General features: G+C 37.7%; 1 protein-coding gene across 3 annotated transcripts; it reads right to left on the bottom strand.

Moving 5' to 3' along the window:
- Positions 1-40,665: 40,665 nt before the first annotated feature.
- On the bottom strand, positions 40,666-139,625 carry LOC131072618 (uncharacterized). 3 transcript variants are annotated; one of them, XM_058008840.2, is made up of 7 exons: positions 139,187-139,622; positions 138,259-138,335; positions 117,728-117,862; positions 110,561-110,615; positions 64,953-65,040; positions 41,435-41,533; positions 40,666-41,324 (listed from the first exon to the last, which is right to left on the bottom strand). In XM_058008840.2, the coding sequence occupies exons 1-7, from the start codon at positions 139,540-139,542 to the stop codon at positions 41,196-41,198; spliced, it is 939 nt and encodes a 312-aa protein (XP_057864823.2). In that variant the 5' UTR covers positions 139,543-139,622; the 3' UTR covers positions 40,666-41,195. The 3 variants fall into 3 exon arrangements, with proteins under 3 accessions (XP_057864823.2, XP_057864824.2, XP_057864825.2); XM_058008841.2 differs by lacking the exon at positions 41,435-41,533 and having other exon boundaries at positions 139,187-139,625; XM_058008842.2 differs by lacking the exons at positions 40,666-41,324; positions 41,435-41,533 and adding an exon at positions 41,734-41,793 and having other exon boundaries at positions 139,187-139,625.
- Between the last annotated feature and the right edge of the window lie 4,554 nt (positions 139,626-144,179).

The raw sequence follows: 144,179 nt of genomic DNA, 5'->3' as shown, positions 1-144,179 counted from the left end.
TTGTGGAGACAATATCGAAGATTCCAGTGTTAGATTTTTTACAAAACTTCGTGGTTTTATTATTTTCTCCATTTATAACACTATTGATTTTTTTACTAATGGAGTTAAGATTGTCCATGATCGAGACGTGATTTCTGTGAACATGAGGTTGGTTGCTCGGTTCACTGCGGGCTTTCTCCACACCCTTATATCGATTAACAATGGGGTAATTATTCTGGATATGACCCTCTTTTTTGCAAAGGAAGCACACATTAATCCCTTTGAGGATTTCAATAGGGCAAGAAACAAGTTTAGTTCCTAGATTAATGTTTACTGTATTGGGGAGGTCACGGCCAGGGTTGATCGAAACCAAAACCCTAGCGTCCAGATGAGGTATAAGAGAGGCCGAGTTATCCAACCGGATAGTCTTGCCAATCAGTTCAATTATTTGTGGTATAAATCTCCATAACAATGGAGGAACATTTTTAACCAAAATCCATCTAGGGCATGAAAGTGCCAAAATTTCCTCATTGACCGCTTCAGGCGACCACCCTAAGCCACGAAAGGTGCATTTTCCCACTGTCCAATATTGTATGTTAACAACTTCCATTTGCATTTTATGATCTTTAAAGAAAATTACAAATAAATTTTTTTGAATTAATTTATAGATTGACACATGATAACCTAATTTAGTATTCCATACATTTCTGAACCAATCATCAAGAAATTTTCATGCTGGACATTTATCGACATCAACGGCTGCAAAGAAAATAGCAGTATCTCTTAACCTATCCTTTTCCATATTAATTTCATTGCACATTAACTCATTGGGGTAAATGGAGATGGATCTCAGTGCATAGTTAGGGTCCTTACCTTCTCCACGGGTACTGCCATTATCACTAGACATAAACGTAGCACCCTCTGCGACGGAGAAAAGCGGTTGATGAACAACTTCCTTGAAGGTTTTTTTCCTCACTTCATATGCTTTTAATTTTTCGCTTGGCTTTCTAATGCCTCCAAAAGAGCCTTCCATCAAAGAACATTAACTACTCCTGTAGAAAGGAGTGCGGTCGATGGCGGGGAAGGACAAGGAGCAATAACGCTTGCACGCAAAACAAGGAATAGCGAGATACAAACAAGCCACAATGCAAAAAGAAATTTACCTGCGTGGAGGAGGTCGAATGCACTCCCCCACGTCAGTGACTATGACCCTTGCAGCCTCATGCCAACCCTGAAGGTGATCCCTAATTGCAAGCGAAGTTGCAAAGCCCTCCGAGTCTCATATAATAATATATTATATAATATATTATTATATTATATTATGTATTATATAATATAATAATATATTATATTATATATTATTATATTATATTATATAATGTTATTTTAAAATAATTTAAGTATAAATACCGGATATCCGATTTTAATGTATAAATTTGTGGTCCCAAAAAAATTTCCCGTTGCTGCCTTTTTTTTTACTGTTGCCACATTAATGGCAATGACAGGAATCAGATATCCGATAAAATCCGATATCTGATTTTATTACTCATATTTTAGAGAGAGAGAGAGAGAGAGATTATGGGAGAGAGAGAGAGGGGGGGGGAGAGGAAGAGAGGGGGGAGAGACAGACAGACATCAAGGGAGGGGGAAGAGAGAGATTAGGGGAGAGAGGGGGAGTGGAGAGAGAGAGAGAGGGGGGAGAGAGAGAGAGAGAGTGTGTGTGTGACCATAAGGGGCCATATGTTGTCCTTAGGGGTCGAATGGTGTCCCATGACCCCTTAGGACACCATATGACCTATAACGACACAATTTGGTGTCTTAAGGGGTCGTATGGTGTCCTAAGGGGTCGTAGGACACAATATAACCCCTTAGGACACCATAGGACCCATAACGACCCAATATGGTGTCTTAAGGGGTCATATGGTGTCCTAAGGGGTCGTAGGACACAATATGACCCCTATGGATACCATATGACTCATAACGACCCAATATGGTGTCATAAGGGGTCGTATGTTATCCTTAGGGGTCATATGGTGTCCTAAGGGGTCATAGGACATAATCTGACTCCTTAGGACACCATAAAACCCATAACAACCCAATATGGTCTCTTAATGGGTCATATGGTGTCCTAAGGGGTCGTAGGACACAATATGACCCCTTAAGACACCATAGGACCCATAACGACCCAATATGGTGTCATAAGGGGTCGTATGTTGACCTTTAGGGTCATATGGTGTCCCATGACCCCTTAGGACATAATATGACCCATAACGACACAATTTGGTGTCTTAAGGGGTCATATGGTGTCCTAAGGGGTCGTAGGACACAATATGACCCCTATGGACACCATATCACTCATAACAACCCAATATGGTGTCATAAGGGCTCGTATGTTGTCCTTAGGGGTCATATGGTGTCCTATGACCCCTTAGGACACCATATGACCCATAACGACATAATTTGGTGTCTTAAGGGTTCATATGCTGTCCTACGGGGTCATAGGACACAATATGATCCCTTAAGACACCATATAACTCATAACGATCCAATATGGTATCATAAGGGGTCATATGTTGTCCTTAGGGGTCATATGGTGTCCCGTGACCCCTTAGGACACAATATGACCCCTTAGGACAGAATATGTCCCATAACGATAGAATTTAGTGTCTTAAGGGGTCATGTGGTGTCCCAAGGGGTCGTAGAACACAATATGACCCCTATGGACACCATATGACTCATAACAAGCCAATATGGTGTCATAAGGGGTCATATGTTGTCCTTAGGGGTTATATGGTGTCTCATGACCCCTTAAGATACCATATGACCCATAACGATACAATTTGGTGTCTTAAGGGGTCATATGGTGTCCTAAGGGGTCAGAGGACACAATATGACCCCTATGAACACCATATGACTCATAACGACCCAATATGGTGTCATAAGGGGTCGTATGTTATCCCCAGGGGTCATATGGTGTCCCATGACCCCTTAGGACACAATATGAACCATAACGACACAATTTGGTGTCTTAAGGGGTCATATGGTGTCCTACGGGGTCGTAGGACACAATAGGACCCCTTAGGACACCATATGACTCATAACGACCCAATATGGTGTCATAAGGGGTCGTATGTTGTCCTTAGGGGTCATATGGTGTCCCATGACCCCCTTGGACACAATATGACCCATAATGACATAATTTGGTGTCTTAAGGGGTCATATGGTGTCCTAAGGGGTCGTAGGACACAATATGACCCCTATGGACACCATATGACTCATAACGACTCAATATGGTGTCATAAGGGCTTGTATGTTGTCCTTAAGGGTCATATGGTGTCTCATGACCCCTTAGGACACCATATGACCTATAATGACACAATTTTATGTCTTAAGGGGTCATATGGTGTCCTAAGGGGTCGTAGGACACAATATGACCCCTTAGGACACCATATGACTCATAATGACCCAATATGGTGTCATGAGGGGTTGTATGTTTTCCTTAGGGGTCATATGGTGTCCCATGACCCCTTAGGACACTATATGACCCATAACGACACAATTTAGTGTCTTAAGGGGTCATACGGTGTCCTAAGTGGTTGTAGGACACAATATCACCCTTTAGGACACCATAGGACCCATAACAACCCAATATGGTGTCTTAAGGGGTCATATGGTGTCCTAAGGGGTCGTAGGACACAATATGACCCCTATGGACACCATATGACTCATAACGACCCAATATGGTGTCATAAGGGGTCATATGTTGTCTCCAGGGGTCATATGGTCTCCCATGACCCCTTAAGACACAATATGAACCATAACGACACAATTTTGTGTCTTAAGGGGTCATATGGTGTCCTAAGGGGTCGTAGGACATAATATGACCCCTATGGACACCATATGACTCATAACGACCCAATATGGTTTCATAAGGGGCCGTATGTTGTCCTTAGTGGTCATATGGTGTCCCATGACCCCTTAGGACACAATATGACCCCTTAGAACACAATATGACCCATAACGACAAAATTTGTTGTCTTAAGGGGTCATATGGTGTCCTAAGGGGTCATAGGACACAATATGACCCCTATGGACACCATATGACTCATAATGACCCAATATGGTGTCATAAGGGCTCGTATGTTGTCCTTAGGGGTCATATGGTATCCCATCACCCCTTAGGACACCATATGACCCATAACAACATAATTCAGTGTCTTAAGGAGTCATCTGGTGTCCTAAGGGGTCATAGGACACAATATGACCCGTTAGGACACCATATGACCCATAACAACCCAATATGGTGTCTTAAGGGGTCATATGGTGTCCTAAGGGGTCGTAGGACACAATATGACCCCTTAGGACACCATAGGACCCATAACAACCCAATATAATATCATAATGGGTCGTATGTTGACCTTAGGGGTCATATGGTGTCCCATGACCTCTTAGGACACAATATGACCCATAACGACACAATTTGGTGTCTTAAGGGGTCATATAGTGTCCTAAGGGGTCATAGGACACAATATGACCCCTATGGACACCATATGACTCATAACGACCTAATATGGTATCATAAGGGCTCATATGTTGTCCTTAGGGGTCATATGGTGTCCCATGATCCCTTAGGACACCATATGACCCATAACGACATAATTTGGTGTCTTAAAGGACCATATGGTGTCCTAAGGGGTCATAGGACACAATATGATCCCTTAGGACACCATAGGACCCATAACGACCCAATATGGTGTCTTAAGGGGTCATATGGTGTCCTAAGGGGTCATAGAACACAATATGACCCCTTAGGACACCATAGGACCCAGAACGACCCAATATGGTGTCATAAGGGCTCGTATGTTGTCCTTAGGGATCATATGGTTTCCCATGACACATTAGGACACCATATGACCCCTAACAACATAATTTGGTGTCTTAAGGGGTCATATGGTGTCCTAAGGGGTCATAAGATACAATATGACCCCTTAGGACACCATAGGACCCATAATGATCCAATATGGTGTCATAAGGGGTTGTATGTTGTCCTTAGGGGTCATATGGTGTCCCATGACCCCTTAGGACACAATATAACCCATAACGACACAATTTGGTGTCTTAAGGGGTCATATGGAGTCCTAAGGGGTCGTAGGACACCATAGGACCCATAACGACCCAATATGGTGTCTTAAGGGGTCATATGGTGTCCTAAGGGGTCGTAGGACACAATATGACCCCTAACGACACCATAAGGTGTCATAAGGGGTCATATGACCCATAATGACACCGTATAGTGTCGTAAAGGGTCATATTGTGTCTTAAGAGGTCATATGTTGTCTTAAAGGGGTCATATGACACAATATGACCCCTTAGAATACAATATGACCCATAACGACACAATTTGGTGTCTTAAGGGGTTATATGGTGTCCTAAGGGGTTGTAGGACACAATATGACCCCTTAGGACACCATAAGACCCATAATCTCTCTCTCCCTTCCCTCTCCCCATCTCTCTCCCTTCACCCTCCCTATCTCTCTATCTCTCTCTCTCTCTCTATCTCTCTATATCCCCCAGTCTCTCTCCCCTAATCTCTCTCTCTCTCTCTAATATCATATACTAATTTATTTATAAATTAATATATTAAAATATTAATAAACAATAGATTAATTATGTGCAACTTTAGTTAGTGAATTTACTTATTAAAATCAGATATTCGATTGTACCCGATATCCGATTTCATCAGATATACAATTTTTGTTGTATAAATTTCAAATTTTGGCTCGGGAATGCTTTGGGATTTGGCTTGGAAGTGACAAGCCTAGAAAGTCAACTGAAAAAATATGTTTTTTAGTATTCCTTGATTTTCCAGACTTTACACAGGTGGCTGACGACTTTTTTTGTAGCCAAAATTGATAAAACAAAAAGGGTTTTTTAAGGACGTTCTCAGCTTTCCAACAATATAAGGCTTGTCTTATTTTGGTTTTAATAAATAATTATTATTTATTTTCTAATTGAATTCCGACAATAGTCCTGATTGGTAGACTGATTGAAAAACACTCATAACTTTCAAACGGTATAACATTTTTTGAATCCGAAATATGCATCACATCCTATGCTTTGTCTACTATAGGGAAAAAAAATTTAAAATTAAATTTCATAAGGTTTTGACCAAGTTAAGGTGGTCAGACGTAGGAGTTTCTGAATTTTTGAAAATCTGTAGTAAAAAATTCATAAATAATTATTTACTTTATAAAAAATTGTAAAAAAATATGTCACATTCAGACATGAATCTAATACTTATATTATAAATATTATAAAAAAATATTATGATTTGATTGTGATTAGGGTGGTCAGACATACGTCTACTTCTTATCTTTTTCTTGAAATTTTAGTACCACTGCATTGAAATTTGAAATTTTCATCAAATATGAATTTTTTTTTTCAAAAAACAACTAGTAGCTTAGAAACTACATTCAATTTTCTATAGATTCTCTTCTTACATATTTTAAAAATAATGTTCACAACTTATTCAAATTTTCATGTCAAGTTGCATAACTCTGATTTTCTAAAATTCCATTGCCACTTAAGGGCATGTTTTGGCACACCATGATTCTGCACATACCCTGTAACCAAAGGTTAGAAAGTTGACTTCTTCTGCGTATAAAGGTGTAAGTTATTAACTCATTGAAATTTATGCAGAAAAGAGTTAGTTATTAACCCAGGATTGAAGTTGGTTATAAGGGTAGTTATTCTGAGTAGTTAGGCTAGGTGGTTACAAGTAGTTATTCTCTCAAGCCTATATATACAAGGCTTTTGCATTGTAAAAAGGGGGGAGAACTTTTGACAGAGGGGAAACTCTACAGAAATTGTTAGAGAATCTTGTAATGAATTTTAATTTTACACTATGTACAAAGAGGTTTATGAGATTGTATAATCTCACAAAGACAATAAAGAATGCTTTCAAGTTTGTATGTTTTTTATGTTCTTCTAAGTTGTCATTGCTGATTTTTCGTATGTTAAATTAGTAATTCCTTTTTGTGCTCACGTGAATTATCAACAATATATGCAATTGATGTAATGAAACACAATCACTTCCTAGTATCTTGAGTTAGATGTGTCAAGATAACTTCTCTTTCCGTATGTCAAGATTTGTTATCTTTATTTCTTCATTATTGCATATCAACACTTATTTTGTGCTCAAACCCCCTTTGTAATCATTATCAGTTGTGGAATCTCAATTGGTTTTCGCATGTCTATCATTGGGGTTCCTGTTAGTCATATTTCTCTAGTTTTGTGTTTTCTCCTTTATGTACTTTTAGGTTTAAAGTACACAAAATCTCAAATATCCCATCATACGAGGGAGCTACCCCTCTTAAACGCAGAGGAAGATTGTGGCTTTACCATAATCTCTCCAAATGTTGGAACATTCGTCACTGCTCATCGGGCAAACAGGGTTAGTTTCAGATAAACGACCGCAATGACAAATCTATTTACCAACACATATATACATTTTTTGGAAAAAATAGTCTGTCGATACATACGGTCCACTAATATTATTAGTTGTAATATACGGTCTAAAAGTGCAAAAACGGCCATATAGCCTGTCAACAGAACCCAACGACTGATAAGAAAATCAGACAACACAAGGGATTGATCAACACACAAATTACATCACCTCTGTACTTACAGTAATAGAAAGACAATTTGCAAACTTGTAGCACACAACAAGATAAAAACTTTGCTTGTACTGACGACAATGAGAATTCTTTGTATAATCCAAGTGCTTAGTTAGAGTAACTTAGGCTGGGGTGGCTTTAAATGCAATAATCGACGTATCTGTTTAGTGCCCAAATTAAAGAATTGAGCGAGAGATTGGGATTTGATCCAAGAATTAATCTCTTTGATGAGGCCATCCTTAAAGAGCACACATTAAGCTTTGACTAGTGTGTGTTGTGTTACGTGGGCCCCACTTCCAAATTCTTCATTATGTTTCGTTCAGCTATTTTTGTTGTGTGTAGTATTGTCCTTTCACTACATTTTGACCGTGGCTTCCAATTTCTATGTACGCCTTTATTTTATCTTTCGAGAGAAATCTTCCTTTTTTTTAGTTTTCAATTGTCACCTTTGTGTAAAATTTTAATAACACATGCAATGTTTAAAATCCGTGAGAATAATTTTACCAATGTTAATTTTTTAATATATTAAAGGATGTACTAGTTTTTAAAATTATTTATTTAATATATAATTTATTTATTAATAAAATATAAAATATAAAATATAAAATATAAAATATAAAATATAAAATATAAAATATAAATTTAATTTAAAATATATAATTTTATATAAAATATTTAATTTAATTTAATTTTAAATGTAGTGAATTTTAAATATTATACATAATAAATGTTAAAATATAAAATATTATATAAAATGTAAAATAAAAAAATTAAGATTTAATGTTATATATACAAAATAGTATTATACTCATCAAATTATTTAAAATATAAAGTTTAATTTAAAATAGATATTTAAATAGTCAAATCTACAAGAACTTAATTATTAAGTATAAAATATGCACTTCAACATAGAAAATACAATTCTTTCAATATATAGTTTTAAAATATATTTTGCACATAATTTTAAAATATATTTTACATATAGTTTTTTTTAAGATATATTACTCAATATAAATTGGTTCAATATATTTATAAAATATAGAATATAATAAAAAATTATAATATAAAATTCTAACATAAAAAATAAAAAACATTAATATATTTAAAATTTGTATAAAGTGATGGGTAATGAGATGGTGGTGTTGCGTGCGATGGGAGCCAAGTGCAGGCTAGGGCACACAACCCTAGCACATAGGCGGGCATGTTGGCTGGTGCAGCGGCGTGTGGGTGGAGGCTGCGGACAAGGGTGCTGATGTGGGAAGGGTCAGTGTCGGCGCTGCGGGGGAAGGTGGTGTGGTGGCTGCGGGGGGAGGTAGGTGCTGCGGGGGTAGGGGCTCGAGGTCCCTGCGGATCTGCAGTCTGTGCATGGGGTAGGGCTGGGGGAGGCTCAAGTTTCACGGTGGGGTGAGGGTGTTTGCTACATGTAGGGTTCAGAGTCTTTGGCCAGCTCCCTTCTGAGGGTGGGCTCTCCAAGCGGTGAGATGCATAGATCTGGTGGTGAGGCCTCGAAGGCACCTCATGATATGGAGCTTCGGGCTACGGGGGGTTTGAAACCCCCATCCCATAATTTAAAGACCTATGATAATAACCTTTATACCTCAGAGTCTGGGGCTGGAAACGTCGGGGTTTGCGGATTTTGAAGATTAATGGCTTCCTGGAGAAGTGCAACGAGAGACCTAGGGTGAGTATTCCTCTAGAGATGATAGTGGAAGATGTTGATTACTTTTCCAAACATTCATTATACTGCAAGTTTTTGGGGATGAGGGTCTCTCTGCAGTTTTTGGAAAACTGGGCTCAGAGAACTTGGGCTCCGAAAGAGGAGATGGAGATCATGTTACTGGCGAACAACTATTTCATGGTTACCTTCAATTGCATGGAGGATCGGAGTAGGGTTTTTGAAGGAGGGTCATATTTTTACAACCAAGTGGGATTGTTTATCAAACCCTAGAATGCAGGGTTCAACCCTTTGGAGGAACTCCGAAATAGGGTCCCAGTGTGGGTCCGCTTACCGCGACTTCTGGTGGAATGTTGTCGGGAGGATGTGCTTAAGATGCTCGCTTCAGTGCTTGGGAGGCCAGTTGGAGCATCCTCGCAAACCCTAGGGAGAAGGGTAATGAACTTCGCTCGCATCTGTGTTGAGATTGATCTTAGTAAGCCTTTGCCAGATGCTATTGATATGTGTGCAGGTTCTTATTCCTGGGTTCAACAACTGGATTATGAGACTTTACCTTTCTGGTGTTGCCTATGTCATGAGTACAGTCACTTGTAGCGCAAGTGCCCTAGGTATAAACCGATGGTGCAACAATCTCAACAGCCGACCCGTAACACAGATGGGGTTGATAAAGGAAAAGCCACCGTGACTGGGGAAGCTATGGGTACTCATGGTTTTGTCCCAGTTAAGACAAAGAACAGGAATCGGGAACAACAGAGGCCCTTACAGGTGAGAAAGGAGGAGGATACTTTCAACAGGTTTGAAGCCCTGGACGACCTCACCCAGCAGGAGGTAAACTCTGGGCTGACTCCTTTGGATCAAGGTGCTCCAGGGTTGAAAGATGATAGTGTTATTAGGGACTCAACCTAGGCTTTGCAAATTGTGGGGAGAAAACAAATGGAGATCGATCAACCAGATGTAGCCCAGTTGGGATCCATACCTAGTGATGTAGTGGAGTTGGTTGGGGGGGAGGTTTCTCCTTCTGCTCAAAAAATGGAACCTGCTGGGGCCAAAAGTAACAAGATGGGTGTACACTTGGGTCTCCACCAGAAGGACATTGAGAAAGGATCATCAGAGAAGAGTTCTAAGTCTAGAAGAAAAAAAGACTTAGAGAAGATCAAATTGATGGGGGAGAATTTGGTTGAGTTAGGGTTAGTAAAGACTCTGGACTCACACTTTTCTAATCCCCCTAAATGATTATTTAATCATGGAATGTGAGGGGCTTGAATAGTGGCCCTAGACAAAAAGTTGTTTGAGAGTTGATAAGGAGCCATGCTCCTGATATCCTTTTTCTATAGGAGACAAAACTTTTTGTGGAAAGTATGATGGATCTAGTACCAAAGATTTGGGGGAGAAGCCAGTGTCAGTGTATTGGTGCTATGGGCTCCTTGGGAGGGGTGGCCTATCTTTGGAACCCTTTAAGGATTCATCGTGACTTGTGGGTGGTCTCCAGATCTTCGTTATCCGGGGTTGTCTCTAGTCTTGAGACTGAGTAATATATCTTGGTTACTAACATCTATGCCCCCACTGATCTTCAGGGTAAGCAGAATTTATGGGCCCATATCTCAGATATGCGGAGGCTGGCCCCTTTGCATCCTTGGATTATGGTGGGCGATTTCAATGCCATCCTTGAGTTGAGTGAGAAGAAGGGGGGTGTTATGTGGTTAGAACCTTTGTCTCTCCTTTTTCGAGATAATATAGCTTCGTTGCATCTTGTTGATATTAATCCTGGTAATGGTTTGTGTACATGGAACAATAGGAGGATAGGGGAGTATTGGATTGCGGAAAGGTTGGATCATTTTCTAGTTTCTCATTTTTGGATTGGTGGGGAGTTGATGCAAAGCATGTATCACAAACCATAAAACCTTCATTCAAGGGTAGACTTTAAACTTGAATCAAGAGGCATATAAAAAGATGCAACATTCCTCTCAACTCCAAACCAATTTAAAAGGTTTTATTACATCTCTAAAAACCTTCATTCAAAATTTCAAATCATAACATTCACCATAACATGAGAGAAAAAATTCTTTATTGCCATGGAATACCCTAGTTCACCAAAATAACCACACAATATTCAATTCTCAACCAACTTAAGTAAGACAAAAAGAACTAGAAAGAATCTTTAGAGACCTTTCCAATATATATAGCCTTTCTTCATTAATATTCCTCATGTGACCACACCAAAGGTTGCAACCGGACTGTTGTTGCCTTCACCAGTCTACCTTTCACCATGAACTCTAACAAACAGTCATCAATAACATTTTACATATTTCTCATAAAGCAAATCGCTTCGGTCCAAATTTATAATACTGAGTTAAACAATTTCTCTCCAAATTTCAGCCAGATCCAATGGTTAAATCAAAAGTTCATGATCATTTTCCCAAAAACGGGTAACCCTTGGCAGGGTTTTGACAATTATTGACAAAAAACAAACATATCTTGCCAAATACTCCACAAAAATGCACAAGAAAGGATTCATCTGAAATATATTTCATCAATATATCATTAAATAATATCTACATATAAAAATTACATCAAATGTGATCCTCCATGGATCTATGACAGTCACAGATTCCTTAAAACCTCATGACAGTTTGAGGGTTTGATGGATAATCTTTGTCAAATCCCCTCCAAACTGATCTACCTTCTTGATTTCAACCAAACATGGTTTTATAAACCATTTCCAACTCTTTTCTAACTACTCCAACCACCTCATAACCAATGGATTTCATTTTTACACTTTTGTTGCACTTTTTGGCAATATTGCAACTTTGCAATTTTTACAATTTTTGACATAAATGACTCTAACTCTTACATGGACACTTTTAAAACTTCAATATGGACCAAATATGATATCTTTGAAAAAATGGCTCATTTAGCCTTACATATTATGATTCAATTGACTCAAATAACCTTCATACATTATGAATGACTCAAATACAATAAATTGTTCATATTATGACTTTTGACCTCCTGGTATGCTTGTGTGCTTAGGTGCCTCTGCATTAGGAGTGGTCTACAAGCTCGGAGATTCTTGATTGGAGAGGATCCGATCACTGGCCCATCAAGTTGGTTTCTTCTTCTACTTAGGTCGCTCGCTCTCCTTCTTTCAAATTCCAACTTATGTGGCTTCGGGATCCTGCTTTGCAGACTCTTGTTGCAGAATGGTGGAGACAAGGGAGGTCGGCCTTCGGCACTGCTATGTATACTTTTGCCAAGCAATTGCAATTTGTTAAGTTTCAGCTTAAAAAGTGGAACCGTTAGGGTTTCGAAAATATTTTCCATGCTAAGAAAGCTGCTCAGATTGTGTTAAATGCAATCACTAGTGACATCAGAGAGCATGGTTTGTCTGAAGCCTTGCTTAGGGAGGAAGACAGGGTTGTCAAGGCTCTAGAGGAATGGGAGCTTAGGGAGGAAATATTCTAGAAACAGAGAGCTCATATTGATTGGCTACAAGAGGGTGATAAGAACACGACTTTCTTCTTCAACTCGGTGAAAGATAGAAGACATGGAAATGCCATTCCAGTTCTGGTTAATGATAGAGGTGAGCAACTCTTATCATTACATGAGATCTCTAGGGAGTCTTTACTTTATTTTCGGGCCCTCTTCAAGGAGGAGGCTCAGGGCGAACCGGTGGAGGAGAATCAAGTTCTTGATTGCATCCTTTCTTTAGTTACTAGGGAGATGAATGAGTAGCTTATGGGTCCCATTTTGTTGGAGGAACTTGAGAGGATTGTTTTTCACATGAGAAAGGGAAAGGCCCCTAGTCCGGATGGGTTCCCGGTTGAATTCTTTCAAGACTTCTGGGATTTATCAAATTGGACTTATGGGAAGTAGTTCAAGAGTCCCAGAGGAATAAGCAGATGCTTCGGGCGTTGAATGCAAATTTCATCACACTCATCCCCAAGTGTGATGGGGTTGACCGGTTAGGCCAATTCCGACCCATCTCTCTCTGCAATGTGATTTACAAGATTATATCTAAGCCGATAGTGGATAGGCTGAAAAAGTGTCTGGGGGATGTTATCTCTGAGGAACATAGTGGGTTTGTGGAAGGGCGCCAAATCTTGGACGGGGTGGTCATAGCTACGAAGACTATTCACTCTATGGTAAATTCCAAGGAAAAAGCTATGTTCATTAAGTTGGATATGGCTAAGGCTTATGATAGAGTTCGTTGGTCCTTCCTTCAGAAGATTCTCAAGGCGTTTGGCTTTGCTGATGAATGGATCCAATGGGTAATGAGTTGTGTGATGTCTACATCTTTCTCGGTGTTAATCAATGGCAACCATACTGAGTTGTTTGGTGCGTCTAGGGGTCTTCACCAAGGGGACCCCCTATCGCCATACCTATTCATTCTTTTGGCTGAGGGCCTAGGGAGGTTGATTAAACATAATGTGGGTCAGGGATTTATTCAGGGATGGAGCTGGGGTAATGACTTGCAACCGCAGTCTCACTTGCAGTTTGTTGATGACATGGCCCTGATGGGTCTTGCTCGGATCAGAGAGGCCACTAATCTGAGAAAGGTTTTGGATATTTATCTTGCAGCTTTGGGCCAGATGATTAATGAGGATAAATCTTCTATACTCTTTTCAACACTCTGGATCCTATTCAAAGGAGGATTGCTCTTACCTTGAGATTCCAAGTTGGCTCCTTGCCCTTAACTTATTTGGGTATTCCTATTTCTCCTGGTAACCCTCCTAAGGAATCCTGGCAGGGCATCTTGGATAAATTTCGCAAGAAGGTTGATCACTGGACTAATAGATGGTTATCCTTTGCTGGGAGGGTTCAGCTGATTCAGTCGGTGGTTTAGGCTCTTCCAAATTTTCGATGTATGCTTCAAGTGGCTCCTAAGTGGTTCTTGAAGGGATTGGACTCTCTAGCTAGGCAATTCTTATGGGCAGGTAGCCTCTCCTCCTCCAAATGGAGTCTTGTCAATTAGGAGTTGGTGTGTAGCCCGAAACAGTCAGAGGGGGGCTTGGTCTAAGGCAGTCTATCTTATTTGGGGAGGCTCTAGCGGCTAAATTGTACTGGAGGTGGTGTGTTGAGCAGGATCGTGGCTGGGCTAGGATTTTGGCCTACAAATATATGCACAGGATCCCGATGGAGGAAATTCCAAGATATTCGATTGAGGGTAAAGGTTCAATGATTTGGAGTACTCTTAAGAAAGGGGCCTCCCTTATTAAGGAAGGTCTCTTTTGGATTTTAAGGAGGGGGGAAGAGGTCCTATTCTGGAACGACTCTTGGGATGGTTACCCCCCATCCTGGATCAGTTTCCCAACCTTGGGACTCTCTGCAAGAGGTTTTTGGAGGTGGGGTGGTCTAGGGTGAGTGACTTCAAGGCTGTGTATAGGTGTGGGCGGCTGGAGATGGAGCGGTGGAAGGCCCCTAATGAGTGGCTGGTTGCTGGGATGGAGGAAGAGTGTGCGGAGTTGTATGGCATTCTGGAGAATAGACATTGTAGTTCTCTCAAGGGTAGGGATGGACTTGCTTGGCTCTCAAATCCTAAGGGCGTCTTTACTGTTGCCCGTGGATATCGAGTATTGTTGAACTGGAGACTTGAGGGAAGAGAGGTGCCTTGGTGGAAACAGGTGTGGAATACTCTTTCTTGGCCAAAGTGTAATTGCTTCGCCTGGACTTTGGCCTTGAACAGATGCCTAACCTGGGACAATATCCGCAAGTGAGGATTTTTGGGGCCTTCCATTTGTGCCTTGTGTCGTAATGGGGAGGAAAACTCCTCACACCTGTTTTTCAGATGCCCCTTCTCTATGCTTATATGGCACTATTGGTGGGGTGTGTGGAAGCATTCTTGTGTTCACGTGGATTCACTGGTGGAGTTTTGGAGCAGCTTGGGCAGACCTCCTATCTTCTCCTCCTTCCTCCAGACTATCTGGTACATTGGGCCCATCTTCATTTTGTGGCAGATCTAGCTCGAGAGGAATAGGAGGATCTTTCGTGAGGTCAGACTGATGGTTCAATAGGTGTGGAATAGAATCATAGTTATGATCAGGGAGACAGTGGAAGCTAAATGTGAGGTGCATTTTCCTCTGAATAAAGACGAGGCAGATATTGTGAGCAGGTTGGGGCTGCAAGAATTGTCCCCTGCCTCTGCTTGTGTCGGGAGAGGTAGACGTTCTTTGAAGAAGGTTCAAAGGATCAGAAGATGGATCCCTCCTCAGGATGAGATTATCAAAATTAATATCGATGGCTCCTCTAGGGGTAACCCAGGCCCTACTGGGATTGGTGTTGTGGGTAGGAATTGTATGGGAGAGGTGGTCCTCTTATTTTCAGTTCATAAAGGGTGGCATTCTAATAATTTTATGGAGGGCTTTGCTATTCTCTATGCCTTGGAGTGTGCCTGGGAGTTGGGTTGTAGAAAGGTTATCTGTGAATCGGATTCACAAATTGTGGTGAACTTGTTGACAGAGTAGAAGGTGAGTGGGGTGTATTGGCAGTTGACTGAGATTGTTCATTAGATTCTTCATATTAGCTCGGCTATGGAGCAGATGTCTTTCATCCATATTCCTCGTGAGTGGAATAGAGCAATAGATTGTTTGGCCAAGTGGGCCTCGGAACATGGTAGTGACTGGAAAGTTGAAGGGTGGGATCATCTTTCCCCGGATTATTGTCAAGACCTGCAGAAGATTCTGGCTGAGGACTTGGATGGGTATGGGATTGGCTGATTTTGGGTTGGGCTTGTGGTTATTTTCTAGGGCCTTGGGGCCTTGGGTCTCTTTGTAATTCTTGTGTCTGATTTTCAAAAAAGTTTTTACCCCTTTTTTTTCAAAAATTTGTATAAAGTCCACTATAATATAAAGTGTAGAAAAATAAATTTAATAAAAATATAGAATTTAATGTTCAATTATGAAATATATAATATAATTTTTAATGTAAAATGTAAAGATTAATGTAAGAGAATACATTAAATTAATAATGTAAGAGAATACATTAGATTAATATCAAATATTAATATAAAAATAAAAATTATGAAAAATAGAGATTATATATTTTAATTTTTATTAAAAATTAATTAAATATTATAGGACTTAATTTTGTATAAGTAGAGACAAAATTTTGGAGAAAAAGAATAAGATAAAATAATTATCCAAATAATGAATCTTATAAAATTGCAAAAAAAATAAATAAGATAGCAAAATCTAAGAATAAATAAATGAGCATAATTTGAAAGTTTTTTTTTTATAAAATAAAAAAATAGCAATCTCTAAGAATAAATAAATCACCAAAAATTGAATGTATTGATGAAAAGAGGAGAAAGATAAATAGAATGAAAAACATAAATAACTATTGAATATTGAATATAAAACAATAGAAATGGTGGAACCCCTAAATTAGAAATAATTACCAATTACTAGTTGAAAAAAGAAGTAATGTATGTGGTAGAGATATTATAGGAAAATAATTACTAGTTGAAAAAAGAAGTTGTGTGGTAGAGGTATTATAGGAAAATAATTACTAGTTGAAGAAAGAAGTTGTGTGGTAGAGGTATTATAGGAAAATGATTATCTTCTCTCAAGAACTTTATATATAAAACATATCAAAGTTCTATAAATACATCAAATTATTCAAAACATTTTCATATTAAAATAATTTTAAAAAATGAATGAATAAAAAAATAATTTTTTTTTAAAATTATATGTAAAATATATTTGAAATCTATAGTATTTGTAAACTTGTAGTATTCTATAATTTTTACTTTAGATTTAAGATTTAATAGTGAGCTTTATATTATCTATTTTATAATTAACTTCATATTTTGTATTTTACATCAAGGTTTGCATTATTATAGATTTGATATTTTGTTTGTTTAATTTTTATTTTTTTTCAATTATAAATTTTTTCTTTGCACTATATAATATATTTTATATTAATATCATGTTTAATATTTAAAATTTAATTTTACATTTTAAATTGAACTAAATATTTAATATTTTATTTAAATAATATATTTTAAGTTAAAAAATTATTTTATGTTTCATGAAATATGTAAAATAACAAATTAAAATCATTATATTAAATTATTTTTTAAAATTAAAAAATTATATTATAATATTATTTATATAAATTAATGAAAAAATATAAATTCATAAATATTATAAATTGTACATCATGAAATTCAATGAAAAATATTTAATTATAATTATATTATAAAAAATTAATCTTTAATGTATTAATAAAAAATATTACAATTATACAAAGTTGAGATAATTTTTTTAAATAAATTTCTATGTTTTCATTGTTACAAATAAATTTTTTATTAATATAACTCAACATTTTTTAAGTCTTTGAAATATTATAACAATTATACAAGTAATTATGTCGTGAGGCATCTACAATGACATCAAAATGTCTATAAACAAAAATCTATTTCTGAAAAAATTTGACATGTACATGACAGGCAATGCATGAAATATGCCATGTTATAAGATATCTCTCGGCATATTTTACATATATTTTTTAAATATAAGTATACTAGTATAATACAATATGTTATTAAATTGTAAAATTGTTATTCGTGATTTTATGAAAGGGCATGACTATCGACTTACAATAATTGAAAATGTTTCGGGCTTTGTGTCACAACGGGATCTAAACGAAACTCTAACAGAAATCTAAAATTGGGACCCACATGAGACAACACACACTAAGCCACTCGCTTTGGGCAACATTGTTGCTTCTTGCAATATCCCTAGAGTGCATAGTAATCACAAATGTTGAAAGAGATTCACAACCCAAGGAAGATCTTGACAATCTTCCTATCAACACGTTTCCCAACAAATATGAACACAATTATCAAATGCTTTTATTATTTGCAATTATCCTCAAGTTTCATTTTATCCACACATCAAGCACGTGCAAAACTATCTGTCAAACTTTTCTGACGTTAGAAATTGTAATCAGGTGTGAGACATTACATTCCGGTGGGACGTTTCTCCCAAATAATAGTCTATCACCTAAATATATTAATATAATCATATCTTAATAATAATTCAATGTTAAGAAAGTCAATCTAACAATGAAAGAGCTTGTTGATGGGGATTACTTAATTAATCTTGACTCTATCCTAGAATGGGTGATCCCTCAGACAGGAATTCGCATCCGGGAAGGTGAAGCAGAGGAGGAGATACTACCGTTTGTCAAGGGACCAGAGAGTCGTTTAAAGGAGCAATGCATGGAATGAGCTCGCATTGGCTGGGAAGCCATGAAGCTCTGTGTCAAGTTGATACGAACAGATGAGGTCCTTAAGGCACTTAAAGTGGTGGCGCGCATGGAGGTGGGAAGAGAGCTTCGGGACTGATTCGAGGAGGGGAGAGCGGTACAGTTTCTAGCTAGCCTAGAAGGTGACCCAGACTTCGGGAACTTGGATTGTATTCCGAAGATGAAGATTGAAGCGGCCAAAGGGAAAGCCTTGGTGGATATCGATGATGAGGAGAGGAAGATGCCGAACCAGAGCGACTCGGATTAAGCGGTCATGGTGCCAAAATCTGTGTTTTTTGCTTTCTGCCTTTGTGGGTTTTTTTTTTTTAAAAAAAACTTTTATGGATTACTATAATATGTCGTGCATGAATGCACAGTACTGTGCTATGTCTTTTTCTATTTTCGTTGGAACTCTGCATTGTAGTTTTGAACTGATTTGGAGCTGATGTTGATATTTGTTTGGCCCTGTAGATTGTAACTTTTTTCTTGAAAATTAATATATCCAAAATTACCGATTAAAAAATAAATAAAAAAATTCAATGTTAATTATAATATCATAATTTAATATTAATTACAATATAGTAATATAACTACTATACATATCTTTAGAGTAATATAGGTAAAGTACGTCGAAAGATATCATATTTGTTTATTATTTCACGAATTGATTAATAGTTAAACTCAGAGTGAGTGGTAGTTGAGAGGAGAAAATAAATTAAATAAAAAAATTAGTTTTTAATGCATTTATTTTAATTTAAGATATTTAAAGTAATTTAAATTATTTTTATTTAAGTAATAGTAAAACTAATTATAATTATAAACAAATATAATTATAAAAAAATTCTTAGCAAAACTGCATGAATGATCTAGATATTATTTTTTCCCAACAATTATAACATAATAAATCAATATTAATCTAAATTAAGAAACATATCTTTATCTTCATTATATGTCAACAAGAAGATATTTCAACACATTAATCTTAATGGAAAACGATTTAGCTTTGTTACGTAGAATATAGTGGACTAACTATTTGGGGCGCATAGACATGCGTGTGGAGATAATTTGTTTTATTCGTAATTTTATTTATATTATACTTTTATAATTTTCTAATTTTTGAGGAGAAGGGTAAGATAAAGAAAGCAGCCAGATTGGATCCTCCCATTGGCTGTGCTTAAATGTACGGCTACATTTCGTGGAAAGAATAGGAACGGATGTTTAAGGAGTTGAGGGTTTGTTGCAGACAATTTGCTGAGACTACATAATTTTCTTCATACATTACACAGACACATGTTATTGTGGAAAGTGTCAAAGAATGGAAGTTGTCCGAGAGGTAGAAGGGCAGTTGAAGATCTTCTCAGATGGCTCTGTGCTGCGCCTTCCACATCCCATACTGCCTGCATCTTCACATTTTACACACGGCGTTGCATCTGAGGACGTCATTATTAATCCGGAAACCGCCGTCTGGGCTCGCATATTCAATCCGGAAACCGCTTCTGAAAAACCGCATTTACTGATCTATTTTCACGGAGGGTTCTTACTGGTTCCACAGCCTGGGTAGAATACCACACTTTTTTTCACAATTTGTGCAAGACCTCCGGCGTAATAATGGTGTCGGAGGGTTACAGGCTGGCGCCGGAGCACCGGCTCCCGGCGGCGTACGATGACTGTACGGAGCAGTCGAATGGATGGCAAGGCAGGCTACGGGGCGCGCAGAGTCGCCGGGGTAGTGGCTGTCGCCGTCCGTCGTGGATTTTAACCGGTGTTTTCTGGCCGGAGAGAACGCCGGAGGGAATATCGTTTACCACGTCGGACTGCGGATTGCTGACGTGGACGTGAGGCCGTTGGTGGTGAAGGGAGTGATTCCCATCCACCCCTTCTTTGGGAGTGAGGAAAGGGTCGAGTCTGAGGGGTTAATGTTTTTTGAAACGTGCAAAATCATCTGGAGTATATGTCTCCCGGTGGGGTCCACCAGAGACCATCCATTCTGTAATCCGGCGGTTTCGCCCCTGAAGCCTCGTTTGAAATCACCGCCGGTTTTGGTGGCCCTTGCAGGAAAGGATGAACTTAAAAGTGAGAAGGGAGATGTTTTATGAACATGTGAAGAGTTGCGGGAAGGAGGCGGAATTGATGGTGGAGGAAAGTGGAATCCATGCTTATCATATTTTCCTTCCGCAGTATGAAGGAACTCTGCGTCTGATACACACTATTTCCGACTTCATTAATGGCCGTTAAAATCACTTTTCACGATGTTATATTTTGTGGAGCATGGTATAGTTGTTTCACCCACCACAATTCGTGTTCTAGCTCATAATTGTTCGATCGAACTGTCTTGTTTGCTTGCAAGACTTTTTGTCCTTGTTCAATCAATTATTCAGGAAACTCTATTGACAGATTTTACTTGGTAGTAAAATTTAGAATAAATAGTTTACAAAGTGAATCAAAGATTAACTATCCCTTAATTTCATTAGGGGAGGAGTAGCCCTAGTCTTATAGTTCTAATAATTGTTCATTCTTTGTGTACTCAATTTCTTAATTATTAATTTTTAAAAAAATAAAAAATGATAACTAAAAGCTCATTAATAAATTTCATATGTAGTAATAGCTGTTCATCTTTTTAGCAATTTTTTGAACATAATTGATCCATTTGTGTATGAGGGCATTTGTACATAATTATTAGCAATTTTAGGTGCACAATTATTGGGGCATCTTTAAGTAGGCATAAAGCGACACTTTGAAATGTGTATTTTTTTACCCTTGCACACATTATGGATACAAACCAAAATAATAACTATGAGCTATTAATTTGTCGAAATCTGATGTACAATTTAAGATTTTGGGTGTGTGAAGTTAGTTATAACAACTACTAGTATGCTTCTCCTAATGAATAATAAAATATATTTAATTTATGATAATATTTGTAATTTCTTTTTTCCTTTTTTTTTTCCTTTTGATATATTCAAATTGTTATCGAGGAATGTAAAATTTCTTGATAATTAAATCTTATTATTATTTATTATTTTAATATCTTAAAAAAAAAGTAAAATCTATCATTTTTAAGAATAAATAAAGCTCATTAATGAAAATTAATAATATGAATAATAGGATCAATGTTGAGCACAAACAACACAATAACCTTGCTATTATAATTCTATATTATGAGGAAAATAAGATATATTATGATACACAAACCATTTCTTATTCAATAAAGCCAACAATGTGATATTATTATACTCTTTCTTTCAATAGAAATAAATGCAATATATATCTATAAAAAGAACCAAAAGAAGATGAATGTGAATTACAAGTGAATGAAAAGTAGGTGAAGTTGTCTTATGTAAATTGTATAGCTAAAAACGAAAATATGAATTTTGTAGTTCCTATTTATCCATACTAATTAATTATTTGTCGTGTGTAAGTATAATCATTTAAGAGAAGTAGCTATAATTTAAAGTAGCTATCAAATGGTTGGGTTTATGAGTGTCAAAGGTTCACTTTCATTTTTGTGATAGTTTGTCTTTCTAGTGAACACTACACATACTTGAATGTTGATGTTATACAAACTATAGAGGTGTGACATAACATGGCATGAAAGTCCAATGTGCAATGAGAGTCATTCAAAATCTTAATGTTATGTGTCAACTTTTAAGGGTTTAAATGAATTGTGTTTAGGATGTAAAAGTATGATACATGACATTGATTTTCAAATGCTATGGTGCTAAGATTGAACAACAAACAATATAATGTAACATAATCTATCTCATAGGGCATTTCTCAAACCTTATGGGGTACTTCCTAAGTCATGGAGCTTTGTCCCTTCAAGGATGAAGACAACAATACTAATGACAATTAGTTCTACTAGGCATTCTAATTGGACCTTAGCAGTTTGTCCTACAAGTGTCTGAGACCCTAACAAAGTCAATGAAGAAAACTATGCGAGGTTATGCACAATCTTGGATGGCCCAATGTGGAGCAAAGGATTGGTTCAAAGTTTTTTTAACTTGTGTTGTAGAATCCTTAACATGACATTCCATGTTAGGTTCGACCAATCAAATTGGGTACCATTTGAGGTGTTGTCAAAGATGGAGCTAAGATCAATGATAAATCTCAACTATCTTGAGCCTTATGCGGCATGCAATAACCAAGGGAACACCAATCCAATCTATGTGTTGACAATGATGTAGTTAATTAAAGTTGTGCATTGGTCTTAGATAAGCAAATAGATAGCACCAATCTATTAGGTGTTCTTTTTAGTAACTCCCTTGCACTTGGATCAACTAAAATATATTGATGGTGGTAGAAATATTCATTGTAAGAGATTTATAGTTATAGAAGTCTAAGTTTGAGATGTTTGTCGTAAAAAGTCATCAGTTGTAGTCAACAAACGAAGGTTGAGATATTTTTCAATTAAGTACAAACACAAAAGAAAGCATATAAAATTTACCCATTTAATATCAACCAAAAAACTCAGAGTTCAAAATATATTTTTAGAAACACTAGAGATTGTCGCACATGTTTGGAATAAAAAGTCTACACATCTTTAAATCGACATTATAAAAATTAATAGATTAAAATTTAGAATGTAATTTAAATATTCTTTATGTGGGAATTATGTGTAATAATGTGTGTGTGTGTGTATGAAACCATATATTTTATAAAATTATTACTGAAAAATAGGGCTATATCTAATTTTTCTCAATAAATTGTAAAGAAAATGACAACTTCTATGTTGCATTATGTGATTAAGAATGTCTTATCTAGAGACATTGAAACACAAACATCTTATAACATATTGAATAAAAAATGAACATATATGGTCAAATGCCAAAAACTCGTACCTATTTATCTAGGTTTCTAAACAAAACAAAAGCCATGAAAATTAATTTGTATTTGATACCTATTGTGAGAATTTGCCAAGATCTAGAGTCCAATTGATAGCACAAACAAGAGAGAATAAAATGTGACAAGAATAAACCCTATTCCTATAAATGATGCAAACTACCCAACTGTCTGAGTTGATTGAAACTGAATTGTTGTTGTTGTTTTTACATACAATGTAGATGAGCCTGCTTATAAAGGCAAGGCCATATGGATATGTGAGCACACAATCATGACATGTGGCTTAATGACATACAAGGGTAGGTAGGGTTAGGTAGGAGAAATAGTAAAATATTCCACAAGAGGTGGATCACCCATTGAACGTGGAATGTAACAACAAGATAAGACCACAAAAAGTGGAATTTCTCCTACATACATCATCCCTATGTGCACACTTCCCTAAGTGTCTCACATCCAAACTACTATGAAATGCATTACCCTAAGTCAACTTAAGTAAAGTGTAATTATGAGACATAATTTACACCAACACCTATCAAACTTTAAAAAATTCTATGTTATGGTGTCAATTACAGTTGTTAATGGATAAAATTCACTATATTTTACTTCCAAATTGATGTATAAATAGGGAGCTTATGCCTCTATACTATACGTAAACATATAATTTGTGTAAACAACTCCAACATACCCTTAAAGTTAACTAATAACCACCTAAAAATGGATGTCACACACACAATGATGCATGCATTTTAAACATATAGATTACTTCATACTCATATATGCAAAAATATCAATAAAAAACACATACAAATTGATCACGTATAATTTTTTCTAAAGAAAATCCAATACAATGTGAACAACTCTAGCTCTAGAGAGAAGATATACATATAGCATCAACAAACTCACTTTACAATTGTGAAATCTCTAGTTACACTTGCACATACTCTTGATGTGATTCAATCTACTACAACACACCTTCAATAGTCAAAGATGGACTACAATAAATTGTTACTATGAAAGCCAATGACTCCAACACGGAAAACAACATAATACCCTCCTACAATCTCCCAATCTTGAAAAGATAGAAAAATGAACAAATTGAAGACCAAACACTTAAATCCTTCAAATTCTTCTAGTCGCTAGTAGTAGGATTTGTTCATAATTTTTAATTATTAGTGTAAATATTGACACTATCAAACTAGTTAGATTTAGCCTACATAAGAGAGTCTTATTCACACTAGTTAAGTCTCCACTTAGATATTTTTTTCTTTATGTCTCATTTCATGTGGTTGAGACACATGTACTCACTCTTTGAGACATCTAGTCCATGTACACTTGACACATACTCAACACTAGTCACTTGAGCATACATTATTGCACCTTTGGAGAAATAGTTATTCATTCAATCCTACCTTCCTACCACCTCTACCTTATATATGCAAGGTTCTCATTGTACATTTATACAATCTCATTTTATATGATAGACATCCTATTGTGCTTATTTTATTTTTGTAGTGGAAGGTTATTTTGTGCTTTCAGATCTTGGCTTCTCCAACATGGTATCAAACAATGCAATTACTTAACATTTGTGGCTCAATTGATAATGGCATTCCATGCAAATATTTTGGATAATCAATCATTTATACTATGTGTTTATCATGAAAAAGAGTATGTTCACTTCTTGTTGCAAGAATAAGATTCCAAAGTTGGTTTCGGAATTATTTTTCATCTTCAACCATCATCACAACTTTTTCTCACTAATACAACGATAAATTCACTCTCCAAAAAAAATGAAACATTAAGACACTTGTGATCATCCACACTTAGACCTTATTTTTATCATTCTACCTAACTAGGGTGTTTTGGTCCCCAAACACTATAAGTATCAATGGGAAAAAAATTGATGGAAACTCCATCCTACTAAGGAACTAAGAAGTGTAAACCTCATACGAGTGGAAAATCCCACTTGAGAGAAGGCTCCTAAAATAAAGAAATAAGAAGTGACAATAATTTTGATGGAACTATCATCAAAGAAGATATGGATGTCCTTAAAGGTTTCCTCCAAATATATATGAAGGGACTTGCAAAGTAAACCTACAAGATCTATCAAGTGCTCATCCTTACAAACTATATTTAGAAGACAATAAATATGATATTACTAAAAAGAATCACTAGATGCCTAGATGTAGTAATATAAGGCTCAAAAGGAGCATTAGAAGAGGGATATGGAATGGTAGTAATCTTAGTATCATTCACATGTGCAAAGTTCTCCAAGGAAGCATGACTTTCAAATGGAGATTCAAGGTATCCATGCAATTATTGATGATGATCTATGTAGTGAAATAAAAAGTTAATGTAATTTATGTGTCATATTTAATATCAAAAAAATTAAAATATATTAGTCTATAAACCATTTCATCATGTTAAACCGTGTATTCTTTTGTTTATAGTCACTAAAAGTATGAGGAGATAGGGTAATAAATCATGCATAAAGAAATCATTCTATAGATGTAGAAATAGTAGGCTTAGAAGAAGCACTAGAAGGAGGATATGGAATCGTAGTAGTCTAAGTATCATCCACATGTGCAAGTTTCTCCAAGAAAACATGACTTTCAAATGGAGATTCAAGATGTCCATGCAATTATTGATGATGATCCATGCAGTGAAAGGGAAGTCAAAATACTTTATGTGACATATTACATCCTCAAATTATCAAAATATATTAGTCTATAAACCATACTATTGTGTTAAACCATGCATTCCTTTGTTTATAGTCACATATCTTATGAAAAAGTATGTGGATATAGGGTAATAAATCATGCATAAATAAATCATTCTTCAACTCTTATTTGTAGGACGATTTGTTTTCTAAAATTTAATTTAATAATAAAATGGTAGAATTGAATATAAAAAACAACTATGAAATTCCCCAAAATTACTCAATTATAAAATCCCCCAAGAAAAATACGATCTTGACACTTTATATTTAATGCAATTGTAATTGTCACTTGTCAAAATGTGTAAAGTGGTACTGATCTTGATTTGTTATAGATGAAATCAATGTATAACTTACTATAAATAATCCCTCTCCAAAACTTGTACTTTTTCTATATTTACAAATTTTTAAAAATGGTGATACAAGAATTTAGAATGTATAATTTGATAGGGAAAAAATTAAATCTTTTAAAAGTAAAAAAAATGATCAAAAATAAATTCTCAAATGATCCATACAAAATTTATAAAAACATTTTCTTAAGTAACATGTAACAAAATCTAACAATTTTTGTGAAAGTCACAATAAATAAATAATAATAAATTAGAATAGTAGGTCAACTTTCGAACATCATATCTTACTGAATGCAACTCCAAACATTACTTATGACCAATTGATAGATATATCTTAAAGTATTATTTATATTGAGCCTAAAATCACTTTTTTTGAGACTTGTATGAAGCATAAAACCTTCTACAAATAGGCATATTTTTATATTAAAAACCTAGCAAACAATATTTTGTAGGGGCTCTAGGAAAAATATTTTGATTATAATAAAACTAAAGTTAATATTTAGTTTCTTAGGCCTTTTATATGATATGGTAGGGTTATATTTTATCTTTTGAAGGATCAAGTACTTGTTGGATCTGGCATACAACTTCCAAATTCAAATCTTTACGAATATGACTTCCAATGTTCAAGTTGGATCCAAGAAAAAAAAAATCTGATATTTCTTGAACTTAATGGTGTGCTCTTATTTTCTCCAAAAAATTTCCTAAGTAAACTATATATCCTTTCAACTCCTCTGATTGCCTAGATCATCAAAGAATGCAAGAGAATATCATACTCAATATTGAGAAGACACGCCTCTAGAAACTTTCCACTTTGATATCATATAATATTTGGTATAGAATCCAACCAAGACTAAGAGACTAAAGGAAACAATTATATTAGAAGATCAATAAAATATATTAAGCATGATCAATGTGTATACACAAGAATGCTTAACAATGAGCTATACGTGGGTATATATAGGACACACCACTAAGGTATGCGAATGTATAACCAATAAGGGATAATAACAGATGTAGTCAAATGCATGCACAACATCTCCACTATAATAGGAAATTGTAAATCAATATGATACAAGAAAAATGTACCTAAGTAGATGTCTCCCTAATATAACCTATTATTGTTACAAGTGTGGTTGTCGTTGCACCAAAAGATTGACCTGTTAATGCCCGATACAACCACTAGACTTATAGAATCCACGAGAGGCAGTTAATCCATGTCACAAACCCGAGAGTTGTGTTGCACAACACAAGGAGACCAAGGGCGCATACCTTGCAACAATCCCCCCAAGTGCAAGTGACGAGTTTGAACCTATGACCAAGCTCTGATACCACTTGTTACAAGTGGGGTTGTCGTTGCACCAAAAGATAGACCTATTACTGCTCGATACAACCACTAGACTTATAGAATCCACAAGAGGTGGTTAAGCCATGTCACAAACCTGAGTGTCGCGTTGCACAACACAAGGAGACCAAGGGCGCACACCTTGCAACAATTATATACAAGATGCCTAATCTACAATAAAATAATTAAACTAATTAAAAAAGAAAACTAATACACTAGCATGTTGCACTCTTTCATACTTCTCATTTTGAGAATAAGGCCTCCTTTTACTCCTAATATTTCGAGGGAAAAAACCTTCTATGTGCATTAATTAAGTATTTCCCTTGTAATGTACTAGCCAAACCAATCTTATATTTTCCACTGTGAGAGTTCAAAATATATTCCTTTTAGTTCAAGAATGATATATATTGGTTCTTCCATGATAAATACACTACAACCATCTCATAAATATGGGCTCCCAAAGATTAGACTGCATATCTCTAAAGGAACCAAATCAAACATTACATTATCCACAAAATCCAAAGTAACCTAAAACTAAGGCTTACATTGATTTAGGGCTTCGTCCTTGTGACTTGTCTTTGGTGATTTTGGTGTGTTTGCAGGGCCTAGAAAGGAGCACAAACAATGGATTCCCCTACCAGTGTCCTCTTGTCAAGAAGGAAGATGGCTTTTATTGGCAAAATCAAAGAAAAAAGAATGAAGGAGGTGCTCAATGAGTCTCATTTTGTCACAACTAGAATAGTCAAAAATAATTTGGGTGAAGAATTCATAAGAACTAATCATAAATATAGGGTTAACATGGAGATCCCAGTAGTGTTCATTGCCACCCTCCTCCATTTCGGGCTGCCAAAGAATAAAACAAAGACAATATTATGCAGGAAAGTCTTCAAGGCAGATTTGCTAGGAGGTTTGAGTAATTCCCTGAAGAACATTGATGAGAACTTGACAATTTTGATGCCTCTGAACTACAATGTCAGGATCAGAAATGGAAAACCACCACCTAGGTTTTCCATTTTATACTTTCAGGATGAGAAACGTTTCAAAGAAAGGGAATTCATAATAAAGGAGAATGCTAATTTCCTTTGGGCCTTGTTCCGGTTGACAAAAACTACTGAAGAAAATTGGATAATGAAATATCTTGGTTTTAATGGTTTATTGGAATTCGTTCATGCAGAAAGGTTGGTAGATTGGGAATCATAACTTAAAGATGTCTTGGCTTGTGAGAGTCCAGAACCACAAGAAGTGATCGATTGCTTCCCAAAACCAGAAAAACTTGTTTGGGGGAAGCAGATTCCAATGATCGTTGAATGGGTGGACACCTCGAATGCTCCTGGACCTTCTTCACCTGCTCAATGATTCTCCAACATAACGGAAGCAATACATGGCCGAGTTAGGTTATAATGTTTTTTCTTTTAATATTTTCAATCAAGTTGGAAATAGGTTTATGGTTAAGCCAAAAACTCTTTTTTTAAGACTTTTTTGGTTTATGCCCTAAATCTCTAGGATAAATCGAATATGTTTTTATTTAGGGCATGTTTCTTCAAACTGGTTAAATCTCTAAGATAAATCGAATATGTTTTTATTTAGGCCCTTTGATGATTAAAAAAGAGGCTTGCATTGCTTTGTAACCTTGACACTTGCATTTTTCTTCAACCATCCCAAAGAATAAGGGTGTTAATGGTCTTCTACTTTGAAACTAATCTTTTTAACTATCATGTAATAAATTATATTTTATTGGGAGCATCAGTTATAATGCATCAATTTTTTTATCATCGACTTAAATCTTGATGTGGAATAACTTAGTGAGATCTTATTTATTTGAAGTTCTAACATTCACCATAATAGCAACCTCGCTCCATCTAAGGCACTCATCAATAATTAAGTTACCACTTTAACTCTTTTCATTTTCCATATAAATAGTGTTTTTACCTTTCCCCTTCTTCAAACAAAAGGCATTGACTCTAGAAGAAAATTTTAACAATTTTCATCCGCATACTTGAATTCATCACAATGAATATAATGAGACTTTCCCTTACCTCTACCCTTTATCGTTTTAGTAGCATCATTTTTCACTTATCATCTTGGTTCTTCTAGTCACCATGATTGTGTTCACAACCCTTGTTCTTATCAAAAGAGACCCCCTTCATGATTTTCTCATACTCTTGTTTCAAATGATTCCATTGCATCACTCTTTCTTATACAAGGAAAATAGGGTATAATTACTTTCTCAACAACATTTAAAGTCATTCCACTTGGACAAAATATTAAAAGAGTGTATGTAACTTCCATACCATGTGAGAGCATTCCCAAAAGAATTCAACCTTGAAAAAGAGATTTTTAATGTGGTGAAAGCCAAAGTAGACTTTGTTGACACTTCAAACTATATATCTCGCAAACCTAAATATTGGAACTCAAGATCTAGATCTAGGAATCAAATCTATTAAATACAATGAAACAAAATCATAATTAGAATGTACGTAGTTAAGGGTCAATTGACAAGAGAGGGTGGCTTTTCTTCACTTTAGGCTCTTCACGACCTAGGATTGCATTCCTATTAGTTATGGTAACTAAAGAGAAACAAAATCAATATAGTTGATCTCTCAAAAGACATATCTTATGCATAGAAGTACCCCAAGAATTATTCACTACTACACTAGTTTTACTAATATGATAACTAAAAATATTCTCCAAGTATATTAAAATAATACACTTTTTCTTTTATTGAATCAAAGAAATTAATACATGGTGTATAGATATTTTTAATATTTTTTCTATATTTTTTATTATTCCACATGTTGAATAAGGACCATGATGTTTGTGAAAAACTCTTGTTTACTAGAAAATAAAAAATTGTTATGATAATAAAATTAAATACATTTGAAATTATACTTTTTGGAAAGATTAATCTAAGTGTTATGATCCTACAAATTATTCTATTATGTTCATTCCATTTATTCGTCCAACCTAAGGTTTGAAACAAAAAGAGTTTAAGAAAAATATGAGAACAATATGAAAAGGTCCATCCAAGGAACTTAATTCAAAGATACCTTCAAACAAAGGTCCCTTTTGTGAAGTAAAAAATATTGAAGTATCAAAAATCTATATGACCTTTGAACAAAGGTGTTTTCTGAAAATGAATCACCCTAACCATGCAAAACACCTTTGTTCAAAGATAATTTAATAGACTTTTTAATACTTTAATATTTTTTAATGACCTTTGAACAAAGGTGTTTTCCAAAAAAAAATCTCCCTAACTATTGTGGGTCTACCCTACCAACCATCTCAATGGGCACATGTTGTTGCGGTTCTACAACAACACTCTGCAGCTACTTCTGATCATAACTCTGTTGAATCACTTCCACCTGATCTCTCTCTTGGTCCTAATGATTGTATCACCTAGACTGTGGTTCGTCGTAGGTGGAAGGGGAGGTCCTCCCCCCTTGTCCTAACCTCTCCCTCGCAAGGCTTGAGTGTCTCTTCCCCTCCTTGAGTTGGGTCTAGTTTGTTTTTTTATCAACTAGTTGTAAAGGGGCTTGCTCCCTTGGTTTGGTTTGTCTTTTTTATAGTCTCTGACTATGTTAAGGGTTGGTGCCCTAATTAAAACTGTTTTTTTAATAAAAAACAATGTAATTTTGACACTAAAGCAACTTGCTATGAAAAAATTGCTAATATAATTGGACACTTCATCACTAACTACACCATTTTACGTATTTTGATATTTGCATGCTAATTAGTAATATTATAAAGAAACCAACTAATCTAACCCATTTCTATCATTTGTAGGTTATATTTTTCACTAACAAAATAGAAGGGTGATAGTTAAGATATATATACTCAATAATATCAAGTCATATTTCAAGTAGGTATAAAATATAGGTGTAAAATATTAATTGAAGTGCCATGAAAATTACTGTGTTCCAAATAGGGTTTATGATTTAATCACGCAAGAAACTATGACTACTAAATATAAGCTCAATTAGGAAACAAGGCTGGAAAACAATGTACAAGACCAAAAACATTGACACATAACATAAATTAGATGCAAAGGGCAAGGAAAAATAGGAAGAAACACAACTAAAAAGAGAACACACAAGAAGCCCTAAATTTACATTCATTAAGTCTATTATCATTGATGAGGGCTATACTCATGAAGCCATAAAGCATACAAAGAGAAAATTAAAAATAATGTCAAAATGGATTTAGTTATGGATGTATGCCTAATTTATGTACAAAATAATAGAGAAACATCTCCTAGGTAAACCAAAATAATATAGTAGGGGACAATGAAAAAACATACAAGACAAATAAATCAAATAAAAACTAACACTATCTAGGACACACGCTTTTTTTGATCTATACATAATTTATCAATTAAATATGGTATTTTTATTCATTGTTGTATCTTGGTGTTATTTGTGTCATATCTTAGTTGTGGTGTTGTTTTTTTATTGTTATGTCATCCCACTCCCCTTCCCTTTCTTTCTAGTACATTGTTCCTCATTGTGGCATTCCTCAAAGTTTAATTCTAACCCAATACCAATATTTCTTAGTATTAATACTACACACATTGACCATTCATTCATTCTCACTAAAAAGGTGTTTCATCTATTGGGGAAAGGTGTATCAACCTTGCATTCATAATGTTCAATTTTAATACTTTTATGTGCACTCACTATTTTGTCTTCTTGCGGAAGAGTTGGGCTCCTACTCATAGATGACATGGAATTCATCTTAGGTAGTGTTTTGGCCTCAAATGAGGAGGTAGGTGTTATGCCCCTAATCCTATAATGTGTATTGGTTTATGAGGAGCTAGCATGTGGCTACCTTATCTCCTAAATAAGTTACGCAATCATTATTATAATCATATATAGGTATTTAAGTCATCTTAGAGATTATAGTTAAAAATATAGGTGTACCTAAGTGGCAACTAACGCACAATTAGGTATATAGAAGAGTTAGTGGCTAGTTATTCTCATCAATTTTAGTATTTCATTCTTATTGAAGACTATTAGAGGTATCCCCCTCAAAGTGGGTTGATATGTTTCCCCCTTGGCATAATATTATAAAGTATTTTTGACATATTTTTTGTTATATTATGCTATTATGCATTTTATTTCATTATAGTAGGCATCCCACTTTGAGGTGGCATGGTTTATCCATGAACCAACATCATGTGGTATTTGCAAGGTTGTCGTGAAGGGAGTTACAAATGCTAAATTCTATGACATAAAAGAGAATGTAAGAGGGAGGTTAAGTTAGACTCTTTATTAGCACCATGACTAGACAGTTACCATGCATCTTTTTTGAATATTTAAATGAGAAAAAATTGGGAAGTTTGGGTGATCAAATATGATAAATTATGATAATGTAAGTTAAAGGAATATGCTAAAAATAATTGATGAGGGTTGTTGTAATTTGAACCTATATATTTGGGCACTATAACTCTCATGGGTTTTTTAGTGGTTTCCAATTTGTACTTCATCTATTTACCAGTTCTAGGATTTTTAGTCATGCTATCATATTTACTCTAGATTTGTATGGTTGTGATACTCAATGTGAAGGCTTACTCGGTAAGTGTATTATAATCCATTAGCTTACTAAATAATATATTAGGTTTCTTTGGAGTGAGCTTATTCTCATGTAATGGTCTTCGCCACATACACTTGTGCATGGTATATTACTTATTTTATGCTTATATGTGCTTCAACTTTGTGTGGTAAAGATTAAAATTTACACATTGCTCTACTCATTAGATTAGAGAAAAAAGTATTTTCTCATAGCTTTTTTCCTTTCAATTGAAATCAAATATTGATCACCTTTGATCCTAGTTGTTGACTAGATGAATTTTTGTAATAATATTTAATTGAGTGGAAGCTTGCATAAAGGATTTATTTAGGTCTTATTACAAGAAGAGGTGGAAGGCACATCAAGAATTGAAATGAAGAAGTTTAATTGCAATATTTTTGAGTTTTGAAAACTAAATATGTATGATATGCTCATTATAGAACTATATGGGTTACATTATTTGGTACCAATACATTGGATATAAAACAAGACTAATACTTGATGGTAAAAAAGACAATGGTCATGTGAGACCTTGTTTAGTAGGTTTAGGTCTACTAGATGTTCGTGAAGAGAATTTTGAAGAAAAACTATGAAAAAAGCTTGGCGAAATTTATCTGGATGAATACTTAGTAAATAAGTTATTCCTAGGAAAGAAGTTATATTTTCTTAGAATTGAGGATGGTGGATCTATAGTCAATCATTTGAATGCCTTCAATATGATAGTTTCCTAGCTAATCTCCACTAGAGTTAATTGCAGTACAAGAATTGGTGTAACAACTTTATTATGCTATTTTATAAATTCATATGACCACCTTATACTCACCATTGGGAACTTTCACTAAACTCAAGATGGATGAGGTGATTGTACCATTGCTTTTTGAAGAAATGCAAAGGAAAACAATTAAAATGACTAAGGAAGCTCTTACAGTCCATGGTAGATCCAAAGAAAAAACAAGAAAAATAATGGAAAGAAAGACAAATCAAGATCCAAATCCCTTGGGATATCTGATTTTCTTGGTAAGTCCAAGGAATCATGTTGGAATTACAAAAATTATAGTCATTGTTTGAAGGATTGTAAAGAGGAGAAAAAAAGAAAAAGAATGATTCAAATGATGAATCTAACATATCCTCTGAAAATTATGTTGGTGCATTTATTGTATCCTTGGCTACACATGCATAACAAGGTGGGTGGATTATTAATTCTAGTGCATCTTTTTACATGAATTCACATTGTGGGTAGTTAACTAAGTATAAATAATGTGATGATGGGAAGGTGTACTTGGGTAATTATTTCCATCTAAATATTGTCGATCATGGAAGAGTTTTGATTAGATTTCTTTATGGGCAAGCGAAGTAGATTAAGAGTGGAAAGATTCTTTTTTTTTAAATTATGGTATCACTTGATTTAACAAGACTACTAGTACAAGGAGATATTCCCTCAAAGAAGGCTATCAAAAACACCGAGGTCACGAAGCTCACTAGGCAATCTTCAATGCGAGGAGCTTGGACATCTAAAAATCACCAACCCAACTATCAAATATGCCATAAAGATGATTGCATATAAAATCTATTTCACCAAATGGGAAGATGTTGCCACTGCTACTACTATCCCCACAACCTATCAAATGGTGATCCAGGGGAAAGGTTTTGACCTATGCAAAATTCTATGAATGGAGCTACTAGGAGAACACAACCCAGACAAAGAAAATACATTATAACTTCTGGTATGGTACTATGTTAATGTGTCTTGCTTTCTATTTCATGAACGAGTTGCCCTCATATGCTAGAAAAGTGTGGGATTCAAATACACTAGTTGCAACCTAATTGCAAGATCATGTTAAGCACTTCCTAGATGCCAATGCCTTCACACAAGTATTTTGGGGATTCTCTGAGTCATTTCAAAAGAGAACATAGGGTAGGTGGAGAATTTCAAACGCTATGGTCCAAAAGTATCTAGATAGTCTTGTGTTTCAAGTGGACAAAGACTACACCGTAATGGAGGCAATTGAACCCTAACTTATTTTATACCACCATTACCTTATGAGGTCACCGACATAGAGATAGAGTTCTGTGCAGCCAATTTGTTAAGCCTCCCAAAGGACCCTAAGATAGAAAGACCCTCTAAAAAAAGGAATACATGGACTTAGTTACTAAAAGATACCCCTTTCTCCACAAAGCCTACAATCAACTGACCGAGGAAAAGGAGATTGTCAACCACACTAGTAAACAAAAGAAACATCTTTAGAAGAAGCCACAAAGGCCCTACTAAAAATGAGTGCAGAAAAGAAGGGGCCAAGGAGGAAAGGAAAGGCATAGAGAGAAGTAGAACCACAAACAACAAACTGAAGTAAGTAATACCGAAGGAAACTCCCAAATCGGAGGATGCATCAACCCCTATAGTCACTCTGGTGGATGAGGACTAGTAATAGAGTGGCCTATTCCAAAAGGACATTTTGGAAAAGACACTACACCCCGATATGACTATGCCAAACAAATAGACAACTAAAAAAGCAATAATAAGATATATGGTAGCTTCTAATACCACAATAGAGGACCTCTTGTACAGACTTTCAAACCCTTTGTCTACTACACTCAAGCTCCGATGAGAGAAAGCAGTTGAAGAAAAAGACAAGTCGAAAGAGTTGGCCATTCAAACAGTCGCCCCTGCCATCATACGTCCATAGAAGCAAAAGCTCAAGGAGATACAAACAAAGGAGCTCCAGTCAAAGAAAAGGATAAATAAACTACTGATGGAGAAATTGGAGATAACCCAGATAGTCAAAGTGGAGATTACAGAAGCAACAACAAAAGCCTACTAGCAATTGCACGAGGAAGAAGCAAAATATAAAACTTCTTTAGAACAGTCCTCATAGCCCCCTCAGTCCGACACACCTTCCTCCTCTGTAACATCTCCTATGCAGCCTATAAAGAACTTCTTGGCCTGATAGAAAATATTCAACCTGTGTCATCCTCATAACTACTCTAGTTGCCGACTGTAGGGACACGAGTGGATATGATAAGCATCTCCCATTTGCAAAAAAAATTTACTAGGGGATATTTTCCACAAATAGCCCAAGATGAACTTCTAAAGAAACATGTAGAGAACTTAGATCAGATAAAAGAAATGGTGAAAGATATATAGGGCAAGTTTCATCATCTTAAAGAGGACCCAATACAACTATTTCTGGTATAGCTGAGGATGTTAATAGATGAAGTGCTTCAAGATACTACCCTACAAAAGAACACCATAAAAAAAGTGACATTAGATCTATAAAAAGCCAAAATGGATGAAGAAAGAAAAAGGCGTGTTCCCCGATCTACACTGGAGAATCACATCAACATAGTGAAAACTATACAAGGAGAAATCAATAGTTTATACCAATATTGCTTATAATGGCCTAATATTGATGCACAAACAAAGGCTCAAATGGACACCTTGGAGGTAAAGATTATCCAAAGATCCCAAGACTATGATGCCATGAAGGATATGGATGGACAAGAAAGAGTAGACATTGAGGACCTACATGATCAATAACAATAGCTACAGGAGCAAAGGGACAAAACCTAGAACCGGTTCCACTAGTTAACAGAGTTTGTCAACCTGAGGTTAGCTCACATTATTGATATCATATAGGAGGCCCAACACTTCCCACAGAACATTCATATACCTACCACAATTCCAGAAGCAAAAAAATAGATGGCACAACTCCAATTTCACATCAATCAGCTTCAATTCGTGAAAAAGCAATGGGATGATAATTTTGATACCCTTCAAGATATCTACAAAAACATCCTTCGAGCACGACAAGCTTGAATTGACGACAAGTCAAGGTTTTGAAGGGGGGATGCTGTTGGCAAGGAAAAGAGCATAGACAAAGATCTGGAGATCTTGCCGCATCTTACTACATAGGTTCGTGAAGCGTGAGCTTTGTGACATAATGTAGGCTAGGGATACTTCGTAAGGGTCACATCTTGTGTTGTAATATATCAAGAAATCTATTCACTAAGGGTGGGTAGTGAGGATAATAGTAAGGCAGAAAGGCAATTAGTAAATAGAAGCATATAAGGAGATATAAGGAATGTATACATGAGTATATGGAGATTATAAGGATTTATATTGTACCAATTCAATATAAAGAAATCAAATGCTTTTAAGTTCTGATGTATAATGTTGTGTATGTCCTTCCTGTTTTGATTAACAATTAACCTTCCATCCAGATCTAATTACATGTTCCCTCAATAGAACCGAGTCTAGGTTATAAAGACTACAACACTAGAAAATTGTTCCCTTAGATTTCTTGCTAACAATCAATTTTACTAAATTGTAAGTTATACAAATAAAATAAAATCACCATTACCATGATCAAAAATCATTCAAAGATAGATAATCAATATCCTTATATTAAAAATTTTCAACCTCTGTACAATATCCGGTAGAAGTTCAATGCTAAAAATTGCAAAAAAAAATTATTTACCTATCATAGAAAAAATGACTTTCTAACCCATAAAATGATTGTTGAAAGAAAAATAAATAGTCTTCCATCCCAAAAATTGTGGATCTTGAATGTTTTGAACCAAAGCTAAACTAGGGTGATAAAAAAAAAGAGAAATGGAAGTGACTACAATTTCTAGTTGACTTCACAAAAAATTATCAACATTTAATCGATTTATTAAAAAAAAAAAAAATTAAAAGCTAACATCTACTTTTCCTTGTCTTTTGGGAATGCATCGATGAAATATCTAACTACATCTACGAGATCATTGAAATTAGACCCCTTGTGATACCTCAATTTAACTTGTTGCAAAAAATATTGACTTCTCTAACCTGCTCTTGTAGCTCTTGAAAATCAACCAACTCATCCTAAAAGCCTATATCTTCAACTTGTTATTCATCATTTCATCTGAGTTCCTCTATGATAGGTAGATGTAGATAATTTCATCTATGAGTTCCTCTATGATAGGTAGATGTAGATAAAATGAGAACCCCTTGAAAAAAAATTATGACAATCTAACCAAAGAAGACTTTTCTCAAAATGTGCAACAAAGGCCATCAACAACCTTTTCAATTTTAGTTAATGCTAATGTTTTGAAACTAAGATGACTAGCTTGTAGCAACTCTTTTGGTTTATCTAGTTCCTCTTGCTCAAACACTATTTCTTTGAGAAATTCATCAAAATTGGTGAATTTCATCTATTGCAAAATTGAGATGTAATCCCCCTACATCATCAAGCTTCATCAATTTAAGACGCCATTTGATAAGCCAACCATGCTTTATCACTAATTGAGTGGTAAGCCTTTGTTTCTTTTCTGATTACATGACTTCCTAGAGCCTGTAGAGTCTCCCTACATTCCTTTGTAGCTAAATTGAGGCCTTTTGGGTCTAGATGCTAACATCCTCATTTAGTGCTACTTGTAAAGCTGAAGAAAGAGCAGCAAATTCAACTAGTCCAACCAAGTGATGGCATAAAAAGTGAGTTCTGCAACATGTTCTTTCAACTCTTTCTTTGTGTTTTTGTCCTACAATATGTTCAAGATTGTTGTTACAACTTGTTGCAATGATTGTTCTCTTCTATCCTAGCTTGGAATAAGAAAATACACTTGTTAGTTCCTGCTAGAACTATAACAATCATGTTGTTCTTAACATGTTATTAATGCATATGTTTTTACCAATCATATTACAGAAAATTTTCATATACAAGAATATATTAACTTTCCCTAAAATATAGATACAATTTTTTTAAATAAACATATTTGAAAATTATTTATTTTTAATTTCATTGGCCGAAAGCATTTGAATCAATATGGGCGATTAATGCGCTAATCAGATAATTGTTTCTTGAAAATGAGAATTGAATATCATTTTAAGTCCACCCAAAGAAAAACTAATTCTTAAAATTAATCATAATGGAAAACAAAACATTGGTACAATGAAGACTAGTTACAGAAATAGCAGCACAGACATATGGTATCTATTTCAATCTTTCTATGAAATGTTCAGGTATGCTTTTTCCTTTTTGAATATCATTTTAAGTCCACCCAAAGAAAAATTAATTCTTAAAATTAATCATAATGGAAAAGAAAACATTGGTACAATGAAGACTAGTTACAAAAATAGCAGCACAGACATATGGTATCTATTTCAATCTTTCTATGAAATGTTCAGGTATGCTTTTTCCTTTTTCCTTTGTCTCCATTATATTTTTTTGTTTGAAACGCTATATTTATATTTTAACTTTTTAATCTATTTGAAATGGCATGGTACAGCTACAGGTACAGTTACATGAGTGAAACTAATAGTAGTCCATCATGTTGGTTTTTGTTTATAAAATGTATGGTCTTGATGAAGAAGTACCAAATAGAAATAGCAATGACTCATGAAGAGACTAATTTTAGTGCAAAATCAGACAAGCTAGACGCAGATTAGTGTTGAGAAAGAATGAATTTCCAAGTAAGATTGAGAATCCATGACCTCAAAGGAGTAGCAGATACCCATTTACGTATGGATTCTTATATTGTGGTAAATTGGTAATCATAGGCTGATATAAATAGGTCAGCATGTCTTCTGCAGAAGTATCTGAACTATGAATCAACATCATGATTTTTTAACAAGTTTTATAATACTCTTTAAATTTATCTTTTAGGTGTTCAGTAACTTTGTTCTTTGAGATTGGTACTGATATGCATCATTTTCAAGTGGAACCCTCTCTTGCATATTTATCATAAAAATTCCATTCTTTAATTTTTGTTATGATAGGCAAAAATTAAAATTATACAGCCATATTTCAATAGATAGGCAGTGAAGTAATGCATGTTGCTTAAGTTTCAGACTATCCGTATTATCAGTATAAATATACAGCTGACATCCTTCTAGTATGCATGGGTACCTCTATAGCTTGGTATAATTCAGAGTTTCAAATGAAATAAGAATTCAACTTAAAATATTCAATCAGATCAAAGAATGGCAATATTTAGGCAGACATTGAATTAGTTGCATACATCATGCCTTGATAAAATTCAAATTTAGATCTGACTATTCTGCTAAAAGTTTATTCCAATCAGTTTTAAAACTTATAAGATTCATGCACTCAAGAATCCAAAAGGCCAAACAAAAAGTTTGAATAAAGCATTATCACATTGCCTTCAAATAATAGATAAAATAGACTTGCGGTGCTCAGAACTGGAAAAATTTGTACAAATCATGTAGATGGATAGCAATAAACAGAAGAATTCCCCTCCACAGCTACCCATATAAATTAAATGCATTATTTGGAAACCATATGTAAAGATGAAAGCCTCATATGCACCTTATAAAAAGTCCTTGTTCACATCATAAATCCGTCAATCACTCATTAACACAGGTAATTTCTGTATATTTATTTCATTACAATCATTTCTGCACCGCCTCTTTTTATGATGGACGAAGTCACATTAGCCCTACGCAGTAGTGGAAAACATATTAAAATGTAAATATATATACTTAACGGAAGTGATTAAAACTTAGTAATCCTTTGGTGCCCCGTGAGGATAATAGACAACTTACTGCAGCAAAATAATTCACACTACACAACATTTTTCAGCCTAAACTATATCATACAACATATTGGATTCAATGCACGTTGTTTTGAGAGCTTGGAGCTTTGAAAAAGATAAACTTGGTATTCCAGTTCCAGCATTCCTTATATATTGAGATATTACTGATAGACCCCAGACCAGCCACTGCTGATTCCCTCCTTGTGTACATATTTCTTAATCTTTCTTTCATGCTCTGCCATGCACTTCATCACCTTGTGTCTACAATCAAATTTTATGTTTAAGGATCTTCTTGATTCTGAGAAGGAACTTTTCTCCTTAAATTCTCTTTCTCAATAAAACTTGTAAGACAGCCATTAATGATACGAGGTGCAGCACCATCACAAAATCGTTTGGCCAAGTCAACTGCCTGCGATTTCAAAATATGTGTTCTTACTCCTCAGAGCCTGTTGACATGATCTAAGCAAAAGCAAAAAGTGAAAGAAAATTTGGTGACCATTTCTGACCCATACTTGATACCTCATTAATGACAACTTGGTGCTTTGTTCCTAGAACTAACATCTCTGCCATGGCTATGTGTAGAAGACATAGATCTAAAATCCTCCCAGCTGATTCGTCCTTTGCAAGTGACATTTTTTTGTAGCAAAAAATTAGTTAGAAAAAATTAGTATTTAATTTTAGACTAAGATTCACTTATTAAAATATTCATGCCTGTTATTCTGCTTTTTCAATCCCATATATTTTAACTAATAAAAACCAACATGTCGACCTTAGGGATAGTTAAAAATATATTGACAAATACAACCTATCAGCATGATTACCACAACTTGTCTTTAGTATTTATGATGCATGCAATTGATATATACCACAGGTATCACCTGACCAAATGATTTTCACAAAAAGTGCAATAAGCCATCATGATAAAGTAGGTGGCCCCAAACAATATAGAATGAAAGAAATACAATATAAACTACAAATTGTTACGAGTTACAATAAATTGAGAAAAGACAGAAATGCTTGTGCACACTTGTATGATGGAATGCTTTTGGTGGAAGCCGGTGGAATCAACATGGTAGCAAACCGTTATTTGGTAAACCTAAATTCTGAAGTATCAACGGGTTCATAACTATCTCTTTATGGCTTTTACTACAATGACAACTATTCTCAGAAAAGAGGCAACGATATATGACTGCTACCACTCAATACATGGACTAACACTACGCATTTCAGTGATTCTCATTTCAACATTACCAAAGCTCTTAGATTTACATTTAGAAATGTCATTTATGAGTTGCATCTTGCCTTTGGCTCTCCTCTCAGAAGCTACCTCTTTCTGTTCTAGGTCTATCCACTCTGCATATCAAATGTGCTTCAACTTAGGAGCTACTACTCATGCCTCCCAGTCTCATACTGTCATACAACTTTTCAATTCCAAGATATGGATTAGCTGGTACTATACATCACAATGAAGCCTTTTCTAAGGAGTTCTTTTGTAGTGTACGTTTTCTTGTGCATTTGATTCCTATTTTGCATCACCAAAGGTTTGGATCCCCAGCTATATTGCACATATCAAATTGCCTAGGGTTTCTATTTTTGTACTACACCCATTTGAATGTTCATGCAAGGCTAAAGAAAAAAGAAAAATTGCATTCTCTAAGCTCACTCATTTCCTTTTAGAAAAATTAGTAAAAGATAATTATCAGAAAAGAGATTAGATTGGGAATATCGCAATCTTTATTAAACTGCATATCGTTATTTCTATTTATTTGCAATTAGTATTTAGTAGTATATATTGCACTCGGTTGTTACCTACACCTAGCCAGCATATTGTTTTCGTGTTGGAGGAAAAATGACTGCTACCACTAACACTATGCATTTCAGCGATTCTCGTGGCTACATTACCAAAGCTCTTAAACTTTCAGTGATCTCATTTAGGAGTTGTACCTTGCTCCTCTCAGCTACCTCTTTCTGCTCTAGGTCTATCCACTCCGCATACCAAATGTGCTTCAATTGAGGAGCTGCTACTAATGCCTCCCAATCTCATGCTGTTATACAACCTTAATTTTCAAGATATGGGTTATTTGGTAATTAATACTATACATCACATTGGGCCCATTTCTACGGGGCTCTTTTGCAGGGTACATTTTCTTATGCATTTTATTCCTATCTTGCATCACCTACGGTCTGGATCACTGACTATATCATGCATTTTAGATTGCATTAGGGTTTCTATTTCTATACTACACCAATTTGAATGGTTATGCAAGCAGAAAGAGTAAAGAAAAATGAAAAATAAATTCTCAAAACTTACTCATTTATTTTTAGAAAATTTATACAAAGATGTAGCGCTTTGCGATGTAGAGCAATTTGAGGTACATAATGCTTTACTTGGGCAACCATATATTTCCAATGCCAGCAATCTACAGAGCAAATCTCAGGAATTTTGTCATAGATGTTGGAGATAATAGATACTACATATTGGAAGTAATCCTCAAGCTTTCACTCATCAACACCAAGCACTCGGGTAGACCTAAATATCAGAAAGACATCCTCACAAAGCAAGCTAAGACTGCACCTCCCTCAACGAAAAAGCAGTTGCCAAACCAAGTATTGGAGTCTTTATTATTGGATTCTACCAGAGCCCTAGTCAAACCAAAAGTGGGAACACACCTTGGTCCAAGTCTTGATTGGGTTTGCCCAAAGAGAACCCATCTGATAAATAATTTTTTTAAAAACCAATCTTAAATTAGAAAAAAGGAAAAACAATAACAAAGACCCAAACTATCCCAAAAAATTGACTTAGAAGTCACTAACAATACAACTAAAGCAACTCATGGAAGTGGGACCGGCAGCACAAACCAGTTAATCATATTAATGATTTTGATGAAGAGCAATATTTTGATTCATATTGACTTTCAAGGCTGCATTAATATAAATCATTTTGGTTTATCTTCAACATTTACCAATTGACATTAAATTAGCAATTATCATATATCTCCTAAATTTTATTTTGTACATTTTATGCAAATTATGATTATTTTCAATGTGTGTTGAACAGATGAACCTAGCCATACCAACTCAGAAAAACAATTGCTAAACCCGAACCAACAACTTAGACTAGAGAAATACAAGGATCTTTTTCAGTCCCCAAATAGAGTGCCTAAGAAGTGGGAGTAAACCATATTATGAGTCTGATTAAAGGATTATCTCTTACTAATGCCGCAGTATTCTACCAATCATTCTTAAAAATTGGAAAGATCTAATAGCAAAACCATGAGCTTGTGGAAAAATGGCACATCAAGCTTACCTCTTCATTTTATAGAACCCCAAACATACTAGTGCCAAATAAGGATGGCACATGAGGCTATCTATTGACTATACAACCTTGAACAAATTCATTGTGAAGAACCACTATCCTCTTCCTCAAATAGAAGACCTACCAGATTGGCTCCATAGTGCCAAGTTGTTAACAAAGACAAATATCAAGTCAGGGTACCATCAAATTCCTGGTGAACCTTAGTTTTCTAGAAGACACACTTCGAAGCAATGGAAGGTTTGTTTGAATAATTGGTTATCCATTTTGTCTTAACCATGCTCCTAGGACACTCATGTAGATGATGAATGACCTTACTTAGCCATTCACTGCTTCATTTGGTTTTATCTTAATGGGATATATATCTTCAACAAAATATGGGAAGAACATTTATCACACATTCAACAAGTTCTCAACATCTTACAACAACACAACTTGTATGGGTACTAAGAGAAATTGTTGATGCTCATGGAATACATGTGGATCCATCCAAGATCTGCATCATTCACTAATGGCCTACACCAATGACCTCTAGAGAACTTCATAGTTTCTTTGGGCCAGCAAATTTCTATAAGAATTTCTACTTTGTTTCTCTCACATCATTGACCCTTGAATCCAGCTACCAAAGGCTATGCCAAAGAAACTTCAACTAGTTCGTTGCAAATAAAAAGCATTCAAGGAATTGAAATGCAAAACTAGTTCTCTGTGTCATGCCCCCTTTTTAGAACCAAAGAATTAATAATATTTTTGAAGGACCAATCACTTTTGTCCACTTAAATATTATTTAGATCCCATATTATTTCATTTAAAGGTGATTTAACACTTTATTTAAATGCAATTCAAAAATTAAGACCTATGGCCGTAATTTAAAAAAACATTTTTAATAATTGGAGGGAAATATAATTTTAAGTAAAAATAAAGGTAGGGCCTAAAAAAGGCAACTATATAAAGAGGCCAAGGGCACAAAACAAAACATTCTATTTGTCATTTCACTATTCCTTTCAAATCAAAGTTTAAAGCATTCAAGGACAAAAACCCTTGGTTGTGGCTTATCAAAGGATGAAAACCCTTCAGTTTCCATTACGAACTTGAGAACAAAAACCCTCTCATTCATTGAAGGCAATTCTACTAAAGGATTGCATTTGAGCTTAATGATCGCAAATGTCCGATTGGTATTTGCAAGTAAATCATTTGAAGATCTTTAAGGCATTTTCATGAATTTTAATATTTGCTGATCAATTTTCCAATTTAAAAAATTAGAGATATTAATATAATTAGTGAGCAGAAAAGACTATTATTTCCAAGTGTTCAGATTGTTGTTCAATTTCCAACCAGCCTACTAAGGAATTTCAGCATATATAAGGAATGCCTTACCAAATAATTCCCAGCGCAGCAATTGGATACTAGTTTAGAGGAAATAGCAGCTTTTTATTGGTGTTTAAAATCTGCTGTACACCTTCCAATGAGGATCGCAGCTCTTAGGTGGAGTGTCATGATATTTAATGGGGTCTAGCCCCCTATTCCTTCAGAAATAACTATGCCGCACCTACTACTTCTAAATCCTGCACAGCTTTAGTAAGTTTGTTTTAGGAGGTTAGGGCTTTGTGGGGACCACAATACAGCAAGCCAAAATTCTAATAATATTCCAGACTTGTTTATGCATTAAAGGTTATTTAAAATTACAAATATTTTTGTTATTGGTTGCATAAAATAAGGCATAATGTTACAAAAAATTTAATTTATCAGTTGTATGAGCTAGATCCGTGCATGATAATCATTCTAAGGTTTACATCAGCTGTTGCAATTAATTAATATTGCTTTGAGGGTTTATATATCAGTTTGTGAAGGCTGTATGTGCTGTTTATGTTAAACTGAATCAGTAATAATGAAGATCTTAGTAGTAATTTCCTGCCAATCGTATGGTGATCAGAATTTATAGTTGCTGTTTAGGGCATATTATTTGTGCAAATTTGGTATTTGTTCACCATTCCAGTTTGCTGTTTTAGTTGTTTATTTGCTCAGAAAACTCAGAAAAAAATAAAAAATCAGAAAATTTCAAAATTACAAAAAAAAAATAGATTGGGGATATTATGATATGCCACTACCTGTGTTGCCTGGTCTTTGGCAACCATTTGATATTGAGACTAATGTATCCTAAACTGCACTCAGTGCCGTCCTCACCCACTTTGGTCACCAAGTTTCTTAACACTGAAACATCTACTAACATAGAAATAAAATATCCCACATATGACCAAGAGCTCCATGCAATTGTTCAAGCATGAAAGCATTCAAAGTACCATATATTGGTAAAGAGACCATCATTCATAATGAATTACAAACTGCTGAATTTTTTGCAAATGTAAAGCAAATTGCAGTAAGAACAATATAAAAAATGATCTTAATATTTTTAGCAATTCCAGTTAAACATCAAGCAAAAGAAGGTAAGTCTCAATCCTAAAGCAAACTATTTAAACAGACCCCGCCTGAGTTGTCCTCCCCACTATCAGCCAAATTGCAGGGCAATAGGTCAGTTCCATATTACTACTTGCAAAACAGACTCTTCTATCACTTGGAACACTTGTGCGTACTGCATGAATCAAATCAATGGAATTTGATATGAAGCACTCACTTCAACAAGGTTGCTGATCATTTTGCAATTGAGAATGACCTCACAGTATTGAGAAAGTATTTCTTCTGGCTACATATTAGATTAGATGTTGCAAAAACACTAAATCCTATATGCCTGTGTTATAGCCACAATGGCTAACAAGAATTAGGGAATGTATATTTTCTTTGTTGGTACTCACCAAACCTTGGGAATCAATTTCCATGGATTTACTTTCAAGTTCACCTATTACCAAGCAGGGTCATAATTGTGCATATTTAGTAGTAGATGGTTCCTCAACTATGGCCATTATCGTTCTTCGTAAACAGACTATCTCAGTTCTAGATTAACTGAATTATACTTTCAGAATGTAAGGGCTAACTTGACAGTATTATCCACCATCATATCTCATAAAGATACAAAAGTTTTGTGCAATTTCTGGAAAGAAATTTAGTTGCTGATGGATATGAAGTTCACCAAGTCCACCACATTCAATTCTCAAACTGATGGGCAAACCTAAGTGGCAGAACAGGATGATTATGCTCTTCCCTAGAATATACAATTCCAACAAAGGTCGGACTTAAAACAAAAGTCTAACTTTATTTCAACATAGATATAACAAAGCTCTACATAGCACATTCAAAGTTTGTTTGAGTTTCCAACCATTGGCACCCAACAAAGTAGCTTATCCTATGCCATTATCAATAGCAGCAACTCATTTAGCTCAAAGGAAGTTAAAGCTGCAAATTCATTCAGCACATCCAATACATGCAGCTAGTAAAAACTTAAACCACCCTACGAAAGGCCAATGCTAAATACAAGCAATGCCATGAGCGCTCGAACAATTCAAAGTTGCTGATAGAGTATGGCTTCACTTGCAAAAGGAAAGGCTCATTGGATTTTACCACAAGATCTATCTTCCGATGGCACATACACTATAACCACAAAGTTTGGCAGTGCCACTTTCGAGCACAATCTTCTAATCCTGCTTTCACTATGGAACACTTGAGTCACTGTTTTCCACATTGCGGATATTGTAGAAAAAACTTAACCAGAAGAGATCAGTCTTGTTTGCAGCATGCTAGCCAAAGTATATCAAGTCATTAATGCCAAGGTCAAAAGCATTAGATAGAGAAACCAAATAGTCAAGATAAGTCCCAATGGAATCAATTCACTAAAGCTCTGATGGCCAACAACTTTTGAAATCTTTTGCAACTTCCACAACAGGGACAGTTGCTTCCCAAGGAAGATCAACTGATCCATGAGGATCTGGCACTTACAATTATTTTAGGGGTACAAAGGCAATAGTCCAAGCCACATGCCATCTTCGCCACCAGCTTCAAGACCACCCCCAAGCACATGTGGCCATACCCTTAACTCCTAACACCTCATATCGTATGCCACTCAACTAAATTAGTGTCAACCTTGTTCCAAGCAGCAATTCTGCAGCAAATGCAAAAAGCAACAAAACATAAAAAAAGAATCCATTTAGTGTTTTGTCAGCCTTGGGCCACAAATCATTACTACATTGATGGCTTCTCCCATTATGATGAATAAATTATTCCTTAAAGAATCTCCTTATATGAGGTTTCAAGTAGAAGCAAATGATTCTCTAATATTGCCGTTAATGGTGATGCTACAGGCAGCATTATCATGTAACTATTGATCCACCCTATCGTTTTGCTAAAGTTGAAACCACAGAAAGCTTGGGTTAATAGTTTCCAGTTACATCTATCAAAATGCTTTAGATATATCAATTTTTATTGGTACCCCCTAGGATTTTCTGTCTCTTAGGAAAATATCACCTTTTGTACCTCTGTGATCTTATCTATGACTTGCCTTTTTAGAACAACTATTGGTTGGATTGGTGATAGCATCTTATCAAAGGGTTGTTTAATTCTACTAGCTATAACATTTACAAGAACGTTTGAGACTATATTACATAGTGCAATTTTGATGTGCTAAGTGTTCCTATGCTACTTTCAGTATCAACACCAATATGGTGACACTGATACTTTTGATCACTCGTTTGTTCCTTTTGAATTCCTCTATGACAGCTAGAAAATCCATTCTGATTAGGTGCCAAAAGGCTTGATAGAACTGCATTCCAAAGCCATTTGGCGCTAGGACATTTTCCTTTTGAAAAGAGAAGACTATATTTTTAACTTATTTTTCTATTGCCACTTGCATCATCCCAGTATTATTTATTTCACTAATCAGCCTTGACATGTTTTTTTGTGTTGCTATTTTGTGTTCTTAGCATTTATAGGCTGATTTGTTCTTGCTAGAGATGTTCTTTGACAAAATCCATCAAAAATTTTATTTCTTTCTATAGATAAATTCAAATTGCTATCATTTTCTACACTGAATTTATTTGCTATTGTAATTTTCTCACGATAATGCCCCTATGTTGTAATCGCTTTGTGTTAACCACACCTTTTATAACTGACCTGAGATAATCTAACTGAGATTTCAATGAGTCAAAATTTTGCCTGATTATTGCCATGTGTTGTTCCCCATGTGCTTATTATATATTAAGGTTTGCAAAAATCAAAAAAATCTTAAGTGTTGGGTCTGTTTTGGACATTTCCTTGAGTTTTTGCCTTTTTGGAAGTTGCCGGAGTTTCAAACTTTTGTGGTTGTCCATCCCAATATGCCATCTCATCCATCTCCACCTTCCCCTTTGTCCTTATTGGGTTGTGAATCTTCAACCTCCTGTCATAACTTTCCACCTGATCCCAACATCCTAATCCTAACCTGTAAAATTTCTCTAACAATGGTTGTTGGAGTATCAACCTCTCCTGTACCTTCATACCATCCATTTAAACCCCAACCCAATGCCTTGGAATATTTTAAGCACCGAAGTTTTGGATTTGTGCTTTCCCCAATACCATTTCTCCAACATCCCCAGGTTCTGATTGTAATAACCACCCTGACAAAATTTATTTTTAAACAATGCATAAGCTCAACATACAAACTGAAACAATAAAATCTCTGCTTTCACTAAGTGCTGTTACAATATACAATGCTAATACCAAATGGCACTCATAAAATCATTCCCAAAAGCCAAATTAAATTAAACCAGCACCCAACATACAAACAATCCTTTTTACCTCGATATTATGTGTTGGTGTAAACCTTAACAGGTCTGAAGTTCATCAAATTAACCGTAGTATGAGCTGTAGCAGACCTGATATGATTAGAGAGCTGTTGCAGGTCTGATTAAAGGCTGTTGTGGGTCAAAAACAGCCACAAAGAACACTCAGAAAACACCCAAACTGGCAAAATTGCCTTCCAGAGCTGTCAAACAATGATATTCATTTCTAGCATCTCTCTAATACACCCAAATAAACACTGTTGCAGGTCTGATGAAATGCTATTGCAGGTCAAAAACAGCCACAAAGAAAACTCAGAAAACACCCAAACTGGCAAAAATGCCTTCCAGAGCTGTCAAACAATGGTATTCATTTCCAGCACCTCTCTAATACACCCAAATGGACTGAAAATGACAGTTTGCAGGTCTGAGAATGCAATCAGCAGCCAATGCAGCAAAACATAAGGTATTGTACAGCCTCTAAGTCTATATGATCAAACAACATTATGGTTCACCTCCAAACAACTAGGCGCTACCAAACAGCAACAAAGGAACAACAGAGAGGGCAAATCACACCCAGCTACAGGTCTGTAAACCCTTGGTACAGCAGATTCAGAGTCTGTACAGCCTCTCTTAGAAGCACTCAAACATCAAAATGCAACCCTCACTCAAGTGTTAATGGCAACCAATGGCCTCAATGCCCCTGTCCAACAATAGCAGCCCCTTCAAAATGCAGCGCTTTGCGTCCAATTTCTCATACCGTGCTCCAAGTGCATTATGCAAGTGCTTTGGCCCTTCTAGAAATTCATGCAACCTGCAAACAACTTCAAAATCACCTCAAAGGGGGTTAACCTACTATGAAAATCTCAGTATACAAAGTCTCAAGTATACAAAATCTCCGTATACAAATCGTGAGGTCGTTGACAACCAACATGATGTTCAATCACAAGATCAATTTTCCATGTGTACAGGTGCATCTTCGGGTCCCAAGAGGATGATTTCGATGCAAGAGCATTGAAGACCATTATGTCACAAACATGAAAACTCTCTATGAATTCAAGATGGTCACTTCTCTTTCTTGATTGTGTCCCATAGTTGCAGATCTATATATGATTTTGCGTTTTTCATGTAAGTGGTTGGTCTTTGGTCAAACTGAGCAAGTTCATCTAGATCAAGCTATAGGTTTTCTTTGTACCAATGTATATGAATCTAAAGCGGTTAAGTTTTTATGAAATATGAGGTGACTTTGTAAACTATTTTTTTTAAATCAATATAAGACACTAATTTTGTTCCATTGTTACATTTTGTCTCCATAATTGTTTAAGAGTTTTAGGGGATTCAAGGAATCCCTAAGTTCACATTTATTGTTCTTTCTTTTGGGTCCTTGTTAGTTTGCATCTAAAGGATGTTGTAAAACTATTTCACTTTGTGCACTAGAGTGCCAAGGTAAAAGCCTTTCAAGACTGATATGTGAAGCTTTTAAATTAGTCATGGTTTATTAAGTAAAGGTGTATCTTTGATATAGAAGGGCATTTCAGGGTTCAAGCTTCGCAAGAAAGATCCAAGTACATTAAACTCGTCTAAAAGCTGGGTTTACTTTGTCATTAGGGTTTTGTCTAGATTTGACTTTGTGCTATAGGAATACCGAACAAGCACTGGTCTAATAGTTGAAGGCTGACCATCCAAATCATTTTAAACCTTGTAATAAATTTTATTTAATTTATATATTCTTGTTGGTTAACAAATTGGTCTTTAACAAATGATCTCTTAGCTGACTCTATACCCGCAAGGAAGACCAATGCAATTAAGCAACAGTTGGGTAAACTAACATGAACCTAGCAAGTAGTTTCCCTTTGAATTTTTAATGAAGGTACAGCTCCCTTCTCAAGATCTACTTGAATGCTTGGAAACTAAACTAAAATGGGGGTATACTTTTAACCAGAAAGTAGGAAAGGTACCAACACCTACTCATCACCATGACACAGATGTGAACAGCAAGTAACTTAATGAAAAATGGGGAAATGAATAGCTTATTTAACCAGATACATCATTCACACACAGAAAATGATTTCCAAATACAGCATCAACTCAAAGATTAATCACTATATTAAAAAAGAACTTATAACTTGAAGATCAGAATCAACTCCTGAGAATATAAAATAGCTCATGAGAATAAAATCATCACCAAGAGTAATGGTATTGTCATTATGAAAACAAAGTTTCAGAAATTACATGAACTGATAAAATCAAATGCACAAAAGCAATCCAACTCAGAAATCAATTATCCAGAGAATTACAAAAAAGATGCTCAGGAAAATTTTTGATCGTGTCTCACTCATGCCTCCAAGGACAAGGGGGACCAAAATTCCCGATCCTTTCTAACTTCTATTCTATCCCATTTATATTGTTTCAATTTAGCTACTACCTAGTCTTCAACGAAACTGATTCTTTTCATAGAAACATTACAGAACAGAGGACAATTATGAGAGGTTTCCGAATGTAATGGCAAAGTCTCGCAGTTGAGTAGCCTACTGCTACTGCATCGGCTGGGTGGGTTGCTCTTGTTGTAACTACTCCTTGTAACTTTTCAGCGCTTGGAAGACACCCGGAAGTTCACCTTCATCTGGGATAATAACATTCTTGTTTCTCAATGCCCAATAAGATTTATTCTCCTTAATTTCTACTGCCTTAGCTACAAATGCCTTGTGATGATTGACACACCATATGAGCGATGCATCAATTTGTGCCAATTCATCATGTTTATCCTCTAGAAATGTGCTAGGGTCAGCTAATATATCAATATTCTTTTGAAACTCCACTTTCAACTCATCTGCTGACGCCACACCCAAGTTATCTTTTTCTTTCAATTTGCATCCAATATCCTTAAATTCAGAAATTTCAAAATATCTGGGTGATCATTTTATTGGCCTCTTTCAGCAATTTGCTCTGTTCTGCAATATTTTTTTGAAGGCATTCACATTTCCAGTTAAGTCTCTGAATCCACATTCCAAATTCAGTATCTTTGGAAGCTGTCATTCACCTACTCGCTGCTTCATCAAGGCCCATATCAACAACCTCCTGTAGCAATTTCTTTTGCTCCTTATAAGTGGTCTCTTCCATTTTAGAGACAGAGATCTCAGAAGAAACACTATTACTGGCAATAATCAACTCATTGTATGATTTACTCAAATTATCAATGAAGGACAAACCCTTCATTTTCAACTTCTTAATCCACTCCTAAGCCACGGGGCCAAAATAGTTGAGTACTTGCAATTTAACTACTAGCTTCTTATTTGCATTAGACCATGGGTCCAACAATGGCTATGAGGAACTAGCATCTTGTGGCGATGACAAATTTAGTAGTGATCTCAAACACTCTAACGGTGCTCCCACTAAACCCTTCAAGCCTTCCTTATCCATTTTATCTTTCTCCACCCTCTCCATTAGTTGCAGAGACTTGGAAGTTACGAAGGTCGCCATCTCTACTAGGAGGCCCCAGATCAATCCTCATAAGACTAAAATCTGCAACAGTGGCCTAGCTAGGATCAACCTGTGAAGTAGGTTGTGCAATCTCAAGGAACAAGTGATCCGAGTTATCATCTTCTACAAGCTGGGAAGTAGTCTTAAGCTTCTTAGCTTTGGGAGTGAGAGTAGATTGCAGCATCTGTGAAATAGAATCCATAGCCGGCTGCCTAATGGCCTCCATCTTTGTTTTCCTTGACATCATTGACTCTAGCCATGAAAGGGAAGACAAAGTCTTCATGGCACTTAGTATTAAATCGAGACTCAAAAAAAGTGTCCTCTTAACCGGTGGTGTCATATCAATATTTTGCATAGAAAAGAGGAAAGAGGATTTTGATGTATCACTAACTATATAATCTTGCCCAATACCTCCAGCTGGTCTCTTTCCCTTATCATTTGTGTCTAGCCTTGCCTTGTTCCATCTTTAGGCTCCTTTTCTGCTTCCTGCCCCTTGTTTGGCTCCTCTGTACCCGTATTTGGCACTAACTCTTCACAAGTCTTCTTAGGTTCTTGATCCTTCTTTGGAGATTCACCATCTCCACTCCCTCCAAGATTCGTTGATGGCAAGGTCAGGGCAGTCGAGACTATAGGAGAGGGATTAGGGTTTGTTGAACTACTCTGTTTTGAAGGCTTCTTCTTTGTTGCAGAGGTGGGCCTAGGATCGTTGCCTCTCTTCTTAGCCACCCACATCTATGTTCTCATGATGACTCCTAGTGTTCTCCTGTCAATATCATCTTCTTCTGGCCGGTTCCAATCAGTGGGATCCAATGGTTGTGATTGCACATGAGAAACGTAAACAGTGTCGACTAAATCAGACCCATCATCCACAATACCCAAAATCTCTAACTGAATCTGGTAATCTATCACTTGCTGAATGGTCATTCTTGACCAGTCTCTTCTCCTTACCTCCAGATCATCTAGACAATTTGCCCAATAGTCTTCCAATTGCGAAACATGATCATATGAAGGACCTAATTGCAGGTTATCTTTTACAAAACTCTTTGAATCAAAATGCAATCTAATAACATCATAAGTTCCTATTGTGTACTTCCAGCTGCCTTTATGATGTTCAGAGCATTAGATTGGGATTTACAACTATAAACTCCCAACATGATAGGAAATTGAATACCTATCTTTCTCCTCTCGCTACACCTTTTGTTTACTTCAGAAATTTGATGGCACACCTCAATCATAATAAATTTATCATCTGTATACCTTGGTGGCTTCAAGGGAAGACCATCAAAGCCCCCAACTCTTATATAAGTGAAAGTGGGAAACTGCAAAAAGTAGCTACCATATACCTTAATCAACTTTGTTGCCTCGGGATAAATTCTTCTCTCAAGATGACCTTGCATCTCATGGACTAAGTGTTGAAAAACTATGTAGCAACGGTCGGATAATTCTTACCCTTGATCGTACTTAACTGTATTTGCATATTCTGATCACAGATCACGATATTACATGATGATTGATTTTCTCTATAATCATTTATATGACAATCGGACTATACATAGCATTGTTTATGTTGTATATCAATTGTCAAGAGTGATGATTAAAAGTTGTTTGTTAAGTCATAGTATCGGTCACTAATTATACCAATTACTAATTGTTTAAACATTGCGTATGTTTACCATCGGTTACCAATGGTCATTCCTCCACATAGGAGTCACAACTCTATGTGGAATCATGTCAATTCCACATAGAGCCGTGACTCTATGTGGACCACCGAGAGTGTGTATATATCTCGGCCCTATTCCATTTGATGCTGAATATACGAAGTTGTTATGATAACAAGTGAGTCGGTATCGTGGTGAAAACAGGAGTAGTCGATATTATTGTACTTACAGCAGTCAATATTTTGTGAATACATCAGCGACCTGCAATATTATACAGAACATTGTGTGATCTTCAGTTACAATTACTGTGCATAATTATTACATTATAATTTAAAATTACCTGTATATAAATCTGATCCACTTTAACACCAAGCGCATTGTGAAAACATAATTGATCCTCCTAAAATTGGCATAATTTTTCTGCAATTGCAAGCTTGGATAAAAGTCATAGATTTGAATATTGTCATCATACTCCTAAACTAACTCCAATCCGAGCCAATTTCGGGTAGACACCAAGGCATACATCAGATATGAAATCATATAGAAATACTTATTCCAACCAAAAGACTAAAGCTCAGAGAGCAGCCGATCACTTATCATGTTCGCCCAATCTATATAGGACTTACTTGTGTAGATTACTTGGACGAACAAGAACATCCAGTCTTCAAGATTCGGCCTCTTCATCACCTCTGAGTCTATGCAACAAGATAATTATATCTGCAATCTCACCCTTGAGGAAAGATTTGTGAATGTTCTTTGGCAGCTTAGATTGTCCCTTTCTAGGGTTGTCAAACCAATTCTGAGCAATTTCATTTCTGTATACCTTCTTTGCAGAATTCACATTGGGAGAGTGTGAAATCCTAGTGCGCACATTCCGCTCTAATCGGGAACCGAAAGTAGTTCTGAATGGTGGCATGATCCAGAGTTATCAACACTTCATTGTTTTCTATCTTTATTTCTCTGGTATTCAGGTCATACCGATTTATGCATTCCATCACCAAATCAAAGCACTACATAGACACGGGGAAAGCGGCAACTTGCAGAAGACCACTATCAATCAATTTCTGAGTTATGGGGTGACGTTGGGGTTTTCTATTCTCCACCAAAAATCACCTAGACTTATGTGGCCTAGTTTTGTGTCACCTATCTCTGGTAAAGAGAAATCTGAACCATTCAAATGATCATAGCCCATGTACTTGAACTTCATTTTCCCCCAATTCCTCTAACTCAAACAATTCTTCTAAGTTCGCCACTGCCCTACCTAGGTCTCAATAATTCTCTATCTCTAGAAAAACAGAATTTCATCACTCAACAGTACAATTCGATAGCTTGGGAGCTTACCTCTACAAATAATGGTGTTGTATCTACAAAGAAATTGTCTTGCCCTAGCTTCTCTATTCTTCTTTTCACCTTTGATGTGAATGAATTCATCTAATGGCAGCTTTTAAGAAAGGATTTTTAAAAACTGTACCTAGGCATTCAATTCTGCAACTACCCATCCTTTCTACAATTAATTCTCAGTTTCTCTTACGTATGTTGCCATTGAAACCACTTTTTCAAATTCTGCAATCTTCTCTGTCAAGCTCCACCTTTTGTTCAAGAACTAACTCTCATTGACGCCTTATACAAACTTCTTTCTTTTCTTTCATTGGACTTGTGAGTGAGAGTTCAAATTCAAATGTCGGACTCCGCCTCTAGTTCTTGAACTTCTTGTTGTGGCTGAAGTGTTCTTAATGTCCCTGTACAAGCCATCAGATGTTCACTCCGCCCTTTGAACTTGGTTCTTGCAATTTTTGAACTTTATCTTTCCTTCATCTTGGTGCCACTTGATGAATCGGACTCCAACACAGCTTCAAGAACCGATGTCATTGAAGCCAAAGCTTCGCAAAATGGAACAACACTTAAGTTCAACTTTGAACTCTAAAGACCGACAAAGAGACTTCATTCTTAGTTCAAAGCAGGATGTTGGAGACCAATGCTGGAAGTTGAACTCCTTGAAAAGACGACGAAGGAATAAACAACGAGAACGAAGACTTAACAAAGGGCAAAGGAAGACATTGGGGAGCGACACTAAAAGTTTTACTTAAACTCGGACTAACAAGACTTGAAGGTTTTCAAAAATAACAAGGACTGATGAGTTTCATTTGTCTTGGCAGACTCTGACGCAACTTCAAGAAGTGACTTAGAACTCCAACAAGCTTTGAAAGACGACTTAGATGAATTTCACTTAATTTGAAAAAGACAAGGCAAGGCTAAAATTGAATAGTGAGTGAAATTTAGGCAACAATTCTAAAGTTCTACCATTGTGCACAGCTCATTATTGTAAACCTTTAGTAAAACTATCCTGAGCTTCTAACTAATTAAGCCACTAGAGCACTATTGTATAACATATATTATTGGGTTAATGATGTTGTAAGCAACCACTAATCAATGCATTTATAGGGATTAGTGACCAATTCTCATCTTATGTTGCATCATTTTAGTCAGCTACCAAAAGAGAAAAGATATGATGTATACATGTAGTAATCCTCCATAAAGAAATGTTATCAAAGCTAATTACATAGTCATCTTTGTGTGTGGATTCATTTTAGTCTTTTATTTGTTTTATCTTAAAGGATCTCTAGGAACAAACCCCTGATTTGGCAGGGATCAAAGTGAAAAAGCGGTCCATGCTCTTCTTGTTCATTGGCCTTTTCCAACCCCTAGTTTGAGCATAGGTTGCTTCCTTATGTAAAAAAGTTAGGTCACCTTGTCTAGATCTTGGGAAGAACCTTAGGGTTAGGGACTAGTGCAAAAAGAACACCAACAACACAATTCTCTTTGCTACAATTAAGGTTTTTGATGGACCGGATCATCCTCTTGGGGTTCCATTTCTTTCACGTATCTAGTTTCTTTACTTTTCTTTTTTTAAGAGTGTAGCCAATCCAACATGCTTGTTGATTGGCTGAATAAGATGCCAATTGTTGTGGTTCTATTCCTTCATTCTTTTTCAATTTAATTAGTTTGCCCATGATGTTGTAGATTGCATTCTACATAATGTCATTAACTGCCTATCACCAATTTCAATACTTCAAAAAAATCAAGATGGAATGTCTACATATTATTGAACAAGAATTAGGCCTCATGCAAGCCTAGATTGTTGTTAACATGTTCTAGTTAAATAAGCCAATGGTACTACAATGTTGTCAGGAACATTGACCAATATTTGCTTGTTGTTGGTGAGCCATCTATCTCAAAGCAAAATCCTATCTAGTCTTTTGTTTATGTAATGTTGCCCTTTCCTCTTGTTGTGACAAATGAACGATCACTGAGCAAATTCCACATCTCTATGAACTTTTTGGTTACTAGTTGAATCAAAGAATCCTTAATTACTAGTTCAGATTTGGGTGTGGGAGTTTGGATATGCTGGTACAACAAAAAACAAATTGGAGTTGGTTACACATTGAGTACATCTATACAAAAAATATATAAAAATAAATAAATATATACATATTTTAGCCTAAAAATAGAAATTAACTTTAAATAACCACATAACATTCATATATTAAACAAAACAATTGTTAAAACCTTATAAGATCATATCGACTTCAATATTAAAAGTTTAATCCCCTTTACGTGGACACTTTAAAGGTGCTAGAAAGTAAAATAAAACATATTCAACAATGGTAGTAAAGAGAATCTTCGTTGAGGTCAAACCATAGGAACACATCCACTCTTAGTCAAACCATGGCCCTTTCTTAAGACTAGCACTTGCCTTTACATGTTGGAAGCTAAAACGTGAACAAGGTTTGCAAATGCAAAGAGAAATCCATCTCCTTCTAGATGTCATGCTAATTGATAGGGCCTTCCACATCCACAACTATTGTCACTATGATGGAGGAAGACAAGGTATTTAAGCTACAAGGCCTTAATGTGCAAGAACCCATAGGCAGCATAACCAAGGGCTATTGTGATTTCCTTCACAACCATTTGTTGGCAAATACAAGAGGACCAACACTACAATCACAAATTTAATGTATGAAGGAGATTCTATGTTCACAAATGAGATGAAATCATCAATAACATTAGGCATCAAAACATGGTGGTGTTGACGAGCTTTTGTGTTTCTAGCGATGTAAAAACAATCCTCAATTCTTTTGGAAAATACTTCATCAACTGAAAGTAAGATGCAAAGCAACTTCCTTTCCACTTTCTGATCACCCAAATACCGAAAAGGGCAAGGTGGGAGAATATGGTGTTTAGGACCACATATATTGAAAGTAAACTACCAGAATGGGAAGCATCAGGCAGCAAACCGGCCAAACCACTTATTTAGTGGGATGCATATGCAATACAAAAAAGAAAACTTCTTATTCAATGGGAATTATAATGGCACATCCACTTCTTTGGGAAAGCATAAGGGCACATAGACTTGCAATGGGAAAGCTTATACAAACTGAAATGAAAAGCAAGCTCCTTACACTTGTCCAGTGGCAGCGATTACAATGAACCACTTATGCAGTAGGGTAAGTACCAACAATAATGAAATCCAACTCACACTGGCAGAAAACCATCCAGTGTTACAATTACCATGCTTACGGAATGGAAAGCTCTTTAGAAGTATCAGCATCTAAAGCTTACAATGTTAGTTGATAGTCCATATGCAATAACACTACAACTGCTCTAATAAGTGTTGATACAAAATACTATTGTTGAAAAACACTTCCCAAGATGCCCAAATCATATACCCATCACCCAACTTGGAAATGACAATGATAAACCTTGAATTTGTTGAGTAAGATGAATAGGCATGGATCTGAAAGCACTCTTTGATTGCTGGTGACTGAAATGGAAAATCTGATATAGTTGTTACAGTGCTGATAACCTCCAGCCAGCACCTAAATCACCCCAAATGATGCCAAAACACAAGATTATGGAATTTTTGAGCAAGGAAATACCTTGGATAAGTAATAACAATGATTGTTGCAGGTCTGATTAGCTTGTTTGCTGCTGGGTTCTTCCCATAGTGTGTTGGTGAAGTGGTGGTAATGTTGTTGTGACCACCATGGTTCAAACTTCAAACCCCTGTTGGGCCATTGTGATCACAAGCTTGTGCCTTCACTGATCCAATGTGCTCATGGGTTTGAGCCTTAGCTCTGGTAAAAGGGGATGAGATCACCTATTTGTGACATCACCGGTTCATAGCTCCAGGTCATAAGCGTTTCACGTGGTATCAGAGGGCGTGTCATGTCAGCATCACTGGTCATGTTAAAAAGTTTACACAGCACTTTAAAAAAAAAAAGAATTAGTTGCTACTGTATATCTATCATATCAGACTGAGATCACTGCTGGTATAGTTCTAGAAACTCTGAAAGAGATATATTCGTATACCAAACGCCCCAACAATGGCCCAAACTGATAAACCTTAACCAATCAGCTTCTAAATCAGCAAGTATAGCCAACCAAAAAGCTGTACAGCCCTTTTAAGATCAAGCTAACATAAAAAGTTTGGCCAAATTCATATTCACCCAACTTCTAGAGGTCTTTGTGCTCCCAACCAGCAATGAAACCACCCTTAAAAGGCAGCGCTTGGATGTATATGCTCACACGCCATGCATATAGGCACACCAACACATGGTATGGCTCAATCTTTGAATAGAATACAGAGTTCACAGCCTTGAAATCCTCCCTAAAGGGTATGGTTTGCCAAGAATCAACAGCTACACTTGAACAAACTTAAGCTAGGTAATGATAATGGAATTTACGAACCCAAATGGATGGTACGACATACTACAGGAAGTGGTATGACCAGCAAATCATAAGCTCTTCAAATCACCTCTAAACCCTTTGATCAAGCTCTAAAAGATGATAAATAAATCACACCATAAATCACTAGCAATTAAAAGACATCAAATACCTCCACGATTGAAATCCGAACTAAAAACTCTACTTGAAGCCCAATGGTGATCTCTGAAATGAAATCATACAATCTAGCTAGGTATTATCTTTGAAATCTAAAACTAGAAATCTAAAGAGGATTTTCATCCTCAAAAGGTTGTGGAACAGCCCAAGTTCAATCCAACAACATAACTGTAACAATCATCAGCATATCCAACAATGAACCCCAACACCTTCTTTTATAGCTTTTGGAGAGAAAATAACCAATTACCAATTTAAAATAATTCATGTATCCCTCAAAAAACCTTTGAATAATAAAATAACTTTTCATGCATAAACCCCCTTCCTTTTCCCTAGATGTCCACTTTTGAGGGGATACATAAACATCTATATTAAAATATAACACATGCAAATATTTTATTAACTCCGTATCAAAAACTTAAGCGCACATTTTAAATATTTCATCTGAGTTGCGGAATGCACTTCAAAGGCATCAGAATCCAATTCTGACTACACATGACAAAACTGAAAAAGTAAGATGATAATTGGAGCCAACTTGATGACTTACTAAAATAGACATGCTCTCCAAGAAGTTTGGAGAACACCCCAAGAGTCAAAAAAACACTTCTAAAAGTGTCATTATTGCCATGAATACAGATCTTGAAATACAGAACATGCGCCTCCAAGAACTTTGGAGTCCCCTTTCCCTTACCAATTAGCCTACAGGAATTTGGGAATTGAGCTAAAAGCACAAAAATCAATTCTGCTCAAATTGGGGACATACAAGCGATGACATATAGGTATGCTAACAAGCATATTCAGCAATGAAAACAATTATGCATTGTCAAATCTTTACTAATCAAATTAAAACAAGGTGTTTCTTTTAAATGAATTATGTGCAAGTCCTGCCAAACAGACCCAAATTCGCCAAGCTTTCCTTCCAATGAACCCAACCCAATCCAAGTCCATTCGGTAGAGCCCTAGACATCTCTATGAAGGATCCATCCCAATTCCCAACAACCAGACTGGTTTCGAACTAAACTTAGATCCATCATTGTCAACAATGAACTAGTAACAAAGAGAACCTATAGTCTAAGTGTTGAATCTCTACCCTCACCCCACTTTCCTCTTTTGGGCCCTTGAGTATGTAGAAATATGTAACCAATATGGGGTTTATTGATGAGTTTTCATAACCTAGTTGATTGTTGAACAACACTATTTTTCTTGAAATTCATGCAAATAGCCGTTAAAGACCAATCCCCAAGCAATGGATCGGTTTGTTATAAGAGTATAACTAACAAAATCCCACTTTATCAAAGTTTATTTTTTGTTGATAGATGATGATTTGCTTGTAGCTTAATAATCTTGTGTGTTTCATGTGATGCAAGGGGCTTGTTCTAAAGGTATCTTGTATGAATGCTGATAGCATTTAAAGACCAATCCCTCAAGCAATGGATTGGTTTGTTATTAGAGGATACCTCACAAAATCCCACTTTATCAAAGTTATTTTTTTGTTGATAGATGATGATTTGCTTGTAGCCCAATAATCTTGTGTGTTTCATGTGTTGCAAGGGGCTTGTTCTAAAGGTATCTTGTAAGGAATGTTGCTCTATTTTTCTTTCTTGATCTTTTCTTTAATAAGGTAGTGTTTGTTGGGTAAATCTAAACCTCTCTTACATTCTAAAAGAGAATCCATATTACGCAAACTAAGGGATGTCAAATATACCAATGATTTGGTCCACATCTTTATCTATGGTTTTGATGTCCCAGATCCGTAGTTCGTTCTCTTTTTGCTATTCTTGATTGTCAATTGAATTCTGTCTCAAAAGGATCCAAAGATGATTTTCAGTTTTAAACTGAGCTTTTGGGTTGTAGTATCATTGGGTTGTAATTGTTTGTGCTTGAGCTTTCCTTGTTGGTTTTTCTCTAGAGGTATTTGATCTGGTGGAGATTTTTTCAAATCATTATTGACACAGATTCCAGGTTAGTTTAGAATCCTTGGATACTTTGTGAATTCCAAAGATGTAATGCATTCTCCTTCTACATTGCCTAATTTGGCAAGGAGGATCCTTGCCAATATTTGCTCCAGAGAAAGTGAAGTCTAGTCCAAATAAGCACTGTGCTGCGAAGATCCTCTTTTGGATTGACGGTCAGACACCACGGTTTCATGAAGATGCTTAATTTCTTCATTTAACAAGGACCTTCTTGAAAAGCATGAAAAATTTTCCATTTGAAAGAGACTGCAATTAAGTAACCTTAGGAATCATTAGAATATCAGTGGATCCTACTAGCCTCCTTGGAGTTGTTGGGCTCGAATATACACCCATGAAATTACAAGAGTTCTTCCTTGAGAAACCAAAGCCAGTGCCCCTCTCAACCATAAGTAACGATATCTTTGGGAGACTCTCCATTCTGAAACACTGCACATTTTCTTTCTTGGTTGGAAAATTAGGCCCGATTATGATTTTGAGTACACAGTACTGGATACAATTCAGAAGATCATTTCTAAAGATCTGAGTTATTTTATTGTAGGCAGCAGATTTGAAGGTAAGAGAGTTTGTATTCTAGGAGAAGGCCACAGCCTTCACTGGGGGTTTTAATTTTTTTACTCAGCCCTGGGATGCTTATGGAGAGCCTACGATGATAGTGGAGTGTACTGTTGAGGTGTGAGCATAAAAGGTAAAGCATCAGATAGAAATCAGAGCATCCAGACAGTTTGACCTTACGAATATGCAGAGTTTTGCAAGGCATGTGATGTTTATCATTGTTCAATGCTGCTTTTGCTTCCACTTTACAGTACCAATTTGTGCATTACAAGTAAAACCTCATAAATTAAATTCCAATCACTGTTGGCTTTACAACCCAATTACTTCTTCCTACACATGGTTACCTTGTGCTTAGTCTTTCCAATTGTCTACTACTAGTTGGCAATTTTAAAGCAGATTATCAATAAACCATTGATGACAGTCATCTTCAACAAAGCATCTGAGAACTTTCCTGCAATCTTCATTGCATGCATATTTCTTCATGGGAGAGACATGTAAACATACAAACACCACCTGCTTGAGTTGCAACCTTAACTGTCATTTCTCATCCTCTTTCTGCCTCACAGGGTGGCACTAATACCATACCAGGCCAGGCACACCAATGGGCAAAGAGAACAAAAGATGTATTTTAGAATACAATGATAATAAGGTACAACTCAATCTCTATTTTAATCATTAACTATGAATTGTAAGGGATGCCTGTACTAAAACTAACTTAACTGACAACCTGTCTCGCCTATGGACAATATACACGATTAACATATAGCGACAACTATTACATGAACATTATTGTCAAATGCAAAATATATCAAATACAAAATTTAGGGGCACATGGATGCATGCTACCTAACATTGACTTGGATCTATAAACTACAGAAAGCTTATTTATTTCAAAATTTTCAGAATATGATTTGACCATTTGCAATGAACTACTCCAAGCAATCTCCAGAAATGTAAGAGGCCCAGCTGGTAAATCAATAAAAGTAAGAAGAATGGAAAAGCAAAGCTTCAATGAGAATCTATCTATTACAAAAATATTCAGACACAATCAGTTTTTCTGTCCTCTCTCAGTATCCATTATAATGCAATTTTTATCAACCAAGGGGTACATAGGAATGGCATGTGAAATTCATTACTTTTTCCCTTTTTCCATCTTCATCCTAATGATGGGTCACTGAGTGTGATTCAAAACATTGGTGCAAAAAAGCAAACAAGAATGAATCTAAAAACTAAAAATTCATCACTCATTGCCCTCTTTAGACAGATGAACTATTGCCCGTTGAAACTATAACTATTAAAAGAGATGTTTCAACAAAATTCATACAAAGAACCATGCACATGACCAATGTGCTACATCTGTTAAAAGTAAGCATGGTAACAACAGCTCGCTATAATACAAAGACATTAAAGTTGGAGTCTTGTAATTTAGCAAAAATGCAAAATCTTACAAAACATGAATTTTACCTTCCATCTGTTTGGAATAATTTCATTCAATATCGTAACTTGTTGATCCCATCTTTCAACAACTGCTTCCAAAATGTTCCTTGTCATACTGTAGTGTAGAATGTTAATTAGTCCATTGCAGAAGGAAAGGAACACCAAAGAGAAGAAACTGCCTTTGATATGTATGTAAATAAATATCAATATTTATCCTAAAAAATTAAATCGAAATGATAATCTCAAGATGCTGAAGCAGTGATACGGAAACTCCAACCCTGCTCAGGACAAAAAATGCCATCAACTCCTCTTGACTAAAAAGCTGATTTCTTAGAAGTTTATCGTCCTGAGCTTCCTGCCTTTCAGAGCAATCTGCTCAGTCGCCTCTGAATGTTTTCTATCAGAAGCATGAGGGAGGTGCTGGGAAGCAAAAAAAAAATGTAATATATCCAGAAGCATGAGGAAGACTGCAAATAAAGAAAGCAGTATATCCAGACCCCCACACAGAGAAGGAAAGACTTCGGGAAGCCAAAGCCGACACAAAACAAGCGATGGCAAAGGAAAGAAGAGCTTCTAATGAAACTGCCATTGCCAATACTCCACTACGATCGAAGTTGGACAAAAACATAATAAGACAGGTGCTGCAAACCACAATACCCATATGGGTAACCGACCTTCTATAGACCATGCCACAATTAAAAGTGACCATCACCAATATAGTCAATGACAACACACTTGGCCAAGAACAACCCAAGACATAGAAGGAACCAACGGTGAAGTCACCTAGCAAACAGGCCACTAATCCCATGTTGCTGATGGTGAGCATAGGAAACCGACTGTCGTCAAGATGGAAATAATGGGAAGCTAACAAACACCATCATCGATGGAGGCTTGAGTGTCAATGTGTTGCTGAAAGAAACATGGAAAAGTCTAGGGAAGCCAACACTCTGACCGCCAACCTTACATCTGGTAGGTGTCGACCAGCATGGCATCAAGTCACTCAGGACATTGATGGCACAAAAAGTGAAAATCGGCATACAATATTTCTTCCCAAACTTTGTAGTTATTCCATTGGAAAAGAAGACGTACGATGCTCTCCTTGGAAGGGGTTGGTTGATTATTGCCAAGGCCAATCACAACTGGAAGCAAAATACACTCTCCATCAAGAGTGGAAGGAGGAAGTAAGTCATCGACCTGAGGAATTAGGCGATGAGCAAAGAACTGGCATCCTCCAACTCAGAGTGCAAGCGTGGAGGCTTTTCAATGGAGGAAGGATGGAAGACGATGGAACCCACCAACGAAGGGGTACTTGAACTAGAAGACTGCTCAAAGGATGAGACAAGCTCTCTGAACGGGTTGTTCCATTGGCAGATGGAGGACTACAAAGTCTTCCACCTCGAGTGTAACATGTTGCAGATCTCAGACATTGAAGAAGTGCATAAGGATATGGAGAGTATCACATTTCCCCCAGATTATGAAGAATACAAGGGAGTGCCACAAGCAGACAACACACCGGCACACCACTTTGAACAAGATAAAATCATAAAGTATGAGGAACCAAATGTGAAGAAGGTGAACCTCAGTGATGAAGACAATTCGAAGACGCTATTGGTCGATGATGAGTGGAACCATGTACTGAAGGCCGTTGTGTTCAAAATCTTTATGGAGTATGACACCTTTGCATGGACGTACAAGGATCTAAAGGGGATACCTCTGGAGTTGTGCATACATTGAATCCCCCTCGTACCGAGTGCACAACCCGTATGGAAGAGGTCGTACCAAACAAATAAGAACTACGCTACCAAGGTATAGGAAGAAATTGAAAAAATGTTGGATGCAGGCATAATCTTCAAAGTGGAAACGAGTGAGTGGGTCTCTCCAATCGTCATATCCCTCAAGAAGGAAGCAAACCAAATAAGGATTTGTGTGGACCCCTTCCCGATTTCGTTCGCCAACACCATACTAGAAGAGGTTGCAAGCCACAAGATATACTCCTTCATAGACGAATTCTTCGAGTACAATTAGATAAGCATTGTCGAGGAAGACAAACTCAAGACTACCTTCATAGTGGAAGACACGAGGGTGTATGCCTACAATAGGATGTTGTTCGGCTTGTGCAATACCCCCACCATCTTCTAGCGGATGATATTATACATCTTTGATAAAATGTCGTTGTGTAACTTCAAGGCTTTCTTGGATGATTGGTTGATATACAGCGAACAAGAGAATCACCTCACCGAACTTGTATGGGAAGGTGTCGAAGGGCACAATTGGCTTTAAACCCAAAAGAGTGCAGATTTATGGTGTCGCAAGGAAAATTGCTTCGCCATATAGTGTGCGAGGGGCTGAAGATAGACCCCTACAAGGTAGGAGTCATCATTCAGATGGAGACCTCGAAAAACGTAATAGGAGAAAAGTCATTACTCGGGCACGTAGGCTACTACCGATGGTTCATAAAAACTTTCCACAAATTTTGTACCCACTAGACATGCTAACATAGAAGGGAGAACCGTTCACATGGGGAGATGAAAAAAGAAAAAGTGTTCAATGACTTAAAGTCCAAACTGGTGAGTGTACTGATCCTAGCATATCTGGATTGAAACAAAGAATTTCATGTGCATGTGGATGCCTCCAATTATGCAATTGGAGCCACACTGGCACAAGTGTGTACAGGGATTCGAGAATCCAATTTTCTTTGCAAGCCACCTACTTTCAAAGGCCGAAAGAAATTACAGTACGACAAAGAGGAAGGCACTAAGAATGGTGTACTTCGCACAAACGTTTCGCCACCTGTTGGTGACACCCTTCACGTTTTACGTGGACCATCAGACATTGATGTACCTTGTAAACAAGCCCATCATCCAAGGGAGGGTGAGCAGGTGGTTGCTCCTGTTGCAGGAATTCACTTTTATCATCATCATGCCGCTAGGGAAGAGTCATTTCAACTGACTAGTTCTCACGGATTAAGTCGGGAAAGTTGCATGGCAGGGTGAATGAGGACTTTCTCAACACTCACCTATTCCAAATTGCTACATTACCACCATGGTACAAGAGTATAGGGGAGTACTTGTAAACTTCCACCTTCCCGAGGGACATGGTGTTGAGTGAAAGAAGGAAACCAGCCCTTAAGAGTAAAACCTTCCAGCTCATTAACGGATTGCTATACAAGATGGGTGCAAACCAAGTACTACGAAGGTGCGTGATGGAAGAGGAGATCCCAGGAGTATTGAAGGAGTCTCATGAGGGGTTGACAAGAGGCCACATGGGACCAGACACCATTGCACGTAAAGTATTTTGGCAAGACGGTGGTGGCCAACACTGCACACAGACGCTTGTGAGTGGGTAGTGGGGTGCCACACGTGCCAAAGAGTCAACAAGTCACTAAAGCACGAATTCATGCCACTATTCCCCTCGCAACCCCAAGAGTTGTTCAAAAGGTAGGGTCTTGACTTTGTTGGACCACTGAAGGTGAGCCACATGCATCGGTGTAAGTAAATTGTAGTGGCAACAGAGTACCTCGCAAAATGGTTAGAGGCTTGAGCACTCCCGAACAATATCGCCATCAGTACGACAAGGTTCATCTATGAACAGATTGTGACACGATTTGGAATTCCCATCCAAATTACAAGTGATCAAGGAGTGCATTTTGTGAACCACATAATTCGAGCCATGAGGATGGAGTTGAAAATAATCCACAACCTTGCCAACCCGTACTACCCCTAAGCCAATGGTCAGGCTAAGCCAACAAATAAAGTCCTTGTTTCTATCATATATAAGTCGTGAAATGTCAAGGAGGAAGACTGGGAAAAAAAGACTCCTAGAAGTGTTGTGGGCGTACTGCACCATGTACAAGGTGACGACGAGACACGCTCCATACCAACTCATGTACAAACAAGAGGTAATGGTTCCAGCAGAATACATGGTGCCTAGCCTACAAATTGTTGTAGAAAATCATCTCAAAGACATCGAGAAATTGAAGGAACGTCTTTTGAATCTCACCAAGCCAGATGAGCAATGGGTGATGGCTAAGTGGGCGACAGAGGTTGTCCAACATTGGCGAAAACTCTAGCACAATAAACATCTCCGGCAAATGAACTTTCAACCGGATAGTTAGTGCTGAAGTACAACGATCGTAACAAACTCAAAAAAAGGAAGTTTAGAGTTCATTGGCTGGGACCCTATAAAGTAAGGGAAGTTGGTCAAAACGGGGCCATCAAACTGGCAACACTTGATGATAACCCCATTCAAGACCCAATAAACGGCTCAAAACTCAAAAATTATCAAGAAAGGAAAGCACTCACCATTGGAGTCAACATGTTGGGATATGCCACTCAGGGAGATTGTACGTGTTTACTCCCTATGGTGAATTGTTCAAGTTCATGGAATAAATAGTAAATGCACACAAAACATTTAACCAGCAATAACAATTATATTCAAAACATTAATTAAAGTAACAGTCACAACGATATGGCAGAAAGATGTTTTCTTTTATTGCATTCCAAAGCTAGTACATCAACATTCCTACCGAGGTTCCCTTACATGGCAATATATACTATCTGGTGGATGGTCGAGGTACCAACCGTCGTAACTAGCACGGGAACCCACACGACCGACTTCACACATAACAAAAATAACATAACTATAACTTAAGAGTTTTATTCCTAATTGCGGCCTAACATCAGCCCCCCCAAAAAATAAGTCGTCTTCCAAACAATGGAACAAAATGGAAGCTAATGGAAGCAAACTGAAACTAACATGGAGATGGATGAGAGGGTGTCCCTGGAAGTACAGACGACTGAGAAGTGCCCGCTTGCTGGAGACGATGTGTGGCCGCCAATTCTCGCTCTCGTGCCCTTAACCATCTGGGCAGCCTCAAAAATCTTATTGCGGGCTCTCTGAAGCTCCTGCCCTTGCTCCTGCAACTGCTACTCCTCGATGAGTCTAGCCTCCAATCCTGCCACCTTAGACTCCAGCTCATCCTTCGCCTTGCCACTCACTTCCAACTCCTGAACATTCTTGGCGACTGTCTCCTCCAATGCGGTAACCCGAGAGTGCTCCTGAGCCAACTGTGTTTGACTCTGCTGAATGTGGTGGGCCAATGTTTTCCTAGCACCCTCGGCTTCCCGCACCGCCTGATCCCACTGGGCCTTCATGGCTTCCATCCTCACCACTGTCGTCCTCCGATACTTCAAAACTAGGTCCCGGAAGGCCGTCTTTATTCCACGCATAGAACCATAAATCCCAATCTCCTCTATCACTATCACATTCCTTATCCAGGCCTCAATCATCTCAGGGATCTCTGACTTCGGCCATCCTTTGGCCGTGAAACATCAGAATAATTCCCCCTTGTAGTCCTCCTTGACAAAGGATAAAATGCACTCGGCCACTCAAGCTACCCTCGGATCATGTCCAACCTCCACACCCTTCACAACGTGGCAGACATCATTCAGAAACTTCACCATTCCCTCCAACTGGAACGCACATCGCTGCATAGTGCCAAATGGGTCGGTGGGGTCGAGCTTCTCCAACCGCCAAAGTACCAATTCCTCTGCGTGAGGAGAGGAGGATTCCTCCCCTCCTTCCTAAACTCCTTTGTGCACTGTATGCCACATGACTATCTAATGAGTCTGGAGATCCCTCCCTCCGTCAAATTCCACACCGCCAGACTACAAATTGCCAGTATCAATTCCCCCATCCCCGCCATGTGACAACGACAACTCTAGCAGTTTCTCCACCCGTACCCCGAGGGTCTCCAGTAGCCAAGAATCGATCGTCTACTCCTAGTGGTCAGCACGGGTGGGGCTGCCTCCTCCTGGTCAAACGTCACCCTAGGTGGCAGTGGCGGTGATGCCTCCACATCCACCACATCAATCACCTGCGTTGGTACTTCCTTCCTCTACTCCACCCCATGTGGTGCTGGGTGGCTGCCTCGGCTTCTGTCAATTGGTGTAGGAGGATTCTCGGCCACTGTCACTTCCACGGCCATTCCACTGTCTCCTACTCCTTTTGTCACATCCTCTGCCACTGGATTATCACCACCCATTCCAACCTCGGCTAGCACCCGGCCTACGGTTGGAACCAAGCGAAAGGTGTCATCTTCTCCACTCTCTTCATCTGACAAGTATGCATCCACGACATCTTCTTCACTATCCCCGCTGCCTGCACTAGGAGATTGCCCCACATCTTGGTGTCGTCTCTTCCTCTGTGGTTCCCCACCGGCTGTCATGATGTCTAGATGCGTCCAATAAAAGATGGGAGGTTTATATGGCTCCAATCTGGCTAGCGGTTGCAAGTCACCCCTCTTCTCAAGGGGCACTCTTGTACGAACAACCTCCAGAAACATGGCAATGGCATGGTGTGACATATAAAAAACCTTAAGCTGGAGCCCTAGGCATTTGTGGATGCGCTCCAGAAGGAATGATGCCCAATTGAAGACCGTGCCATTCTGCAGCCCATTCATTAATTATAGCATCCACACAGCAATGTCTAACCCCCGACTTGCTCCTGTTGGCTGTTAGTCTACTTTTGATGATATCCATGATACATCGTCATTCTGCATTTGCCAAAAATGTCCACTTCATGCCGCGGCTACTGCTAGATTTCCATATACTGTCATGTTCAACTTGTGTCAAGTCCCCCCGACAAACTAGTCGGACCAACTGTTGCTTTTGTTCTAATGTCATCTTCCTCTTGATGACAGGACTGCCCTTGTTTGGAATCCCAAAAATTCTGGCAAACTCGGTGGCAGATTAAGAAATGGTGAGATGACATCCCTCAGTACAAGCTCAAATTCCTTGATGTTGAAGACAGGCATGGCCAGAATGTGGTTGACCCCTGCTCTCTTCAAATTCATTTTAATAATGTTGGTGTCATCCATCTCCTCCCACCATGCCCTGCAGTCGCTACCATTCAACCCCTCGCATGTCAAAGACTGCACAGTCACGAGCTCATCTCTCTGCACACGCGCCCGCATCTTCTTCCCTTTGTTGCTTCCTGGTGTGGCCATGTTTCCTATGAAAATGATTGTGCCTTTGTCGCTAGGGTTTCCAAAACTCATCCTTGGCATACCTAGATCACTTTTCATAAGTTGCAATTCCTTGTTCAATTCTCCCATCGAATCTACAATGTCACTATCAAAACCGTTACCCCAACTGTTTCCGCAACTAACTGAATTCAACCAGTTGTCTTCTTCCTATGTCCAGATGTACCAACCGTACGGACTCTGTGTACGGATCGTACAAAATTTGTGTGTACGGATTCCCAATGTCCAAACTCCCTTCCTTACAGGGTTTGCAAAGCTCCTTTGTGTTTCCTTCGTATGGATTTCCTCCTAACCCCGTACAGATTTTTCTCGGTTCCGTACGGATTTGTGCAAACTTCCTCCTCACCCCCCTCGCGCCTCGTCCGGATGGTCGTACTAGTACGAAAATTGCCACCTGTGAATTCCGTATTGATATCGTACGAGTGCCTTGTCACCCAATTTCCTGTTGTACGGATTTCCAACGAAATTCTTCCTGTTTCTGCAATTCTCGTACAGATGTCGTACGAATTCCTTCTCATCACCTGAATTCCCTCAACTGCAATTTCTGTCGTACGAAAATAGTACGGATTTCTTTCCTTCGCTTAATTTCCTCCTTCTATAAAATTCGTACGGATGTCTTCCTACTGCCCAATCTCCGCCCTCTACAAATTTTGTACGGAAATTGTACAAAATGTCCTCTTCCAACTTTCATACGAATATCATATCGTGTTCTACGGTTTCATACGGGTTTCCTCCTCTGCTCCTGCCAATAGCTCGATTTTCGCAAACTCTCTAGCTGCATGATTTGTTGGAAATAGCCACTTGGGGAAATTTTATACTTTTAGGGTTAGGGCGAATTGTAATAAGTTTTTATAAAATAATTTTCTTTCACTATATTCAATTTTTCCCTCACTAACTTTATAATATTCGCTTTTTGTTTTAATTTTTTGACAATTCCCAACCCCTTCCTTTTGATGTTTAGGTCGTGCCTTGATTTTTCTATTTTTAGTACCTTCCTTTTAAAATACTCTTTTAGTTTTTTAACTTGGCAGGAGTATTTAAATTTCAATCTTCGTACCTTTAATTTACTGTGGTACCCGCCAACTTACTTCCCCCTAATACTTGTTTTAGTACTTTTTGCCTTGGGTTGTGTCACCCCTTCCTTTTCTGCTCTTACCGTCTTTCTTTGCTTGCGCAACATGGCTTTTTGTGCAGCACATTTCACTCTTTGACCCAGTTTGATCTTATTACTAACTTCTTCTCCCTTCGACCTTTTCCCTTGTCGAACAACATCATTTGCATCTCCCAGGTTCTACATCTTCCTTTTTACCCCAACGGGATCTCCTTGAGGTCTGACTTTGATCTTCGAGTCGTGCAACCATGCACATACGTGCGGTAGTCCCCTATAACACTCCTCGGGGCAACACGTGCCCACATATTCCAGGTCCCATATTTTGTCTACCAATGGTGCTAGTCCCACTCCTTTATAACTTCCATCTACGTACGGGCCTCCATACTGTTGGTACCATGTCACTTTCTCACCATCCACTTGCGATGGGCCCGCGGGGTTAGGGATCACCCGGTAAAGTGCATTGGGGCCCGCTTCCTACTTGCCAAGTTGTGATGCTATCACAAACAAGTCTTCAGCTTTTAGTACCATTTTCAAACATTGTCCCAAGGTTGCACTGTTCTCCTCTAAATCTACCTCCTCCAAGTCGACTGGCTCCTCTTCCTTCTAGGCAAGTTCTGCCTTCAGTTTAGCCTCTGCTTCTTCATCAATGTCGTACACAATATAGCCTTCGCGAAATCCTTCGTATGAAGCTCTCTTCCTCCAATGTCCCGTGATCCTTATCCATATTGTCGGATCACCGAAATAGGCATTTGTCAGGTGCTTGTGGATTCTAGGCACCGCGATGCCTTCAACTTGCTTCAATACAAGTCACTCTTCCATGAACGTAAGCGGCTTAGCCCAATCTTCATCATGTTTGTTAGGTTTTGTAGCGACCACAGGATCTTCCTCTACTTCCTTACTTCTTCCAATGGTCCAGACTCCCTTTGTGGCATATCCTAACATGTTGATTGATAGGACTGGTTTATCACGTTCCCGATACAATTTCAAATTTTCAACTTCGAGCCATTTACAGGCTCGTGGATTGGATTATCATCCAGAGTAGAAATTTTTACTGCTCCATTCTTCCCCACTTCCCTGATCGTATAGGGCCCCAACCAACGAACTTTGAACTTCCCAGGACGAAGTTCGTTGTGGCCGTTATACTTGAGGACCAACTGTCCGAGACGGAAGTTTGTACATCACAGGTTTTTGTCGTACCAGTACTTCCGTCGCCCATTGTGCCATCATTCGACGTTCATCTAGCTTGATGAGGTTCATGAGACGGGCATTTAGACTCTCCTCGTCTCCAAGTCAGTTATACACAACAATTCGTAGACTCGGCACGGTATATTCTGCTAGTACCACCGCTTCTTGGCCAAACATAAGTTGGAACAGTGTATGACCCGTGGTCACCTTGTATGTGGTACAGTACGCCCATAGTACCACTAGCAAACATTCCTCCCAATCCTCCCATTCTACTCCACAGGATTTATAGATGATAGACACCAACACTTTATTTGTGGCTTCCGCCTGGCCATTAGCTCGAGGGTAGTATGGGCTTGAAAGATTGTGAAAGATTTTGAATTCCACCATCATCATACGGATCACTTGATTGACAAAATGGACTCCTTGATCACTCGTGATGTGGATAGGGATCCCAAATCTGGTTACGATCTATTCGTACAGGAACTTTGTCATACTGATGGGAAGAGCTCTAGCTTTTGCCCGCTTGGTCAAGTATTTTGTGGCAACCACTATGTACCGGCACCTATGCATGTTACTCACTTTCAAGGGTCCCACAAAGTCCAACCCACATCATTTGAACAATTCTTGTCGTTGGGAAGGAAACAGGGGCATAAAATCTTGCTTGAGGGGTTTTCCTGCACGTTAGCATGTATCACACCCAACAACCCATTCATGTGAATCATTGTGCAGAGTTGGCCACCACAATCCTGCGAGTAGTATCTTCCGTGTTGTGGCATCAGGTCCCATGTGACCTCCAGCAAGCCCATCGTGTGCCTCCTTCAGCCCCCTAGGAATTTCTTCTTCCATGACACATCGCTGAAGGATTTGGTCAGGCCCCATCTTGTAGAGCAGGCCATTGATCAATTGGAATGTTTTACTTTTCAGTGCCAACTTACGCCATTCCCCTGGTGGCATGTCCGGAGGGAATGTCAAGGTGGACAAATACTTGCCAATGCTCTCGTACCAGGGAGGTAGTGCGGCGATTTGAAACAAGTGAGCATCTGGGAAGTCCTCATTTACTCCTTCCGCCGGTTCTCCGGATTTGATCCTTGACAGTTGGTCGGCAATGACATGACTCTTTCTGGGTTGTACCATCAACTCACCTGTCCTTGGATTATTGGTTTGTTCACCAAGTACATCAGAGCTTGGTGGTCCACATAAAAGGTGAACGGTGTCGCCAGGAGGTAATGGTGGAACTTCTATACGGAGTACACCATTCCAAGTGCCTCCCTTTCCGTCGTACTATAGTTTTGTTCGGCCTTAGGGAGAAAACGACTGGCAAAAAAAATAGGGTGATCCAATCCCTGTACGCCCACTTGTGCCAGGGTGGCACCAATGGCATAATTGGAGGCTTCCACGTGAACGTGGAACTCCTTGTCCCAGTCAAGGTACGCAAGGATTGGTGCACTCACCAGTAGTGATTTTAACTCCTTGAAGGCTTCTTCTTGCTCCGTTCCCCACTTGAACGGTTCTCCTTTCCGTGTCAACTTGTCTAATGGACAGGATACTTGCGCAAAGCTCTTGATAAACCTCTTGCAGTAGCCAACATGCCCGAGAAAGGACTTCACCCCCGTGACATCCAGCAAACTCTCCATGTTCACAATCACCCCTACGTTGTCAAGGTCTGTCTTCAACCCTTCCTTGCACACAATGTGCCCCAATAGCTTACCTTGCGATACCATGAATCGGCACTTCTTGGGGTTCAGGGCTAGCCGGGCCCGCCTACATCTCTCCATGCACTCCTCAAGTGCGCTCAAATGGGTTTCCCGCTTGTTGTAGATAGACCAATCATCCAAGAATGCCTTGAAGCTTCCGACCGACATCCCCTCAAAGATGTGCAATATAATCCAATGGAAGGTGGTCGAGGCATTACACAATCCGAACGGCATGCGATTGTATGCATATACTCCATCCTTCACTATAAATGTTGTTTTCAGCTTATCTTCTTCCGCAATGCTGATCTGGTTATATCCTGAAAATCGGTCCAGGAACGAGTAAATCTCGTGGCCCGCTACCTCCTCCAAAATGTTGTTAGTGAACGGAATTGGGAACAGGTCCTTGATAGTCATAGGATTCAAGTATCGGAAGTCCACACATATCCTGATCTGATTTGCTTCCTTCTTTACAGAGATGACAATTGGCGAAACCCAGTTGTTGGTTTCTACCTTAAAGATGATTTCGACCTCCAGCATCTTTTCAATTTCTTCATTCACCTTTGCTGCATAGTTCTTATTCATTCTGTCGACCTCCTTTGTACGGGCTGGGCACCCGGTACGAGAGGTATTCTATATACGCACAATTCTGAGGGTATCCCTTTCAGGTCCTTGTAAGTCCATGCAAACACATCCTTGTATTCCAAGAAAATTTTAAATGTTGCCGCTTTCAACACGGGGTTCTATTGTGACGTATTCACACATCGTCCCATTGCAAATGGGGACCCCTGCTGTTTGCTTTCTAGGGTTTGTTTTCTAGGTCTTTTAGGGTTTTGTCTGTTAGCCTTTGCAGGATGAGTGTTGTCGAGGGGATCGTTGGATTACAGGCTTTGCTTGAGACAGGGTGAGTCCACAGGGCCCCAGAATTAGGGTTTCTTTGAGAGTCTTCCTTAGGGCCTGGTTTTGCTCTCGTTGCTAATTGTGTCTTGCTTTGTGAGTGGGTATCATTCTTGAAGGTCCGAGCTAGGTCAAGTTGGTGAGTGGTGAAGTCTGAAATGTCATCATGATCTTCAAATGCCCTGAAATTTGGCTAAGTTTGGAATGTCCTGATCCTGAAATTTGGCTAAGTTTGGAATGTCCTGATCCTGAAATTTGACTAAGTCTGGAAAACTGAAGAATCCTCCAAAATCTAGATTTTGCAATATAACTTCTGGAGGTCTGAAACCACTCTCAAACATCCTGAAAGTATATATGGAATATAACTTAAAATGATCCTGACGGAGAGTCTAAAATGTCAAATTTCGCTCTTGACCCTTCCAAAGGGTCCAAAGCGAATTTTTCTCCTGACCCTTCCAAAGGGTCCAGAGCGAAATTCTCCATATGGCATTTTAGTTTGACCCAAACTTAGAACCAACTCATTCCCAGGCATCTTTGAGGGCAAAACACTTGTTTGGATGGAAAAATGTGAAAATGAAGTCAGGATTTTGGCCAAGATTAGGAATTTTGCTCCTGACCCTTCCAAAGGGTCCAGAGCGAAAATCCTTAAACACCTCAATTTATCACTTATCAAGACCAAGTTCCTAGTTTCCAAGGCACGTGTGGAGGTGTTTTTGAATGTTCTTGCCTTGAGAGGGAGTTGGATGATTTCAAAGATCAAGATTTTGCTTAAAAAGTGATTTTCGCTCCTGACCCTTCCAAAGGGTCCAGAGCGAAAATCAACCTAGGACTCATTTCTTGCCTTATTTGACCAAATTTTGATTTGCAAGGCATTTTGAAGGGAAAAGCGGACATGTTTGGACCTTGGAAATGTTTGAAAACCTTGAAAAAATGATGGATTCTAGCCTGGAAGAAGAATTTCGCTCCTGACCCTTCCAGAGGGTCCAGAGCGAAATTCATCATAAACTTCATTTGCCACCTTGTTTGAGATTGAAACCTTGTTCCTAACTTGGAAAATGGTCTAACTTTGCCTTGTGAAGTGGTTTGAAACTTGAACACTGAGCAATTTGGCCTGGAATGAAGATTTTGCTCCTGACCCTTCCAAAGGGTCCAGAGCAAAAATCTTATTTGAGCTTATTTTTCACTAATTTTGGCTAACTTTTTATGTGCAAGGTCTCTTGGAATGAAGATTGGACATCATTTGATACATTTGAAGATTTGGAAGCATGCAAAATAAAGAATTTTGGACAAGAAAGGCAATTTCGCTCCTAACCCTTCCAGAGGGTCCAAAGCGAAATTCCTAAAAAACACCTTTTTCTTGCAAGTTCAAAACAATCTTTTTGGTTTTTATGGCTTGAATGAATGTGAGGAAGTATGTTTTGTCCTTTGAAGATAATTGAGATGGTCAAGAGAAAGCAACCAAGCCTAGAAAAGGATTTTCGCACCTGACCCTTCCAGAGGGTCCAGGGCAAAAATCCTAAAACCTGTCTTTTCTTCCAAAGTTTGGGCAAAGCTAAGCTTAGGCGTGGGTATAAGAAGACGTTTGAATTGCCTTAAAGTCGAATTGGATTGCTAAGGATGAGAATTTCGATGCCAAGACAAAAAATCGCCTCTGACCCTTCCAGAGGGTCCAGAGCGAAATTTCCAATTCCTCCTATTTTCCTTGCATTTCAAGATAAAATTTTGATTTTCAGGACTTGGATGGGAGAGAGGCATGATGTTCTATGCCTTAGAAGTGATTTGAAGTTAAAAAGCATGAAGGAATAGGCCTAAAACTCAAAATTCGCTCTTGACCCTTCCAGAGGGTCCAGGGCGAAAATCATAAAATCAACATATTCCTTTTAAGTTTGTGCTAAGGCAAGGATACACCAAGGTGGAAATGACCTTTAAGACCATTGATGAGTAATTGTTTGTTTCAAAAGTTGATGATTCTAGGTCAGAGAGGGAAAATCGCTCCTGACCCTTCCAGAGGGTCCAGGACGAAATCATCAGGAAGCTTCATTAAGCCTAAATCATCCCTTGATATTCCCCAATTTGCACTAAATCACCCAAATTCAAGACATTTGGGAGGTCGAATTAAATTCGCATTTATTAAGGCATTGGCAATTTAATTAATTAATTTTTAGGCCTTGAAATAATTGAAAATCCACCTTGAAGGCATCAAAATTAATTTTAAAATTTAAAAAATACAAAGTGAGCGCTCAAAATCATTATTGTGCCTTTACAAACAAGTCGGCCATCTTTTGAGAGGTATTTTATTTTATTTTTTGCCCTATTTGCCAAGTCAGCCTTGAGGGAAATTAGGGTGAGCGCCCTATATAAAGGAGGAGTGTCGTTTCAAATTTCAAATCATTCATTCATTCCTTCTAAATGCGATTTTGAGGAGCAGATTGAGGAGCGAAATCCAGCAGATTGGAGGCGAATTTTTGCTAAGTGTTGGAGGCTAAAGAAGGTGAAGCTCTTTTGAAGGCTAATGGAGGCGTAATTCATCCAAAGGAAGACCACAATTCAACCCTTGTCCAGCAAAATCCGGTCTTCTTTCTTCATTTTTCAAGGTTTTATAGTTAAGGATTCAAGGGAAGGTATGAAGAATCATTTTGAAGTTCTTATTCAAGGCTTGTTTTGATTTTCATAGCAATTTTTTTTTTTAAAAAGGGGTCTAAGTCTTGAGAATGTGATTTCATTCATAATTAATTGAAAAATGAAGAATTCTGGATTTATCATGACATTTTCAAATTAATATCTTGAATCTTTCCCTTGAAAAGTCTTAATTTCTATGCTTTAAGGTATGATGCTCAAGGACTAACTTTAATCTTTTGTGTAGGCATCAAATGGCGACCCCCGGAGTTGGAAGATCAACTACTTGGCGGACCCTCATCGAAGAAGATCAAGTCAGGACAAGGACGATCTCCTCCAATCCAGTTTCATTAAGGACGACCTTCTCCATCTATCTTCCAGTCCAGCATTTGAAGGAAAGCATCACCAAATTGAGAATCAACCAAGTATTAGACAAGGTGGCATCCTAGTCATCATTCCTCCAGTCGGGTTGGTCCACCTCAGCATGTCCAAATTCAATGTACCTGACTCATTAAAGGTGGCACAAACTTCGATGTACATACCGCAGCTATCTATTGGTCGAATATTCCAGAGAAGACATGTGTCCAAATAATGCAATTATTTCATTGGTCAGAATTAAGTTTGTTGTAACAAACCCTAATTAGGGTTTCATTGTAAAATCTTGGCCATTGATCTCAAATTGATCCAAGCCATTGAATGGTATTGTGGGCACTATATAAGCCCTGGCTCTTCATTTGTAAAGGCTAATAGTTAGTGAATAGGAGTCAACAATAGTTAGTCAGTAGTTAGAGGGAGAATAGTTAGAAATAGTGAATAGTCAATTAATAGAATAGCAATTAAAGTAGAATAGAGAGAGAAGGCAAAGATTGTTGCCAAGACGTCGTTGTAAAAGACTTGTAAAACTTCATTGAAGAAATGGTGAAATTTATGGGTCGATTCAACAATTTGCATGGTCTCTATACTTCTCATATTTGATTTCATGTTATTAGATGAGTGGAAGAAATGTGTTTGATTGATGGTGAAATTTGTATATCCATACTACTAGCAGTTTGTTGATTGCAGACTTGCCTTGTGTAGTCAACTGGAATCATTCAGCTTAAGCTTAACTTCAATTGTCGCTTCTTCACTGATATGCATCAACTTGATGGTGTCTATGCCTGTAGTGATGATCTGAACATCATAAAGTTTTCCTCCGAAGATCGCACTAACCTTGTGGAGATGGTCCTGGGATGTCAAAACAAGACTTAGTTAGAATTTCATCAAAAATCATTCATTGCTCCTACATTCTTAGTGTCAGAATTAGATCCTTTCCTCGCCCTCATCCTTTTCCTTTTTTTTCAAAATCTAGACTAGTGAAATCTTGAGTTCCAGCAATATTCAAAGCAAACCAGATGTTTAGGTCGTCAAGTGTAAGTCCCCTTGTGATTCCAGCAAAATCACATCATACCACAGAGAGCTCATCCACACGTAGAGATCCTACATAACAAAACCTTGGAGTTACTCCGACTGATCCTTCAGCGAGATCTTCAGCAGTCGGGAACTTTGCTCAAGAGAGGATAAGGTACCTTTGGGTATTTTATTCTGTGTTCGCATGTGCATAAAAAACACATCAACAGGTTCCAATCATCCCCAAACAGGATTATCTTCGGATCGGCATCGTTCCCCAAATTCACTTTCTTCACGTTGGACTCCTCATACTTGATCACTTTGTCCCGTTTGAACCGGTGCGCGGGTGTGTCATCCACCCGTGCTACACCCTCACAATACTCCCCGTACTTTGGGGGAAAAGTTGCATCTTCCGTACTGGCACTTGATTCCCCAATCTCGCAGATTTGCAACATGTGGCAATCGAGTTGAAATACTTCATAGTCTTCCATCTACCAATGGAAGAGCCCAGCGAGGGAACTTGTTTCACCCTCTAAGCATCCCTCCAGTTCCAAAACCCCTTCATCATCAGGTTCCATCCTTTTCCTGCCATTCTATGAGCCCCATTCTCAATTATGTGAGTCATCTAAGTCTGAATCGGATGATGCCAATTCCTCACTTACGGCTTGATTCCTCATGTCAATCACATACTTTCGGCCTTCACTCTCGATGGAGAGTGTGTTTTTCTTCCAGTGATGGTTCGCCTTTGCCATAATCAGCCAACCCCTCCCTAGGGCATCATAGGCCTTTTTCTCCAACGGTATGACCACAAAGTCAAGGAAGAAGTGTTGGGTACCAGAACAACTTTTTGTGCCATGAGTGTCCCCAGGGGATCGATTCCATGTTGGTCGGCACTGACCAGGTGGAATGTTGGTGGCCAAAGAGTTGGCTTGCCCAAACCCCTCCATGTCTCCTCCAGTAACATGTTCACTCCAAAGCCGCCGTCAACAATGGCGTTCGTCAATTTTTGTCCAATTATCTCCATCTCGACCACAGTCGGCTTCCGACCAATGCTTACGGTGAGCAGCATGGGGTCTATAGCAGACGTACTTAGTAATTCTATTGCCGCCCTGGGGTTTGTGCCAGATGGTTTTGTCGTCTGACGACGTTCCTGATCGGCAATGTTGTCACCGACTATATTTGTAAGAGCCATCTTCAATTGTGGCATTGTCTGCAGAAGGTCAGACACCCATACGGGTACGGTGGTTTGCAACATCTGTTTGATGATAGTTTCCTCGGACTCTGACTCGAGTGGGGTACTGGCAATATTGTGTGAGGCCCTTCATTCTTCCACCATCGCCCGTTCCACATCAACCTTAGATTCCCGGAGTCTCTCCTCCGTACGGGGATCAGGGTACACCGCCTTCTTACTCTGCAATCTTCTGATTGCCAGTACCTCCTCGTTTGGCTCCTTCACGTCCAACATATTTACTCCCTTCTATTTCGGGCAATCAGTGTCCACATGGTTTCCAGGACCACACCATTTGCACAACAAACCTCCACCATTGTTCCCGCTCTGACATTCCCGAGCAAAGTGGCCCCACTCATTACATTTCCGACATTGGATCATGGGCCACCCCTTTGCATCGTACTGAATTTTGCTCCTTGGCATGTTATTATTGGAACGGTTGCTCCCACACCGCTTATTGTGGTATCCTCCTAGTGAAGCCTCTGAGTTTGCTAATTGTTTAGGTGGCGTGGCTGGTGGAGTAGCTTGCTCACCTTGAGTGTAGAGCACTTGTGTGCTCCCTGTTTTTAAATTGTACAGGCATTCCTTAGTGGAATGGCCCAGCACCTGACAGATATCACAAAAAGCTTTCCTCGAACATGTTCCCTTCATATGCCCTTCTGCCTTGCAGTCGGTGCACCAAAGTTCTTTGTCGTCTTTGCCACTCTCCTTATCAGCCTTCAACTCCTTCATCATCCGCAACATGTCCTTCCAGAGAGCTTGTATGGTTTTGGACTCGCTGTCGCTACTTCCATCCGTACTGTCATCATCACTTGCCCTTCGTTTCCCCTTCGATGTTTTACTCTTGCTTTCAATATCCATCACTCTGTTATAAGCCTCGTCATATTACGGCGAAGGGACTACCTTCATCTTCCGCCTGAGGGACGGTACCAACCCCTCGACAAACCATCTTTTCTTCAGCCCATCCGCCGGCTAGTTCTCCATTTTGTTCAATAGTTCCTTCAACCTTTGGTTATAAGCGCAGACACTTTCACTTTTTCCCTGTTTGATATTGTAAATCTCAACCACAATTTCATTGTCGTCACGCAGGAGTTTGAATTCCTCCTGGAAGGCCCTCTTCAAATTGTTCCATGATGTTTTATGCTGGGCATCAAGGTCTATGTACCAGTCAATTGCTATCCCTTGAAGGGTGGTCAAGAATGCCTTCAACCAATAATCCTGGTCGTCTTGGCCATTTGCCTCCCAGATGGTTATGCATGTCTTGCAGTGTCGTACGGGGTCCTCCGACCCGTCTCCCATGAACCTTGGAAGCTTTTGTTTCTCTGGGGTACTTTGGTTGTGTGCCATTGCCTTCGCCTAGAGGGTTTTATGTGTCGCCGGGAAGGTATGTGCCACGTGAAAGGTACCATGTGCGTTCGACCAGATTGAACCATATGGCTTCGTGCACGCGCTTTCTACGCGTCCTCTGCGCCTTGGCCACCCTCCCTTCTATAATCCCTCCTTCCCGAGATTTCTGTTTCTAGCCCTCCTATTTTTTATTGTTCCACCAAAGACAAATTCCCAATTCGGTGCAAGTTATTCTCAAAAAGTTCGGCGACCTCTGTTAATGCATGATAGCCTCGGTAAGATAAATGATTGAATGAGAGATAAATGAAGTCTCTCATTCAAACATTTATTATCGTGAGGGGGCACGATCAAGTGATGTCTTGATCAGCCATGTCCAAAAGACATGGCCGGTCAAGGCATCGCTTGACCGTACCCAGCCCACTACATATACCAAATGAAGTGTGAGAATGGACATTGAAATAAAAATGCTCCTCCTCTCCTGCAACATAAAAGAAGACAATCAGATTTATACAACAATTCAATGATAGATAATACATAGAAGAAGATAAATTTTAATTCTGATCCACAAAATTAACATGGTATCAAAGCCAGGTTTCCTTCTATAAAGCCTAACCGCTTGAAGGAAGATCCGATTAAGATCAGATTGATATCTCCTTGAAAGTCTCGAATATGGCCACATTGCAAGAACTTGTCCTCTCAAACTTAAACTACAAGCGTCCCTTGCTGAAGTCAGAAATTCAGACGTATGTTCAGAAAAATATGTTCTCTAGAAGAAACTCAAGATACCTTGTGATTGAGAGGGAGCTTACTAATCAAGATTGAGCACTTCTGAGGTAAAAATTGTAAATATTGATTATTATTATTAATACTAATAATTATTTTATGGGCCCTGTGTAAATCATAAGGAAGTGACGACTTCCAAATGATTTCCACTTGTATTTTTGAGGTTATTAGAAGGTGACGATCTTACAATACCTCAAGATTGTGGATAGAATCGCCGACTGAGGCAATCCACGTAAAAGCTTGTGGATAGAATCGCCGACTGAGGCAATCCACGTAAGAGCTCATGGATAGAATCGCCGACTGAGGCAATCCACGTAAGAGCTTGTGGATAGAATCGTCGACTGAGGCGATCCACACAAGAGCTCATGGATAGAATCGCCGACTGAGGCAATCCACATAAGAGCTCATGGATAAAATCGCCGACTAAGGCAATCCACGTGAGAGCTCATGGATAGAATCGCCGACTGAGGCAATCCACACAAGAGCTTGTGGATAGAATCACCGACTGAGGCAATCCACACAAGTGCTTATGGATAGAATCGCCGACTGAGGCAATCCACTCAAGAGTTTGTGAATAGAATCGCCGACAGAGGCAATCCACTCAAGAGTTTGTGAATAGAATCGCCGACAGAGGCAATTCACATCTTGAAACTATGGTCCCAAGATAAGAATCATACGATTTATGAATATTGCTCCCAATACTTTTTACATTTATCTTACCTAGCTAAGAGGGAGTGTTAATGCATGATAGCCTTGGTAAGATAAATGATTGAATGAGAAATAAATGAAGTCTCTCATTCAAACATTTATTATCGTGAGGGGGCATGATCAAGTGATGTCTTGATCGGCCATGTCCAAAAGACATGGCTGGTCAAGGCATCGCTTGACCGTACCCAGCCCACTACATATACCAAATGAAATGTGTGAGAATGGACATTGAAATAAAAATGCTCCTCCTCTCCTGCAACATAAAAGAAGACAATCAGATTTATACAACAATTCAATGATAGATAATACATAGAAGAAGATAAATTTTAATTCTGATCCACAAAATTAACAACCTCACCCTGCAGGTCCCGTACAACCTCTTCATCGCGGTCGGATTGCTCTCTGATGGGGAGGGGTACTCAAAGAGAGTCAATCCTTTTTCAGAAGGCAGTCAAGTGATGTCTTAGTGGGCTCCCTTCATTATTCTCTGGTCTAACAACCAAACTAAACATCCAAACTCTCCAAGAGTGCTCCCAATCAGTATGTGCTCACTGGTTGCTCAGGCATGGTTGAGATTCACAAGGGTAAATCCAACCTTACACTATCAAACTCCTAACATATGCTTGCAAGGGATGTAGTAAGTGTTCATGAGGTTTTCCAAAGCCAATCAACTAGTTTTGAATTTGGGTTTCATCCATTTCTCCATCGCTCCTTCCTTTTCCTATTTTCTAGGCCTAGTAGCCCTAGAGCCCCAATTAGCCCTACCTAACCAGTTTTTGAGGATTTATTCAAAATTTCCCCAAAGAACCAAACAAACTCATTTGTGATCTAAGTACCCTTTTGGAAGAACTTCAAGATTCATAAAGTGAGAAAACTCAGTCTGACCGTACAGGTACAGAACCCGAAAATAGCTTGTTTTGAGGGGTTTTAAGGTCTTTTTGGTCTTCTCTCAAGGGTTTAGTGTCTTTCCTGATTTGTCGCACCTCCAAACTCTCACTTAGGCTCTACCACACCCCACTTGCTCATGCCAAACACTTGGCAAATCCAAACCTGCTCATCCCTACAAGCACTTGCATAATTTCAATCACTTCCTAACCGGGCTATGACTGAGCTCGCCTAGGAAATGATGCCCAATGGCCTTTCAATGACCTCCAAATGAAAACAAAGACTATGTACATTGTACAAAGGTTCCATGGCTCGAGTCCCAAGGGTTATTGAGGAGAACTCAAAGGACTTTAAGCTGGAACCATGTTTGGGCCTCTCAAACCCTTGCTTAGGCCGAGAGCTTACAAAATCAAAAACTCAATTCAAACCTGCAACAAGACTAACTTAATTGCTCCCTGGAGCACCACAAGAACATAGACAAAACAAATATTCAAGAACAGCAATGTGATCAATCCATTAATTGTGGACTGCTGCTCTAATTTTTAGAAAACACAAGGTAAAAAACTTGAAAAATGGTCTTCAAATTGTATTAAGATCTGCTCCAGGCATTCACCAACCTCATTACATTCATACTCAGGGCATTTATATGCCATTTTGGGCCTAACTAACTCTCCATCAGTTGCTTAACCGACCCTTTGCTCAAAGTTGCAAAAAGATGCTCAACGTTGCAAAATGTTGTCAAGCAACTTTGATAACTTTTGCCAAAAAGTGCATTTTTGCATTTCATGCTTTGTTTCTCCTTCTAAACCATCTAGCATGACTAAAAACCACTAACATGACAAGTCTCAATGCCAAATAAGGCTTTTCAAGAAGTTTTACACCAAAATGCATGATTATGCCATTTTTAGGCTTACAAGGGCTTATAAGCCAAAATTGAGCAAATGCATGATCCTATTGACAACCATCCTACCATTGCATAGCACAAACACATGAGGACCCATGAGAAGTCCCTTATTCAACATCCAAAACCAAACTATGGACCAACACACCAAAATGAAGAAATTGCACTCAAAACTAGGTGCTCCTGCACCACTCTTGGACTAAGTTTCGGATTTTTCACTCGACGTCGAGTGAGCACCCTGGTTGGCAAGATCCTCCTTCGCTACGTCCGGTAGTGGTAGGTTCCTGGCAACCCCTACCGACTCGTTCCACGTACACGATTTTTGTCTCTCCTGACTATAGCCCCGACTCACACTACGACTCTTGCTTAGCCTTTCTGAACTCTTCGGGCCTTCAGCAATCTCTCACAACTGACGTCTCTGTTCGTTTTGTTCTCTGATACGTAGGGATGTTCATTGGTACCAGTATGTCATTAGTCTTTATTGGGACATGGGGCATTAATTGTTGGAGGTACGACGTCTACTCGTATCCTTCTCTTCCTCTTCCCTACGACTCCGTTCTTCGTAGCGCTGTAGGATTTGTTGCCGACGACGTTCACAGTTGGTTTCTTCCCATCGGTCTTGGAGTTCAATTAAATTTCATGCCAACAACCTCGGAAGGCTCCCAAGAAGATCAAAGACAAGTGTGTTGACCATGAGTTCACCACGTACCGTGCCTTCAGGAATGGCTCTCTCCCAAGCCTCCCTCTGCACGTACTGCATGACAGAAACCTCCCACGGGTCGACCAAGTCCTCTATCAATTGATTCTCCTGGGCTTCTGCCTCGGACACTTCTTCGTGTGTATCACTATCAGTAACGATCAACTGTTGATCGAATAGTCAACTCATTAGTGCCTACTGCCTGCCGCCATATTGATCTCCAGAATTCGAATCGACAACGGCGCCAAAATGTTTACTCCCTACGATGAATTGTTCAAGTTCACGGAATAAACAGTAAATGCACATAGAACATCTAACCAACAATTACAATTATATTCAGAACATTAATTAAAGTAACACTCACAACGATATGGCAAAAAGATGTTTTCTTTTATTGCATTCCAAAGCTAGTACATCAACATTCCTATCGGGGTTCCCTTACATGGCAATATATACTATCTAGCGGTTGGCCAAGGTACCAACCATTGTAACTGACACGGGAACCCACACGGTCAACTTCACCCATAACAAAAATAACATAACTATAACTTAAGATTTTTATTCCTAATTGCGGCCTAACAATACGATCGAAAGGGAAGAGGTCTTAGAGGAAGACCCAGTGATTAAGGAGCAGCCTTATAGACTAGATGAGGCCTAGATTGAACCTATAACAGCACTGGAGAAAAGATTGCTAAGGAAGCACGTGGAAGGCATTATGGGTAGTACTCGGCGGATACTGTAAATGGAAGGTTTCGTACAAAGGAGCATGCCAAGGATACCTGGCCTATGAGATCGACGAGGAAGCCGAGAGGAAAAAAAAGGAAGAATAAGCAGCAAATGAAGAAGAACTAGTGGAGGACTTTGAACAAGAAATTGACCTCGCAAAATATGGAGACTTTGGAGCCGTGTTTAAAGGTTGTAATCAAGGTGGAGAATTGTTTTATCACATAAATGCATTCTAGTGATATGGAACCTACATCCAACTTGCTATGGCAAGTGATCCCCCAGCTAGGCCACCACAAGTTAATGGATAAGAAGTGACGTGGTACCAGCAATATGGAGGTTAATACAACAACAAGCGCTACAAAGGTTTTGGGACCGCACCTTTGGTAGACAAAATTTTTGACTTAGAATACGTCGACACATGTTGTGAGGAGTGCTATAAGAGTCCAGCGTTCAATTGTTGGTGGCAATGACTCAAACATCAAAATGAGACTCGAGGATGAGCCTAGAGGGACAAAGAGACAGACAGTTAATGAAGGCGACATAAGGACCAAAAGGCGGAAGACAAAAAAAGCAAAGTTGGCAAGATTAAAAAATTCAGAAGAAAAAGTCATTATGACGTCCTAAAAATTAAAAAAATAAAAAGGAAAAGGATGAGGAAAAGAAAAAGCAAAGTAATAATTGTGGTGGAGGTAATCAAAAGCTGCTTGCACTTCAGGAAATTAAAAGGTAAGAATTTTTATAGTGTTCAAGGAGAAAAAGCTAGAAATGAAAAGAATAGGACAAAAAAAAAATATTGAAAAATGTATTGGCTGTACAAAGGACTTTTGAAAAGACAATAAGAAATATGAGGTTACGTGAAAAGCTAAAGCAAAGGAAAAAAATAAAAGACAGCAAAGAATTAAAAAGTGAAAAGATAAAAAATGGTAGAAAAAGAAAATTATTTTTCTTGATTAAAAAACTCGCCTTGAAGTATTTAGTCCCTTATAAAACAACGCGAGGTCATTATGTACCAAAAAAAAACTGGATGAGTGGAAGATTGGTGAAGGCAAGGAGTTCCCATAGGCGAAGCAAACCATACAGCATAGGTTCGTACGAGGTAAAGCAAGCGAGTCCATACGACATAAGCAAACCAAGTCCGTATGAGGTGAAGGAAGTAGGTTTGTACGATGTAGGCAAACCCTATGAGGTGAAGGAAGTAGGGTCGTACGAGGTGAAATTTTGTAGAGGGTGAGCAGAAGACCACAGGAGACAGAAGTTGCAACATAAGGCGGGGGGAAGCCGTACGAAAGAGACCATGCGGGAGAGCAAAGAAGTCGAACAGGAAGGAAGCACAAAGTGACACGTAAACATCATACCATACAAACAAAAGTCATATGAGGTCAACATCATTGCGTCATACAAGCTAGTGGCAAAAGAGTCGTACAAAGAGGTTGAATAAGATAACGTCATCACGTCGTAATAGCCAATGGAAGAAGAGTCGTACGAGGAAGCTGCAGAAGATCTGTATGCAAGTACGGAAGAGTCGTACATAGGAAGAAGGGAGTTGTACAGAAGGAGTGAAGAATGTTTGACCATACAAGGACAATCATACACACAAGGCAAGTAGAAGGGGCCATATGGCGAAGAACTTGCCAAGATAAAGTTGTGCAAAGAAGAAGTAATTCAACGAAACAAGGCGATGGTAAGGACAAGTCTAGGCAACCCTAGTCGGGCAACAAGAAGCTGCAATTATAATAATGAACCGGCAGGTAAAAGTAATAAGAATGAGAAAGACAAAGCCAAGCCACCGATTACTGTAGCCATGAGACAAGTGCGAAAGGAAAAAAACACAGACCTCACATTGCTAGGGGGAAACAGAGAAGTGATGAGCTTGTTACAGCCAACTCCATCACATGGGAAAATCTCATTGGAAGTGAATGCAGGAGCTGGTGGATGAATACTAAAGATGATAACCACATTTTGAAGAAGGCACTCCAGAATGTGTCGGTTGACAAAGCCATGCAGTTACCGTTTTTCAATACCAAGGAATTTGAGCCTTACTTGAAGGCTATGGTAGTTCATTACAGCAGGGTGAGTTATAGCGGGGTGAGAAGGGAGTTGGTCATTACTTATAATCAAGGTAACCCGGGGATGCGTCCCCGACCTGAATACCCCCGTCCCAGTCCTCGGGACGTTTCTGGGACTTGGGGATGGCCAAGGGACGTTTCCCCCCACCCCAAATCGCCAAGAATTGAGAGGGAACGTTCCCGAAACAGGGGGAAGTCTGCCCTAGCTATGGGGATGTCCATACGTCCCGGATACAGCTGGGATATCCCCAATTTGTCTTGGGGACGGCGAGACATCCCCCACATCTAAGACTATTAAAAAAATAAAAAATGTCGTATTTTCAATTTTTTTATTTTATTTTCTAATATGGGCCTCTATTAATTCAAATTGCTATTAAAAAAATCAAAAGGCAACATTAATTAAATTTTAAATTTATTAAAATTTAATTCATATCAAACGTTTAAAATTAATTCATATTACAGTAAATAGAAAATATTAAATTGTTAAAAAATTTTAAAATTTAAAATTAATAAATAATAAAATATTAATTCATTAGTACTATTTTGATTTTCGTATCGTAATTGACAATGAAACTATATGGCAGCAGTGTAGCCTATGGGCATTTTGACATTTTGTATGTTATTTCTTTAATATCTATTATGATATGCATATTGACAATGTGAATGAATTGAAATTATGAATTATGAATGCATAATTGCATATCGAGTATTGACAATGTTGTATGTTCAGAATTTACATTCTAAAATGTTTTCATAGTATCATACACATGCTATATCCATGTTTTCATATGAATATAAAGTATATATTGCATGCTTTATCCATGTTTTCATATGAACATTTTGAATTTTCCTATATATTTTTAATTTTCCCTATATTTTATATAGTCGTCCCCTTTTGCCGTCCCCCCGCCATCCCCAAATTTGGCAAAAAAATTTGTCGTCCCGGAAACGCGTCCCGCCATCCTCGTTTCGGAAACTCGGGGTAACATAGCTTATAATGGTTGTGAGGTTACCGTTCAGTATTGGCTTGCGAATTTTACAAGAGTAATGGGCAACCCCCGTCCACAGGATACTTTGTGGGAAAACGGAAGAAGATAGGCGTAGAGAAGAAAGAAATGTACATTCAAAGGGTGTGTCAGCAAGATTTGATGACAATGGAGTTGCAGAGCATATGGACTTCAAGCGGACACAGAGGATTAAAGAAACATTTCATTTCCTAATGCAAAGTGGAGATGCATATTGGACTTATTAAAGAGCCACCTAATGGGGGCCAGCCACGCATTTGATAGCATTCTAGATGGTAGAATATATGATGAATCTCAATGTAGGGAGAACATACAAATGGGCCAAAGGCTTGTCGGACAGGATTCATGAATTCTTGATCCTTTGGCATAAGGCTTTCTACATGACACAACACGACATTGCCTTGTTTTTGGCCACAATATATACCCAAGTACCATTCGACAAGTGGGGGAATTGCAGTGAGATCAACAAATAGAGCTAAGGTGGCCCACGATGTTCCATTGGGTGAGCCTGCGTATACAGATGGCAAGAGAGGAGAACCCCTCAAGCATGCCGCACACAAAGAAAAGGAAGTGCCAACCACCAGCAATAGTGATGGGGAGGCAACCATTATAGTCTCGTCCAACGAGGAGACTTCCTCTGATGCTAGCTGTAAAAGTTCGACAAAAGAGGAGTCGATAGAGGAGGGAACCATACTTGTGAGACCACTACCACCACTGCTTCCCCTGCCACTACAGTTGTCGAAGACAGTTGTAGGGAGCAATGTCGTCACCTTTGCACTAGCCAGGCTCTCGCCTTCAACACACATCATAGCACCAAGCACGCTGATGATCAATATGCCACAAGGGGTGCAGAAAGTCACACCAATGGCTGTTTTGGCAACTAGGTGGAAAACAGTGTCGACCACCACACTTGCCAGTACCACTAATGTTGCACTTAACAGTGCCACTATTGTTGCACCTACGAGTGCCAGTATTGCCATTTCAGCACATCCGAGTGTACCTACCAACTCCGTACTTGCCAAAAGTGCCAAAATTGCTAGTTCCGCTACCTTGGAGGTGCCAGTGGCCATGGATGTCACAGTCACACGGCATCAGCATGAAGGAGTAGATGCAAGGGTTGATGACTGGCTCAACCAGCATGAGAAGACACCTGTCGCGCAATCGAAAGGTGCAAGGAAAGAGCAGGAAGGAGAAGAACAAAGAGCTCAAGGGGAGATGGAGCATACAATCCACATTATTAACTCCATAGAGACAGTATGGGTGGAGGAGTCGAGTTGCCACACTACACTAGAGATTGCCACTGGTTCTCACGCAGTCAGGGCAATGGACAAGATACTCGAAGACCGTTTTTCCCAAAAAAGTCGATACGATATGACTAATGATACCGAATCCAGACGGTCAAGATACCAGATGATGAGGGTGCAAATGAAGGGGGTGCAAAAGGCTCCAGTGAGAATGAGAAACGAGACCTCATCATCCAGGCTTCTAAACATAACCACAATGATGTCATAGGAACATTGCAATGGTACTTAGCTCAACTAGAAGACATTGCCCTGGTAACACACGAGGTGGTAGAGATGTCACAGCAGTTGGATGTGGGTCATACAACCTTGGTGGCCAATGAGGCACAAAAGATTTTGAGTTTTATGCAGCAAGGGTGTGAGAGGGAGTTTGCTAGTTGCTACACATCGCGTGGATGGCCTACAACAAAAACCCTCGAGATGCAAGACGCCTGACATCCAATGAGGCCAATGGCAGTGGGAAAGAACGGTCGTATATTATTTGCACTCCATGGCATGGAGACTTGCTTCAAGGATGTCTTCTCCCAAATGAAGCAAGCACACACTTCCCTTGAGGAAGTTGAGACAATGAAGGTCGAGGAACTTGCACAGGCAGAAGCTACTTGAGAGGTGATGAGGAAGGAGTTAGTGGCTCAGATGGTGCTCGTGTAGAAGCAGCTTGCGCAGCAGACACGGCTCACCACAAATGAGCGGAAGCATCGTGTCCCTGAAGGATCAGCTCGAGTACCAACAGACTATTATGGAGAGAAAGGATGCTTGGTTGGCAAAGTTGGAGACACATGAGGAAGCCATGACCCAGGAAGTGGAAAAGTACAAGGACTTGAAGGAAGAGGTGCACATGGTCAAGAAGTCATAGGAACACAAAAAACTAAGCTCTCTCCTCAACATGACACACAAAACTAAGCTCTCCTTAACAAAAATGGAACTAACTTCTTTAGCCCAAGACACAAAAAACTAAGCTCTCTCCTCAACAAGAGAGAGAGAGAAAAAAGAAAAAGGTTCTATGTCCACATTGTGCTAGCAAATAGTCTAGGGGTCATAAATGTGGTAATATTGGGAATGATTTTTTTTTATGAGAATGAGGTTGAAGAAGAGGAAGGAGTAGCTATAGAAGAACCAAATATGGAACAGAAGCATAAAAATTAAGAAAAGGAAAAAATGCTACTATCTACTATCTCTTTATATGCTTTGATACCACTTGTTATGATATTTCTTGGAAATAAATACAAAAATCTACAAAATAATAGAGCACTTTGAGGGAGTGACCTGTTGTGACGTTTTCACACAACGCCCCATTGCAAATGGGGACCCCCCTACTTTTTAGGCCCTCTCAGTCTTTTTGGTTTTTCTTTTTGGGTCTTCTTGTGGCAATCTCGTCAGTCTCTCTGAGTTTGCAAGTGAGTGGGGTCGGTTTGATCAAGCCTACTTTTCATTTGAGCAATTTTGGCCGGGTCTAGGGCTCGTTTTGTCAGTTTTAGGGTTTTTTCCTTCAGTCCTAGATTTTAAGGGTTTCCTTTTAAAGTTTTTGAAAACTAAAAGTTGCAATGGAGTCAAGACCCTCTAAGGATCCGGCACATGAAATTTGAGCAAATTCTGAGCAACTTTCTATTTTTAGAAAGTTCCTATTTTTTAGGGATTTCACTGCCTCCCAGAATGTCTTCATTTCACCAAAAATCAAACTTGCTATTTTTAGTAAGTTTCTATTTTTAGAAAGTGTCTCTGCTTCCTGTTTCGCTCTAACGCTGACATTTTGAAAAAGTTTCTATTTTTGGAAAGATTATTTGTGGCGGGTCCTTGTAGGCAAACACTGAAGACCATACATGCATGATCATTTCTAAATTCGGAGAACTAGAAAAGCAGGCTAAATCGACCCAAAAATGGCTAAGTATAAACATTCATTCCAAGAATGGAAAGCTTGAAAATCACCAAAGTCTGGAAAACCACTTCAAAATCTACACGTCATCCAAATCTAGAAATGACCAAAATTGATTGTCTAGAAATTCCTTCATCAGAGTTGAAATTGTGAAAATCCATCACTCAGTGAATTCCACGCCCAAGTCAGTCTAGTGGGCACTAAAATGGGGTCATCATGGAATTCATGAAAAATGAAGAAATCCCTCCCCAGAGCAAAACAACGCTCAGGCAGAGAGTGGGGCGCTAAAATGGAGTGCTCATGGAAAGTCAAAAAAATTGTGAATTCCTTGACACATGCAAAATTCCGTCCAAGGATGGAGTAGGGCACCAAAATGCCCATGGCATGGAAAATGTGAAAAATTCCTTGCCCAGTGGAAACTTCCGCCAAAGGATGAGTTAGGGCGCTAAAGGAGAGGGGCCGTGGAAAACCAAGAATCATCAAAATTCCACCACAAGAGGAAAACGGCGCCCAAGTCAAGGAGAAAATGTTAAAATGACAGAAGCATGTAAATGATGAAATTTCTCCACTTTGTGGATTCCACACCCAAGGTTGGAAATTTTCCAAGGCAAGGGGAATTTGAAGGTCAGGAATGGAATGAAGAAGCGAAAAATCCCCTCGGGAAATTTTATGGAAAATCCATTTTTAGACACCAACTTTCATCCGAATTTCAAATTTTTTGCAAATTTGGAATCTTAAGAGAATTCTCTCTCCTAGACCCAAGTCATAAATTTTAGGGAAATTCCTAAAAAATAGGAAATGTGGCAAATTGATGAAAAAGCCTCCTCGGGACAAGATGAACTCAAAAGGCACAAAAATTCCCTCCTCAAGGAACAAATTTCCAAAATTTCTTCTCCAATTCCGAAATATGCCTAAGGTTGGACGCAAGACGTGAAAATCAAGGTTCACAAAGGAAACTTCAAGAATTCAAAAAATTCCTTCCTCGAGGAAGAAATGCACCCAAGGTGAAGAATTCCAGAAGAGGTGAAAATTTGACTAAGTGTTGGAAATTCCTTCCTTCAAGACAAAATTCCAAGAAAGTGGAAAAGTTGACTAAGTCCTTCCTTCAGGATAGAACTCCAGAAAAGGTGAAAATTTGGCGAAGTGTTGGAAATTCCTTCCTTCGGGACGTGTTGATGTGTGTTTTAGGCACATAACATTACAGAATAAATTACCAAGATAATTTACCCTCTCTTGAACAAAATCACCTCAGATGCTAAGAATGAGATCAACTAAAATGATTCCAAGGTTTCTACATGTCAGGTCTTGACGAGTGGGTAATGTTGATGTGTTTTTTATGCACATAACAATACAGAATAAATTACCAAAGTAATTTACCCTCTCTTGAACAAAATCACCTCAGATGCTAAGAATGAGATCAACTAAAATGATTCCATGGTTTCACTTGGGGGCTTATGCAAATGTTTGGATTATCATGAATGATGCGGAATAGGTGTGCTGACAACTTAAGATTTATCAATAAGGCTCTGGATTTACTTCTTACAAAAAAAAGGGAAAAAAGAATAGGGTTCAGGAAATCTATTCTAAAACTAGGAATGTAGGAAATGATGAATGGATTTAGTGGAATCAAACCAGGCAAGGTCTCACAATCAGGTATCGACACAAGCTTAGTGCAATCATCTAAGGTATACTTAATGATTTTCAGACTATTACCATCAAACGTAGACACCATCCAAGTTGATGCTTGTCAACGGACGCATAATAGTTGAAGTTATGCTTACTCAAACTCCAGTTGACCACACAAGGCGCACTTACCAGCGGCAAGAGGCTAGTGGTATGGATTAAGGATTCCACACAAATAAATTCAACAAATCTTCCACTCAATCTAACATACATGAAAATAAATTCTAATCTAACTTGGAGGAATTGAGAACCATGAATGCAAATACAACACTTGAAGAGCAAAATCACCAACAATTGAACAATGATTAGGATTCAAATAGTTGTAGCATATACCAACAATTCTACAAAAACTCTCTCTTACAAATGAGAGATAAAGGGGCATATATAGATTCTCTTACAAAATGGATGGCCCAGATTGATCTAAGATCAACGGTCGAGATCATGCCAACAAAACCCTAGAATTGCCCTAATTAGGGTTACATCAAAAATGGCGCCACCAACATATGGCCCAATGAAAAGATACCTAGTCATCATATAGGGAATCTTCTAGAAGATTCCTTCCTGCATCTCTCTCTCTCCTAGCATACTCCAAGAATCTAGCCAATACTGAATCTAACTCCTCCATGGAAATGCTAGGCAAGGTATCCTATTGTAAATCAATCACATCCAATGAATCCAAGCAAGCATTCAAAGTGTTCTCCCATTCAGGCATGAGCTTCTGCGAATTATGAACATGAATCAAAAAAGAGACCAAATCATCAATCTGACTCTTCTGCAAAGAGTCCAACTGGCAAAAATACATAAATTTCATCTTGTCTCTTAATTCGGCTAAGTGTAAACCACTAGCATCACTAACATCAACACCCAATAATTCCTCAATCGAGGCAAGGATTTTCATCTGAATGTCCTGAATTAATCCTTCCATCTCCATACAACTCGATTGGGCGTTCTCATAAGCTGATTTCTTCAAGGCTAGTGCACAATACCAGCCATGGAAATTATATATGTCTCCACTGTGCACAATGTTCTCACTGACCAAGGTGGAATTAGGAACCTTCTTCAATGCCAGGAGGTGTGGAATAGTCTTCTCTTGGATAGGCCGGAATTCTTCCCAAACTCCCTCCAAATACTGAATTCTGAATACGAACATTGTTGTCTTATCATATGCTTGGACAAACTGAGTAAGGAAATCATCTGCCTGCTTCCTTGTGCTTTCAGTCCACTTTTCCACCTCTGAGTGTGTACCTCTTGCTACCTCGCAGTGTGAATGTATTCCATGGTCAACTGCAATAGGGGAAATAAGGGTGGGATCTCCACACCTTGTCCCTGCAATATACTCTTTGAGTCTAATATTTTCTCCTCTGTACCTTTCATTCTCCGCAATCGCTGTGTCTAACTTTGCATGGATTGCTTGGAGGTTGTCACCAGTCTCCTGGAATTCCTGCCCTGCGGATGGATGACCAAGAGCGACTGAAGTGATCTAGAAATCCATGGGAGTAGCAGTGTCCGCTGTCACGCCGGCTCTAGGAACAGCAATCTGCGCAATCCGCATTCCTGTCTCATCTCTAGCTATGTGCGACAAAATCTCCGCTCTCTTGGGCTCCTTCTTCTTAGCACTCCTAGCTAGGTAGTCATCAATATCATCAATAGGTTGTACCTCTATCATTTGTTTACTTTTTTCCATGCTTCTCCTCAACCATTCAGGAATAGCGGCTATTTCCATACCATCATCAAGACATACTTCTCGATCCAGTCCTTTCAATGCCGAGATAACATCCTCATTATCATCAGGATTATCCTTAGTCCAATCATATACTTCATTTCCCAAGCTAACTTCCAAAAGGACAGTAGGGGATTCCGGCTGATCATTATTCGGTGTAGATGTTGCTGTGGCATGGAACTCCTGAATATTCTCTGGTAGTATCACTGTGTTGGAACACTGCTAAGTCTCCTTATTATGTTCTATTACTTCAATCACTTCGATTGATGAGACACTGGGAGGGGGTGAAGGAATGATAAGTGGAGTGATAGTCTTCTGTTTCTTCTTCACATCCTCAATCTTCTTCCCTCTAGCCTTGACTTCTCCAGGCATGTTCTTCCTTCTCTTGGGAGCTTGACTCTCTTCGTCTGCATGAATCCCGACATCACTGACAATCCTCTGATCATCCTCGGAAGTAGACTCTTCCGGCTTCATCCTTTCATAAGTGAAGGGAACGCCCATGTCAACTAATCTGTTCATCTGCATGTCTACCCATGTGCGGGAGAAATTCAAGACTTCTCTCATCAATACATTCAGGTCAGTCTCTTCTGACTCTGACCAATTTGGCAATAGGATTGCCTTCTTCATTTCATTCTCATAATGCGGGTGTGTATTATCTCTATCATCTAATACCTGATCAGGAATGAGGAAAAGTCCACACTTCCTCATGAAATCTACTGACATTCTGGACCACATTCTTCTCTTTACTGCTTGTTCGTCCATTAAGTTAGCCCAATAATCTTCTATGTCAACCTTATGAGTGAACTTCTCTCCTCTGATCCTTCCGACCTTCTTGTCTGGATAGAATCTTTCTTTTTTCTTGTATGTTGCAAATCTGTAGAATGCGATCTCCTCACCTGCAATGCTGGCAGCTATGGCGGATGGCAGACCTCTGACGTCTTCCCAACTGAAATAGGGAATGTCATTCCTGTCCTGTGCTTCTCTCTCTGGATAACATCGAACTCTAGAAGCTGTCTTACCACTTCCAACAATATCATTATGTCAGTTGGATACCTAGGAAGTCTATAGGGTTCCGATTGAAACCCATGAATCCTGAGGTATGTGAAAGTGGGGAACTGTATATACCACGATCCATATTTCTCTATTAACTCTGTTGCCTCCTTGGACAATCTTCTGTGGATTCCGCCCTACAGCATCCATGTGATGTACATAGTGAATGCATCATTCACTCTCTTATAGTCTTCAATTCTATGCATACTCAGCTGGGGGTAGCATTCATAACTCTTAAATTGTCCTTGCCCATTCCCAACTTCACCTTTGCATATTAATCCTCTGTATGAAACAAATCGTGCAAGCAGGTACACCAGGTAGGAAGTCATGGCGAATGACTTGGACCGCTCTACATTCCTCAACTGGAAATCCAGATTGTCGCTTATGATCTTGGACCAATTCACTAGTGTTCCTCTAAGACAATCCTGGATGAAGTAGAACATCCATCCATGAAATATTGCTCCCTGCGGCATCCCCATCACTCTATTGAGTAGGAATATCAAATCACTATATTCCTCCTTAAAATCTACGCACATAAGTGTCTTCGGAGCCTTGGAATAATGATTCCTAGGTTCAATCATCCACTCTTTATTAATTAAATTCTTGCATACACCCATCTTCTTCGTGTATTTGTCTGCATAATCCTCCTTGGTCACATCCTTCATGTTTGTTCCACGTGGAATTCTGAACACCTCAGCAAGGTAGGCGATGACAACACCCTTGGGACTCTTAATCATTCTTGTGAGCGGATCGTAACATCGTGCACACTCCAGGATCAACTCACTGCACTGTATGGATTGTGGAAACCCAGCGGCATGGAAAATGCCACTCTTCATAATATTCGCATATGCTTGAGAAGGAACCTGATCTCTGGATCCGAACATCCGACGCTGCATCTAGTCGAAGTCCAGGAAATGCATGTTGGTATCAGTGATCTCCTTCCATCTGGATGAGATGTTTAAACTCTGGATAAAATCCAGTCTTCAGCAACTCTTTCCTTTCCTTGTATCCTGATTTTGACATCGCACCTGTACAAAGCTGGAAGCTAGTCCTAGGATAAATAAATACTTGTAAAAAAATTCCTGACTTTCTAGAGATTTAGCTAGTTTAGAGCATGGAGTCAGGAAAATAATCCATACACTTGGTAAATTTTAACAATTACGTTCAATGTGTGACAACACTAAGGCATGGAAGTCTTCCATAAAAATTCATTTATACCTCCTTATGCTTAGAAACTATGCAAGCAAAGAATGCAAAGGAGTATACCGGATAAGTGGTGACTAAGGAAAGGTGTGAAAGGTTGTGTTTTCACACAATGAATGTCTGAAGACACCTTCCGCAGTCAACAATGGAGATCAAAATTCTAAAGACAACCTGAAAAATCAGACTTTCAAAAACATGTTGTAGTCTTCAAAATGTGCATAAAATCAATAAAAATCAGCTTTATTGATGAAAACAATCATTTTCTGGAATGTAAGTATGGCTGGTAAAATTTAGTTTTCTGGAAAAAATTGCCAAACTTAGCAAAATCGAAAATCTGAAACTGGTCTTTAATGGCAGCAAAGGAGGAATAGATCAGCAAGCTGGAAAAAATGGAGGAAAACAAATCCTCAATCCCACACTTCACAAAAACGCCTTGCTAAAAAATTCGCCCAACTTGGAGAAAAATCGCTTTCATGGAGACACCTGGCAGAAATAATAATAAATTAATGTTGAAGTTCCTCTCATATACTTGCTTTCACCTCCAACTTTCACCACACAAGCAATGTGGGATAAAAAACACTTGTATAAATACTTGCTTGGTGAAACCCTAACTTGCTTCTAGAAGGTTCAAACATTTAATAATTATTGCAAGTTATTAAATTTGCTTTTAAATTTTAAATAATCATTTGATAATTATTTAAAAGCAATCAAAATGGGGCTTATTTATTAAAATATTGCAATTTAAATCCAGAATAAACCTCCAGGGGAAAATCACTATCAGTTGGGATTGAAAAATCCCTTCAAAAATCACTTAAGTGTCAAAATTTACCCCATAGGGGAAATTCGACCCATGCTTGGACAAAAATCCATGCTCAATTTCATCAAAATGCACAAAAAACCCTCCCAAAGGAAAATCGATATGAGTCTAGACAAAAATCCGGACTCAAAACTCTTCATAATGTTCCCAGTGGAAAATCGATCCCTATCTGGATAAAAATCCAGACAAAAATCCTCACTTAGTTGTCACAAAAATCCTGGTGGAAAATCGACCCAGGCATGGAATTATCCTTGCACTCCAGTCCGCACTTCAGTCCGCACTCCCATGGGAAATTCGATGGCAGTCTAGATAAATCCTGACACTTAGCCAAATTTTAGCATTTCCAGGGGAAAATCGCTCCAGGTGTGGATAAACAATGGGGGAAATTAGTGGCCAGTATGGATTCCAGGGGAAACCCATGTGTAGTATGGATTTTGAGTGGGGGAATGGGTTGGGTAGTCTGGAATGTGAGGGGAAAATCACCTCTAGTATGGATTTTGACCCTTTAACCCTTGGAATAAGAATTTCTCTTAGGATTTTATCATTTTAACCACTCAAAATCACTCAGCAACTTTAAATTTGACTGGACTTATACTAATTTTCCAAAAATATGAGCGAAACGCTAGGAAAATATTGGAATAAAGTGTGAAACTAACTTAAATATTACCTTAGAAGCGAGAAAACAACTCCAAAAGGTCTGTGAATATCTTGGCACTTTAAAATTACTTGATGCGCATGTTTAAAAACACGTTAACGTTCAATATGTCTACACTTAGCAAAACTTAGGATCATTAAAAATATCATCTTTTGCAACTTGATCCTAACACTTCAAAAACTGTAGACGGCACTAGGCATGATCAAAACTCCGAGACTCGGGCACGGGAAATGCAAAATTGCCCACTAAGCAGCCAAAACCCTAACCTAACAATGCAGAAAACCGGCAAAGAGGGGGTCCCCGTTAGCAATGGGGCGATGTGTGAAAAGGTCACAACGGGTAACTCAATGGTCGATGTGAATTATTGTATTCACTTGGGGACTTACACAAATGTTTGGATTATCATGAATGATGCGGAATAGGTGTGCTAACAACTTAAGATTTATCAATATGGCTCAAGATTTTACTTCTTACTAAAAAATGGGCAAAAGGAATAGGGTTCAGGAAATCTATTCTAGGCCTAGGAATGTAGGAAATGATGAATGGATCTAGTGGAATCAAACCAAGCAAGGTCTCACAATCAGGTATTGACACAAGCTTAGTACAATCGTCTAAGGTATACTTAAAGATTTTCAGGCTATCACCATCAAACGTTGACACCATCCAAGTTGATTCTTGTCAAGGGACGTGTAATAGTTGAAGTTAAGCTTACTTAAAATTCCAGTTGACCACACAAGGCGCACTTACCAGCGGCAAGAGGCTAGTGGTATGGATTAAGGATTCCACACAAATGAATTCAACAAATCTTCCACTCAATCTAGCATACTCCAAGAATCTAGCCAATACTGAATCTAACTCCTCCATGGAAATGCTAGGCAAGGTATCCTGTTGTAAATCAATCACATCCAATGAATCCGAGCAAGCATTCAAAGTGTTCTCCCATTCAGGCATGAGCTTCTGCAAATTATGAACATGAATCAACAAAGAGACCAAGTCATCTATCTGACTCTTCTTCAAAGAGTCCAACAGGCAAAAATACATAAATTTCATCTTGTCTCTTAATTCGGCTAAGTGTAAACCACTAGCATCAGTAACATCAACACCCAATAATTCATCAATCAAGGCAAGGATCTTCATCTAAATGTCCTGAATCAATCCCTCCATCTCCATACAACTCGACTGGGCGTTCTCATAAGTTGATTTCTTCACTGCTAATGAACAATACCAGCCATGGAAATCGTATCTATCTCCACTATGCACAATGTTCTCGCTGACCAAGGTGGAATTAGGAACCTTCTTCAAAGCCTGGAGGCGTGGAATAGTCTTCTCTTGAATAGCCGGAATTCTTCCCAAAATCCCTCCAAATAGTGGATTCTGAATGTGAGCCTTGTTGTCCTATCATATGCATGGACAAACTGAGTAAGGAAATCATCTGCCTGCTTTCTTGTATTCTCAATCCACTTTTCCACCTCCGAGAGTGTACCTCTCGCTGCCTCATAGTGTGAATGTATTCCATGGTCAAGTGCAATAGGGGAAATAAGGGTAGGATTTTCACGCCTTATCCCTACAATATACTCTCTAAGTCTAATCTTCTCTTCTCTGTACCTTTCTTTCTCCGCAATCTCTCTGTCTAACCTTGCATCGATTGCCTTGAGGTTTTCACCAACCTCCTGAAATTCTTGCTTTCTGAATGTATGACCAAGGGCAACTGAAGTGATCTGGAAATCCATTGGAGTAGCAATGTTCGTTGTCACACTTGCAATAGGAACACCAATCTGCACAATCCGCATTCCTGTCTCATCTCTAGCTATGTGAGACAAAATCTTCACTCTCTTGGGTTCTTTCTCCTTAGCACTCCTAGCTAGGTAGTCATCAATGTCGTCAATAGGCTGTACCTCTATCATTTGTTTATTTTTCTCCATACTTCTCATCAACCATTCAGGAATAGCGGCCATCTCCATACAATCATCGAGACATATCTCTCGATCAAGTCCTCTCAATGCCGAGATAACATCATCATCATCATCATCATCATCATCAGGACTATTCCTGGTCCAATCATATACCTCATTTCCCAAACTAACTTCCAAAATGACAATAGGGGATCCTAGCTGATCATAATTCTCATTCGGAGGTGCAGATGTCACTGTGGCATGGAACTCCTAAATATTCTCTGGTAGTATCACTGTGTTGGAACATTGCTGAGTCTCCTTGTTCTACTATGTTACTTCAATCACTTTGATTGATGAGACACTGAGAGGTGGTGAAGGAATGATAGGTGGAGGAATGATAGTCTTTTGTTTCTTCTTCACCTCCTCAATCTTCTTCCCTCTGGCCTTGACTTCTCCTGGCATATTCTTCCTTCTCTTGGGAGCTTGACTCTCTTCGTTTGCATGAATCCTGACATCACTAACAGTCCACTAATCATCCTCGGAAGTAGACTCTTCCGGCTTCATCCTTTCATAAGTGAAGGGAACACCCATATCAACTAACGTATTCATCTGTATATCTACCCATGCACGGGAGAAACTCAAACCTCTCTCATCAATACATTCAGGTCAATCTCTTCTGACTCTGACCAATTTGGCAATAGGATTGTCTTTTTCATTTCACTCTCATACCATGGGTGCATATGATCTTTGTTATCTAACACTTGATCAGGAATGAGGAAAAGTCCACAATTCCTCATGAAATCCACTGGCATTCTGGACCACATTCTTCTATTCACTGCTTGCTCGTCCATTAGGTTGGCCCAATAATCTTCTACGTCAACTTTGTGAATGAACTTCTCTCCCCTGATCCTTCCAACTTTCTTGTCTATATCAAATCTTTCTCTTTTCTTGTATGTAGCAAATCGATAGAATGCAAGCTCCTCACTCGCAGTGCCGGCGGCTATGGAAGACTGGCAAACCTCTAATGTCTTCCCAACTAAAATAGGGAATGTCATGCCTGTCCTATGCTTCTCTCTTTGAATGGCATCGAACTCTAGAAGTTGTCTCACCACTTCCAACAAGATCATTATGTCGGTCGGATACCTAGGAAGTCTGTAGGGTTTAGATTGAAACCCATGAATCCTAAGGTATGTGAAAGTGGGAAACCGAATATACCACGATCCATATTTTTCTATTAGCTTTGTTGCCTCCTTGGGCAATCTTCTGTGGATTCTGTCTTGCAACATCCATGTGATGTACATAGTGAATACATCATTCACTCTCTTATAGTCTTCAGTTCTATACATGCTCGGCTGGCGGTAGCATTCATGACTCCTGAATTGTCCTTGCCCATTCCCGACTTCACCTTTGCATATCAATCCTCTGTATGAAACAAACTGTGCAAGCAGGTATACCAGGTAAGAAGTCATGGCAAATGACTTGGACCGCTCTACATTCCTCAACTGAAAGTCCAGATTGTCACTTATAATCTTAGACCAATTTCCTAGTGTTCCTTTAAGACAATCCTGGATGAAGTAGAACATCCATCCATCGAATATTGCTCCCTGTGGCATCCCCATCACTCTGTTGAGTAGGAATATTAAATCGCTATACTCCTCTTTGAAGTCTATGCACATGAGTGTCTTGGGAGCCTTGGAATGATGAGACCTAGGCTCAATCATCCACTCTTGGTTAATCAAATTCTTGCATACACCCATCTTCTTCATGTATCTTTCCTCATATTCATCCTTGGTCACATCCTTCATGTCCGTTCCGCATGGAATTCCGAACACCTCTGCAATAGCATCCTCAGCAAGGTAGGCAATAACAACGCCCTTAGGAGTTTTGATCATTCGCGTGAGCGGATCATAACACCGTGCACACTCTAAGATAAGTTCACTGCACTGTATGGACTGTGGAAATCCAGTGGCATGAAAAATACCACTCTTCATAATGTTCGCATATGCTGGGAAAGGAACTTGATTTCCGAACATCCGTTGTTGCATCTAGCCTAAGTCTAGGAAATGCACGTTTGTATCCGTGATCTCCTTCCATCTGGATGAAATCTTAAGCTCTGGATAGAATCCAGTCTCTAGTATCTTCAATAGTTCTTTCCTTTCCTTATATCCAGACTTCGACATCGCACCTGTACGAAGCTTGAAGTTAGACTTAGGAAAATAAATAATGCTCTTAATAAAATTCCTGACTTTCTAAAGATTTTAGCTAGTTAAAGCATAAAGTCAGGAGAATAATCCATACCCTTGGTAAATTTTAACAATTAGATTCAAAGTGTGACAACGCTAGGACATGGAACCCTCTATAAAATTCATTAATACCTCCTTATGCTTGGAAATTATGCAAACTAAAATGCAAAGGACTATACCGGATCAACAATGACTAAGGAAAGGTGTGAAAGGTTGTGTTTTCACACAAAGTATGTCTAAAGACACCTTCCGCAGTCAACAATGGAGGTCAACAAATCTAAAGACAACTTGAAAATCAAACTTTTAAAACATGTTGTAATCTTCAAAAATATGCATAACTTGATAAAAATCAGTATGAATGATGAAAACAATCATATTCAGGAATGTAAGTGTGGCTAGTAAAAAAATAAATTTTTGAGGACAAGTCTGAAAATTAATTACTTCAGACTTACCAACACCTTGCAAAGTAGTTAAAAATCCCTGAAAATGATGGAAAATAGCTAAGGAATCAGCTCTAAGCAAAATCGCCAAAGTGGTTAGGTGGCTGGAAATGAAAATTTATGAGGACAAACGCCTATAATGGAGTTTTCAGACCTGCAACAGCGATAAAATGGTCTGAAAATGCACTAAAAACTCCACAAAACACCTCCAAATGCAAATCGCCTAAGTTGGAATTGGCTGGGCAAAGAAGATTGAATTCTGAAAATTAATGGGCAGCCATTAATGGAGGTCAAATCTGAAGACAAACCTAAGATCTGAAGCGAATCAGCAAGTAGGAACAATGACAACCACCAAATATGCATGAAAATCCACCAAAATGTGGCACCAAACCTCTCCAAAACCAAAATCGAAATTTCTCCAACTATGGCGTCAAACATGCAAGTCTGAAAATGTCTTCAATGGTAGCTCGGATCTGCAACAAGTTTGAAAGCAAGGATGGCAGCATCAAGAAAAATCGCCCAAGTTGGGGAATAGACACCCCAAACAGAAAAATTGCCCTACTTAGCAAAATCGCCACCTCGCCAAAAATCGTGATTTTTGCCAAAATCATGGCATTCAATCAACAATGGCAGCAAGGAAATATGGCGCCCAGCTGGAAAATGGAATGGCAATGGGAAAAAATGGCAGCAAGAAAGGTCTTCAATCAATCACTTTACTTCAATACTTGCTCCAAAATCGCCAACGATGGAGAAAATTGTCTTTGCATGGAGACACCTAGCAAATTTAATAATAAAATAATGCTAAAGGCTCCTCTCTTATACTTGCTTTTACCTCTTACTTTCACCACACAAGCAATGTGGGATAAAACACTTGCATATATATACTTGCTTGGCAAAACTAACTTGCTTCTAGAAGGTTTAAATATTAAATGTTTATTGCAAGTTATTAGATTTGCTTTTAAAATTTTAAATAATCATTAACCATCATTTAAAAGCAATTAAAATGGGGCTCACTTATTAAATATTTCGATTTTAAGTCCAAATTGAGACTCCAAGGGAAAATCGACTTAAGTTGGGATTAAAAAATCCCTTTAAAAATCATTAAAATGTCAAAAATTTCCCCATAAGGGAAAATCGACCTTAGCTTGGATGAAAATCCATGCAAAAGTTCATCAAGATGCATACAAAAAACTCCAGGGGAAAATCGATGGCAGTCTAGACAAGGAATCCATACTCCAAATTCACCTTATTCGCAAAACACACTCCCTAGTGGAAAATCGACCTCAGCCTGGATGAAAATCCGGACTCAAAACTCATTAAAATGCTCTCAGTGGAAAATTGACAGGAGTCTAGATTGAGAGTCTGCACAAAAATCTGCACTAACTTGTCACAAAACATCCTGGTGGAAAATTGACCCAGGCATGGAATCATCCTCAACCTTGTCCACACTATAGTCCGCACTCCAGTCCGCACTCTTAGTGGAAAATCGATGGCAATCTGGAAAAATCCTGACACAACGCCAAATTTTAACACTTTCAGGGGAAAACCGATCCAGGCATGGATAAACAGTGGTGGAAAGTTATGGCCAGTATGGATTTCAGGCGAAACCCATGTGTAGTGTGGATTTTGAGTGGGGGAAAAGGGTGGGTAGTCTGTAATATGAGGGGAAAAGCACCTCTAGCATGGATTTTGACCTTCTAACCCTTGGAATATGGATTTCCCTTGAGAATTTGGCATTTTAACCACTCAAAATCACTAGGAAACTTCAAAATTAGACTGGACTTAGGCGAATTTTCCAAAAAGATGAGCGAAACGCTAGGAAATTATCAGGATAAAGTACGAAATCAATTTAAATAATACCTTAGGAGCGAGAAAATAACTCCAAAAGGTCTGGGAATACCTTGGCACTTTAAAATCACTGATGCACGTGTTTAAAAACACGTTAACGCTCAAAAGGTCAACACTTAGACAAAATTTAGGATCATTAAAATATCAACGTTTGCAACTTGATCCTATAACTTCAAAAACCCTAAACGGCACTAGGCATGATCAAAACTCCAAGACTCCGGCATGGAAAACACAAAATTGCCCACTAAGTAGCCAAAACCCTAACCTAACAACGCAGAAAGCAGGAAAAGAGGGGGTCCCCGTTAGCAATGGGGCGATGTGTGAAAAGGTCACAATAGGACGGAATTCCAAGCAAGGAAGAAATCACACCCAAGGATGAATTGAAGATAAAATTTCTAAAGCAAGGAAGGAATCAAGGATGAACTGAACAAGAAATTTCCCCTCGAGAAAAAATTTGAAAAATCCACTTTCGGGCATCAAATCACATCCAAATTTCAAAATTCTTTCAGATCTGGATTCGTGAGAGAATTTTCTCTCCTAGAGCCTAGAACCCTATTTTTGGAAAGTTTCTAAAAAATAGGAGATGGTGGAAAATCATTAAAAATCTCCTCCAGAGCAAAGGAAAGTTCCAAAAACTTCAAGAAAATTCTTCATAGATCAATTTTTTCTCTCCTGAAGTTTTCTCACTCCAAGAATTTCTCGCCAAGTGGCAGTCCGGTCAACGCATGTTGAGTCAATGGAGCATCTTTTTGTATGCAGTCATCGTGTGAAAGCATAGTGGCGCATTCATTGCTGGAATATTTGACCATGGTGGCGGCTAATTCATTGCATGGCGATCGTCGTACTCAATGCAAAGGTGGAGCATCTTTTGCATGTAAATATCATATTCAGGAGGTGATGGAGCATTAATTACACATTGGGCGAATTTGTAAGAAGTGGTGCATTGAATGCACAATGGATGCCATTTTGGGCATGTAAAATTAATTGTATATGGGCATGATGGGTCATTAATTGTTGATTCCCAACATGTTGCATCATATGTGGGGAATCTTTTCGGGAAAACCCTAATTAGGGTTTGCATGTGTCCTCAAGGTATGAAGCCTATATAAAGGGGTGAACCCCCTCATTTGTAGAGGGGGGAGATTTGTATGAAATTGTTGCGATAAGTTTTTGAGATAATAACAGTGAAACATTGTTCTCTGATGATGTCCACTTAATTTATTTTTTCAAAAACTTGCATGGTTTCACCTTCCTCACTTAGAATAGAAGTAGTATAGTGCTTTGATTTCAATGGAGAATATAATGGTGTCTGATGAATTTCCATGGTTCATACTTTCTGCATCTTGCTGATTGTAAGTTGCAGTGTAAAGTTAGCCTAAGCCACTAAATTTTGTGCTAAGTTCGATTGTGGATAGTCGTTTGGATTGCGTCGTTTTGGGTATTCAAATGCACTTTCTCGATCCGAAAATCCTTCAACATCCTCAGAAAATTGCACCGGTTCTTGTGGAGTTGTAGTTAATCTTAGCGAAGCAAAGCTTGGTTTATTTGGAATTTGTCCACCAGAGCACTATCCATTGATATCACTGCCCTTAGGAGTAGATTTAGATCCTTTAACCCTTTCCTCTTTAATTTCAGTCCGTTCGAAACAAAAGCATCACAAAACTGCCATATCTGATGATGAAATTCAACGCCACAGCAAAGAAGTGAAAGAACGATCCAAACGTAAGGCTCCTTGGATTATCAGCATATCACATCAGGCCAACTGAGTCACATCCCTAGCATAAAGGAACCTTGGAGTCAATTGTCTGAACTTTCTGCAATCTTAGCATACAATCGCACTTTAATCAAGAGAGAGTAAGGTGACCATTGGTAACTTTATTTTGTGTTAGACGCTGTTATAAAAAACATGTCAACGTGACCTCCAATTATCAAATAATAATTTATGAATTCAATAATGATGATATGATGATACGGGAGAGAGTTCTCTTCCTTATTTATAGGAATAAAGAAATAGAGACACACCCCTTCATTCCATTTGAGAGGGGTTAAAGTAGTAACTACGACTAATTTTAAGATTAAGCATGCCACAAATGTTTATCTTTATTATACTCGAAAATATATAGTATATACTTAAGAATATATAATAATAGTATCATAACAGAATCTTATAAACTTATAAGACCAACTTAGACATTTCTCTCTCTTATATTGATCCAAACAAGTAACCAAAGTCCTTCATTCAAGTAACCAATAGATGTTTCTATTAGTGATAAAGTTATTCTCCCATGAATTTTCAATGCAGATATGCTTTAACAAGGAAGTACTATGGCACTTCATGCACCCAAAACATTAAATAAAAAATGCACAACCAAAACCTACAACAACCAATAATTACATGCCAACAACCAAAACCTTACAACTAACATAGACCAAATATGTCCATAGATAAACTTGGGTGTGCATTTAAGCTATCACCTAGTGCCAACAAAAAGAAAATCAGCGGATAGCAAGCACTAAAACATACAATTTGGCCAAATCATGTCAGATATTTACTTTTCCCTACCATGGTTATGTATTTTTATAAGTGTATGTTTGGTAAAGAGATAGAGAGAAGACCTTAAAACGAACTTGTTGTATACCAAATTGAGAGGAGCAGCAAGGACATCTGCTTCTGAAAATCAGGAAAAAGTAACGATGTTACATGTTTACTATTAGACCTTGTCAGCAAAAAATAAAATAAATAAATATCTATTTGTACTTTAGTCTTTAGATATAACATCAAGTAAAATTGGGGAAAGCAGTTTTAAGCTAATCTAAAAGATTAATGAAGATTTTATTTTAATCAGAAAACCCATACATGAAAGATTGCATTTCATATCTTGCAGTGGAATCTACAATCTTGTCTATGTTAGGAAGGTAAAAAGTTTCTTTAGGCAATACTTTGTTTATATCCTGAATATCCATACAATCTGAATTCCACTATCACGTTTAGCAATGGTAACTGTGTTGAAAATCCAAGGAGAGTAATGTATGGGTAAAACGAACCTGACTTCTAGAAGCTTTTGGATTTCTTGCTTAACTAGCAAAGCGACTATGGGAAGCATTTTCATAATGTTTTGTTGGGAAGGTTTAGCCTTGTGATAGAAGACGATGTTATGTAATATGAATATCTATGTCATCCATTGGAACATCTATTGTTTCACTTTCTGCAATCACAACGGTACTCCTATCCTCAATGCATGGTTTTGTGGGCAAGCAATCAACAAGCTGTTCTGTGAATTTTGGCTCTCCTAATGAAAAAATGGATTCCCCAAGGTAAGAATGTTCATTCAATGGATGGTTAAAACATTGATCACAATGGAATGATGGAAAGTTGGAAATTGGAATAACCACCAAGATACTCCACTAAAGATTCATTCTCAGAAAAAGTATCTATTTGAGGAGCAAAATGTGCTTGATAAATAAATCCTGTCTACATATAACAAAGGAAGTGGACAGGCCTCCTAAAGAGATACCACTATAACAATATCTTTTCTCTTACCCCAATTTTCCAAGAATTTTACAGTATTTGGGGAAAAGAAACCTAAGCCTTCCATTTCAACATGTTCTTGGAGCTGAATAGACTTGCATATACCTTGTTCGTTAGCTCCCAAGCCTTTTCCTTTACAACCAAATTTTTTGAAGATTCTAAAACCTGGGTGTAAGAACCCTGCTGGTTCTAACTCTCCTGAAATACTATTGCTGATGTGTTTTTGGATTTTCAAGGTTTTTGAACAATTTTAAAGCAAAAAATAAAAAGTGTGCCAGGCAAGAATTGCACATAAAACTTAATAGAAACGGAATTGAGAGCAACTACAACTAAATTATGAATAAGATGACAGATACAATTAATTCTATTGCTAATAGCATACCCGTAGGTCCTCAGCTTATTTTAAATGAAGAATTCTGGAGTTTGTCAGCCAAAACTGGGAAACTAACCAAAATGAGTGTACAAATCCAGAATGTGATTTCTCCGAGCCAGAAAGTTGATGGAATAGCCTGAATAGGCTAGGTGTTGGGAACTGTGCACTCAAAATGCAAATTGGGTAGGCGTTCCAGCCTCCCAGGCAAACGCCCTCTTCCTGGAGCCCACGTGCCAAGTCTGATTGGTATGGCCTGCAAATGGGATTTGTACGGCCTACTTATTTGATGCTAACTACTGCTGATTGGGGCATCTAAGTCTGAAAGCCCTTTCCTTTTTGTAAAAAATCTGCAAATAACTGAAATTAAGAAACCCAAATTAAGCCCAGTAAGACTCCAGATGAAGCCCTCTCAGTTTGCAATAATTCAACTGATCTTTCACAGCCTCAGAATCACAGATCCATGAAGAATGCACGTTCTTCAATAGCAAACCCTCTGAAACCCTTGTCTCAAACAATCCACGGAGCAAAATCAAGCAATGTCAAATAATCAATAATCAATAATAGAGGTTGAATTGCTTGTTTTGCCTTTATAAACCCAAAAAGGCATAATTCTCCAAAAAGTGTGATTTCCTCTTATAGGGAGTTAAATACATTTAAAATGTATTTAATATACTTTATGCAACATTTGAATTAATTCCCCACTTGGACGTACCCTTTTGATATTCACTTTATATTATTTAAGTGGCCCACATTTTAATAAAGTTAATAATATAACTTTGTAATAACTCCAAATGGCACGTTTCCCAAGAAAGTACACCCAAAGTCATTTAAATACATTTAAATGTATTTAATTTACTCTCCATAATTTAATTTGCTAATTCACTTAAGTGATTTAATAAAAATCACTTTATAATATTTAAGTGGCTTTTAATTTTAATAAAGTCACTTTATGACTATAACATCCATATAAGTTAGTTTAATAACTTAACCACTAAAATATTAATATCTCCCTCAATATTCAGTCTGTTGATGTGTCGTCTAAAAGCTGAAGTCAACACCGAATAACCCCTATGTGTCCAAGTGCCCTGACTAAAGATAACACTACTGCCAGATTGACTTACTATAGTAAGTCCCTCAACTAAGTCCACACACTGACTGCAAAGGCCCTAGAACTGAACCCAAGACTAAACTGAAGAAGTGGAACTGCCACTGAGACTATATCCAAACATGTTAGCCTACAAAAGTCAAAATGATAGGCTATTCCCTCAAACTCTGATGCTCACGAAAATGGAGACATTACACTGGGTTATATCTCTTGTGTAACGGTGGAAAGTAGGATAAAGAAGTATCATCACTAATCATCTCAGGATATTCATAATGGACATATTGCAGATCTTTGGACTGATTCTTGGAATGGGCATCAACCAATGGCTGAGCTTCCAAAGCTACAAGAAGCTATTTCTTGGGACAGAAAAATTAATTACTAATTTCTTTTGTCTGGTGAACTGGGCCACCTCTCTGCCGAATGGAAAGACCTTTCTTCTACTCCCATCCCTAATACTCGAAGATTGTTAGGTAGTTTGCTTACAAAAAGAAAGATCCGTTTTTGTGAAGAGGAAAATGTAATCAGATGGGTTGGTTCTAAATTGGGTTATGTTACAATTGTTAATCATTCGTAGGAAAAAATTTGCCTTGTGTGTTGGAATATATCTTGTTTTCCCAAGGCAGGAGAGTGTTTGCATGGACAGTGATGCATGGTAAACTTCTTACCCATGACAAAGTGAGGAAGTACCGTCTTGTGGACCCCTGGATTTGTATTTTATGATGTAACAATGAGGAATTTGCTTCTCGTTTGCTTATGCATTGCCCTTATGCTACTAAATGTTGGGTCTAGCTATATGCTAAGCTCAATTGGTCAAGAGCCTTGCAAAAGATACTACTACAATTTTTCTAAAGCTAGCTAATTCTTAAACCCAAGACACTTTTTTCCAGCATTTCGTTGATTAGTCCCCCTATGCTAATCTGAAACATCCAAAAGAAGAGAAACAACAGAATCTTCCGAGATAAAAAGTCCTCTAAGGATTTTTGGGTAAAGTTGGAGGTGGCCATCTTGAAAACTATGACGATGAGAGCCTCTAAGGATGCTGATAAAGATAAAAATAATCACTTCTTGGTAAGAGAAAGTTCTTAAATCTTGGACTCTTCAAAAATCCCTCCGGTTAATGGGGCTTGTAAGGTTAAAATGCTACAGATTTGAAGAAAATTGAAAATATGGGTTCCTCCTAGACTGGGGCTTTTTTAAAGCAACTTTCATAGACCTTTAGAGGCAATCAATGTTGATTTTAGTGATCAGAATTAACATGACTCAGAAATAAACAGATACACATACACAAGAACACCAAGATAACCTGGGAAAACCTCCCTCTTGGAGGTGAAAAACCCAGCAACAACTATCTCAGATTGTATTATATTAACCACAGAGCAGATTTACAATATAGCCTTCTAGGGCACAAGCACAACTTATCTGAGATATAACAATCTGATCAATTGACCTTGAAGAATCAAATCCCTGTAGCTCAATTTGGCAGCCCAGATTTGAATTCGCTGTCTTTGTATGAAATTTACTCAGCCTTGCAAGATGTTCGCTCAGTCTTGATAGGGTTCGCTGGGCTGTAACTCTACTTTGCTTGCTGAAGATTGCAGACCAGAACACAAGGGCAGATCGCTGACTAGTAGTTCGCTCACAGCTGGAGGGAGTTCGCTGACCTCTAGATGGGATATCCTAGCACCTATGATTAGCTTGCTGACTTTGTGACTGAATTCGCTGACCTTTGAAGTAGTGCAGATCACATTCACTTTTTTTTTATGTCTTGTGACCTCAAGTCACTTCCTTTATATACATGCCTTTAACCCTTATGCCTAGGTCGGCCTTGGTGCCAAATTACAAATTCAATTTGCAAATTACATAGAAGCTAACCCAAGTTACAAGTTACATATTCAATAGGTCCCGACCTATTGAATTAAAAGTTACACAATGAATAGGTCTTGCCCCATAACCATTACAAGTTACATAAGTTGAGCGCCCAAATAGGGCCTGCCCTTAACATTCACAAGCTACATAATATAATCGCATAAGTAGGCCCATTAAACATTTACCAAGCTAGGTCGACCCAATCAAGGGATACGACCTAGCTACATTTCAACAATCAAAGGTTATTGAGAACCGGCTAGGTCATTAGAGATTGTACAGGTTCTTTCATAAGAGCCAACTCAATGAAAATCAGTAATGGGACAAACAATGAAGACGAAGCTCATGCTCTTGTCCTAAGCCTTCATTTAGATTCTATTTCTAGCATTTTTAATATCTGTATCAAAGAGGATTCAATGGCTATAATAAAAAATAATCAAGCTAAGAAGTTCTAAATCTAGGAAGCTAGACAATATTCTTATGAGAGAGTAATCCCTTTTTGATTAGTTTGATTCCTTGTCTGCCAATCATTGTTTCTATGACAAATCAGGGGCAGATTTTCTTGCAAGTTTTGGTATTGATGATCCTACCACCTTACATATAATCACATGGATATTTGGGATGATTTATCAAACTTATGGGAATCGGAGTACCAAAATCTAGCATTTGGGTGATCAGTCCATGCATGTTAATCTAGCATTTCTAGAAAAAGAGAAACAAGACAATATTCCAAGATTAAGAAAATTTGCCTAAGGAGGATCTTTAGATAAAGTTGGAGGTGGCCATCCTGGAGGTTGTGGTGATGAGAACCTCTAAGGATGTTGATAAAGGTAAGAAGATCTACAATGTCCCCAATTAAGATCATGCAATATTTTGTGCAACTTTATGATTTATAATTTTTTTTGAATTTTGAATAGACTGTACTGTTGATGTGAAGGAATACAATCTTTGGGATCCAGTGGCCAAGAAGGTTCTCTACAGCAGAAGTGTAATTTCAATGAGATGAAACTTTCCTCAATTGAATCAAAGCCAAAGAAAGAAGAGAAACAAAAAGAGGTAGTTTAGGTTCCACCTACTCCAATGAAAGATGAACTACATACTCTTGTTGGATTCCAGTTGTATTTTTGCTTTGATTGCTAACATTAATGAGCCTAGGACTGTAAGTTGAAATCTCTATACAATTTGCAAAAATCTCCTAGGATGTGGTACCAGAAGTTTGATACCTATGTTGAGTTTGGGATTTCAAAGGTCTAAATCTGATCATTATGTATGATACAAAACTGATAATAGTTGCATTATCATTAGTGCAATGTATATTAATGATATGCTATTTTTTAGGAATGGTAAGGGTTTGAAATGTGACTTGAAATTTTAGTTACCAACACAGTTTGAGATGAAAGATCTAGGTGCAACTAAGTACATTTTATAAATGGAGATCAGAAGAGATAGAGCCAACATAAAGCTCTAGTCAAGCCAATGCAAGTATGTGAACTCGGTATTGGAGAGATTCAGCATGACAACTTGCAGATCCTTGGTAGTTCCTATCTTGCAAAGAACAAAATTATCTATAGAGGATTGTCCTAAATCTCATACTGAGATGGAGAACATGACTAGAGTATTGTATGTGAGTCTTGTTGGCAGTTTGATGTATCCCATGGTCTGTATGAGGCTAGACATTGCCCAAGCAATGGGAGTCCCAAGTCGGTTTATGGCAAATCTTAGATGGGTACATTGGGATGAAATGAAGAGAGTGTTCAAATACTTGCAGGGTACTTTCGAGTATTCCTTGTGTTATCATGGTTATCCTACTCAACCTCGACATCCAATTACTATTCGTGGGTTTGTGGATTCAAATTGGACAAGTTACATTGACAGTAGAAGATGTTGCATAGTCTAGTCTAATAGCTGTTGCAAGTGAATTCAACCAAGTCTAGTATTATAACCTCCTAGTCTTATAGATGTTGCATAATGAGAATTAGTTCATGCGAACCACTAGTCATGAAATATGAATCAATGAGTTTGACTCAAAAACTGTGTCATGGGATCCTAATAAAAACACCATAATTTGATCCAATGCAAAAATAACCTCCTAAAGGAACCTAAAGGAGATCTATAATGAATGGTTTATAAGGCACAACACTCATTGAAGGTATTGTGAATGAGGTAGCAGGTTAAGTGGGCTTGATTTTAGGGGAAAGTCAAAGGTTAAACACAATTAAGCCAGAATAGTACTAGGATGGGTGACCTCTCGAGATGTCCTAATACTTCACCCCTATAGGCATCACCTAGTTGTAATGAATGCAAAGTGAACAGTTTATTTTCATGAGAGATGGGTTCATGTAAACCACTACTCATGACATATAGGACAACGAATTTGCCTAAAAAAGTACACAATTGTATCCTAATAAAAGCATCATAATTTGATACAATGCCAAAAATACCTCCTACTTGTCGTTGGATGAGTTAAAGGGGCTCTATAATGAATGGTTCATTATGCACATGTTAACGGTTTGGCAAATGGGTAGAAAGCTAAGTGAACTTGATCTTGGGGAAAATCCATGGTTTAGCGCATGTAAATTGTAGGATGAGGATGGGTGACCTCCCTGAAAACCTCAATGCTTCACCCCTATTAGCATCTCCTAGATGCAATGAGTGCTAAGTGGACCGTTCACAATCATGGATGGGTTCTTAGGAACCATTACTCATGAAATATGTGTCAATAAGTTTGACTCAAAAAATACACAGTTGAATCCCCAAAAAAAATCATGATTCGATACATTGCAAAAAATACGTCCTACTTTAAAATTAATCTATTTATAGAAGTAAATATCATACAACAAAATATCATAATGGAGGGAAAAAACTAATACAAAACAGGTAAGCAAACTTTGCTGGGAAATAGAAGAAATATACCTTTTGAAGTTTCCTCCTCTTGCTTCATTTCATACACTCTAGCTTGTTCCTTGGTTTCAACAACTATGGGACTCCCACTAAAATGCATATGATCATAATACTCTAATGAAGTTTTGTCAAATTGTACAGCCCAATCTGAAAGAAAAAGTTAACAGAAAAGTAGAGTCAAATATTTTCCTGAAAAGCTGTCACACTGGATGACGACAAAGAACTCCCACCAAATGTACATGACAATAGCTGCAAAGATTATAAACATACTGATTTAATTTTTACAAGCAGAAATTTCTTAGTTTCTAATTGCATGTCTCAATAGTAAATCAAACAGTTATATGTGCAATACATACATTTAGAATGTGAAGTATAGTTAGCAGCTTAATACATGAAATAATGAATTAATAAACTGGGTACGTTCATTTAACTATTTGACAAATTCATTCATGATTTCTGTAACTTTTCTTTATCGTTTACTTATTTTGGAAAGCAGTCACTATCAACACTTCCCTTAAATCCCTAGCAATTTGATTCCTTATAATTATTTTATTGCTCAATTTGCCTACCTTGTTTGTACTCAGAAAATAACTGATCTCATGGGTTCGATTATTATATTTTTTCATAAAGTTCATGACCAATCTCACCATTATCATCTCATTACTTTCCTTTACGTATTGTTCAATATTAATGTAGCTTTGAAAGTGTAGGAGATTCAAATGCATTCTTGCTTAATGGTTTACCCCAATGGTTACTCTTCAAAAATTCATGAGGGCAACATTTCATGCTCATATTGACTCACTTACGATATAATGAATGGCCATGTTTCTTAATCTTGAGGATTTCCTATTTCTTCTATCATTTATAGATTTTGTCCCTTCTAATAGTCAAACACTTTACAAATATCTACGCAGCTAGACTTTATCTTAGCTTCTCCACAATCATTTACTTTTATCATAAGAGGTCTCACTTTGTATTAAAAATTCATAGCATGTGTGATCAAAGGATCTCATATTCCACCTTTTTTTCAAATTACCGCCACATCTCTTATTCTTGGGGCACTTTTACATTTATAGCCCTATTTTTGCTAATACATGGGTTTACAATTGATAAATAAATTTACCCCATGCATGATTACCAAAGTTACCCCGAGTTTTTGAGACGGGGACAGCAGGGGACGCATTTCCGGGACGCATTTCCGGGACGACTATATAAAATATAGGAAAAATTTAAAATATATAGGAAAATTTCAAAATTCTAAATGTTCATATGAAAACATGGATAAAGCATGCATATATACATTATATTCATATGAAAACATGGATATAGCATGTGTATGATACTATGAAAAGTTGAAAACATTTTAGAATGTAAATTCTGAACATACAACATTGTTAATACTCAATAGACAATATGCAATTATGCATTCATAAATCAGAATTTCAGTTCATTCACATTGTTAATATGCATATCATAATAGATATTAAAGAAATAACATACAAAATGTCAAAATGCCCAAAGGCTACACTGCTGCCATATAGTTTCATTGTCAATTACAATATGAAAATCAAAATAGTACTGAGTAAAACTAAATACAAAAAAGCAAAGTATATTAGTATAATGCTGCCCCTAAACTGCTTCTCCTAGCATTGCATCAAAATCAGAGTCCTCTGAGTCTCTCCCACTGTCATGGTCTACGTCCACCTCATCCAATGGAATCCCAACCAATCCCTGTGTTGTCTCCTCATTAAATTTTAAACGTTTGATATAAAATTAATAATTATGAATTAAATTAATAAATTTAAAATTTAATTAATTTTTTCTTCTTTTTTTTTTTTTAATAACAATTTGAATTAATAAGGGGCCTATATTAGAAAATTTAAATTAAAAATTGAAAATACAACTTTTTTTTTTTTAAATATTTTTTAATGACCTTAGATATGGGGGACGTCTGGCCGTCCCCGGGACGGATTGGGGACGTCCCAGCCGTCCCTGGGACGTACGGACGTCCCCCAAAGCTAGGGCAGGCGTCCCCTCGTTTCGGGGACGTCCCCTCAAAATACAAGGCAATTTGGGGACAGGGGGAAACGTCCCCTGGCCGTCCCCAAGTCCCTGAAACGTCCCCGGGACGGGGACGGGGGTTTTCAAGTCGGGGACGCGTCCCCAGGTAACTAATGATTACACATGATATATACCACTTTACTAGGCTGGATACCGGCTTCCCTCACTTACCCCACAACCATAAATCCACCATGCAACTGCAGCTCCCAGCCCCTCGCTATTATCTCATGTCATAAAATCACTAAGTTGAATATAATGATATGCAATTAACTTCTTACTTTCTTTATTTCAAGGATAATCTTTTCAACAAGCATCACTTTGACACAATCATCAAACTTGCTTAGAACCCCAATCTAGGGCCTCTTGAATGGACACATGTTGAAATATTGCAGACCTCATGTTCCAATCTGTTGTGACTATGTAATCCCCTCAAAGCATTGTCCAAACTGAATTCATTGCCCGTCCTCTTCATCATGGGAGTGGCTTCCAAGTTACTTCCTATCTTCACAAACTACAATAACCAAATGATTCAACCTTGCATCAGGAGGTATACACGTATCTGGTTTTTGTTTTCCTTGGGGCAGACTGCCTCCTTGAGACTTCCTAAGCAATGACAATGTAAATATCTTGAGACCATTTCACTTTGTGAGGCTGTTGGCATCTCCATCAACTAGTTACTGCCCTTGCATACACTTTAGATTCTTCCTCTTGCCTTCTTTCCACTGCCATCCACCTTTTGTTCAACATCTCAACTAACTTCTGTTTGCATCTCTTGTCACTAAATCTTCTCCATGATCTTAATCCATCCATTCAAGACCCTCTTAATCATTATTAGAGGTAGGACATTAAAATGATTACTCCAATCAACTAAAATATCTATTTCTTGATCAAATAATAGGTGTTTCAAATCAGAATTACATCCACTAGAGTTCAGTGACACACAAAAGTTTGCCACGAAAAGATAATTATGATATAAGAATCATGAAACACAATAGATACTATTTCAAACAGGCCAACATTGAGCATAATGCAGCCTTAGATAAGCTAACAAAATACTTCCTTCTATTCCAGATCATTGTACAAACAATATGTGTTCTTCAGATTAGCTATTTAACCATGGGTCCAAGACAGCATAATATCATAAGCCTAACATAGTTAAATTCCACCAAACATGCTTAAATCATGAAATCAAGAAAACAAAAAACACAAACTCCTTATCATAAACTGTGTTATGGCCAACCAAACAAAACTTTTATACAAACATCAGGGAATACAAGGAACTAACTTGAAACTTTGAGTGTCATACCAATCATGCCAAAGTGAACCAAATCATCCAAGCAGACATCAATATCTATAATTAGTACCAAGAAAGAAGTCAAGAATCCAGTTTGTTCCTTAGCAAGTAGATAACAAAAATAGGCCAAGATATCTCTAGTACATTCTTCATTGGCACCCTGACTCCTTTGATAAGAGATGACAAAAGGACAGCTCTACTATAACTCCTGTTTGATGCCTACTAGTAGTGCTCCCCCTACACCCTCATCAATACTCCTCTAACTTTTCCTAGATAAATGCAAGCTTCACATGGGAGAACCATTCTCTATTGGCATGAAGAAACTATATGTACCAGCTCCACAATCTCCTCCAACTAAAAACATCACCATTGATCACCATGAAAATATTCGTCACTGATCCCATGTAATGTCCCCTTTTATTTGACCTTAGAAATCAATTAAATGATTGTGATTAAGTTGTCACAAAATAAATAAATTAAAAGATGACTAATTTTAATTATTTAAAAGGGGGTCATAAATCGAGATCATTTATATTTAATTAAATAAATATTTTTCTTCAATTATTTTAATAAGTGACTTTATATTATGCCAAAGGGAAATTTATAAGTGAGTCGCTTTATTAAAAGTACTTCCAGAAGCTTATTATTAAAAATGCATTTAAATTATATTTTTTCCGGAAAGATCCAGAAAATATTATAAAAGGAGGAATGAGGGAGTCATTTGGATTCAGAATGTTTTTATGAAAGATTGTTTATCAAGGATTGAACCAGGGTCATTCTTCAGCCCAGGACAAAAACCCTTGGGTCAGTCGGTGGACTGGACAAAATCCCAACTCCATCTAAGGGTGGATTCATATCAAGATTCCAATGAGCTTCATTTGCGAAATTGGTGAAGTCTTCTTTGAAGACCAATTTCAGAGGTATTTGTCAAATTTTCAGGATAAAAGTTTATACCAGAGATTAACTTTAATTTTCAAAATACGATTATCATGGTTGGAAAAATAAGTGTTTGTTGCTGGGAATAAAGTTGTAGAAAAAAATATTATATAAAAGGGTATTGGTTGTGTTGATGCTTAAACAAATATTATCAGGTTAAAGTCTGAAGTTTAAAGTGGCTTATGTGATTGCATATGGGGAATTAAATATCAAAACTGGTCAATATCTTTCTGGAGAGATACGGTAATAAGGGAATTAGACAAATGTTGGTAGACACTAGCCGATTTTAGACAACATTTCTTGCATTTTGACAACCTTGACAACATTGACAATTTTTGACAATATCGACCAATTTCACAACTTCAAGCAACTTTCACCCTATTGACAACTCACAACCACACTTTGCATTCTTCACAATCACGCCCTCAATTCAAATCCTAGACTCACAATACATACCCCCCTTTCATGGGCAAAGGCTAAAAACTTTGAAACTATTGCCAAGCTAAGCAAAACAACTACCCTAAAAACTGAAAAGTGGGGGTCCCCGTTTGCAATGGGGCGATGTGTGATACATCACAATAGTACCCATGTACAAATGCAATCTCTCACAAAGTTATTTTAGGAGAAAACCCAATGAAACAAAAATCCTCCCCAAAAAAGAGAAAATACAAAATGCTTTCAAAAAAATGAGAAGACCAAAAACCCATGTGAGGAAAATGTCCCCCCAAAGAGACAAAAGAAGAAGAGAGACTATGCAGCAGCCCTCAATTTAGAGTCTCCTACAATGATGGTAGATGCCCACCGCTAAATGTTGAAGATGATCCAATCTTGTTGAACAACATTCCTCCCCTTGGGAAGAAACAAAACCAAGAAACTAAATGTGCGATGTCTCTGAATTATTATCAAGTGTCTCTAAGTGAATGTTGAAATTTGCCACAATCAGTCAAGCGTTTCAGCCCACACTAATGACAATGACAATCCAAAATCTAGTCGAAACGAATGTAGAATAGGTTCCAAAGACAAAGATGGCTCCTCCAAATGCTTATTAAAAATCTCCACACCAATGTCAAATTGTGACAAATGATGAGGTAAAGAAGGAACAAGAGGGTCTAAATGCTCACCCACAACATTTGACGAAAATGCTGCAACTCCATAAGAAGTAACATCAAAAAGAGAAGATGGATATCTTCAATAATGTCCTCCAAGTCTGCAAGATAGGACTCACAAAACAAACCTACAATGTTTGTGAAGTATTCATCCTAAGTAGCTGAATCTAGAAGACAATGGATATCCTGTTGCATTGAATCACAACAAGCCATGGATGTAGCATTACTAGTATCATTAGAAGCAACAATAGATGAAGGAGATGGAATGTCAACATGTCTTTAGAACCTTAGTAGATGATAGAATACCAATATTCAAATGACCAATAGAATCTCCTCAAAGGTGTCCACACTAGATGCCATTGTGTGTACATCAGCCAAAGGAACAATAGAAGCAAAATGAGAGATGTGGACTCAATATTGGCGATCAACCTCCCCAACTGCAAGTATATCTTTGCTGAGAAAATTCCAAATGATGACAAAATCTAGTGTAAAATCAACTCTCTTGCCTACTCGGCCACATATGATATGATAGAATAGATATTGATTGAAAATGAAGGTAAACAAAGAACATCATTGTTAATTCATATAACGTCAGTCGTACAATTTCATAATTCCGATACATTGATTACATGTTAACTATTAGTATGTATGTTAACAAATCAATAATAAAATCTAAACCGAATTATGATGTTTGACCAGTCACACCCTTTCATGTTAACGGGCTATGATAAGCAATTCATAATCGCGTTCCTCACGATCAGCGATGATCTTAGATTGTTATCGGGCTATGTTATTAACGGGCTGTGTTAATATTGTTAACGGGCTGTTAACGGGTGATGAGTGGCACGTAGGGAAGAGATGTGTCTTCCCACATGGGAAGACAAATCTCTTCACTACTTAACCCCTCTTCCACATATATATAGCACACATACAATAAGGAGGAACACAATACTGAAATCAATAAGTGTTGTGCTTCCTTTCATTCGCACTACTGCAGTTCAAATTTAATTCCAGACTATATCTTCATCTCTTCTATCCTCTTGATCACAAAATTTAAATAAACTTAACATGGTATCAGAGCTAAGTTAAGGAAGATCAAATTAAATTCTGTAACGATCTTATAGACATTCACCCAGCTCTTAGTAGATCACATTCCTATAATCCTAATGGCAACCGGAGTTAGGTTTGAAGATCGACTAGATGGAGCATCAAATTTTGTATCTTGGAAATTCAGGATCATGCTTGTTTTGAAAGAAAATAAAATGGACTCCCATGTCAAAAGTGAAATTCCTAAACCCTCTGATGATACGGAGAAAATTCAGTGCAGCAAGGACAGTGAGAAGTCTCTTAAGATAATTGTGGGTTCAGTGAGAGACCACATTGTGCCAGTTATTTCTAAATATGAGACGGCTTTTCAAATGTTCAAAGCCCTAGCTAACATTTATGAAATTAACAACACTAGCAGGGCTCTCACCTTGAAGAATCAACTACACCATATAAAGATGAATAAAGGAGAGACAGTTACATCCTATTTCTTGAGGATCACTGAGCTTAGGGATCAACTATCCACTATTGGACATCTAGTAGACAACAAAGAACTTGCTATGATGGCCCTAAATGGACTTCCTACCTCGTGGGAATCGTTCATTCAAGGAATCAGTGCTCGTTCTAAATTTCCTAAGTTTGATAGATTGAAAACCAATTGCATTCAAGAGGAATCTTCGCTTGTCACAAGAGGAATAAAACAAAACAATGGTAATGAGGACATTCAAGTTCTAAACTCTAATTCCCACAAGAAAGGAAAGAAGAAGAACGTTAAGAGAAGGAGGGACAACGGCTCAAATGGAAAGAGGTCTTCAAAGAAGAAGAGAGACATGTCTGAAGTACAACGTTTCAGATGTGACCAATATGGGCACTATGCAATGAAATGTCCAGACAGGATCAAGCAACAGGCTTCAATGGTAGAAGTTAACAAAGGGAGTGATTCCGAGAGACTAGTCTTCTACTCAGCCCTCTCTAGTCAAGTCACCTCCAGTTCCAACACATGGGTGATAGACAGCAGAGCATCTCGACACATCACTGGATTTCGTGAACACCTAGATACACTTGTGGAAAATTCAAATGAAGAAGTGACAATTGGTGATGACTCAAATTATCCAGTTATGGGAATAGGAACCTGCAATATCAACCTAAAGTCAGGCATATCCCTACAGCTGACTGGAGTTCTATTTGTACCTGGTATAAAGAGAAACCTTGTCTCAGTTTCTACACTTGAAGATAAGGGTTACAGATTAACCTTTATGGAAGGAAAGGTACTTGCTTGGCCAAAGAACTCCATCATCAAGAAAGCCCACACCATTGGAGTAAGACAAGGGAGCCTCTACAGACTTTGCACCACTCCACCTGAAGCCTTGATTCATGAGACTCCAGATTCGAATGAACTTTGGCACAGAAAATTAAGGCACCTTCATTTCTATGCCCTACCTAAGATAGAGAAGATGGTGTTTGGCTTACCCAAGCTAAGTCACAGTTCTAAAGGAGCATGCAAGAGGTGTGCCTTGGGAAAGAATACTAAAGGGTCTTTCAATTCTAGCAACAGTAAATCCAAAAATGTATTAGAATTAGTTCATTATGATTTATATGGACCATGTTTGTACCCTCCTTAGGAGGATTTTTATATTATGTAATATTTGTAGATGATTATTCTAGGAAGACCTGGATATATTTTCTGAGGTACAAAGAATCTGAAGAAATCCTTTCTAAATTTAAGGAATTCAAAGCTCTTGCAGAAAACATGACAGGTAAGAAAATCATAACCTTAAGAACAAACAATGGGGGGGAATACACTTCTGATATGTTTAAAGATTATTGTATAAATGTTGGGATTAAGAGGGAGTTAAGTGTACCTTATAACCCACAACAAAATGGGGTAGCTGAAAGAAAGAATAGGACTATAGTAGAAGCTGCTAGGGCTATGTTGTTTGACCAAAATATAGAAACCTCATTTTGGGTTGAAGCATCTAGGACAGCTGTGTACATTCAAAATAGATGTCCTCATTCTCTTCTTGATAATAAAAACCCTGAAGAAGCCTTTACTGGTAACAAACCTGACATAAGTCATCTCCGGATCTTTGGGTGTCCAGTCTGTATTCATGTTCCCAAAGAAAAGAGATCAAAATTAGAACCTTCTGGAAAGAAAGGGGTATTTGTTGGGTACAGTGAAACCTCTAAGGCTTACAGAGTATACATACCTAGACAAAGGCAAATTGAACTAAGCAGAGATTTCATCTTTGAAGAAGACATAGCATTCAAGAGGTCCAAAAGCTCTACTGAATTGGAAAACCAAGATCCTCCTACAAGCATGGATGAGGATCCCACCCCTGAGATTCAGAGGGAGACCCCTGAAAACGTTGAGCCTGAAGTTCAAGACTTACCTTACATTATCCCGAAATGAGGAAGAGACCGCTTTGGGCTAAAAAGATGCTTCAAGAAGCTGAAAATTATGCTGCTCCAAAGGGGACCTTCAGAGAAAGTAAGAGACCTAACCTATTTTCCAGTTATGCTGCCTTGATGAGTGAGACCATTGGTGCAGAACCTTCCTGTGTTGGAGATGCTCTCAAGCATCAAGTTTGGAAAGATGCTATGTCAGAAGAGTATCAGTCAATTCTAAAAAATAATGTCTGGGATATTGTGCCTGGGCCAAAAGGCAAATCTATGGTATCTTCTAAATGGCTCTTCAAAATCAAACATGCAGCAGATGGCAGCATTGAGAAGCACAAAGCAAGGTTTGTTGCCAGAGGTTTCTCACAGAAAGAAGGTATTGACTATGAAGAGACATTTGCTCCTGTTGCCAGATACACTTCTGTCCAAGCAGTTTTGGCTATTGCAGCATCTAAAGAATGGAAAGTCCATCAAATGGATGTTAAGACTGCTTTTCTAAATGGTAAGATTGAAGAAGTTTATTTGGAGCAACTTGAAGGTTTTGTGATTCATAAGGCTGAATCACATGTCTGCAGATTAAAGAAAGTCCTATATGGACTGAAACAGGCCCCCAGAGCATGGTATGAAAGAATTGATCACTATCTCTTGGAATTAGGGTTTTCCAAGAATGAAGCAGATCCATATCTCTACTACAAGGTAATCAATGGTGAATTATTAATTCTTATTCTTTATGTTGATGATCTACTAATCATAGGAGAGGATAATCGTATTTCTCGGTGTAAGAAAGAATTAGCCTCTGAGTTTGATATGAAGGATTTAGGAATTCTTCACTACTTCATTGGATTGGAAGTTTGGCAGCAAGCAGATGGTATAATTTTTAATCAAGGAAAATACACCATTGATATACTCAAGAGATTTGGAATGATGGATTGTAGATCCATGACCACACCTATGGAGACAAATCTACACAAGCCAAAGGAAGCAGCTGCAGAATCAGAGTTTGCAGATCCTACTCTCTACAGACAGATTATTGGATATCTGATGTATTTGGTAAACACAAGACCTGATATATGTTATGATGTTAATACACTAAGTCAGTTTATGTGTGAACCTAGGGAAATACATCTTGTTGCTACAAAGCATATTCTGAGATATCTTCGGGGAACTATTGGTTTTGGTCTGAAATATAAACATGTAGACCTTGACCTACACGGATTCACTGATTCTGATTGGGCTGGAAGCATAGTTGACAGGAAAAGCACATCAAGATGTTGCTTCAGTTTAGGATCAGGAATGATCTCATGGATATGTAGAAAACAGTCTTCAGTTGCTCAGAGTTCTACAAAAGCTGAATACATTGCAGCCTCCATGGGAGCAAGACAAGCAGGTATGGCTCCAGAAATTGCTTGTAGGACTGTTTGGGCAGCCCTTAAATCCTACTGTCATCTATTGTGACAATCAGAGTTGCATCAAGCTTTCAATGAATCAGGTATTTCATGACAGGTCTAAACACATTGAGATTCCTTATCACTATGTTCGAGATATGGTGGAAAGGAATGTGATCCAACTGAATTATATTAGTACAGGTGATCAGATTGCAGACATTCTTACCAAGCCTCTCTCCAGGATCAAGATTGAACACTTTAGAGATAAACTTGGTATGGTTGAAAATGTTATTTAATTTTGAGATAGAGTCTCATTTATTCTGATATACTAATATATTTAAGATTCTTAATGTGTAAACTCTTTTATTTGTCATGTGTGTGACTCCATGACTTCATGGGCCCTCTTGTGAACATTATTGAAGGGTGACGTCTCTTCAATAATGTACACTTGTTTCAAATTGATATTGTAAGGTAACGATTTTACAATTATCAATTTATCTATCTTGATGGATATCATGTGACTTGATATCTGTGGACATGTCATGATAGAATATATCTTTGAGACATTATGGTAGATATCAATTGGTTGGTATCATTAAATAAACCATAATTATGATAGAGATCTTCATGGTGAATATTATGGACATAATATTTGTGGACATGCCATGAATCATTATCAGTATGGTAGGCATCATGTGACTTGATGCCAGTGCACATACCTTACTTGATAACTATGAGTTACGGTGAGTATCATGAGACTTGATATTCATTGTTGAACCATATCTCTGGATATCACTATGGTGTGATATCTCTTCTCTTCACAATCGATGGATGAATTGTGATGCTTCTCTAACATGAAATGTGTCCTCCCTGGTTAAGAGGGAGTGTTAGTTCATATAACGTTAGTCGTACAATTTCATAATTCCGATACATTGATTACATGTTAACTATTAGTATGTATGTTAACAAATCAATAATAAAATCTAAACCGAATTATGATGTTTGACCGGTCACACCCTTTCATGTTAACGGGCTATGATAAGCGATTCATAATCGCGTTCCTCACGATCAGCGATGATCTTAAATTGTTATCAGGCTATGTTATTAACGGGCTGTGTTAATATTGTTAACGGGCTGTTAACGGGTGATGAGTGGCACGTAGGGAAGAGATGTGTCTTCCCACATGGGAAGAAATATCTCTTCACTACTTAACCCTTCTTCCACATATAAATAACACACATACAATAAGGAGGAACACAATACTGAAATCGATAAGTGTTGTGCTTCCTTTCATTCGCACTACTGCAGTTCAATTTTAATTCCAGACTATATCTTCATCTCTTCTATCCTCTTGATCACAGAATTTAAATAAACTTAACAATCATTATCATCTCAAATTACTGCTCTTGGAAGCCTAAGAATGGAAAGAAAGCTAAATTTTGGGAGGACTCTTGGGACGGGGCCTCAACTCTATCATTGCAGCTTGATCTGCAGGAGGTCAAGGATAGGTTGAAGGCATTGTCAAGGGTTCAGGTTAGGGACTGCATCGAAACCTATCTAGTTGATAGTAGGACTATATGGAGATGGAAGGAGATGTCCAATCTTGGTCTCCCTCAATCTCATGTTGACAAATTGACAGCTAAACTGCAAAAGAGGAAGATTCTTCTTAAAGAAAAGGATGATGTTATCTGTTGGTGTGCAGCTAAATCAGGTAACTATAGTGTGAAATTGGGTTATATGGCTAAGGAAGGATTAGTGCAAAAAATTGATTGGTCCGCTCATCTATGCTGGAATAGATTTTGCCTTCCCAAGGCCAGCTCCTTCACTTGGATGGCTATCTAAAATAGAATTTTGACAAGCCACCCATTAAGGAAATTTGGTTTCTTTGGCCTCTCTAGGTGTGCTTTCTGTAAGGCTGACAATGAAACCATAGACCATATTTTGTTGAGGTGCCACTTTGTGATGGCCTCTTTGACAATGATTTTGAGCAAGATGAAGATCGCGTGCCCCTTGCTTGTGAGCATATTAAATCTATTTAACATGTTGCCGATCCTTCAACACCATTCAACATTTGGTCGTCTCTAGAAGATTATACCTTCAACTGTGATTTGGGAACTATGGAAACAAAGGAATGGGAGTCTTTTAGGACAAAGCTATTGAGGTGGATGTGTTCTAGGCAAAGTTGGATAGAGCTATCATGGAAATAGCTTATAACATTGTAAGATTTTTTCTTCAAACCAAATTTTTTTCTCCTCTTCGGATGAATACATGAGTAGGTCTTGGAACAATTTATGTATCCCCCCTATTAATGGGGCGAAGAGAGCTAATTGCTTAAAGCTGGTAAGGCTAACTACTACTTGGTCTCCTCCAAACAATGGGTGGATTAAAATGAATTTCGATGGCACTTCTAGAAGTAATCTAAGTCGATTTGGTGTGGATTTATTTTTAGAAATACATAGGGCAAGATTTTGGCAATGTTAAGTCTCGCTCAACCTGAAGGAACTAATAATGAAGCAAATCTTCACACAGTTAGGCTTGGTTTGGATTGGGACTTCAGTCTAGGAATTAGCAAAATTTGTATCAAAGGGGACTCCTTTTTGACAATGAATGCCCTCAAGAAAAGGAGTATTTGCAATTGGAAGTTAACAAGAATTCTCGATCAATGCCTTAGTCTCCTTGGCAATTTTGAGGAGTTTTGTTTGGGCCATATATTCAAGGAGGCCAACAAGGAAACCGATGCACTGGCTAATAAGGCCATTGATGGGGCAGCCTGCCACGTCTCCTGATGACAAGTTGTTGTCATTTCAAATCTTCATCACTCATATAATGTGTCTTATTCCCTTGTGTGAGCCAAGATTAATAATTTCAAACGACATGGCTAGTACTTTGGTTTGCAACTCGCGAGGTGTTGAAATTATGATTTTTGCATATGAAATCTCCTAGCCCTTTTCTTTAAATGCACTTATTTTAGCTATGGTGCGCATTTTTGGCTTCTCTTCTATCATGGAGTGTGCTCTCGCTTTGTGCACAAATGTAAGGCAAATGACATTCATGGGGCCTCTAACAAACTTGCATCTTAGCAAAATCTTTCATTCGAGGTCACCGATTGTCTTGAAATCCATTTGCATGGCGCTTGATCATGTTTTTGTGTTGTATATTCCTAAATAAAGGGTCAATAACTTAATACATCGATCTCTTCCCAATTCATAGCAATTCTCTTGGACTTGGGGTTAGAGAAATTCAATATCAAATGAATGGTTCTCAATCTAAATACCCTAGATGGCATGTGGGCCTCAATTCGATTATGGACTATGCACTTGTTGGCCATGACTACCCCAACAATGTGAGTCGCTGGCAAGTTGTGGCTTCTTCTATGGGTAGGCGTTGGGCCCCTTTCCTAGTGGAGGTTCTTGGTGGCAATGTTTCTAAGAGGCATTCCCTGGCACGAAAGGGTGTGGAGTTCCTCAAGACAATTACCAACATTGCTAGCCCAAATTCCAAGGAGTGGGCCTTTGCCTTGGAGAACATCCTTGCTCAAGAGGAGGTTTTGTCTATGTTTCTTGCTAGGCTTGACTTTTGCTTTGTTTTTTAATGGTTCTCTCTGCTATTCAACAACATTTTGTTATAGCTCTTACAATCTTAAAATTATAGCTATCAATCAATTAATGACCCCATCTTCAAGCCTACTGCATGTTGCCCCGGAGGGCTTTTGCCTATGGGGTTTGATTTAGATATTTTGTGTTCCTCACTCGATACAACTCTGTAATTTTCAAAGAAAGTTAATATAATTATGGGGATGACCCACTTAATGTCAGCTTACCTATCAAAAAAAAAAAAGTTTTTTTAAAAGAGTGACCAAAAGTGATGCTAGGAATGGGCACAAATTTGAAAATTAAAGTTTGGAGAGTAAAAGAAAAAGAAAATGATAAATATTTTTCCTCAAAAAGCCTAAATAAGGAGTTGAATGGGCTACCATTTTCATATTGCAAATTCATTTTTCTTGAGATTGAATACTGTTCATCTTTCTTGCCCTTGGAAAAAACCCTCCTATTTATTTTTAATAATTTCATCCAAAAATCATCATTGTGTTCAATAGATACAAAGTTCTTCCAAAGTTATGTTGCTGATTAGGAGATTTTCAATATAAATTTCAGTTTCATGTGGAGTTTCACACTTTGATCTGTGAGATGTTATTATGCTAATGATTTTTAAGTATTTATGGTAGAGTGAGATCTCAGTGTTGAAATTATTAATATTAATTAGTTTGCATTGGCTAGTTGTTCCTTATCCCAATCGCCCCATATTAATTACTGTTTGTAACTTTTAATATGGATTTTTACTGAGGCAACCATACTACTTATACTACCTCAACCACACCGTCACTATGTGTGAGGTAGCAATTAAAGTGAACAAAGGGAATATGATTTTTCTGTTGAAGGGAAGCTGCATTCCATTTAAATTTTAAATAAAGTTGGGATATTGAAAAGCTGTAAATTGATTTTTTGAAGGCTGTGACCCCTTGAAAATAGGCTACGATTCATGCATTGCAGCTACTGCCCTTTGGGGAGAATATTATGGTAAGGGAGGACTCATTTGGGGTCTATACAATAATTTCAATTATTATTTATTTCAAGACCTTTTCTAATATTATTGCAACAGATGGATATCTTCAACTTACAATTATAATTATTTCTGATTTTGTATTTACTGACCAGAAATAATAAAATATTTGTGCTCTTGTATGCATTGTTATTTTCTGTATAATTTACCACAAAAAATATTATAAATTTAGAAGTGAATTTAAAGATTGTAAGTCTGGATGGCTATGCCACCACAACATTAAAAATCACTTTTATGTTTGCTGTTGTTATTTCTTGTTGAATTTAGGCAATCAGATGTTAATCTAATTAATTAGATTATAATCAGACTGAGAATAAGCAGAAATAACAATAAAGCACACAACACAAGACACAAATACCCTGGGAAAACCTCCCTCTTGGAGGAAAAACACAGCATCAAAGATTCAGATCAGTTCCTTTATTTATAAGCAGATTACATGAACAGTATGTATCAGATTACTTATCTGATTGTAGTGCCAATCTAGGGCAGATTAAACCAAGTATATGCAGCTGTAGTATATCTTTAGAGAAAGCAGAATATCGACACCACTTGGAGAAGGAGATCGCTGAAGTATAGGACACCACCTTGCCCAGCAAGCTGTCCAATGGATTTGCTCAACGATCGGATAGACTTGCAGCAGTATGAAGACTTAGATCGCTTTCTTTCCTTCCAAGTTCGCTGACTAGATTCACATAAGGCTAACGGCACTTGATGAAGATGATACATTGTGTTTGAAGTGTGAAATGAATCTTGATTATATACAAGATTCATGTTCAAGTTTTCCAAGTCAGCTTTAACAAAATTGCCGCTATTTTACATATTTTAGTTTTGCCCTTTTAGCGCCCAATTTGGGGCCTACATAAATTGCAAGTTATACCACGTTTCATTTTGGGCCCAGCCCTATTTAGACATGTAATTGCTTAACCTTATTACAATATGATTAATATTTTAATTGCCACAAGGCAAGTTTAAAATATAATCCAAACTAGCTATCCATTTCAACATTTCTAACGTTAATCTATGCAATTCTCTACTAGATTCAAGATTTGTAATTAATTTTGAAGGCTTTCCATTAGAAATTATTTTATTATTTCCGAATTTCTGTATCAATTGTGATATTGAGTTGTGCAACTTGCCACCAACAAGATTTTTTCTGTAATGAACAATCTAACCCCTTTCACCATATGCTCTCACCTTGCTCACATCATGATCTTGGTAATCAAAAGGTGTTAAAGTTGCATACATTGTCCATTATAAAATTGCAAAAAGCAGAAAATTTTCAGTTTGAGACATTACACAACATAAGACAATCCCTTGCCATACTTTGGTGGTGTAGACTCACAAAAAAGGCTGCTCCTTTTATATTACTTGGTGCTTTAATATGATCGTCTTGTCCAAATGACTCATCTTTCTTGCTTTGGACATGATTTGGGTGAAGTTAAGGATGGAGCCTGCAACACTTGTTATCCCAATGTCCTCTAATTTGCAGTGGGAACAATAATTGTAGGCTTTACACATGCTCAAATCAGATTTCTCATTGCCTTCCTTGAGTGTGCTTTTGTCTTTATCTTGCCTAGACTTAGGTGAGTAGCTCTTTCTTTTTCCATCCACACTATAAGAAATATGCTACTTAGTGGTGGTGTTTATTTTGCATATAAAACTGCAATGGTTATTTCTCCCACAAAGTATGCATGGAAATTGTAATTTGCAATCTTGTGCTCCAAGTCCATTTCTTTTGCGATTTGAACAAAAGATAATATCTTAACCACATGCTCCATGACTTCTTTAGGCTTGGTTAGTGATGAAGTAGGCATAGTGAAATCTCCCCATTTTTTCTTTACTTCTTTGAGCGAAGTTTTGCTTCCCTCCATTTCCTTAGATTAATGCTCTTTCTTTGGAAACATCCTACAATCATCTTGAGGATCAACAAACACAATATTAGATTAATCTCTACCACCCATGAGCTGCCCTTGGTTTATGCATAGTAAAGATCCCTCAAATGGCGGCTTTTCTTCACTATGATGGCCTTGGACATTTTTAACAAGTTCTCTTCCATCATATCTCAACCTTGCAAGAATTTTTGAACCTACATCCTTCACACACTCTTCAAATTCACAAATGGAATTATTAGTTTCCAAATTATTAATTAAAATTGGTTCTTGGATACTCTTGCATACCTTTTCCATTGTTTTTTCTTTTTCTTCTTTTTTGAGAAGGGGCTGTTCCACTCTTCTTTGTAGACTCCTCTTCCTCTTCTTCAAGCCTCTTTTAAAATGGCGGATATCTCCCAAAGAGTTGTATTTCCCCTCCATAGCTAATTCATGGCTTTCTTGGAGATCTTCAAGCTTCTTTTTCATGGATTTTGTCATTGTTGATTCTTTGCAACCTAGACACCTTGATATTGATTGCATTGATTGCAAATATGGTTATACACACAAACCCTATGTATACCATAATCCTACACAAGCCACAACAAACTTATGCTTAAAGAAAATACAAAACCAAGAATTTGTATTGTGCTACTTAATGAATAGTTAAATGACAGTCTTTAATGAATGATAATTATGCTGTGCTACTTAGAAAAATAAAGTGCTACAACAAAACACAAAATTTGAGGCAGATAAACCCAAAGCGGCATGAAAAACCTAGCTAGTAGAGACAACTGTTATTCTACTTATGCATGTTACTCATAAAATGGATGATAAACATACAAATGTTCTCCCTTACTTGGGAAGGCATAACGCATGATTGTCCTCTCTGGCTTGCTTAAGCCCAAGCTCACATTCCATATATAGAGATTTCCAAAACCTTAAGAAATAAAGACACATGCAATCTTTCACCTCTCTTCTAGAAATAGAAGTGATAGTGCATCATTTGTCATCTCTTGTGTGACTTCTCATCTGTGCTTGATGGAAAGGACAAAAATAGCACATTCCTCTGCTCTAGGAAAGCATCAAAAATAGATAAGACAAAGTGTGATGTCCATGTTTATACATCTCCTATTTTACATAGTCTTGGATGACGACACACCTATGTCGTACTTTAGGACCATAATGTAACTGGACTACAGTCCTGTCTACTTTTCCTACTCTGTTCCTTCGTGTCTTTGTGTTGCAACTGTCCATGTATCTGAATTTATTTTTCTGTTCATATTTTGCTGATTGGGTCTACAAGTTCAATAAACTACAATCCATTCAGATCATTGGATTGATCTATCACCCTAGAACTATCATGGTGCAAATTTTATGTCGGTCAACCACTCTCAAATGGCACTTGACTTATGACTTGACCTATTTAGTATTTAAGAAAACTCTTCAAAATGTTTTACCTCCTTTTTATCTTGGGTATAACATTGCAAAGGCTGAGCCACCTGATGTGACCACCTGAATTAAATGATTTTCAGGTGCTGACAAGGACTAACAAAACAATTTTGCTATGATTTGCGAGAATGAATGTTGTAATATATAAGTTCAACAGCTAATATCTAATATATGTTGATATTGATTGTGTTAAGTGATCTGTAATCCAACACTCTAGTCCCTCTTCCTCCTTGGTTTCCTCTTGTCAACGAAGGAGCATAAATATCCTCCCTCTCCTTCCTCCAATCCACATGGATGAAGAATCAAATTGAGATGTTCTCATGATATCTAAAGAACAAAAATAGTTCAAAGAAGTGGTCAGTTACATGCACATACCCTTTGAATCATGCAACTGAAGAATGTTAATGAGGGAAGCAGTGCAAATAGTCAAGAGTTATGCCTCTTCCTGTGGGAGATTTTCGACTATGGTTTATGTTTTTTGTTGTTCAATGTCTTTTGGGTTTTCTTGTTAGTTAATAAACCAGCCCCTGTAGCAGTACTGTTAGTTGTAATTGTGGATTGTGCTGTATAGTTTTATTTGAGGCTGTGGGGCATTTTTTGACATATAATATTTTAAATTTATAATAGAAAAGAACACATAGTATATCTACTAACTAGAATTGTGAATAAATATAGCATTTCTAACAACTAAAATTGTGAATGAATTTGAAGCAATATTCTAGAAGATGACAGCTCATTTATCGAAGTAAGCAATTATATTGCTGGGGAAATCACCTGTCATTGTGATTTCCAAAACTCTTATAAGACAAAATCTGAGAATATTCAGAGATAAAGAAGAATCAAAGAGAGAAACAAAAGACATGCACCTGTCATAAGATATAATAAAACTGATTCAAGTTCAACTCTACATGCAATTATCTTACTAGAGTAATTAGGAATATTAATCCATGTGATTGGTCAACCCTGACAGTTCTAATTTCATTATTTCACCAAAGATGCACAGAATCAAACAGTACTGCTGACTGCTGAATAGCCCAGGGCCAAAAAGCTGGTTCCTAAACTTGGATGTAGCAATTGTCCAGTATATTACAACTATGCTCAGACATTAAAGGCCAAGACTATTAAAACTTAGTCTGTCTTTAGTTAATAACTTAGTTTCATATAAAAAGCTCACTGAGGCTTTCTTGTCTGACAAGTACCTTTATTTCTCAAAGCAGCTTTGCAGGTACATATGTTTTGCCAGTTTTGGAACAGCAAAAATCCTAGTATCTAGGATGTACAACCCATATGCATAATCAATATGTGTGTGCAAACCCTACTCAGTCACTATCAGCATGGTTATTATAATCCAGCCTGTCTTTGGGTAATTGGATATGAGAAGCTCACTCAGGCTTGCTTGTCTGACTGGTGACTTTTTTTCTCAAAGGAGCTTTGCAGATATGTCTTGGAACTGCAGAAAATATAGTAACATGGATGTATAATAGGTAATAATATGTACATAATCGATATGCATGTATAAACAGATGTATTAGTACATCGTTATATAGGTTGAAAACATAATATATAGATGTCCAGAGAGCTGCATTTCATTTATGAGTTTGGCAGAGTTTGATATCACCCACCACAATTCAACTCCAGCTACAGTCCACCCCACCTAAATAATGTCAACAAAAGTCATGTCGGCCATGGAGACTCTTGAGAGAAGGGTCCTATTTCAAAATGCTTCTAACCATAACCACACAGAAACTCGGGATCACAACAAGGACCCCAGCACTATGCCTTTAAGCAAGTCCTAGCAAGCATATTGAAATGTAATAAAGTGCATCTTTGATCCTATACAAATTCATACTCATTATAAATGGCATCCCCGTCTCTGTCACTCTCTCCCTTTGGCTGTGTTAATAACAAATACACTAATGATAATAGCAAAAGAGAAAGACTCGGAAATAGAGAATATGCCTTTGCTTACAGTGTTGTTTCACTGCTTACAACTTAAACAAAAAGGAGGCGTTTCTCTACAAACTGATGGTTTGAAAAGCCCGCCTCTATGACTGCACACAATTTCAGACTCAGCTAGCTAACACAATATTAAAGTCTGCTGCTAATGTAATACAGATTAAAACATAATAAATTATCATATATACCAATAAATGAAGATAGATCAATCCTAATGCATGCTGTTCAAATTTTCCACTTAATGCCTGCTGCCCAAAATTTCCATTTAATCTCTAATGTTCTAGGTTTCCATTTAATGCCTACTGTTTTGTGTTCCATTGGCAAGAAACCCTTTCCACAATAAAATAGCCCATACCCTCAAAATGCATTTATGAAGATAACAAAAACTATTAGCGTCCCTTTATAAAATGGCAAAAACTCATACCGTTTCTCATATTCATTCGCCTCTCCAATAGTCTCAGCGGGCCTGAGCCTTCCACGCAAGCTTCATAGAGTATCAATCTGCCATATAAAAATAACAATAATTACAGCACTCTGGCACTCAAGTAATTAGAAATCAAGTAGTATGCTCATAAGTGACCAGTCATCCAAACTTTCGCAGCAGAGCTCTAAGGTACAAATCAACGTGTCATATACCACATCCAACTATAAGTGCAGAATATCCCAAGGTACAAGGCTGAGTGTAAAACATATTAAAATGTTAAAACTGGATTAAATATCACGCTGAAGAAAACTGAAGAACTGAAATTAAATAAAATACTACATCAAACCGTAAGAGGAGGTGTGTTATCTGCTGAAATTGAATAAAATACCACATTGAATCCTAAGTTGGGGAAGACAAATTAATTGTTGAAATTGGATCAAATACCAAATCCAACTTTAAGAGAGGGGAAAACAGATACGAGTATTGAAAAGTAATAAAATATCGCATCCAATCCTAAGTGAAGGAAGGCATTCTTTTAGCTTGGTAAATGAATGGCTGGGGTTATCCCTTAGTGCGCCATAGTTATAGCTCATTAGGGAGTCATCAACCTGGCCGGAAAATGTAACCTAACTGATATACAGAAAATCTTAGTAATAAATAAAATACTAGACCCAACTGGAGATAGGAGAATCCATGTAAGTATTGAAATTGGAAAAAATGGGCATCGAACTCTAGGTGTTGCGAGTTATCAGCATATCCGAAAAGTCCTGGACAGCAACTTATTACCCAAGAGATACCACTGGACCAGAGAAGTGAAACTCGCCATTGAAAACATTCAAGAATAAGACAAGTTATTATAATTAACTTTTAATTATATGGTTTTTGGAAATTAAAAGAAACCCCAAGGACAATTAGTAAATATTCTCACAATGCAAGTTCCCTTGCAGCTCGAGGGCTCCTGAATCGACCATCTTTATCTCGGGTCGCTGTTATGGGATTCCAATGTTGGTCTGTTGGAGAAGATAAGCGCCCATATTCATTGGGTATTTCAGAAACCGCATGAGAATTTTTTCCTGGCTGGGCCAAAGTAGAAGCGCACCTTACCACCATAAGGCTCTGTAATGCAGCACCAAAAATTAATTTTCCATTATTAAAGCCCAAGCAGTTTCCATGGCAGTTATTTGTGGTTTTAAAATGAAGCGTTAAAAGCCCAGCTGGAGGAACCGACGAAGAATACAATGCAGAATGACTAATCCTTAAGCGAACTGCCATTGCTGGAACCATAGGGAAGGTCCGGGTGTATACAGAAGATGTGTGTATTTAAGTGCATCCCTCCCGTCTATGATGATAGTTTTGCCTTTATTTTGGTTTATTTTTTAATCTGTCTACCAGATGGATATCGAAAAGGATTAACGACGTAACCTGGCTCACAAAGGTAATCCACGTTTAAATCATATTTTACACGTCGATTGAGGTAAATTTAATACAAATTATGGGAAAATTTTAGTTTAGAATTGTGAGAGACGAAATAATAGAATTTTGAAACCTGAAAATTAAAGGAGTGTAGTAGGCCTATTTAGTTTATTTTTTAGGTTAATAGATAATTGTAATTTATTATATTATAAGTTTTGAATTGTAATTTATTATTTTGTTTATGTTTGGATGTGTTGGAAATAAAAGTGTGAAATTTTAATTTTTTTATTTGTAAAATTTGGTGAGAGTTGAATTAACATATGTAGAAATGAATGAAATCAATTTATGAACATAAATCAATATTTTGAATGTAAAAATAAATTTTATATATAGAAGCAAATAAGGAGCTTTTTAAGTTAGGATTATTCTAGCTAGTTGTTGGGTAAAAAGGGTGAGAAATTATTTTATTTTATTTTTGTATGAAAAAAAAATTGAACTTAGCACCATTTAGATGCTTACATGGACTTTGTCATTAAAACAAGTGTCATTTGGGAAATGCTTAAGATGTCAATGTAATTTTGAATCTTTATGATGTTATAGATCTATCTTGAATTTCTCTTGATTTCTAAACATGTAAAAAATGAATTGGGTTTTGTTCTTCAATACAACACTCTGGCATACAAGTTAATGAATTCTATGCTTATTTTAGCTCACGATGGCTAGTTAGAAAAAGAGACCATAAGCTAAAATTTAAATTTCGATTTGAATGTTTATGGGTTATTTCAATATTGAACTAAACTAAAGTAGCTAAATTTTGCACTCAAAGATTTGCCTCAAAAAATAATAAATGGATAACTAACAATGAGGACTAGTCCTTGGGATGTGTGAAAATGGAATTAAGTTAGGCTTTGGTTTTTTTCAACTTTTATATTGAAATGTGTCACTTATATACTAGTCATCACACTTGGGACAACCTTTTGAAAATGAACCCAAAACAAAGGACAAAAATTCACAAATTATATAATTTTCAGCATTGCATTTGCTCCCACTTTAAATTACATGTGAATTATTATGAAGATAAATGTCAAAGTTTAAAAAGCACTTAGCATTAAATAAAATATTTAGACACTTATCCCCCGTTAATGGAGTTGGTGGAGTTGATTCTCAAATTTCTCAAGCCTTTGCAATATGGCAACATCCACACCAGGTTGGGTGAAGCTCGACTTTGATGTTGCCTCCCAAAGTAATCCTAGCTCATCAAGAGCAAGCTACATTTTATGCAACTAGCAAGACAATATTCTTTTTACCTCTTCTCTTCCATTGATTATGGGCACCAACAATGAGGTTGAGTTTTAGGCTCTCCTCCATGGATTGAGGCACGACATGCTACCCATTTAGAAATCAAAGGTGATTCCCTTGTGGTTATTGATGTTGTTAGATATCAAACTAATCTTAGTTGGTGTCTACAAGTCCTCCTAGATGAAATTCTCGTGGTTCTTGAAAGAATCCCTACCACTATGGCTAATCATGTTTATTGTGATGGCAACTTAGTTGTTGACAAGCTTTCCATTCATGTAGCAAATGGTTTAGCTTCCTTTGCTTTGGCTCCTTTCAATTCAAATGGCAAGTGGTGTGGCTTAGTACCTAGATATTGGCATTCCAAGTTACTGGCACTTGGTATGAGTTTAGTGGTATTTTCCAAGGTTCGAGCTAGAATATCCTTCTTTTCAACCTTCAAATCAATCAACTCTACATCAATATGCTCTACTTTTATCGCAATGATCTTCATTTTATATAGCCAAGTGGCATTTTATGTCAACAACCAAATTGACTCCCATCTTGTCACTTTCTTCCATATTATTTTCTATTAGAATAAGTTAATTACATGTGGTCAACACAGACCAAGGGAAGTTTCCAGACTTTCATATATTTCACGTGTAGCCATTCAATGCCACTTGCAATCGTCTAATGCCCTAATGTCATCCATTTCTCTTTTCTTGCTTGTCTTCTACTAATGATCCAACCAATTATGTGTTACAATGTCTTTTGTATTTATTATCCATTTGGTTATAAATAGAAGATCTCAGCCTGGTATTCTAGCACTCAAGTTTGGAGTTCTACTTTGTTTCTTTGAGAGTATGTTTTCAAGGTATCAGAACTAGGAGGGCTTTTGTAATGTCTCTTGGATAGGTTATTTTGCTAGATGTAGCTATGAGTGAGATATTGAAGTCATTAATTGTATTTATAATTGCAAGGAAGTAGTTGTTGCCTGATATTAGCCATCATCACCAATTTAAGTGTAATTAAGTTGTCCCTGCCAAAGAGTGCTTGTATAAATCATTGACTTTGAGTAACTATGAAAAGGATTGAATGAAATAAGGCAAGTTACAACCAATGAAATTGCAATCCAATGAAATCAAAGAAGGATCTTAGAACTATAAAGATAGGTTGAAGCCAACTATTAGAGAAGGGAATCGCTAGTCTGGTTATAGCATTTGTGAGAGGTGAGATCCCTGCTTGGAGTTTGTGTTTGCTGCTGGAGGGTGCGTTGAAGAGTTGTTGCCATTCTTTATGGTCAAAGAAGATTGCAAGACAAAAGAAGGCTTGTCCAATTGAAGCATTCAATGAAAAGGGTAAGTATTGATGTGGAAATTGCTACATGGATCTAGTGATTTCTAAAATATTTGTGACTATGCCAGAAATGTGAGTTTTTTTTTAGTTGCAAATTAATGTGAGTCTTACTTGTTCGGTCATATGGTATTCAAAGGTATTGAAGAGTCACGATTCATATAAAAAGTGTAAGTGGTGTTTAGGTCATGAAGAAAGTGGAAAGTGAAATATCATTTCTTGTTAAAGTGAAGTGTTTGAAGGAACTCAATTTATATTTGTAAGCCATACTTTTTTTTTAAGTCTTTGTTTGTTTGGTTCATAAGGAGACCAACATCAAGGCATAATAATATATAATTTTATTGTGTGTGGTGATAGAGGCTTCTTTTTCAAGTCTCAATGTTTGTGTGTTTGGATGATTTTTATTGTGTTCTTATTATGGCTACCTCTAAAACTTCTAATATTGTGGTTAGTGAAAAATCATATGGTTCTAGCTATGTCAATTGGAAATCTGATATGAAATTGATTTTGCAAAAGAAAGGTTTATGGGAGGTAGTAATAGAAGATAGACCTACAAATGCAAGCAAACATGAAAAATGGGATAAAATAGATATAAATGCACGAGCTACAATTTATGAAAAATTAGTCGAGGGATTAGACCACATGTTCAAAGTTTGAAAATAACAAAGAAAATATGGGAAACTTTGCAAACAATGTATGAAAGAACTGGTAAGTTAAAAGTGATAGATAATAAAAGACAATTAACTTTTTTGAAATTGAAGGTAGGTGATAGCATGAATGATCATATTGGGAAATTGAAAAACTTAAGAAATCAACTTGCAATGATGAAGGTTGAGTATGAAGATTCTAAAATAATGTTTTTTTTAATTGAAAGTCTTCTAAATGAGTACAGTAATTTCATCTATACATTGGAACTAACTAAAAAAATTGAGAATATCAAACTAAAAGAAGTGTATGGTGCTTTGTTAAAGAAGAAGGTGGGCTTAAAAAGTTCATGGGTGATTTTAGCAAGAGTTCTCAAGTATTTATGGTCAAAATAAAATATAAGAATTACACTCAAGCTAAATCATATCAAAATCAAAGACCAAATCAAGGGAACCAATAAAGAAATAATCAAAGACATTGGAATCAATCAAGGGATCATCAATAGAGAGATTATTTTCACAAGAAACTGTGAGATTTCGCCAAGATCTAGAGGCAATGGAAAGCACAAATAAGAGAGAACAAAACAGATGATAGGAATAAACTGTATCTATCAAGATGCAAAACATGGTCAACTGGATCATCAATAGATAAATGATCAATAGTTATTCATACAATGAATATAAGCCTGTATATATAGGCAAGGCTATATGGATATGTGAGCACACAAACATGACATGTGGCTCAATAAGAAACAAGGGTAGGTAGGAAATAGGTATGGTAGGTAGGAGAAATAATAAAATATTCCACATGAGGTGGATCACCCACCGAAGGTGGGATTATCACTCCATAATAAGTGGATATGATAAAGTAGTAACAAGATCACACCATAAAAGGTGGAAATTCTCCTACACACACTATCCCAATATGGCACAAACACCCAAGTGTATCATACCCAAACTACTATGAAATGCATTTCCTAAGTAAACTTAAGCAAGGTGTAATAATATCCATGATGAATAATTATTTAGACCAGAAACAAAATGAATGAAAAAATTACAAAAATAATTATAAAGGAGATAATGCTATCATATGTTATAATTGTGGACAAGAAGGGCATAAACGTGATCAATGTCTTAAGAAATCATATGTAGGGGGACAAAGAAAATTTAATCAAAGAAGGCAATCAAATTTTGCTCAAGAAGAGGGTGATCATAATAAAATGATAGCTTTTTTAG

The sequence above is a fragment of the Cryptomeria japonica genome, chromosome 10 (genome assembly GCF_030272615.1).
Source record: "Cryptomeria japonica chromosome 10, Sugi_1.0, whole genome shotgun sequence".
In the NCBI taxonomy this organism is placed as follows: Eukaryota; Viridiplantae; Streptophyta; class Pinopsida; order Cupressales; family Cupressaceae; genus Cryptomeria; species Cryptomeria japonica.
The sequence above is the reverse complement of the archived record's forward strand: the minus strand, read 5'-3'. Positions and strand labels throughout refer to the sequence as shown.

What these genes read in the sequence shown, in the direction of transcription:
- LOC131072618 (XM_058008840.2), bottom strand. Translation starts at nt 139,542, where the DNA reads ATGGTTCCAGCAATGGCAGTTCGCTTAAGGATTAGTCATTCTGCATTG. An exon ending in GCGAATGAATATGAGAAACG is followed by an intron (nt 117,863 to 138,258) that starts GTATGAGTTTTT and finishes TTTTTCTTTCAG; the next exon opens with ATTGGGCTGTACAATTTGAC. An exon ending in AGAGGAGGAAACTTCAAAAG is followed by an intron (nt 110,616 to 117,727) that starts GTATATTTCTTC and finishes CCTGATTTTCAG; the next exon opens with AAGCAGATGTCCTTGCTGCT.